This window comes from Gigantopelta aegis, chromosome 3 (genome assembly GCF_016097555.1).
Source record: "Gigantopelta aegis isolate Gae_Host chromosome 3, Gae_host_genome, whole genome shotgun sequence".
In the NCBI taxonomy this organism is placed as follows: Eukaryota; Metazoa; Mollusca; class Gastropoda; order Neomphalida; family Peltospiridae; genus Gigantopelta; species Gigantopelta aegis.
This window is the reverse complement of record NC_054701.1, coordinates 19,842,357-19,983,846: the sequence shown is the minus strand read 5'-3', so window position 1 is coordinate 19,983,846 and position 141,490 is coordinate 19,842,357. Positions and strand designations below refer to the sequence as shown.

The window sequence follows — 141,490 nt, the reverse complement described above, 5'->3', positions numbered from 1 at the left end:
TGACGTATTTAGTAAATTGGCCTTATTTAAGCATTTAGAACAGATCTGTTTCTTCCCGTATAACACACCATTCAAGGCCGTACCCTCGGGGGGGGGGGGGGGGGGGGGGCGGCAGGGGAATCTCACTTTTTTTTAACTCCAGAAAATATCATACACATCTCAGGGTTTAAATTGTATAGTGTTGCATTTGTTTATAAAAAGTAGTGTGCTCCCCCAGGGGATTTTGATCAGGATACGGCCCTACCATTCCAGCTTTGAAGTTGCAGAAGAATGGCATATGACAGAGAGAAGATTGAACACTAATCGTTCCCAAAGTTAATAATATACCTATGTCGAAGGATGTGGTAAGGCCGATCATGATCAGGCTTCCGCCTGAACAATATTGCACTTACTTTATTTCAATGTTGTTAATTCTGCTCGAAATATAATATTTCCAACACCCTAATCGAAACACAAATTTCTGCTTCAAGATGCTCCCCACCTGAATGCAGCAACAAACAATATGGATGGGATTAGTATCTCACCCTCATGCGTGGTGGAGTCACAATAGGCCTCACCAATAATGTTGGTCTTCCCGTGGACCTGTATAATAAATATTTGATGTCACCTCATCACACGAAGCACTCGGCTACTCCTACGAAGAAACATTAAGAACTCTTTTAAATGCGTCTCGGCACAATAGTTTTCAACTACAGCTATTTGCCGTCTATCATATGGTTATTTGAGCTTTTGGTCGAGAGGAAACCTGCTGCTGCCATATGGCTAGGCATTTTATATGAACATTCCCACAGAAAGCCTTTGGTGTACCAGTTATGGAAAATAAATAAATAAAAATAGAGGCCATCAAGGGTGATCCTACCTCGGGCAAACTCTGACATCGAGTTACACCCCGCCGTTCGCATCACAAGAAAACAGACTATGATGAAAATTGTATTCTAAATCTTAAACGTATTTCTCAGATTGCAAGCAACTAATCAACAGCTACAAGGTGTTAGAGAAGAAACCTGCTACTGCTGTGTAATTCTCTTATTCCAATAGCTAGCCCAAGAGGAATTATTAGCTTTTCAAGCTAAATATGTACTAAAGCCAAAACTTCAAATCATCATGTGGAGTTTATTCACATAAGTAAAACAAGACTTCACAGCACTGAGTACAGTTCTTACTTTATACACAGTATAGTATAGCATCGGTTTTATGCAGTTCTTACTTTATACACGGTATAGTATAGCATCGGTTTTATGCAGTTCTCACTGTATACACGGTATAGTATAGCATCGGTTTTATGCAGTTCTCATTTTATACACGGTATAGTATAGCATCGGTTTTATGCAGTTCTCACTGTATACACGGTATAGTATAGCATCGGTTTTATGCAGTTCTCACTGTATACACGGTATAGTATAGCATCGGTTTTATGCAGTTCTCACTGTATACACGGTATAGTATAGCATCGGTTTTATGCAGTTCTCATTTTATACACGGTATAGTATAGCATCAGTTTTATGCAGTTCTCACTGTATACACAGTATAGTATAGCATCAGTTTTATGCAGTTCTCACTGTATACACGGTATAGTATAGCATCAGTTTTATACAGTTCTCACTGTATACACAGTATAGTATAGCATCAGTTTTATACAGTTCTCACTTTATACACAGTATAGTATAGCATCAGTTTTATGCAGTGGCTACCACAATCAAGTGAATAAAAATCGAGTACAAAGTTAAAAAATATACATAAACATATAATTCAACAAACAGAGAATACTATTTGAGTGGCCGTTAAATACCATTTATATTACGAGTTGTTTCAAAAACGAATCGAACGAGCGAAAGCGAGTTGGATACATTTTAAACAACGAGTTGTAAGATAAATGGTATTTAACGGACACGAATATAGTGTTCTATATATTACATATCCTAAAAAAACAAAAAACAAAACACCAAAAGTTTTAAAATAAATTTAAACGCCTTTTCCAACTAAAACCTACATGTATTTACGAACCTAGCGCTTGTAGTCGATTTGTGTGTCACAGACAAGTCAATTTCAAGTTAACCTGTACGTCACAGAGTCGGACAAGTCAATTTCATGTTACTTTATACGTCACACGTGACAGAGTGATTGATTTCGAGCATGCGTTTTTTTTTTCTTCTTCATTAGATGGTATGGCATTGGCGACATCTGCATCACCTAGGAGCAGCCAGTCGTATGTCTCCAAATTGTTATCACACGTATATGTGTTATCAAAAAGAATGAATGATGTTCTGACCATTGCGTGTGTAAGAAATGTATACTGAAAGGCATAAATAACGCAATGGGTTTTTACTGAATAATCTCATAGAAACGTCAAATCATATATATTAAGCATGCGGACAAATGACATATTGGTAACAACTGCAAATGAAAAAGGATTTTGTTCAAATCAGGAAAAAATGGAATGAAATGAGTTTTCAGCAAAAGGGATGGTGCATATAAAAGATCCCTTGCTGCTAATCGAAGTGGCGACGGCGGGTTTCCTCTCTTTATGTGTGTGGTCTGCCTGTCTAGCCCTCTTGCCGTCAGAGTACACGGGCTAGCGTGTGAATGAATGAATGAATGAATGTATAAACGAATGTTTAACGACACCCCAGCACGAAAAATACATCTAATCGGCTATTGGGTGTCAAACTATGGTAAACAAACATAATGGCTAGCGTCACTGCGATATGTTCACAAGTGGACTTGAATACTTTAAAAATAGACAGGTAGCTTGTAATGTAGGACGTAACATTGTTGTAACGTAAAGAGCTGACTATTTCTGCGATAAGACACTACTGACCGAATTTACGAACCCCGTTTCTGTTAAACGCAGGTGTTTAATGATTGCAACTGTATGTAGTTACACGCGTGGTGTAAGGCATAAATTCGACTCAACATGTACATCTACCAACAGGCATATAGAATTGACTCTTCATAGAAAAGGCACCACACGTCCATAGTGCAATAAAACCACACGTTCTGCGTCCGTTTCGGACTACTATAGAAAGTATTTTTTATCGTAGAGACCCTCAGTAGTCTCCGGCAATGGCCCGATGGGGGATAACTATTGCTATTCGTCGTCACACGACATTGATAGCGATTTGAAATAGTGTTTAGTTCGCTAAAGTTTTGTTAACTGCATATTACAGATTCTGTATGATTTACAAACTGACTGAAATAGTTTTAACATGAACAGGTAGCTTGAAAGGTAGGACGTAGAGAGTTAATTGTACGTGCAAAAAGACACTACATGTACATCTAACAACCGGCATGTAGTTGACTCATCATATGAAAAGGCACCACACGTCCATAGTCCAATGAAAATTCACATTTGCGAAGATGAATAAACGATTGTTTGAAGATTCGAAGCACGCAGAGCTGTATGCCAAGTTTAGACCAACATATGGACAAGATGTGTATGAGAGAATTATCGACTTCTGTAAAGAAACCTCCGCGGAATTTAAACTAGCTGTAGATGTGGGATGTGGTCCGGGTCAAAGTTCAAAACCATTGACTGGCTATTTCGAGAGCGTTATTGGTACTGATATAAGTAAAAAGCAAATAGAAAACGCTGTTACGAATATCGCCAATCTACAGTTCCGGGTAGGATCAGCTGAGGATCTCGATTTCCTTGGAAACAACAGCACCGACTTGGTGACGGTAGCTCAGGCTATTCACTGGATTAACACGGACGCGTTTTACACAGAAGTGAGTCGAGTCTTAAAACCGGGAGGGTCACTGGTTGTTTACGGCTATGGTAACTGCACAGTGGACAATCAGCAAGCCCAGGACATCCAATCACAGGTAAGTATCTCAAACCATTCTATAGTTATTATGCTCCTAATGCATGTATAGGCCTACATATATAATAGTGGCAACATTTGTTTCACGTGGTATTTGGTCTATTATTATAATTTTCGATATAAAATTTGGTTATAAATTTCAGAGTGACATGCATTTTGGAACAGTTTAAATACATAGGCGTCAAAATGAGGAAGAGGTACTGCCCTTCCCCCCCCCCCCCCCCCCCCCACTCTGAAGCTAGAGGGGCCAGTATGCATTGAAAGTGATCTAAATATGGATGTGAATAAATATTTTGTTCTTGCTTACTCCAACAGTTCACACAAATGTAGGTAATTATTATTCTCCGTGTTATTGGAAACTTGTAGTGTGACCAGACTTGATTCTCGGAGTCCAAATCGACGCGAAGCACAGACTTTGTTGCTACTTTTATATCTTTATCGCTATTGGGAATTGTGGCGACCGACAGTGTACAGTCTGGCCCGAATCCAGCTAGTGCCATTGTGACTTATGGGGTATCCAGTTTTTCAGGGGGCATACTCAAGTTTTGCAGAGACACCCTGAAGGGCTTCTGACGTAATAGAACTACTGTGTTTCAGTTTTACAGGGACACTGAATGGTTACTGACGTAATACTCTAATACAGGTACTGTGTTTCAGTTTGACAGAATGGTTACTGATGTAATACTATAATACAGGTACTGTGTTTCAGTTTGACAGAATGGTTACTGATGTAATACTATAATACAGGTACTGTGTTTCAGTTTGACAGAATGGTTACTGATGTAATACTATAATACCAGTACTGTGTTTCAGTTTGACAGAATGGTTACTGATGTAATACTATAATACAGGTACTGTGTTTCAGGTTTACAGGGACACTGAATGGTTACTGACGTAATACTCTAATACAGGTACTGTGTTTCAGTATGGCAGAGACACTTTGAATGGTTACTGACATAATACAAGTATTGTTTCAGTTTTGAAGACACTCGGAAGAGCTACTGACGTAATATAAGTACTGTGTTTCAGTTTTGCAGACACTTTGAATTATTAATGACGTAATACAAGTACTGTTTCAGTTTTGCAGACACTCTGAAGGGCTACTGACATAATACCAGTACTGTGTTTCAGTTCGACAGAGACATTGAATGGTTACTGATGTAATGCTATAATACCAGTACTGTGTTTCAGTTCGACATAGACATTGAATGGTTACTGATGTAATGCTATAATACCAGTACTGTGTTTCAGTTCGACAGAGACACTGAATGGTTACTGATGTAATGCTATAATACCAGTACTGTGTTTCAGTTCGACAGAGACATTGAATGGTTACTGATGTAATGCTATAATACCAGTACTGTGTTTCAGTTCGACATAGACATTGAATGGTTACTGATGTAATGCTATAATACCAGTACTGTGTTTCAGTTTGTCATAGACATTGAATGGTTACTGATGTAATGCTATAATACCAGTACTGTGTTTCAGTTCGACATAGACATTGAATGGTTACTGATGTAATGCTATAATACCAGTACTGTGTTTCAGTTCGACATAGACATTGAATGGTTACTGATGTAATGCTATAATACCAGTACTGTGTTTCAGTTCGACATAGACATTGAATGGTTACTGATGTAATGCTATAATACCAGTACTGTGTTTCAGTTCGTCATAGACATTGAATGGTTACTGATGTAATGCTATAATACCAGTACTGTGTTTCAGTTCGACAGAGACACTGAATGGTTACTGATGTAATGCTATAATACCAGTACTGTGTTTCAGTTCGACAGAGACACTGAATGGTTACTGATGTAATGCTATAATACCAGTACTGTGTTTCAGTTTGTCATAGACATTGAATGGTTACTGATGTAATGCTATAATACTAGTACTGTGTTTCAGTTCGACAGAGACACTGAATGGTTACTGATGTAATGCTATAATACCAGTACTGTGTTTCAGTTCGACATAGACACTGAATGGTTACTGATGTAATGCTATAATACCAGTACTGTGTTTCAGTTTGACAGAGACATTGAATGGTTACTGATGTAATGCTATAATACCAGTACTGTGTTTCAGTTTGTCATAGACATTGAATGGTTACTGATGTAATGCTATAATACCAGTACTGTGTTTCAGTTCGACAGAGACACTGAATGGTTACTGATGTAATGCTATAATACCAGTACTGTGTTTCAGTTCGACAGAGACACTGAATGGTTACTGATGTAATGCTATAATACCAGTACTGTGTTTCAGTTTGATATAGACATTGAATGGTTACTGATGTAATGCTATAATACCAGTACTGTGTTTCAGTTCGACAGAGACACTGAATGGTTACTGATGTAATGCTATAATACCAGTACTGTGTTTCAGTTTGATATAGACATTGAATGGTTACTGATGTAATGCTATAATACCAGTACTGTGTTTCAGTTCGACAGAGACACTGAATGGTTACTGATGTAATGCTATAATACCAGTACTGTGTTTCAGTTCGACAGAGACATTGAATGGTTACCGATGTAATGCTATAATACCAGTACTGTGTTTCAGTCAATCTGATTAAAATAGGCTCCACTGGCCTATAACCAGTGGAAATTAAAGACCAGGTGGAGCTGATTTTAATCAGATTGGTGTTTCAGTTTGACAGGGACACTCTGAAGGACTACTGGGACGTAAATGCCGGACATGTCGACAATCACCTTGAGCAGTTCGTCTTACCATTTGCAGGATGGAGAAGGTAAAATGGGTACTGTGAGGTTCATGGCAAAGTGATATCTGACCTGCTTGTCTGATGCACTTCGCATGTATATATGTATATTATTTATTAAATAAACAAAAAATCTGAACCTCCAGCATAGTTCCCCAAATGATTAAATTAAAATTTGACTAAATCTATGCAAGTTTTAATTTGCCGAAATATTAAAATATGTTTAAAACATTCCTGGTGGTTAAAATCCTCATTAATTTTTTAACCATCTGAAATTTAATTTGTAACATTTTGGGCACTGACTTAATTTTGATTGATGCATAACATCTTTTCTAAGTATACAAGTACAATCGAACAGGACTTGATTTAACATTGTCATATGACTCATCTTACTGAGATGAACTTGTTTCGATTTCATTATAACGCAGGGACGACACTTTAAAGATAGTGAGACACTGGTCAGTAGACGAGTTTATCGGTTTCGTCTCTTCGTGGTCTGGATGGCAAGCCTACTTGAAGGTCCACCCTTCCTCCACACAGCTGGACGACATAAAGTCAAGGTAGGTTGTTTTAAAAAAAAAATTAATTTGGAAGGAAGGAAGGAAATGTTTTATTTAACGACACACTCAACATGTTTTATTTACAGTTATATGATATCAGGCATATGGTAAAGGTCCATACAGATATACGGAGAGGAAACCCGCTGTCGCCACTTCATGGGCTACTCTTTTCGATTAGCAGCAAGGGATCTTTTATACGCACCATCCCACAGTCAGGATAGTACATACCACAGCCTTTGTTACACCAGTTGTGGAGCACTGGCTGGAATGAGAAATAGCTCAATGGGGCCACCGATGGGGATCGATCCTAAACCGACCGCGTATCAGTCGAGCGCTTTACCACTGGGCTACATTCCGCCCCCGTTAATTTGGAGTCCCGTTTCACGAAAGCCATGTTGCTAGGCTCGATTGCAGCATCTTATGATCAGTGTTATATTATAATTTACAACCGTTTCACGAAAGCCATGTTGCTAGGCTCGATTGCAGCATCTTATGATCAGTGTTATATTATAATTTACAACCGTTTCACAAAGCAGTTGTGGGAAAATCGTAAGATCTACCATACAATTTAAGTTTTCAAATCAGAACTTCTCAAATATGTTCGTTGGTATCTTGAATCCATGCATTTTTAGTAACTTGGCAATTCCTGAGTAACAATAACTAAATACACTAACACACAAGTTATCTCCCATAATCTATTTGCATTAAAAGAGAACTGATCAGTTGGCATGCAACTGCATAGTTAAAATTCATTTTAAAACATTAACTTTTAAACCTATACCAAATCAAATAAAAAACATGGGGGGGGGGGGGGGGGATTAATGTAAAAAAAAAAAATCATAACAAATAGCCATCAAATTATATAGATTAAATCGCATTTGTAATACAAGGTAAAGAGGGTTGTTGGCAAGGGCGTAGGCTGAACGAACCCCCCCCCCCTCCGCTTTCAGAACTAAAACATACTGGTTTATACATATGGAAAACAAAATAGAAAAGGTCGAACCCGCCCCCCCCCCCAGGTCCAGCTCACGCTACGCCCCTGGTTGGTGTGATGAAACAGGAAAGTTTCAATTATAAATTCGTTAAACGGGTATTAGGAAATTAATTTAATGCATGGATATGTAAATTACTAGATATTATATTTATTATCTACATCGTCAACTTCAGTGGCATAAAAATCGTAGGTTCAGAGTTCACACGCCAGCACCGGTGTCACATAATTTGCACTCCCCTTGATTTGCACCCCTAGTCAAGACTATATGTAGAATAAGCACTCCCCAGTGCATATTATACATGTAATATGTACTCCCCTAGTCTATATTATATGTATAATATGCACTCCCTTTGAATAATATGCACTCCCTTTGAATAATATGCACTCCCCCAGTTGATATTACACGTAGATTATAATGTTTTAAGCATTCACATAATTGTATATTTTTTTAGCGCTTTTTTTATGTTTGTATGGTCAGTGCATTTTGTAAAAGTTGATATAAATATCAGTGGCGAATCTAGCTGGCTATGTGAATCAGGGGCGGATCCAAGGAGGCCAAAACATTCCTGGATCCCAGAATCTTTTCGCCCATCCCTTGCTTCCCTTACTTCCCATTAATATGACAGGAATTATGTGGAGATAGCATTGCAAAGCTCTACATTCATTATTAGATTTATATTCTATAGCACTAAATTAATTTAGTTTAAATTACTATAAATTATTATAATTGACAATACCCGTTCATTATTATATGTATAATCCACACTCCCCATTCAATATTATATGTATAATCCACACTCCCCATTCAATATTATATGTATAATCTACACTCCTCATTCATAATTATACGTATAATATATACATAATCTACTCTACGTTCAAACTTGATATGTAATAGTATATGGTAACAGCTACATGTAAAGTAAATCGTCAAGAAAGTCAGTATGTTGAGGCACTGGGGGGGGGGGGGGGGGGAGAGAGAGAGTCCGGAAAACAAATTTCCGTATCCCCCATGTTCAAGGACCATAATTCGGTCAAAATGTGTAAATCGTCATGAAAGTCAAACTTGATCTCTAATGATAAAATTATATACCAAATTTCAGCTCCATATGTCAATATGAAAAAACTTATCCACAAAACTTTATGTGGGACTGCGGACGGACAGACGGAAGAACAGAAATGAAACCTATAGATAGCCCTTCCGGTTGGACCGATAGCGGACTAATAATGAATGTGGATTGTATTCATTAAAGTATTCAAACATAGTAGTGGAGAGTTCACATTATAATGTACAATAATAGCTACTGGAGTGCAAATAATTCAAGGGGTGCGTATTATACGTATAATAATAACTGGGGCAGTGCAAATTATACGTATAATAATGACCGGGCAGTGCATATTCTTGGGGAGTGCAAATTAAATGCTACACTGGCTTCTTCGAGAGTGAGTTTTAGCAGCTCACTGTAGAGGAATAAGGGTCGTTTTCTATGTGTGTAGTTTTTGACATGGCGCAGTCGCGATTACGAAAAACTGCACCACTTTTACACTGCTACTCAGGTCTTTTTTAGGTACAATACACATGAATTATAATTCTAAAACTACACCGACCAAGCGTACACTCAAGCACATTTTCTAGTTTTTTTCAGTCTATTTTCTGGGAAAGCATGATTGACCCCCCCCCCCCCCCCCCCCCCCCCCACACACACACACACACAGTCCGCTATAAACTTCGCTCACCAGACTAGACCCAAACCCTGCATATGTGCCTGCCGATGTCTCTCTCGAACCATTCAGCCATGCACTGGACAAACATCCTAGATACTTGCAACTGAGATGTCTGCTTGTGCTTCATCCTTTAGTAAATAGAGATTCCAATGTCAATACTAACAATTCAGGCCCATGAGCAGAGTGGGGGGGGGGGTCCTGCTCCAGGCTGATTTTCTTTGTTAATGTATTTTACAGTCTAGACAACCTTGCACAGTTTTCTACACACACCAGCAATTGTACAGTCAGAGCTTATGATACTTGTCAGTGTTCGAGATTAACGGTATCCCGATATCCGGGGGATACCAGAATTTAATTTTGGATACCAGACTTCAAGAACCCAGTATCCCACCGGGATACCATATCATACTAAATTCTCAGGTGGGATACCAGATTTTGAAATGTTAGTATTCAACTGGGATACTGGCCAAAAATTTTAATCTCGAACACTGCTCGTATTTTGGCCTTCTCTACAAAGGAAAACAATATTTAATGACACAAAGGCATTTTCAAACCACCGCTTTTTGATCTCCAACATATTATTTCTACACTTTGTCAAGTTAAGAGATGACATCCACAGCCGCCATATAGGCTACTTCTATCAAATATCAATAAAGAATCTTTGTCGTGCATAAGACAAAAAAAACCCACCCAACCCACCCCCACCCCCACATAATTACATGGTCTTTGGGATACTAAAGTTCTAAAAAATGTGTATTCTGACATTGTATTTAAAAACTGTTAAAATCTGACTAAAATTCATTTAGAGCCTCCAGATAATTGCAGGTTGAAAGAAAGTTTATTTTGTTTAACAACACCACTAGAGCATTGCAGGTTGAGTGTGCTGTTGTTTTTATTTTGACAATATCAGCAAAAACAAATTTCAGTAAACTAATAATAATGCTGTTGTTTTTAATTTGTTTAGGTTCAAAGCTTTGTATGCTGATACCAAGATCTGTGTAGAGTGGCCAGTGTTCATGCTGATGGGACACAAACCTGTAGAAACATAATAAACATGAGCTGACATATCTAAATTGGTCTTATTTAAACATTTGGAACAGATCAGTTTCTCCCCGTATAACACACCATTCCAGTTTTGAAGTACGTTGCAGAAGAATGGAACAACTGAATAGATAGAATAGATGTTTAACGACAAAGCATGGAACAACAGAATAGATAGAATAGATGTTTAACGACAAAGAATGGAACATGACACAAAGAAAACTGACCTCCGATCTGTTGGACAATGGTTTAAAATGGCGGCCCAATTCAGAATGGATGAAAAGAATCAGCCAAAATCATACCATACGTTTTGGATGAAGAATATGGTACATTTTTAACACACGGCGGAAAACCTAGAAACAAACTGTTAAAAACCTAGGAAACTTTCATTCAGTACTACCAAGAAAAAACAAGGGATCGGTTATATGCACCCCAGCACATTTTTCAAATACAGCCATTTGCTATCTATCATATGGCTAGTTTCAACACTCGGTTCAGATGAAACCTGCTGCTGCCATATAAGCTACTCCTACTGTTACAGAAGGGTATTTTATAAAATTTTATTTATTTTATAAAATTTTATTTGTTTAACGACACCACTAGAGCACATTGATTTATTAATCATTGGACCGGCCTCGGTGGCGTCGTGGTTAGCCATCGGTCTACAGGCTGGTAGGTACTGGGTTCGGATCCCAGTCGAGGCATGGGGTTTTTAATCCAGGTACCGACTCCAAACCCTGAGCGAGTTCCCCGCAAGGCTCAATGGGTAGGTGTAAACCACTTGCACCGACCAGTGATCCATAACTGGTTCAACAAAGGCCATGGTTTGTGCTATCCTGCCTGTGGGAAGTGCAAATAAAAGATCCCTTGCTGCCTGTCATAAAAGAGTAGCCGATGACAGCAGGTTTCCTCTCAAAATCTGTGTGGTCCTTAACCATATGTCTGACGCCATATAACCGTAAATAAAATGTGTTGAGTGCGTCATTAAATAAAACATTCTTTCTATTAATCACAGGTGGTTGGATATCAAAAATGTCTTAGAGAGGAAACCCACATTTTTTTCATTAGTAGCAATGGATTTTTATATGTACCATTCCACAGGCAGGATAGCACATACCACAGCCTTTGATATACCAGTTGTGATGCACTGGCTAGTGTCAAATAGCCAAATGGGCCCACTGATGGGGATGATCCTAGACTGGCCACACATCAGGCGAGCACTTTCCCAACAGGCTATGTCCCACCCTTAGTATTTTATATTGACCTTCCCACAAACAGGACAGTACATACCATGACCTTTTATGTATCAGTCATGGGACACTGGATGGGACAAGACACACACACAATTACCCCTCCCCCAGTCCTGGGTGGTCCTAAAAAGTTTGTTTTGTTTAACGACACCACTAGAGCACACTGATTAATTAATTGGCCATCAAATATTTAGTAATTCTGGCACGTCGTTGTCATAGGAAATCTGCTAGTTTTCGAAATGCACTTTTCCACAGACAGCCTTTGACCAGTTGTAGTGCACTGGTTGGAATGAGAAAAACCTCAATCAGTTGAATGGATCCACCAAGGTGGTTCGAACCTGCGACACAAGCACCTCAATTGACTGAGCTAAATCCCACCCCTACCAGTTATATCCTGGCCTTCGCATCACAGGAAGACAAATTATGATCAAAATTGTAAAAGAGAACATGAAGGTTTAACGACACAGCAGCACGAGAAATACAATGGCTATTGGGTGTCAAACTAAGGTGATTGCAAAAATAGTCATTATCAACATCAATATTAACATTCTAAAGTTGAATTAAAACACAGTGTAAAGTACTGTGCAAAAATATAAATATTAAAAGTTGGAATAAAATTCAATATCTTAAATTTTATAACACAAGTTCAGGATGGAATCGAAATGATTCTATGATTGAAATTGTGTTCTAAATCTTAAAAGTATACTGGAGATTGCAGGTTACCAATTAACAGCTACAAGGTATTAGATATGGGTATTAGATATGGCTAATGTGGCACATAACTGACAAGGGTCTAGTTTTAGAGAAGAAACCTGCTACTGCTGTGTAATTATCTTATTCCAATAGTAGAGCTTTCCAAGTTAAAAATATAGAAAAGCCAATACTTTATCTTATTCTGTGTTTATTCACATAACAAGTAAAACAAGACTTCACAACACGAAGTACAGTTCATACCTTATGCACAGTATAGTATAACATTAGTTGTTTTATTCAGTAGTACTACAAAAACAAGTCAATAAAAACTGAGTAAAAAGTTAAAAATATATATAAACATACAATTTAATAAAAAGAAATAAAACCTGAGGAAAAAAAAGAAGAGATAATACATAACAATGTCAAAATCAAGACTAGCAGGACTAGCAATGTCGTTGGAAAATTAGGTGGAATACAATAATTATTATATAGGGCGAGATAAAATACATTTTAGTCCAGTATGAAGATTAATGAATTTGGGAAAACCTGAGATTAGATGGTGAGAGAGTATCAACTGAAAGAACAGTTCTCTTCATACATCTCGACAGCATGGAATATTCTCAGCCTGCTCAAACAATATAGAGCAAGTGACATAAACTATGAAAATGGAGATAGGTGTCCTAAGCACCCCATGTTTATAAAAAAAAGAAAATAGCCCATGAATTAGCCAAAATTATCAGTAAGCTTAAACACATGAATATGCAACTGCTGTTTTGAGATGTTGCCATTTTCCACTATTTTTTTATTTTTAAAGACCTCATGAGTCATTTAGTACTTTACAGTTATAAAATCAAGTCTGTGAAGTTTTAGATCAGCTTATTGGAATGTTTTTATACCACATCAAATCAAATGGAATGATACTGGCTGTATGAGGAAGATTAAAGTTCACTAAAACATCAAAACAGTTAAGTGTGTTTTGTTCAACGGCACCATTAGATCACACTTATCATTAAATCATTTCCTATTGGATGTCAAACATTTGACAATTCTGAGTCTTAGGGTAAACCCATTACATTTTCCATTAGCAGGAGGGATTTTTATGTGTGTACTCTCCCACAAACAGGACATCACATACCACAGCTTGTTATACCAGTTATGGGGCTGGTTAGGATAGAAAAAGCCCAATTAAATAATGGGTCCACAGGGAATTTGAACCATCTTGGGCAAGTGCTCTTCTTATTGAGCTCAAATTATCTAGTCAGCTAAGTTACAAGATTGTGTTTATAATAAATTAACTTCTAATGGTGTTTTTTTTATGTTCTTCTTCTTCTTGTTAAATAATCCTATTCTAGTCCAAGGTTCCCGAGGCCATATATGAACAAAAAACTTTTAAAAACCCCAAAACAACATGCAGCTATTTCAATTTAGAATTTTAATGAATAAACACAATCTGAAATAGGTTAAATCTTTTGAGTTTTTATTTAAAATTTGTTTGTGTTTTTTTAAAACTGCAGTTAGGAAACATGTGCATGTCCTGTACATTACGATTCACTAATACTGGACATTCAGTTAGTGATGGGTTTGTGGTTTTTTCATAATGTTATGAAATAGTTAGTCATTAAAAAGCTGTAAAGTATTTTGTTTTCACAGGCGACAGTAAACAAACTTTGTTCAGATAAATAACATAATATAATAATAATATATAACATAGTAATAATATAATGCAATATACTAACAAGTAATGATGTAATACATATAGTTAAATTTTTTGTATACAATTTCTCGTTAAATCAAAGAATACTGTTAATAAGAATAAATAAAACTAGAAAATATATTTTATATATTAAAATATAACCAACTAAAAACACATAGGAGACCATCAAATTGTAATAAATATAATATAAATAATTGCACATACCAGACAAAAATTAATAATGGTGAATAACAATTCTGCAAATTTTAAAGATGTACAAGTTAATGGTGGTTTGTATTGGAAACTGTAAACTGTACATGTTTATGATAATATATCTAGATGTATCTACATTGTGTTTTTCTGGTTAAATTTTTTTTTCAAAAGATGTGAATGGAAATATATACTTTTCCCATAGAAAATATTTGTCTAATTTTAGCAGAGAAAAAGTTTTAAAATGAAATACAGAAAAAGACATAAATATTGAAGATGTATGCACACAAAACTTTTGTGAGCAATCAAAATATATTATATTAAAAAATGAACACACAAAATATTGTATACCAATCGGTGGGAATTTTGGAATAGAAAGACCATATTATCAAGCAGTAAAGCATGACAATTTATAACAAATGTATGGTTGGTTGTAATATAATTAGATTTTCTTTGCTTATACAGTTATAGCAAACTGACTGGATGCATGGCTCTTGGTATTTGTGCATTCATAACTCAATGAACCAAACAAATTTAAGCCACAAAACCCCAGTACAAAAATACATTGACTATTGGGTGGAATCCGGAAGTTGTGTTGAATATTCTTCTAAATTTTAATTTTACATATATATATCAGGACCCGAAACGGCCTGTTGCCAGGTCGCCAAATGTGACCAAAGCCCTGTGTGGGCGACTTAAATATTAAAATATAATGGTGTCAGTCGCCCAAATAATATTATTTGGACGATCTTCTTTCTATAATATATGAGCTACTATTAATAATAGTATGACATGTATTTATTCCACATTAAAATTGTGCTCGTGGGTCCGGTCACAAAACTGAACAGATCGGCTTACCGTAATTTGCCAACATTTATTTATATTGTAAACACTGATGTTGTATAACAAATGCAGTCATTCGTATCCATTTCGAACATCTCGGCCGAATACATGATCAAATCCTAACATTCCCTAATGCCGTCTTATAGTTTTGTTACATGCTTTGTGGTGTTTCGATTTCTGTTTGGTTTTTGGTTTTTTAAATCCCATTTTAATTGGGTTTTTTAATTGGCCAGTTAATTTGGTGCCTATTGAATTGACTAATGAAATGAATTGTTACCATTTTCGGAGTAAAATCACGATCATGATGTCCTCTGCCGGGTGGAATTATTTTCTTAAACGCATAGCAAGAAGCAACGGAAAAAAACAAGCATGCCAAGGAATTTTAATTTGTTTTTCAGTTCTGTCTGGCGCAAATGAAGTTAGGTTCTATCCGGATAAGAAAAACCTTACCCGCACTTTGCTTCTATCTATTTCTTACAAATACTTCTATATTAAACAGTGAACACATGAACAACAGTTACACTTCGCTAACACGTGAATAACAATTATGTAGCTCAGTTGGTTTTTTGTATTATACGTGAGCTATTCCTGGGAGATGAGTCATGCCATGCAATTTTCCATTGATGATGTAAACAAAAAATTATTAAGTTGAGATATTAAGTAAAATATGTACAAGATAAGTAAATAATTTGCTCAAGCCAGTGTTTTCTTTTAATTTTTATTTCAATATCATGTATGTTGGTGTCTTTGCTATCTAGAAGCACATTTTATATGCTTACTTAAATATTTCGCTTAAAACCTGAAATATGAATATTTCATGTTTGGGCTACCTAAAGTAAGTTTGGGCCACTGAAAATGAAAGTTTAGTGGCCCAGATATTTGTTTTTGGGCCACCATATATTTTGGCGAGTTTCGAGCCCTGTATATACATTTAAGAATTGACCGCAATTATTTTTTGGTTCACGCAAGTATGAACCGAAGAAATGATATGCACACTGTACGACTCCATGAAACTCAGTTTTTAACAGAAAAGGCGAAAAAGAAGGCAAACCCGGCGTAAAGACTTTGTGCTCAAAACCAGCGGCTTGGATAATGAGCACATTCTAATTGAAACTGAAGATGATCATCCGTGTGCAGGTATGTTTGTTGAAGAATGGGGTACCGCCAAGTGCAGTCTGCTGAACCAGCTACTAACATCAAACATGCTCGACCGGGCAGAGCTCAAATACTACCTGGCATACACAACTAAAATATTTGAGTTTGCTGAAAAGTACGAATGGAGCAGTGTGCTGGACTTTGACTACAATTACAGAGAAATACAGGCCGAGCACCAATTTAAATGGGGGATATTTGCTCCACATATGGAAATCCAAATCTTAACACCCAAGAAATTCCCGTTTGTATTGCAAGCATCACCTGGAAACTGAAAAATGTGGAGAAGATTGTAAAATCTTCAAGGCCAAAAGGCAATTGTCCTTTTGGGGTCAAGTGTATCTATCGTCACCCACGCGGCAGGCCAGCAATGACACACCGCCACAGCAGGCAAAAAACTGGGAGTAACGGGTAAGCGCACGTCTGACCTAAACTTGGCAGCTTGGGAGAGCGAACTGCCTCGCGAATTCCATGATCGAGGTTTTATTGTGAATGTTATTCGTAAGGGATTTAATATTTTAAATTCCCAGGATGTCAAGGAAATACTTGAAGTCGATAATTATAAATCGGCAACCAGCAGTGAAATGCGCGTGCTTGTGGAAGCACAGTACAAAATTGTTAATGCGAAACCAAATATTGTTTCCGCCCTTGGCGAAACCTAAGAAATACTCTGAAAAAAATTGTATTATTCATGATGCCAGCCGCCCTCCTGGGAAAGCCTTGAATGACTTTGCATACAACTCTCCATTCAAGTACAAAACACTGCAAGATGCTGTCGATCTTATTACACCAGGGTGTTATATGGCATAGCTAGACCTGGCCAATGCTTACCGGTCAGTCAAAATACACCCATCTAACTATCGAGCAACGGGCTTAAATTGGTGTTTTTCCAGAGATACTCGCCATACGTATATGATAGACGAGATACTCGCCATACGTATATGATAGACGAGAGACTACCTTTCGGGGTGTCGAGTTCACCGGAAATATTCCATAGACTTACCCAATCAAACACTTTCTCGAGCACAGACTCGTTTCAAGCCAACGAGATTCAACTGTGTGTGTGTGTGTATATATATCTATATCTACATGTATATATATATATATATATATATATATATTTTAGCTCTTTACACTTGTTTTAACTTTTTAATTTTATATTAATGTTGATCCGATGATTCAGTCATATATTTAAAAAAATTTGACATTCAATAGTTGATATATGTTTTGAGCTGGGGTGTCATTAAACGCCGATTCATACATCCATTTAACAAACAGGTGCTAGATGTTGGTGAAACATTAAGGAATTAGAAAACGGTGCACTTATTTATTTAGCATAGGGATTAAATGTATGCTTATAAATGCAAAACATGCACTTATCATGTGATGTGTTTCAATTTGCAAGTCTGCAGCTGGTAAAGCTTGTGTTTTATTTTTTCTGAAATTTTAGTAGTGAACCAAATATATATAAATATATATATATGTATATTAAAACAAAATTAGAATTTAGTAGCAAAACAAATGTCATGATAAGAGCTCATAAAGCATTATAATGATAAACCATACTTAAGACACAAATACTCCAATTTAGACCAGAGAGAAGTAGACCTGTAAATTAAGTTTCGATTTGATATTAAAATACTGTCTAATCAGAACATTTAACATAAGTCCAGGCAATAACAAAATGCTAGCTTCTCACAATTTCCATGTCTGGGCATTTAAAGATACAATAAAGCATGGTACACCAGGGCCGTACCCTGACCAAAATCCATGGGGGGGCACTAAATTTTATAAATAATTTTTAACATACTATAAAGATTAAACATGTCTATGCTATTACTGGAGATATATATAAAAAAAAAAAAGGACAAGATTATCAGGGGGGGCAGCTGCCCCCCTGCCCCCCCGGAGGGTACGGCCCTGTACATTGGTAGTGAAATTAATAAAAGATATTGAAGTTCATAACATAATGTAAAATAAAACTGGAATGTAACACATTCTGATTGTTATACACAAATAATTTGGCAGTTAAGGTAAAGAAAATTAATGTGAGATTTTTTTAATTTTTAATGAAACATGATATAAACAAATTTCAATTTGAATGTCTAATAATACAAGCAACCCCCCCCCCCCCCCACCTTAAAAAAAAAAAAAAAACCCCAGAAAAAAACGACTTACAATTTTTTTTGGCAATAAAGCAAAATGTTTTTAGCAAAGGTTTAAGTAACTGCTAAAAAAATTATTAAATAAATATATTAAAGAGAAAAAGAGAAAAAAAAGAGAGAGAGCAAAATTTGTTGTTCCAAATAATAAAACATTTTAATGTTTCAAAGATAAACAATACTTGGGTGTTGATTTTGGCATTCACCAATTTAACGACTAAAACGGAACAATATTGAAAACAATAACGGTACTAAACGAGGATGAATACTTGCAACATATTGGACAACAGCACGAGTTACAAAATATGTACAGCAAGTTCTCCGCAATGCCATAGTTTGATATATCACATTCTTAAAAGTTCTCTTTTGTTGCACATCTTGCAGTAGTCACAGCCTCATGGCATTGTAAAATATATCCTCTATAAAAATCAACATTTACAATACATATATATGCAGTGAATCCGAGTTATCTATTTACATGTACAGGATATAATATGATCACAATTAATACGACCACAATTTACATTAAATTGTTATAGTGGACAAACTACTGCTTAAATATACACAATACTGTTTGGACTGATGACAATAATTTCATTTCATGTTTAACTTATTTGTGTGCTTAGATCCAGTTGTGGTTCAAGCATGCTGCCCTGGACTCACATCCAAGCCATCTAGACAATGGGTTATGGGTTAATGGTTAGTTGTTAGTGGTTAGTGAGAGAGAGGTATGTGTAGTGGCCTTACACCTATCCACTGAGCTGTTAATACTTGTTATGTGACTGCTATATTTATTTCTAAAAACCTACCACAAAATAAATTACTATGATTTCATTAAGAGACAGTGTTGTATGGTGGGTAACCTACTATAGGCAGTTGTATAGATTATGTAGTTTTATAAAAATACACAAGTTTATATCCAATGGCATAAGCTACTGTAAACTGGGAAAACACTGCGTGCATATTAATTTTGCTTCGTTCGCAGCTAACATCATCGCGAAATTTAAACGCACGCATTATTTTTTACAGATGCCAACAATCATTCGTGAAATTTAAAGTTGCGAACATGCTAAGGTGTGTATTCGTGAAAATAACATGTCGTAATATTAATCCGGTTTACATTATTTTGCAAAGATGTCAACCACCTAGCATTAGCCAAAAATGTTTGTTTTTTTATGTGTGATCTATAATACTAAGTGTTGCCTTATTTCTTTCTGTCTGTATTCTTTTGTTTAAATTCAATTTATAGATTTGGGGGGAAATATTTTGTTGGCTCATTCAATAGGTCAACAACCATGTAGAACCATGTAGCCATGCCTTTAAAACCAGGACTGAAAACATTTTTATTTTTTTACCAATTTGGTTACAACAAACACTGGCCTCAAAACAAACATCAGTTTAGTTCTGGGTTGGGTTTTTTTCAAAACTTAAAAATGTGTAACCAGATGTTTTAAAATATACAGACTAGATTAATAAATGCATTTCTGTCCAACACAGTATCCTTTTGGAATACCATACAAATTTCATAATTTGGTACATCACCATATTATAATAATGAGACATTTTCATATCAAACATAATATGTACAGAGATTACAGTATAAATTTCAACAAAGTAACATATTAAGTATTCATCACAATATGTTATACATTTAAATCACCATTTACAAATTATATTACATCTATTATTTACTTTTGCAAATACCGTAAATTCCTAATCAATGATTGGTTGTCAACAGGTCAGACTGTCAAATCTATTGCCGACTTTGCTCTGATAAAAAAAAAAAAAACCTTTGTTACACACAAACTGCTCTACAGTTAACCTTACACATGTGAAATATGTAACATGTTTTGACCAACTTCAAACTGAACAAGTTGAGATTACGGTATACTATTCATCCACTGCACTCAAACAAATGTGAGAATTTATTCACCAAACCATATATCCCACGTCATACAGTGATTGATGCATTCAACAACCATTTTAAATGAATGCTAATGTAGCTGTTCTGTTCCATTTCAAAACCATTACACACACACAAATTAATACAAATTAACTGGCAGTGATAACCAGACTAGATAAAACAAAAAACAAACAAAAAGTATCACCCTTGTGTTATGACGGCTCTCTTTAACACTTAAAATATGGCAATCCATTTAGTCAAGTTTCAACACAAACCTGCATCCATAACAATTTAACACACTGACTTTTGTTTTTTAATTAAGTGTGTGTGTGTGTGTGTGTGTGTCTCTCCCTCTCTCTCTCTCTCTCTCTCTCTCTCTCTCTCTCTCTCTCTCTCTCTCTCTCTCTCTCTCTCACACACACACACACATACACACAATGTATGCACATACACACAAATAAGAAATATTATCCAGATGCATCAAATTATCAACTGCAGATATTGCCATGTACAAATATTCTATCTGAGATTGCCCACTTTTAACAGCCAAATAATTTCAGGTTTCTGAAAATTGTAAGATCTAATTTTGTGTAACACATTTTTCATTCATGCATTTAATGTATTAGGACACCAGTTACATGATTACAGGAGTTATGCAAAAACAAACTGTGTTAGCTGAATTTGTTTTGCTTAACCCATAAGTAGTTTATGCAAATGTTCAATTCTCAGACACCTCCAGTTTTGATTTGCAAACAGTATATACCTCATCACAGAACTGGTCTTAAAAGGCCACACTTCAAATAATCAGTTAATGGTTCATAAAATGATCTGTGTCATTTAATCTCTTTACTTAAAAGGCCATCTCTTCACAATTTTCAAAATGGCTGCTTAATGCAGATTTGACTGCTTTATAATAATACCAATATATTTCACAACCTATAACATTTAGACACGTATTTGATTAGATTATTCATATATCAAAGATTTAATATTACATACACAATTTAACAATAAATTAATCGCCATATATACACACACAATGTTCACTCATTGTGAGATATTTCAAAAAGCACTGTGATCAAGCAAATAAAATATAAAATTAAGACAAATTTCCTTTCGTCAAACTTGTTACAATGTATATACAGTGGACTTTTCACAATTCCAATAAGTTCCACTCGCACAAGTATTTTTATATCATATTGAGCAACCATCCTGTGTGTACCTTCTGTTTAAGGAATTGATCAACCCTTTAAGCACGATCCCAAGTCAACAATTTACCCCTTAAGTCTTATTCACTTTTACTAGAAGTTTAATTATCAAACATAACCGACAACAATTCTCGACTATTTCAAAAACTGTAATGCCTAGTAAATGATATATTTGTGAGTGACAGTCCTCCTACAGACGAGGCACTAGATAGATTCATGGAATCATCCACTAGTTTGCCAAACGCCCATTCGACTCTGCAGTGTGCAGAGATATGGCCCTGATCATGTATTACGGTTTTCAAGTTAAATGGCTGCCTGAAACATAACAGAGTGGATTATATTAAGAAGCCAGATTATGACCCATGGTCACACTTTGATCATCCCTTAGTCAACCGCTTATCATAAGATATCACTTAATGTTAGAACACTGTTATAGTGTCTTGTTACAGAAATATATTTACAGGGAAACCTGTCTAAACTGGACCCTGAACAAACAGGAAACCTGTCAAAACCGACCAAGTTTCATGGTCCCGAATATTTAAAATTGTAAAACCCGCCCCTCTAAACAGTGGATCGTGTCTAAATGAGATGAATAATAGGTCCCTGGTGTGATCTGGTTTAGACAGGTTTTACTGGATACACATGCCCACAGATAGATTATTAAAATATCACTCGTCAAATAGCTCATTAACAATAGTTATGAAAGTGAGTCAAGATCACTGTGCTATATACATGTCACAAACATGGTCTCATTTCAACATAACATCTTGTTCATTATATACAAAAATACTTGATGTCTAGTACAAATTTATCACATAAAATGCTCCATGTATTTTCCAATTCTTATCTACGAAAGAAACTGCTATCACATTAGGCTAAAGGTGGTCTTCAAATGTTTAAATGTATCGCTGTGAAAATAGGGAAGGAAAGCAGGTGGGTGGGGTGGACCGAAGAACAAAGGGAAGAATATCACAATAAAAAAGTAATGTTTCATTATTACACTTTACAATACCAGTTTGATCTGATCCAGAATGTCCAAAAAAAAGTTCAAATGAATTTATAATGAAATTCACAAAATAAAGTGAGTAAAATGAACAAATTAACGCAATGCTAAACATGAACATGCAGGTATAAGAAAATCAGATTATACACATACAGGTATTTTCAATGACCAACGAAAACAGGCGTTAGAAATATTTTGTTACATGTAGTAGAAAGTTTGTTTTGTTTAACTACACCACTAAAGCACATTGATTTATTAATCATCGGCTATTGGATATCAAACATTTAGTAATTTTGACAGTCTTAGAAAGGAAACCCACTAAATTTTTCCATTCGCAGCAAGGGATCTTTTATATGCACCAGCCCACAGACAGGATAGCACATACCACGGCCTTTGATATACCAGTTGTGGTGCACTGGCTGGATATGTGCAGTAGATGCTGATCTGGGTATTGTACTTAGTTTCTGCACAAATTATAGAATTTAGTGTGTAAAAAGAGGACCAACGGTCATATACATTTTGTATATGCATGGAAACAGTGGATTGGAACCACAAAAATAAAGCTCTAGATAGGTCAAAATTTTAAGTAGGTAGCCTATGGTGCTATCAAATGCCCTATTGTAAGTCAGGAAAAGTGTTTGGAAATCTGATGTTTGGCACTAAGAATATTAACACATTAATTTAACATTTAATAACAAAAGACTTTTTGTGATATAAGTAGTAGCAGAAAAAAACACACGTCCAAAGCACATTATAACATCACAGTTTCAGCTAACTATGGGAACAGGTTTATTAATACTGACAAGTTTCTATGAAAAAGGTAGGGAAGAAAAACTAAAACCCAAACAAACAAAACCACCCATAGTATTCTAATGGTTTCTAAAGCTTTGAATAAAAACCAAAAACAAGATGAATCAGTTTAAGTAGGTTTAAGTAGCAGCCATGTGAGGTATCTATAGGTGGGCAGACACGTAAGAAATAGCTTAAACTGCAACACTTAGCTGCAGAAAATTTATTTCACCAGCAAAATTACACATTGGTTATTTCACACACTGTTTAAGCATATCCTACTTCATTTATAAAAAGGGACTGATAAACAAGTCCACACTTTGGGAAATTATGACCTAGTGCAAATCGGTGGATATAACAACTTGAATACCTGGATGCATGACATCTAAATATGAGGTGAGATGCATATGCTCGTTTCCAATTATGGAAATCATCTTTTTATATACATATATGCAACTCACATCATGTGCACAATGAACATATTGCTTTTAAAAGGAAATGAAAGGATTGTTTATTTAATGACACCATCACAATGTTTAATGAGTGGCTATTTAGTGTCAAGTATATAGTAACTTAATGCAACTTTGCGTAGAAAATGAGTAAAAAGGTAACTGGTTCCAAGAATCTTTTCCCCCTCCGAGTATTGCTTTTAAAATGAATACACTATTACACTTGATTCAATTGCACGGCTTCAGTTGGTATAGCAAGTTGGTCATTCTAAAATATATGCTCCAACTCGAATGTTATCGAAAGAAAAATATGTAATTTACGTAAGCCCGTATTTGTTGACATACATTACTGTTAAAAGAAGAAGTGAATTGTTTATAAGATTAAAATAATATATTATTCACTTTTTTAACAATTACTTTTGCTTCTTCTATTCATTTGCACTTGGTAGTGTATCTGTATGTATGACAATACACTAAATATATGCAACAAGTTATTTTGATCTTCCAGATACCTATACAACTTTTGACACATGCCTTCAGAAGCATCAAAGTATCATTATCATAACATTTATTTGTAATATATATATATATATATATATATATATGTGTGTGTGTGTTATATATATATATATATATATATATATACACACACACACACACACATATACATATCTACAGACATTTGTCACATATGTATTCATAATGTAATGAATGCAGACATAATTATTTACAGATTATAACGAAACATGCATCAACAATTTTAGTTTTTGTGTGAGATGTGTGCAGAATATTCAGTGTTAAAAGACTTCACTTGTTTTCAATCAGTGTCTGCAGTTTCAACACAAGGTCACGCGAGATCTTCAGAACTTGCTTTGCATTGTGTCTCTCAGCCATTTCTAAAATAATAATGAACAGAAATTGAAATATTGCCAATAAACAATTCAAGGGGTGTTGTCCGAATTAACTTCCTTTCTTCTTTTTTTTTAAAGATGGGACAGCCATGATCTCATTTTGTTTTCATTAATATACACCTGGTGAATATTTTATACGTGATTCCTCATCAAAATGCCTTCAGAAAATGTACGGCTTCATTTTAGATAACCAGGTGTACACATACAAACCTTCATTTTAAATTATCACTTTTAATATTTTATAATAGGCCTACAAAAATATTGTGTGCTTCTGAGACCTGACTCTACCCTAATGTTTTTCAATTGTTTTGTTGTTTATTTCATTTCTTTTAAAGTTTTTTTTTTTTTAAATTAACATGTAAATGAAGAGAATGCATACGTTTTATCTGGACCCACAGGCATTAATGTAATTATTGTATTTAAAAAAACCAAGAAGCCCCTCCCTCCCTACCTAATTTTTTTCAGAATGTTCGCAACTCACAATATTTTTTTTTAGATTTGTCAAAATTTAAAGCAAAGCCATTCATTTCAAACCACCAGGTAGAATAGTCTAGTAATACTTGCCATTGAAGAATTTGATAATGTCCGTGAAGTCCATGTTGTTGTCGAGGATGATATCTCGGTAGTACTCGACTAGAGCCAGCGCTATGAAGAGTACAAAGTGGGAGGAGCTGATGTACTTGGCCGCCCAGATTGTTTCCCACACGGAAAACACATCGTCATACACAAGCTCTGTAAACACAAACATATTTAAATGAACCAGATGGAAGTTTGTAATGAAAAACATATTTTAAATGAACTGTATGGTACCTTATGACAAAAATCTTTTTAATGAACCTGATGGTACTTGTATCTTATAATTACAAAAATATTTTAAATGAACCATACGGTAGCTTATGATAAAAATCTTTAAAAAAAAACTTAATGGAAGTTTATGACAAAAATATTTTAAATGAACCATGTGGTAGCTTGTAATAACAAAAATCTTTTAAACGAACCAGGTGGTAGCTGGCAACGACAAAAATATTTTAAATGAACCAGATGGTAGCTTGTAATGACAAAAATCTTTTAAATGAACCAGGTGGTAGCTTGTAATGACAAAAATCTTTTAAATGAACCAGGTGGTAGCTTGTAATGACAAAAATCTTTTAAATGAATCAGATGGTAGCTTGCAATGACAAAAATATTTTAAATGAACCAGGTGGTAGCTGATAATGACAAAAATCTTTTAAATGAACCAGGTGGTAGCTTGTAATGACAAAAATCTTTTAAATGAACTAGATGGTAGCGTGTAACGATAAAAATCTTTTAAATGAACCAGGTGGTAGCTTGTAATGACAAAAATCTTTTAAATGAACCAGATGGTAGCTTGTAATGACAAACATCTTTTAAATGAACTAGATGGTAGCTTGTAACGACACAAATATTTTAAATGAACCAGATGGTAGCTTGTAATGACAAAAATATTTTAAATGAACCAGATGGTAGCTTGTAATAACAAAAATATTTTAAATGAATCAGATGGTAGCTTGTAATGACCAAAATATTTTAAATGAACCAGATGGTAGCTTGTATCAAGGACAAAAAATATTTTACATGAAGCTTGTAAATTCTTTATTTTATGTAATACTTTTATTAGTAAACTAAATGTTTTAACAATCTGTGGTTTACTAATTTAAAGACCAAACATATTTTAATTAGTTATTCTCTTGCACTCTGTACAGCATTCAGTAATAAAAACACTCAATTAATACCTGAAGGGAGATTATTAATAACACAATACTAATATTATGCATAATGTACTGGTTGCTGTGGCAACACAAGTGATGGATGAACAAAATAAGTACACATAGTCTAAATACGAAACGTTTTGCATTCTTCCACCAAACATGTTATATAATACCTTTAGGCCACACATCACCATGTGTCGTGTCGTTACTTGCTGTAGCAGCTCAATATAATCCGCTTTAGGAAAAAGTTACTCGTAAAAAAACATACTAAAAATTCTGATATGCTTTTTGAAATCTTTCTTAGATGATTACACATAGGTTGACCTCTGTAGTATTTAAATAACCCATTAGTTTGAAGTAACTTGTTATATGTATTACTAACTGATAACAACTGTGCAAGTGGTATGGTGCCACTTGTATAACAGCAACACGAGGCAGTGGTCGGGCACAGGGGCCATTAACTGAAAACTTTCATGGCTGACCTGTGTTGATGTTTTACACGGTACTTGTCAGTTGAGAGCACTCCCTAAAATTAGTAGTTACATGACCCTCTCGACAGAAATTGTATTGAACTGCACTGAGTAATTAATGGTGGTGTGTAACCTTTACAAAATCAAATTATATAGTATAGCTTGTTTTACATAACATGTTTAACAAAAAGCCTCTTTTAAATGTATTAATAAATTGACAAAACCAGATGTTTTCAACATCTTTATTTTCTTTCTTCTTTTAAAGACTAAATAATCGATCTTGCCTCTTTTGAAGTCCAAAAGAAACCACCGGTAACAGAAGTAGAAATGGGTGTAGTCACCATGCTGATGCATGTGTTCAAATAACTCTGAATCTAGGATCTGAAATAAACAGAAACATTATATGCAAAGACAACTCTGAAAGTGGAACATGCAAGCTTAATGTAACTGTTAAATATTTGACAAGAGTTAAGTTTGTTTTGTGTAATGATACCATTAGAGCACATTAATACACTGGCTATTGGATGTTGAAAATTGTATCATTCTGACACAGTTGACAAAGGAAACCCACTACAGTTTTCCATCAGTAGCAAGGGTTCTTTTATATGCACTGTTCTACAGACAGAACAGCACATGTATTAAAAAACACACCCAAAAACCTCATTAACAGGAATGAAAAGGAAAGGAATATTTTTAATGACGCCTCAGAGCATTTTAAACTACCGGTATTTGATGTCTAACATACGGTTATAATATCACATTGGTACTCCTATTTTATAGGCATTTTTCAATAGACAGAATAGTACATACCCAGAGATTAAAGTGAGTTCCGAAAAAAACCCAATAATAAACCCACAAATTTTATCACTGGAGGTTGGGAACTGAACTTCACCATAGAGTTACGGTTGCACAATTTCCTAAAATGGCAGTCCCATTCCAAATGGAAGGAACTGGTACATACTCAGAGACTAAAGTGAGTTCCGAAAAAAAAACCCAATAATAAACCCGCAAATTTTAACACTGGAGGTTGGGAACTGAACTTCACCATAGAGTTACGGTTGCACAATTTCCTAAAATGGCAATCCCATTCCAAATGGAAGGAAATGATTAATTTAACAATTCAGAATGGATGCAAAGTATCAACTGAAATCATATTGTAAGTTTTGGACAGAGAAGAAAAAGTGTGGCCAAACAGCAGAAACCCAGAAACAATGTACAGATGATTAAAAAATCTGGAATTAGAGATAAATTTGGGAAAACTTTCATCTGTGCATACCACAGCCTTTGATCTTTTGATCTACCAGATATAGGGACATTGGCTGTGACAATAAAAAAAATCCTGCCTCCACAATGGAGGATCGACCCTATGACCCACTGTTCCAGGCAAGCACTCTACCATTGTGCTACATACCACCCACTGTCTTTCTTTTTTTAATGAAGAACAAAAACCAATGCATGACAGACAAAACCAATTAAAAAATCCATTATCTTTTTAAACATAAAGCTATGGAGAACAATGGCAGCTTTATTGAAAGATGAACAAATTGTCTGTATTGACTGAACCTGTATTAGAGATCTCATGTTGGCGAAGTGAGTGTCCATGGCACCGCCATGAGGGAAGTTAGATGACATCCTCTTCATCAACTCGCAGAAACAGCTGTATGTCAGTGCCTCTGTAAAACAAATACAAACAAGCATTTTGAGAGTACTGCTAAAGCAATAAATGTCCCCATAAAAGGCCCAATGAATTTTCGTATCTCCTAAGTGCAAGGGCCATAACTCTGTCAAAAATGGGTAAATTGCCATAAAAGTCAAACTTGATCTGTAACTGTACATGATAATTAAGGCTATCCACAAAATATCAGCTCAATATTTTGAGGCATTCTGGAACAAAAAGAAGTCTGGAAAACTACATGTGGGACAGATGGGGACTAAAACTACAAGAGTACTATACAAAACAGGAAAGTTTAATCTAAACCTAATAACTGCTCACATTAAATGACTGATGAGCTATTCTTGCTTGAAGAAAAAAACTAATTTCAAACACGAGACTAACTGCAATGCTTTTCATACAAAGAACTTAGCATATTAACCACCTAATCTATCAACTTACCATCGTCAAAAATAACAAGGAGTGGAGCCACTAAATCACACATCCCTTGGACATATCCCACATCAAGGTGCTGCCACACGTATCTGAAATGTATCATTTGAATAGCAAATGTAAAACATATTTATTAATCAACTAGCCATAATACATTGCAAACGGTCCGCGTCATACATGTCATAGGCGAGCCGTAACTGGTATTTGCCCATGGGCTCATACAAGATTTTACTTCTGGTATTGTTTTCTATTGAGTCATCTCAGAAAGACCCTCTCGCTTTGCTGTGAGTAATCCTCAAAACACTCAGTTTACTTGTTCTGAGATTCTTTTAATGATAAAAACTATTATTTTGGTTAATTTTCCTTGCAGTTGCACTATAAATTGACCCATTTTTAAAAAGTAAATCAACAAATTACTAGGTACCCGACATGACACTTTGAAAAGATTGACTTACGTGCACATAACATTGCGGAGTTTTTCCAGATTATCATGGCAGAAGTACCAGTAGTTTCGGTCACACCTCTGCACATCTTTGTCTATTCTGTGCCAGTTGAGAGCAACATCCTCAAGCAGTTCGTTCTGTGAACACAACATAAACAATAATACAGTAACACCTGTTCAAGTAGGTACCTGTCTTAATCACAAGGAAAGGCAGACAGTTTTAGCGACTCTTTGTTCCTTGGTGGGTAACAATTAGTTACCTTCCTATCACTGATTATAAAAAGAACCCTATTAGTTGCGTGATGGGTTATGGACAAAATGAGGTAGGGCATTGCTCTCTGGTAAAGCAATTGCATGATGTGCAATCGATCTAAGTCAATCCCCATTGGTGAGTTTATTTGGTTCTTTCTCATTCCTGCCAACTTGTATAACAAAGACCGTGATACGATCTTGTTCTTGGGATTGTGCATATAGAAGATCCCTTGCTGCTAATTGACAAGAGAAGCCCATGGCACTGTGGCAGCAGGTTTCCTCTCTCAATATCTATGGGGTCCTCAACCATATATCCGACACAATTTTAAAATATGTGGATTATGTTGTTAAAACATTTCTTGCTTCCTTCCATAATGCAAAATGTTAACTGTAATTATTTCTACAGTCTAGATGGTTCCAACTGATTGTAAAAGTTTGATGGAATTGAAATATAATGATTGACTGCTGATTCCAGCCACTTCCAGACCTCTCCATGACTGGCAAGCTGTTGCCAACACTCGCCTGGATATGGAACATGTTGTTTTCACATTCACCTTTCATTATTTTGCTTTAAATGGAATTTATTTCTCAGATTGGTGGAAATGCCCTACAAAGTTAAAGTTTCTCGCCTGGAAGTAATAGCATTCCAAATGGAGAGGCCACCATATCCAAATCATATACACAGGCATAAAATTATAAAGTTATTACGGCACTCTCTCATTGCTTTTTCGGCCATAGCCTTTATTGAATTTATAAGTTGTATTATTGAATGTAATGATTTTATCACTGAATTTATTATTTTTATACAGTGTTTTTTTATTGTTGAATAGTTAAAAGAGAGTGTAAAATTTTTTGGCGAAATGTGTTGTTTTCTTTTCTAAATACATACTGAATAGATCCCGCCATGGGAAGCAGGAGACGCTGGTGACACCAAGCTCTCTTTAGACGCTGACAAATGTCGACTGCCCTCTACAATACAAAACATTTACAAATCAACAAATGTCATGTTTGCTTTTGTTGTTTTTTTCTAAATAAACTAATATATATTTTTCACAATTAAAAATTACAGACATAATTATTCCAATGAAATTTATCCAATATGTTCAATATTATAAAATGCCTATGACATCTATTAAATTTCTCTGACCTACAGATTAAAATGAATTCTTCAGCAAAATAAAGAGTGCAGTTTGTATTAAAAAATGATAATTTAAGTAAAAGGTTTGGGTTTAATGAGGTAAGAAAGGAAGTGGACGGGTTGTATTGAAGACATGTGAATAAAAAGGTGAGAATATAGTGGAATGTTTAGGTTAATGAAGTCAGAAATGAGGAGGACAATATGATCGATGAGGCACAAAATTAAGTTAATGTTTGGGTTAAATAAGGAAGGAAATCAAACAGGAGGTTAGAGATAACATGATTTCAAAATAAGGCGAAATTTGCGGTTTAATATGGTAGAAAATTAAGTAAAAAATATATGTTGATGACGTGAGAAATGAAGTAAATGGTACTGGTCAGTGAAATGAGAAATGAAATAAAAGGTATAGGTTAATAAGGTGAGAAATGAAGTAAAAGACATGGGTCAATGAAGAAAAAGTTATAGGTCAATGAGGTGATAAATGAAGTGTATGGCATGGGTTAATGAGGTGAGAAATAAAGTAAAACGTATTGGTCAATGAAGTGAGAAATGAAGTAAAAGGTATTGGTCAATGAAGTGAAAAATGAAGTAAAAGGTATGGGTCAATGAGGTGAGAAATGATGTAAACGGTATTAGTCAAAGAAATGAGAAATGAAGTAAAAGGTATAGGTCAATGGAGTGAGCAATGAAGTGTAATGCATGGGTCAATGAGGTGAGAAATAAAGTAAAATGTATTGGTCAAATAAATGAAGTAAAGGTATATGTCAATGGGGTGAGAAATGAAGTAAACGGTATTGGTCAATGGAGTGAGAAATGAAGTAAACGGTATTGGTCAATGGAGTGAGAAATGAAGTAAACGGTATTGGTCAATGGAGTGAGAAATGAAGTAAACGGTATTGGTCAATGAAGTCACAAATGAAGTAAAAGGTATTGGTCAATGAGGTGAGAAATGAAGTAAAAGGTATGGGTCAATGAGGTGAGAAATGATGTAAAAGGTATGGGTCAATGAGGTGAGAAATAAAGTATGAAGTATGGTTCTATGAGACAAAAGTAAGCAAGAAGACATGATATTATCACAAGAAACAAAGCACTATGACTTCTTACTGTATGTACTAGCTACAGGTATATCTACTGACCTAAACATCTACACTAATACATTATTCATTTAAAGATAGTACACAGGTCTAATAGAAATGCTTTCCAACTCTACAAATTACTGACATTAGGCAATCCTTTAAAAAGGCTGGTTTGTTCTAACCCATTGTGGGTTAACTAGCTAACAAATAATGGGTATGAACAGGAATTCCTAGGCATCTGACTATTGAAAACTTGCATAAATAAATTCAGGTAACATATTTCCTTTTTGCAAAATCATTTAATGCATAAATTAAAAATAGTTTATGCAAAATTAGATTTGCATGAGCAATGCGCGAATGAAGCAATCATTATCGCAATTTTCGAAGACCTGAATTGAATATCTCGCCTACCATTAAAACAAATAAATAAAGAATAAAACAAAACAAATAAATAAAGTTTATAATTATATTTAAAATAATTAAATAATGAAAATAATGGCTTCATCATAGACAGATAAAAATAGGAGCAAAGACAGTTTTTAAATGTTAAAACAAACCATGTTTTTTTTAAAGGTTGGCCTTATGCTAACAAACTATGTATATATATTTAATTAGAGAAAAAATAAAATGTAAATCAAATTCTATTAAAAACTAGCAATGAAAAAAGATGAATGCTTTCATGCAGAAAAAGACCAAATGCAAAACAGATAAAAGTAAAAATAAGGACCCTAATTGGTTTTGTATAAATTACATAAAAGTCAAGTTTATCAAAACATGCAGTTAAATTTATTGAGATATTTCAACAAAAAGGCATTAGACGATTTAGAGAGCATTAAAACAAATAATGATAATAATTTTAGTTGTATTTGTATTTGGTAGTATTTCCAACATTTTATTTCTTCAGTTTGAGTCACTGCTTAAAAAACAACCAAAAACCCCCCCCTACCCCTACCCCCCCCCCCCAAATAAAATAAAATAATAATAATAAATGTACCATAATCACTTTACCCACTTTCATCACAATTTATGCCTAACATTTAGCTGTTTATATTTTGGAATGTTTGTATATTGTATTATTAAGTAACTTATTGTTTTATAGGTAATCATGATCTTATTTTTGGTAAATAAAACTGTGATTATTAATTGAAAATTTTATGGTATGAAAAATAGTATATGATGAAAGACAATTTAGATTTATACTAATTTTAAAATAACATTCAAACCATTCTGATGTAAGCAAATTTTCGTAATTATATTTTATTTTTTTATTGCCAAACGGAAATTTATCAGAATTATCCAAAACATACATCTCAAAGTTAATACATGTACATTTGTATATTAAAACAGTAGTTAATTTACACTGTATACATGTATAAAACAAATGTTTTCTGTAGACTAAAAGTACAGGTCAAGAAACAATATGCTTAAATAGCAAGTTGTATTTCTTATAAGTAACATAAAATTAACAACACATACATGTATAAAACCATGCAAACAATGATTTCAAAAAATAAATAAATACAATAAATAAATATAAATATAAATTGTTTCAAAATTAATTAAAACTGGTGCAGTAAAACAGTTAAAATGTCATACTTTTTGTAATATATAGTAAAGCATGCAGTATAAAACCAAATATTAGATGAAGCTAAATACTGCTATATTGGGATGCCAATCTACTGCATAAGGTCAGAATCATGCAAAATGACATGACGATGGCAGGATGAATGAGAGAAAGCATAAAGAAATGAGTAATTTCTGAATGAGAGAAAGCATAAAGAAATGAGTAATTTCTTAAAACATTCTGAAGGAAAGAAATAGAAAATATACCACTTGTCAAAGAGAGAAGTCTGTCCTCTTGAATAAGCACTAATTAACTTTCCTCATTTGACACAAAATGAAAACAGATTATTCAGTGTTTCTTAGAAAGTTAAATGTTAGAAAAACTCATTATCTAACCTCTTTCAAACATTCTCAGGCTACATTTGATTGTTGTTCCATATTTTTTTCAATTGAAGTATATAGCCTGTCTTTTTAGATACAACCAAGCAATTCTGTATGTGTAATTGGTAGCAACAAATAAGCAAAATAAACTGGTTTACAAGTTGTCTGCTATTTCTCCAATTGCAGGTTTGTACAACATTTGGAAAAGAAAATATTTTAAAGATGTTTTCTTTTTAAATAGGACCGAGGATGAGTGGAACTGGAAAAGTTAACATGAAGAATGTCATGTTTGAATGAGAATTCAAGATTATCAAATACATTAATCTATATGTACATATGATTACACTTCGGTGGCTTTTTAATAATTAAGTATATATTTAAATTTAGGATCATAATTCAGATTTTTACTTGTATTTAACTTGATCCGACATGTATGATTGAAAATTACAGTATGTGAGTAAGATTAAAAGCAACAATTCCCTTTCTGTAAATCATGAAATACAAGCATGACATATGACTGCACTGAGAGAGATTAGGGTGGCAGTGAGTATATACAAACTGGCCAATATTCTATACATGTACTTCATGAACATGGCTTACACGGTTGTTGCCACTCGGTTTACTTTGGTTGCTTCTCTCACTAACCAAACAAAAGAACTCAGTATACGACAACACTAGTGAGCACAAGCCATGTTTGGTCGGTTGGTATTACATTTTTTAACTCCTCTGGAGCTACATGTATGCAAAACTGATGTGAAAGCACATGCCACAATGCATGGAGTTGTGGGTGTTATCAGTATCAGTATGAACATTACACGTGGCGTAAAATTCATTATTTGCTTACCTTAATCGACAAACATATTATTCAGTGTAATATTGCAATTCGCTATGCAAGTTTCAGTTACATATATTTAAAACATTAAATGGTGGTTGGTAATTGATTTCCTATCGATTACAAATGTTGCTAATAACTTCTTTTAAAAAATACACTATAAATGATCTTCTTGAATTAGTTTCATGATTTACAGCAATAACGGTGGATGACAAAAGCTACATACAATAGAAAGAGAAGAGAAAAAGCTCATTCACAAACCAAGTGAGTCATGCTCAAACGCCGAAGTCATACCATCTTCCACGGTTAGAGCATCAGTCACGCGTGCTGCCACTGGCTCGTCTGTTCTACCCGACCCCACCCCGACATCCTCACTTCTTTCTGCCTCTTGAATCACGTTCCCTTCTTCCTCCACCACCGCACTATCGACAGACAGCTTTGTGACCACAATACATTCGTCAGCACTTCCCTCGGGATCTATTTTCAAATTGTCCATCATTTCACAATCTTCCAACGAGTCCAGTTTCGACCGGTCGGTCGACGATCCCCCTCGCGTGATGGAGTCGCCCAAACCGTCATCCGGACTGTCAGTTAACGAGCTGATTCGGCGGACGTGAACCGGAGTGTCGGTCTGCACGACCTGGTCCGATTTCTGCACGGTACCACCGAGGTCGCTAATACTAGACCGTTCAGCCGTTGGGGTGGTCATCGCCGTGGAACTCTCCTCGACCAATGTCTCGGGGTGTGAAAACTCCTCTGAGTCAAACGACTCAAAGACGTCATTGCTTAGATTCGAGTCCTTCCTCGCGAGAGGGATGTGCCCGTCCATGCTCTCCTTGGACAGCTTGGCTAGATTGGCGGCCATGATCTCCTTGTCCCGCTGTCGCACAATGGCCTCAACAGCCAGCCATTCGGACATGACTCTTTCGTATTCATCCTGAATGTGGGAGTCTCTTGTCTCTCGTTCTGCCTTCTCGCTGCCAAATTTGTAATGTCCCAGCAAATAGGGCCACACCTGTGGAAAGAAGTGTCATAGTATATCGTCAATACCATGAATTAACCTGCATTAAGTAATAAAGAGTACAGACCACAGTATCACCAAAAATGCAAAACACAAGTAGCTCAATCATTTTATTACAATTTATGCCAATGTTTATCTTTTTCCATTGTACTCTCAAAATAACCCCGACCTCTTTCATTAATATTTTTCTTTCTTTAAAACACATCAGCTGATCTTGTTTTTCACATTAATTCTACAACTTTAAAGTTATTTTAACCCATTAAACATTAATTCATGCCCTTCCCCGTCTCTTCAGCCCCTTGACAAACTCCCCCTTCCCCTCTCTCTGTCTCTGTTAATCTCTCCCATATTTATTTCCTCCTCTTTACTCACTGATTAAACACAGAATCTATTAATTAAACTGTTAGCAAGATAAATGTACTTAAGTCTTGACATTCTTCCCTTACCTCTTTCCTCAAGTCATGGCAAACACCACCATAGTATACAAGACGATAGACTTCACCAGAGTTGGTCACCTAAAAACAACACAAAATCAGTATTGAATTACCAAATACAAAATCTAATTAAGTGACTGTAATTTCATTGGCAGTTAGTGAGTGTAATGATGTTACTAACATATGACATCATTTTTATTAAATGACATAAAGTTATCCCCTGTTTTAACTTTTCCTATAGGGAGATTCATTCAGTTATGCCGGATGGAAGTGTCATATATATTTTTTTAATTTATACTGATGTTTTATAAATTTATAGACAGTTGAAGGGACAATATAATTTTTTTTAACAGCTATAGGACAAGACCTGAAGTTTCCATGCAGCCATTAAAAACATCTTCAGTCATGTAGGTATGGCTTAATGTTTAGGGTGGTGGGGGTGGTGGGTTGTCATTAAGATAAATGTATGAATGCAAAAAACATGTACCATACAACCAATCACTGCCATCGTGAAGAAATTAAAATAAAATTTTATTATAAGAGAGTAATGCCTGTTATATCAAATATTTTATGTGAATGAATATGCAAAATTGAGATTGATTGCCCACTTGACATCTGATGTGCATATACAAACTTGGTGACAACAGTTTTCAATTTTAACTTACATGCATTAAATTTGACTGGGAATATTAATTATGATTCTAAACGTACCACTCCATTGTTATTGAGTTCTTGCCAGAGTTCTTTAGTGAGCCCACCAATGGCGTCGTATGGGATATCTGAAGGTACTATTTTCCCATTCACTAATCCCGATAGGTGTGTGCGAACAGTCTTCAGGTGACGACAATGTGCAAGCCCTGAAATACGTATTGATAAACATTTACAACTTGAATAGAATGGAACATGTGTTTACAGTTAGGTCAGCATATTTTCAACTTAACTACATGGTTGTTTAACAAGCTATCTTGACACGTTCTGGACAATAAAAGTTACAGCTTATTATATTTAATAATGGCCGTAGATATTAGACACCTGAACACAAATAAGTGAAAGTAAGCCTGGCTTTAGACAACACAAGACACAGTCATAATAATAAATATTTTCCTGCACTTCGGTGTGTAAAAACAAACTGCATTAATGAAAAGATAAAGCAGTAATACTATATACTTACAACCATAAAATGCCCTGGATATGATCTGCTTCCTCATTGTATCACACAGCTGTTTAATATGAGCTCTAAAACCAAGAAGAAGAAACAGTTAATGATTGCAACAAAAAAAAAAGATACAATACAAAGTATAAAAAAACATGTGTATTTTGTACAGAAACAGCTCATGATAACCACAGATAGCGAGAACACGTAAGTTTATTAAAATTACTGACATGTTTGTTGGTGGCAGGCTTCCAACAATTGAAAATTAGTGTGACCCACTTATCGGTTATGCAGAAATAAATCCAAGTAAATCCATTTCCTTTTGCATAATATCCAAGTTAATATTGCACCAAATTTCGCGCGAATAAAAAATTGGTTATTAAGATTCGCACGAGCAATGAGTGAGCAAAACAATTATTCTGGCAATTTTTTTAGGCCTGGATTGCCCCCAGTAGATTAGTTTATTTCCTCCGGTCCAGCCTGTGCCACATCACTGATACATCAACGGCAATGTACTCTTTTGTGTATGGGAAAGGAACGACACACTCAACACATTTTATTTACGGTTATATGGCTTAAGACATATGGTTAAGGACCATACAGATATTGAGAGAGGAAACCCATTGTCGCCACTTCATGGGCTACTCTTTTTCGATTAGCAGCAAGGGATCTTTTATATGCACCATCCCACAGACAGAATAGTACATACCACGGCCTTTGTTACACCAGTTGTGGAGCACTGGCTTGAACAAGAAATAGCCCAAATGGCCCACCAATGGGAATCGATCCTAGACCGACTGTGCATCAAGTGAGGGCTGTACCACTGGGCTATGTCCTGCCTGTGTATGGGAAAGTTCATATAAAAGATCTCTTGCTGCTTTATTGATAGGAGTAACCCATGTTAACCAAATGTTTAAATAACCATGTCAGACACCAAATACATGCAGCCATAGTTTAAAATGTGCCGAGATGTCGCTACACAAATATTCTTTTCCTTTCATTTTAGTGACATGATGTTACAATATGGTCAGAAAGTGGTTAGTGAAATGTAACTCAGAAACTTAACTGTCACCTCACTATAGGCTGGATTAGGGCCTCCATGAGTCCTAACATATTGGACTCGAGTACTCGAGGGTCAAACTTGACCTGGACTCGAGTACCCGCCACTTACACTAGATGATGATGAGATTAAGGAGTAAAGTAAAATAGCATTATGGATCTTAATTCCAGCGCTGGATATGGATGCCAAATCATGCCACTGTATTGCATTTAGAAACCAGTTGATATATTCAGTATTGTGATGGCTGGATGGCCAGTTTAAAAAGAGAAACTAGTGCATGATTATATAAGCATTGTATAACCTATACCATTGATTATTTACAGCTGAAATTATTGTCCTACATTGTCCATTGTATTATAGTTGATCATATATTCCAATTTGTACGGGTACTCCAGTCCTATGAACAGACTTGCAAAACTCGACCCATGACCAAACACTCCTAGAGACCCTACACTAGAATATAAACTTCATATTTCTATATAGCATTAAACCTCATATCCGTACCAAAAAATAACAACATACAAATAAAACATTAAACACACAGCACAAGGGCTGTTCCAAAAAAGGATCACATGAATGGGATGGGATGTGAGAGAAGGAAGACAGGGGTGTAGGAGACAAGTATGGTATGCAATAACTATCTTGTAAGTCACTAAATAAAATTAAATAACTAATGTATTCAAATGAGATGCAATTATAAACTATGTTTTTTTTGTCTATATATAGAAGTTCAAGGGGCCATTGGCCTCCAGGATGAGTAAAGTTAGAGGTGATTTAGGAGCCATAGACGATATTAATTATGTTTTCTAGGAGCTTACTAAAACTGTGATCACCATTACTGACAGGGCAACAGATTATTTTAACTCCTGTCTAGGACTTACAGTTCATGAGAATAAATCTGAAAAGTTAACACTGAGTTAAACACAAAAGCTGACATGATGGTTGTCTTCATCTTAACTTTAATCTTCAAAGTGAGACATAAATTATCATATTCTTTTTCTTTTTTTTCTTTTTTTTAAATACTTTGGAGGTGCCATCCAAGCCACATGATCTTTTTTGGAACAGGCAGGGAGAATAAAATAAAAATAGTAGAATTAAAAGATAACACTTTATTTTCACACCAAACTGTGGAAAGGACAAACGAAAAACAATTTACAAAGTTGTTGTAGAAACAAAAAGGTAGAAACATGTTTACATGACACCCTTCCCGACATAAAACAGAATTTTTGGCAATAAAAAATATATAAATATTTAATTTTCATACCTAAAACATGCATGTATAGTATTAAAATTGCATTACTGAGCAAGTCAATATTGGCTAAAGCACACCTTATTTTAAAACATTTTTAATTACATTTTCTGAAGAAAAAAAAAAGTCCAAACATCACCGACAGAATAAAAAATATTCAGCTCTATTATATATTCAGATAAGACACATTTTGTTTTTGAGGTCATCACACATTTTTGTTTACAGAGTAAGAGAGAAAAATTACCTCAAAGGTTACGAAAACTTACAATTTCTCTTGTCAAAGTTTGAATACATGCACAAGTAACAGAGAAGGATCTGCCACCCACAGGTCGTGTCCATAGAGAGGTGTGTAAACCAAGTGTCCAGCAATGAACAACGACACATACAGGTACCTGTGGCTGGGCCCGCCCTGGACCATGGTCTGCGACAGACAGGTGTTGTTCTGGACTTCCTGCGACTTGGCGTACGACTGCATCGACGACTGGGTCAGCGGACTCGGTGGTAGCTGGCGCCGCACGGCCCATGGGGACTGATCCGTCGTCAGTTTCGCTTTCGGGTCCATCATTTCTGGAGCTGCAAGTGTGGTGCATGAATGACGAATGTTTAATGACACCCCAGCACAAAAATAAACATCGGTTGTTGGGTGTCAAACAAGGGTAAGTTACTTTAAAAGATTTTGTATTATCTAATATTTACAGAAAATATTTAGAAGAACAAACATTTTGAGAGTACTATTAAATTAAAATGAATATATTCCCTAGATCGGGCCCATCAAATGTTCATTCTCCAAAGTTCAAGGGCCATAATTTTGACAAAAATGGGTAAATCACCATGAAAGTCAAAACTGATCTGTAACTGTACATGATAAGGCTATACACAAAATTCCAGCCCAATACTCTGGAAAACTGTATGTGGGACAGACAGATGGACAGACAGACAGACAGACAGACATGAAATCTATAGTCCCTCCTCTCTGGTTGGACCAACAGGAGAATAATAAGATCCACTTGAGAACTTGAATGAAGAATACTTTTTTTAAACTTGGTTTACAGTTATTTAAAAATTGAATAAAGAGTAATGCTAGGTTGAAACTACCAACTGGCAGCAGAAAGTTGCCCAACTCGACAATTAGACTGTAATTTCCCCAACTCCCTACTTAGAAGGGTGTGCTCAGACTAACAACTGGCATTGAGTTGTAATGCACACTCAAACTAGCAAGAAATGTCGGGCTCCATTCATTTCTTTAATCGGATACGGCAGCCGTCGTAGAAGTCATAAGAGTGCTGTCACTAACAACTGGACATTCATAAAAGTCATGAGAGCAGAAATTTGGCCAACTTTCTGCTGGCAGTTGGTAGTCTGAACCTACCATTAGTCAAGACATTTTAAAACCTGGATGATGTGTAAGTCAAGACATTCTAAACCTAGAATAAATAATAAGTCAAGTAATTTTGGAACTTGGATAAAGAATAAAATGGGAGCGGTAGGGGGAAATCAAGAATCAACAGAATCTCGACTTACTAATAGAATTTGGTCTGAACGTTGAAATGATTCGAAATACGTAATCTGTCGCTTCCTCCTCATCGGCACTTGAACTGCTACTTCCCAGACTTCCCTCATTTGAGAGCTGACTTCCTTTTCGCTTCATTTTAGGAAAGACTTTGCCTGTTTTTGTCAAATACAACATGCAACATGTTTAATATAGATGTACTTTCAAATACGTTAATATAGTGGAGTAGTTGTAAAAGAGGACCATCTAAACTGGACAACATCCTCGTCTTTATAAAGGAAAGAGAAAAAAAAGGTAAATGTCTGTTTAATGACATCTCATCTCATGGATTAATCAGCAACTATAAGGCATCAAAACATATTATGGTAAAACATGGACAACAATTTGAAGAGAAGAATCACATTAATACCGCATGTGCTCTTCCCTAGAGCTGTAACTGTGAACAGACGTACTAACATTTGGGGCTTATAATAATGAAAGGTGATTTAGCTTTTGGCCATATATTACTAAATGTTTATAGTGTTAAAAAATAATACTGGAATAGAGATTTTTTTTTTAAATTTCAAGATTAGGTAGAAGTCGATTTGAAAGTTAAATTTTAAATATATGTACATAACATTGTACATTTGACAAAAAGTAACAATTTTTATAGTACTCAATTTCAAAAATAAATTTCTTAAAATAAAAATCCTGGCATTTAATTTTTTTTTTTTAAAGGAGGAAACAAAATCATGCAATATCTTAAAACATAGGTTGTCAATTGTTCTTGTTTTTCACGTATTAGTGTAAATACAATAATAACATTAATACCGTTCATACTAGTCATTTACAGACTAGTGCATATACATGTATTTCACCATTACAAAATCATCAGAAATATCAAACTTATACATACATATATAAGAAACATTGAAATAAACCCAACTCTTAACAAATTCATTGTGAATTATTAGTATATACATGACAGCATGCAATTAATTTAACTTCTGAAACAATTAATAAAGATAAAAAAATACACATTATTTTTTTCATTGTAGTAAGGCCAGTATTTTTTAATTTTTAGGTTTACGAGCAAGAACTTTTGTGCACAAAGGTAGGAGGAAGGAAAAAAAACCCCAAAAAAACCTGTTTGGGGTGTATCAGTAGGGGTGATTTTTTTTTTAATATGGCTACTTTAATAGATGTGGATTCTTTGTAACAAAATAAGATTGACAAGGCATCTCTGTGCGCAACCGTGCAGTGCATAAAAATCGGAGCAAAATAGCGAATCGGACCAAAAGAGAGCGACCGAAGACAAATTAACAATTTGTATCTACAACGGTATATTTATTGATGAAATAAGTGTTATTTCTCACTGTTACCTTACGAAATGCGCCACAATAGACTAGAATGGTAACTTTTTTTTTCTTTAGAGCTATTTGTGGAAGTTGGTGGCAAAAAAATAAAAAAAAGTATTTGAGCAAAATTTATGTCGGTGGGTTCGTAAACCGAATAATAAAAAAATACTGGCCTAAATATACTGGACAAAGTTATCGACCAATGCTAAACATCACTTCAACATTAATAAAAAATATTATGTTTGCATTGTAATGCTGCTGCCAAGCAACGAGTGTAATATTGAAACTGCTCTTGTCAGTTCTTGTTTTTACGAGTTATTGGCAATTAACCCAGCTGCCAGCACTAATTTATCCACCTGGTTTTGGTGACCAACTACTGTCAGACTTCGTTAAAACAACCACCTTTGTTCCATCTAATATGTCTGCCACTGTAACAATAGTGTGGGAAAATATGATATTTATATGCAACCGTTCTTTGTAAACCATGTGAGTAATAACTTGTAATATAAATACAAAATTACTGGATGCAAAATCGATTTGATTTACCATATTATAAATATTAGGACAAGAACTATATTGGTTATGTGGATATTTAAAGCCAGAAAATATTATTAGTATGTCATTTTAATTATTAAAAAAGGTCTATTAGCAAAATATATGTTATAATAGCCACAGAGTCAGGAAAGTATGTTTAACAGGAAGGGTTGTCTGTAATATTAGTTTCCACTGTATTCATAAAGTTCACTTTGTCCAGTATATTTGCAAAAACCAAGAGCTGCAATAGAGTACTGACCTTTCACCGATTATAAAAAAGGGGGTGAAAAAGTAATTTTATTTTAAAATGACTAAAATTGCTATACCCCACCCACACAAAAAAAAAAAAAAAAAAAAGAAAGAAAATAGATAAAAACAGAAACAGCAAGACATATTCTAAAGTACAATAACATAAACGTCTACTACAGACTATAACTAGACTAGTGAAAAGCTAAACACTTTTCGTGTTTCTACGCACTTAGATCAATTGAAGTTAGTATAAGCAAAAAAGCTAATGTGTTGTGTTAATTGCACTGCACATAAAATACTAGTAAGCTGACCATTTTTGAAATAGTAATTTGTGAAGTATAACAAAATATGTTTACATTAGTTACAAGTATTTTATAAAACAGTTATCATTACTAGAAGCTTGTGTCATGTCAAAGCTGTAATTAATTACTAATGCCAATACTCTTCATTATCGAACTACCTGTTCTTTAGTATAGCAACGTTTTTTAAATGATAAAATAAGATGATAATTATGAGCCATTTTTCAAATTTTAACTCACAAATTTCCATATTTGCATAACGGGAGATAACCAACTAACTGGAAACCTAATGTACTGTGCAACATCACATGCAATGTATTTACTCTGACATGAGTTATTTCCCTTAATATTGTTAATTACTACTCTGGCGATATATTTGTTAATTTACACAGTAAATATTTTCAATAACTTGATGTATTATTATCAAATTTTGCGCAACAAAACTGAAAAAATATATTCAAATATTTATTTCAGGAACTATAAACATTTTACACCATCTTTTTTTAAGGTTTATAAAATAGTTCATAACTCATGGATGGTTGAAAAAATAACATGGGATACACAAGATCTATCTATTGCATCTAGCCGCAACTTGCCAAGTGTGTAATACGACTGTTAGCAGACTGCCCGATGACTTGGATTAACTGTATTAACCGACGGCATGCAAGGCTGTTGTGGCGGAGACAAAATATCAACTAACCTGTCTTGCTGTCTCTGCCATAGGAACGCCTGCTCATATCAAAACTCGATGTTTGGTGAGTGACTGTGTTTAAACAAATTGCAATGTTATCATGCAACTTACAACTATACCAACAAACTAAAAGCAACATTATAAATAATAATTAAAAAAAGACAGAACATGAAAAATAATCTATTTTCAGATTTACTAGTAAGTATATGTACGGTCTGTTGTTTGATGTTTAATTTGGATACCTTGAAGAATTTTGAAGCTTGCACTAATGAGAAAATAAATGTTTTAATACCTAAAAATTTACAGAAAGAATTTGAATTTTTTTTTTTTTTTATAGTAGTTTGATATTTAAATGGTCATTAAAATTAAACTTTGTTCCAAATTTTTATAGCAATAATGACAAAATAAATATCATATATAATTGTAAGTTCACAAAATGAATTCGATGAAATCTGAAGACTACACAATGTATGTTCACATTAATAATCTGATTTAATTATATGTAATAAAGAACACTGAATACATTAATAGTATGTCTGCCTGTGTTAGAAATCTAAGTACATTCATTAAGAAAAATAAATGTAGATTGTGTATGCACAATATCTGATCTACAAATAAAAACTAAAAACAATGTCTCTTAGTTCAGAGGGTTGTGATAAAACTGACAATATAACCATATAGGTTTCTTATTCTGTGTAACACCAACAAGACTTTTCCTTAAATAGGATACATCCAGATGATGAAAAGACACTTAATAACCCTAAGAAAAAACTTGTCATATCTTGAAACAATAAGAAGAAAATATGGCAATAAAAATATGCAGTAAATTAAATGATAGCCTGAAAGGTTTTCACTGCAAAAACTTTTATTTGTTACAATAAATAAAAAAACTGTTATTGGTAAGAGTAAAAACTTCATTGTTTTCAAGTAGAATGTTTTTTTTGTTTTTTTTTACCAAACTACAAAAAATAAGGATTTCATTATAAAAGAATGAAAATCAAGAACATCAGGGCCCATACTTTTAAAACTTAGCGTCTGGTCTTTACCACAAACATAGTGGGCACGTTGAGGTCTGACATTAAGAGTTAAACTTAGAACCAAGTCCAGAGCCCATACTTTCAAAGCCATTTTACCGCTACAATATCATAAAACCATTGTAGGCTATTGCATTGGGTCATAGTCATGTCGGAGCCTACGATGGTTTTGCAATATTGTAATTGTTTTACAATATTGTAGTGCTTAGATAGGTTCGAAAGTCTGTAGCTAGATTCCCAATGTTTCTTTGTAAGCATGGAGCCCGATATATAGCACAATGAAAAGTCAGTGTTCGTTTCAGCCCTGGTTTAAAACTAGAAGCAGAGCCTAGATTATAATGAAACACAAACAATTAAAGCTGAAACTACATGACTGCAAAAGCAGTATTGTAAAACACACTGATCAATCAAACTTGGTCCTGAACTTTTAAAATAATAAGCTACGTCTACGTGTATCTGTGAAGAGGAGCAACAAAGTATTATTATTTTAGTCACTTTTCAAACTTTATTTGTTATAATCGTTGTCTTAGCATTAAATGACACCAAGTTAAAAATTTTAATATTTCATATTTGCAATAAATAAGGCAAAAAAACCTATTGATACTTGATTTTAAAAAGAAGAAGAAGACAATGTATTCCCCCCCCCCCCCCCCCGCCCCAAAAAACCTTAACCAGAGATAAAACAATCTGGAAAACCAGCAGTCTTAGGTAGATTTCATTTAGATTAATCAAATGGTCAAATACATATTAACCAGTGTTAATAAAACAAATGAACAGTTGACTTACTACTGAAACAACCCTCCTTGAAAGGCAGCAAAGTTAATATTCATTACAGAAAATTTAAACAAACCATTTACTGTTTGATCTGATTTGGTGAATAGTCATCCAAGACTTTCACCAGTGTTCGATGCAATATAACAGTGACCAGTGAAGAAGAGAAACGAGTGACTATAACAAATGACACTTGCCCATGTGATTACCTTTGCCGCGCTGCGCCCACAGTGGGGGGTCGAGCTGACCGCGGGGGTATAGACCGGTCTCCAGACAGGACAGGAACGCCAGTAGGTGACCTCCCTTTGGGAAGTGGATGGGAGGACGCTGGACGCCATCTTGACCAACGAGAACAATGGTGCCACCACAGTCAGCTGGAAGGAGAGAGGAATGGAATGTTTGTTAAAGTTTTGTTTTGTTTTGCTATTGGATGTTAAGCATTTGTGGGTGTTTTTTACTAGTAGTCTTAGCGGAAACCCGTAACATTTTTCCATTAGTAGCAATAGATATTTTATATGTACCATTTCACAGACAGGGTAGCATATATCACGGCCTTTGATATACCAGTTGAAGTACACTGGCTGAAATGAGAAATAGCCCACTGGACCCACCGAAGAGGATTGATCCCAGACCGACTGTGCATCAGGTGACTACTATACCACTGGGCTACTTCCCGCCCCCAGGAATGTTTGTTTAATGACACATACATCTCAGCACCCTGTTTAACCAATTTAGACACAGGCCTCATTTCTCGTCGGTGGATCAAATATAAGAGGCTTTGATCATGTCAGAAATGACTTCATGTGCAAATGGATTTAGTTCAAAGAGAATTTCAATTGAGATCTGTAATCGTTAACACGGAACACAAATTTCAGTTGATTCTCTCTCAACCCAAATTCGAACCATGAATTGTGGTTGAACTGTCAACAAAAAATCAGGCCTAGAGTAGTGCTACAGAAGAAAGCTGTGATCGTCACACAGACTAAAACAAAAATTCATCATTTGTTTTACTTTTTTTTCTTTTTTTTTTAAATTTCATTATTCCATGAAATGTCAAATTTATAACAATATCATATACCCACATGGCTAAATTTAATTAATAATGATTCTTCTAAAATCTATGCAGTGTTCAAGACTAGAAACACCAAGCATTTGAGTAGTGGTTTTAACTGGAAATAACAGTCAGAGCATCAATGGGAATTAACCTACTACATTACAAGTGATCATTCCACCAAGTTCCATCCTGCTCCCATATCATTTTAGTAGTAATTTAAAAGTAATGACTTCTCGCTCTTTTTTGTTTGTTTGTCAGCTACACGTTTAGCAGAAATATTCAGTTTAATTACTGTATTTTGGGTTCCTAGAAAGAGAAAGCCTACTTACGCTGCTGGTGACAGTGGATGTACACTATTTCATCAACACAGACTGTCATTGCAAACTCCCAGAACATACTGCAAATAAATAAGTACACACACAAATTATTAACTTAAAAATTACAAAAACAAATCATATGCATTTCCAGATTTTAATATACCAGCATTCTGTACCATTTGTGTGTCCAAGTCGTCACCCACCTATGTACAAACCGAGGCCAATGGGCACAGGTCTTGTAATTACTTAATTTAGTAGACATTTCTACGGCAACAAAGCATAACAGTAAACCCTTATTTCTCAGACAAATGATATAAAACATAATGCTACAGACATAATTGATAATAGAATTCACACACCAGAACCCATAAAGAAAGGAACAAAGGAAAGAAATGTTTGCTTAATTAAGGACACTTCAGTACATTTTTAATCATGGTTATTTGGTTATTTCATCTAACATTAACAAAGGCTAGATTACAGACAAACACTTACATTAACTTTATTACAGTATATAACATATTTTACCTTTCATCTAATATCCCATTGTTTGTCTTTAAGATGGACTACCATTAAAATTAATTATTCATATTTTAAGCCTATTTTTTATTTTATAATAAACACAAAATTAATAAATACAGAATTTAGACAGTTATATTAATATTTTATCTATTTATATTAGTCATCTATGTATCTTTGTTCGACACTCAATAGCCATTATAACCAATATATGTTTCATGCTGGTATGTTAATTAACTACTGAATATATGACTGTATATTTGTCCATCAAGAACAAAATGCCATGCACAAGTCAACCCCATGCTCTCTTTCACCAATCTCCATTATAATTGTTCAAGTTCATCTCCGTGTTATTTAAGAATTAAGTGCAATTATTTTTCTGTTCATGCAAGTATTTCATAAAACTGTACAACTGACACCTATTCATTAAGAGCCATATTTCTCTGTTTAATACCTACATTACTACAATGATGTACACATAGGTCTGCTGATAATGTATATAGCAGCCTACCATGTTGTTATCAGTACAGGTACGTAACAAAACCAGAAACAAAAATATATACATATAGAGGATATTTCATGTTTTTGTCAAATATGATTTATATCTCATCTCGTGAAGTTTGCAATCGTATCTCACGAGTCACACTTGCGTGAAAAAACATGAAATATTCTATTTATTATATAACTTTTGACAACTTACCTTTATTTTTAAAATACCAGAAGCAAAATAGTTCCAGCTTTCTTACACTGAACGTAATACTTTCTACAGTGACGATAACACATTTTAGAGTGAAATAGTTAAATTTTCACTCTAAAATGTGTTATTGTCACTGAGTGACTGATAACACTTTTATTTCACTGATATTTTAAGATATTTCACTAAATGTTATATAATAAAATTCAACTAGCTCTAAAGAAAGGTAATGATAGAATGTTTGTTTAATGACACCCCAGTACATGTTTTTGAGGCTGTGCAAGAAATAGAATACTACATTCCAGGGAACATTTTGTTTTCAAAATCTTGATTAGCGATATTTCTAGTTAGTTGAAAGTTTATTAGCAACCACTGTTTAATGCTTTAAAATTGTGTAGTGATCTCTGAAACCTGTGTAGCAAAATCGCGATGCAATACTGAACAAAATGCTCCTTGCATTTGTGTTTATTAGATACCATTTATCTTACAACTTGTTGTTTAATACATCTTGAAACAACTTGTTGTCAGATTAATGGCATCCAATGGCCACTCACGTAGTTACCAAGTAAGACTGATTCAATTTATTGCCCTGTCATCTCTAAAGTACCTAGTTTTTTTACTCTAAATAGACGATGTACTGTTTCCTTCTCTCTTTTTTTGTGTACTGGAGTATCACAGAACATTTATTCATTCAATAAGACAAAACAAAATGCTTAAGAACTTGCAATTAATAATAACTTTAATAAATTAATTACTATAAACAACATATATTATATAATCACACTGTTCTGATATTAATTTCAAGTCACTATATTTTACATCTCAAAATAAAACAATAACCACTTTTAAATATTTGTTAAAAAGCTAAAAAGCAAACAAAAAACCAGCAACCACCACCCCCTCCCCATGATTTTTTAAAATTGTAAATCTTAGGTTGAATACAACGGAACTTCTTTTTAATGATGGGAATAATACAATTAGACAATGCTCCGAGAAAATTAAGACACAATACCAGATTGTGACAGATTACATAATTCATGCATTCTCTAGCCATCTAAATTTAGCACGCAAACACATCCCTTCAACCTAAATCACAAGTGATGGTCTAATTCAAACACCCAGGCTTTCCACCAGGATTTTATATTTTGTATAATCTTCCGTCAATTTCTTTTTTTTTATGGTACAGAGTTCCATGATTCTGTCCTGTTACCTTCTTCAGAATCTTGCGACAAATAATTTCTACAGACATTGTATACACAATGATAAATGAATTACCACTGAACACTGCGTTTCACTGTTACATTTACACTCTTTGCAATGTATATAGGAATCTCTAAACTACTGTTTTCCTTTTTAAAATCAATTTTTATTCATTTTACCCTCTGGATAAAAAATGCTAAAACTGACAGGTAATTTTTTAGCATATTTTAGAAAATTTGTTTCTAATTTTCATTATTATTCATACTTACCTAGTACTAGCACAACAACCGTTACCTCCCACCCAACCGAGGGAGGTCTTTTTTGATTCAGTCATTCCGGACTTTGAATCGATAACGAGGATATACGGTCTACCCATGCGCGGGTGTAGGTTATACATCCGGCAAGGGGAGATAATTCTGCAGTGGAGGTTATAACTCAGGGTCGTATAGCATTGTTCTTGTGCTAGTACTAGGTAAGTATGAATAATAATGAAAATTAGAAACAAATTTTCTAATAGTCTTATTCAACTTACCGTACTAGCACAACAACAATGCTATAACAGACGTGATATAACACCGTTAAAGCACGAGAATTTAACATTAAAGGGAGGAGGTAAGAAAACAAGGAGGACTTACCCATTCAACCAGTAGTGTTCGTCTCAAGTAATGATACAGTGAAAAAGCAACCCACATCATACGAGGTATAAAATGTCAAAGTGACTTTTAAATTGAAGAACTACAACCCCAATTAAAAGTAAACCAAGTTAACAAGGTGAGGAAACCCGCACACCAAGTAATGGTAAAAGACACTTGACTGCCCCAGATAGTCAACCATCCACCCCCCACTCTCCAAACAGGAGGTGGAGAACTATCTCCCAGAAAGACTGCCGGTAGTGACCGGACGAAATAAGGGTCGCCCCTACTCGTGGCCCTGCGCACCGAAATGACTTGCTGCCCTGCAATGACTGATTGAATCCGCCGAGTTCCGTCCGGACCAACAGCCATATCACGGAAATAAAACCGGTCAAACGTGTGTCGACCTTTCCAAAACCCCGCACTCATGACCTTGAAAATGTCCAAAGAATCATGGAAATTAAGGGAAGCAGAAATCGCCCGAATCTCATGAGGTCAAACGGAGAAATTCTGCAGAACATGATCACCCGCCTTCTCATATGCCAGTTTGATGGTTGCAGCAATCCATCTCGACAAAGCACTCTTCGTAATGTCTCCTGGTTGGCGAGTGAAAGAGATAAAGAGTCTCTTCGTGTCTTGCCGGAGATTTCTAGTAAGCTCCAAATAGATTTTCAAAGCCCGCACCAGACAAAGAAGTCTATCAGAATTATCCGCAGAAAGCGTACGAGATAAACATTGAATGATGGCCAGAGGAAACTCTTCCCCTGGCACCTGGTTCTTAGCCACGAAAACAGGATCAGTACGTAACGCAACTGACCCGTCCGTATTGTAATCCACCAAATCATGCAAAAAAGCATGAATCTCACTAATACGACGGCAAGCCGCTAGCGAGACCAGAAACAAAGTTTCCCACGTCAAATGACGAAGACTGGCGAATTTCAAAGGCTCGTAGGGCTTGCCTTTGAGTGCATGAAGAACCAGAAAAACATTCCATTTAGGCAAAATGGAAGGCTTCTCAACCATGTTTTGCAACGACTTAAGCAAGTCATGCAACACGAGATTCGTTGAGAAATCTTGACGTCCACACTGCCTCAGAGTAGTGAAAATGGACGACCGGTGACTTCTCACTGTTTGAACCTTCAGCTGTCTTTCTTGGACAAGAGCCAGAAAGTACTCAGCTAAGTCATTAACAGTAGGTGACAAGGGATCCACGTCCCTCTCAGTCACCCAACGAACCCAAGCACGCCAGTGACACTGGTAGACCCTCTCCGAGAGCAACCCGTTTAGAAAAGCCTTGGTTTCGGAGGGATACCCCGAAAACCGCCATGCGTGAAGTCGGAAAACCTCCGGCTTCGGATGCCACTCTGTCCGACGCAGTCTCTGACTGAGCAGATCGGGTATTAACGGCAACCGCACCGACTCCAGCACTAAAAGTGACAGGAGCGGAGGAAACCAGGCTTGAGCTGCCCAACTCGGGGCTACGAGCGTGACACGACAAGGTTGCTGTCTGATCTTTGCCAGAACCTTGCCAAGCAGAACCGGAGGGGGAAAGGCGTAAAAATCCAGTCCCGTCCAGTCCATGCTCAACGCATCGTACTCCAGTGCCAGTGGGTCTGTTACCGGCGATACAAACACTGGCAACTGATTGTTCAGGCGAGTGGCAAACATATCGAGTTGAGGACTCCCCCACAACTGAAGAACTAGATAAGCCACCATCCGGTGCAACATCCACTCCGTCTGAACCGGGGAACGACGACTCAAAGCGTCCGCCAAGACGTTCACGGACGAAGGAATGTGTTTGGCCGATAACACCACTCCCCAATCGTCACACCATTCCAGAATCTTCAAAGCCGCAAGACTCAATGACAGGGATTTGGTGCCTCCCCACCGATTGAGGTACGCAACAACCGACGTGTTGTCCGACCTCAACAAAATTCAACGATGTCGAATAACAGTCTTGAAATGGAGACAAGCGCGACGCAATGCTTCCATCTCCAATGTGACGACTCCTCTCTGAAGGAGTCCACACCCCTGACAGATGTTGATCCAAAAGGTGTGCACCGAACCCCTCGAGGGAAGCATCGGTAAACAGGACCAACTCTGGAGAAAGTGGGTGTAAAGGAACGGCCTAGGACATACACTTGTCCACTAGACACTCTTGGATCGGAAGAATGAACCAAAGCCCCAAATCCCAGCTGAGACCATCCCACACCCGGGACAAATGCCACTGAAGCGGTCTCTTGAACTGTCTGAACCGCACATTCAGCGCCGCCAGCAATTCGAGATGGCCTATCAACACATGGAGCGTGCGTACCGACGCACTTTGCTCCACCAGAAGATGTTGCGCCAACGTCGTGAAATTGTGAAGTCGCGAATCCGTCGGAAGAACGGACGCCTCCACAAGGTTGAAAACCACCCCGAGATAAGTGAAAACCTACGTTGGCACTAATTCCGACTTGACCCAATTGGAAATAAACCCCAATCGGAGAATCATGTCGATCACGAACTCCACACCCACGAGACATGCCGTCTGTGACGCCGCCGGAATTAACCAATCGTCCAGGTAATTGTGCATCCGTATACCCAACAGATGTACACGCCCCACCACTGCCTTTACTACCCGAGTAAAGACGTGAGGGCTTGTGGCCAATCCGAACGGCAGAACTTGAAACTCGTAATCTCTGCCGTCGTAGAGGAACCGCAAGTACTTCCAAAAATCCTGATGGATTGGAACATGCATGGTTATTGATTTGAAAAAGAAGTTTAGATAACCTCTCCAAAGTCTCTAAATCCGTGAGTGGCACACTGACATTAGAAGATGGGTGGCAGTCTGCCTTCACCCTAGCGGAAACGACCGCTGGATGTGAAAGGAAGGAAGGTCCCAATGACTTATACGAAGACGTGGACAAAACCTTCGCCGCAGACAACAGTTTCCTGGTAGCTAACACTGCGGGAAACTCTTCCACCACCGCCCCCAAAATACGATCGCTACCCGCAATCAAAGCATCAATCTCCGCAAGAGATTCATGCGCCTCGTGCTCTAACGGCAAGCCGAAATCCTGCCGCAGAGCGTCCATCGCTAAAGGCTGGTTTCCAAACGAAACACCCTTGTAAGACTGAACAGCCTCCTCCGACGGAATTGCATCCGCACACACCAGTTGGACCTGTTCCCGTACAAAACCAAGAACCACCTGGTAATCATAATCGCCATCTGGCGTACCATCGGCCAAATTGGGAATCTCACCGAGCACCGAACCTGGTGCCGACCCTTCCCCCGAACGACACACTGATTCGGAGGGAACATCCTATTCTGAAGAAGAAATTTTTTCAAACGACGCACCATGCGCTGACCGTAACGGAAACGAAACTGCATGGGCAGGACAATGCAGACCGGCCGAATCTGCAAAGTGGTCCAACCCCGGTCTCGCTGGAAACCCCGGCGGTGGAGGGACTGGTGGAGGCAATTCCCCTAGCCAGGCCATGAAATTCTCAAAAAGAGAAACATAGTCCCTCCGAGTCCGCCCCTGAGGGCGACCCGAAACCATCGGACCCTGAACGAAAGGTTCCGCCCACGCAGTCAAGGGATAATGCCTGGAACCTCTACCCTGATCTGACAGGTTCGGATTGACCATCGGTGTAGACACAGGCACACCCAAGAAAGCTGCAGTTTCCCTGATCCCTGCCGAAGCAGACAACAGGACTGGTGGTGTCGGTTGAACCGGACCGTCAGGAAATTCATACACGTATGAATTCTGCGGCGAATTCTGAACCCAACGTACCACGTGTGGATTAGCCAACCCAGTTGACGTAGCCACGTGCGAACGATCTAAAAGTTGATGACGCTGTACAGGCGCCCCAACAACAGAAGGGACGCCCACTGGCATCGCACCCGAAACAATGCCACCCGGCTCCGTGACCGAGACAACTTTGTGAGACTTCGTGATTTCGCCAAGTGGCTCGATCACCGAAGCGGACTTCATCCTAGAGCCAATCGACCCCTCCACAGAAGGACCGATAACCCTGCCCCCATCAGCAAGATGGGAGTCGGAACTGAGAGACACAGTCGTTCCTGCCACGACTGCACTCACTCCGACTGACGCCCTCGTTACAACCGTAACAGGCACCGCCTCCACCGACGGAGGCAAAAGCAAATCCCCAGGTGGAACGGAACCCGACCTGGAAGAAACCTTCTCTGCTTCAGCCGTAGCAGGGATCAACAGCGCCCCCTCCGTGCCAAGCGGCGCTTCGGGTTTACTGGTATCACCATGAAGATGGCGAACAGACGAGGAGGCGCCCTTGCGCCTACCACTTGTCCGCGAGAACTTTGAACTGGACACCGACTTACCGACCGACGGCAAATCGGTATGGAGCACGACCCCGGAGGTTGCCACTGTGCTCCGCCCGTCCCGTTCATGTCTAATTATCCTCTTACGCTCGGCGTCTTTTGACAGCTTCTTAGCCTTCCCCCACGTGGAGGGGGACCAATTTACACAGATATGACACTGGCGTTCAAAACAACAAGAACAACATGCCCGACATAACAAATGCTGATCAAACTGGGGCAGTCGTTTAAGACAACCCCCCTCGGCACACACAACCAACCGGTTGGAACCTGAGGAAGCCGTGTCAGACATTAACCCCCTGTGTAAATCACCCAAAAGACCTCGTATGACAGAGTAAAACAAAATTACAAATTAATAAACAATTTAACAATTTAACAAAAAACGAGGATATACTGTCTACCCATGCGCAGGTGAAGGTTATACATCCGGCAAGGGGAGATAATTCTGCAGTAAAGGTTATAACTCAGGGTCGTATAGCATTGTTGTTGTGCTAGTACGGTAAGCTGAATAAGACTAAGATAAAATCCAAGCATATGAAACCAACATTCAGTCAGTCTTTCCTTAAATTTATGCATAGCTTGTTATTTTCTTGTCAAAGGTTGTTTACATGTGACCTACTTATAGTCCGTCCCACAGGTAACGCCTTTTTTCATGCTATGAAATTTACTACAAGTTATTTATTTCTGAGCCGAATGTTTTATAAATTGGACATACAAATAGTCTTTTTTTTGTTATTTTCCAAACACTTTTAGTTTTCTCTTTATGTCAAACAAAACTGAAATCATTTACACAAAACATTTTTCTAGGAAGATCCCTTAGATGGGACAGACTATAAAGTATTGAGCTGTCACAATTTCGGGTCTCAAGAATTTAAAAAACTCTCAACATTTTTGCAATTTAAAAAACCAAAAAAACCCATATAATCTAATTATATGGTGTCTTTGATGCATTGCGAAACTTTTTGAATGATATTGTTAATTATTATTTGTCAGTAAAGTAAAATGACAGGAATTAAATGTTTCGCCTACCATAAATGTATCTCATGTCATTGACAATTGCACCTATAGATGTCCATCTTAATGCATGTTTAAAAACAAGAATTTCACATTTGATTTACTGTGATGAACATCCATAGGTGCGACTATAAACCAAGTTTCATTGAGGTAGGAATTATAGTTTGCGAGAAATGGATATAAATGCAAAACTTTAATGGAAAAGTCAATGCCATTCCTATCACCACTGGCACCATCAGGAAAGTAGGACCTATATCTCACCTTTTTACTTCACAAATGCAAGACAAAAATTTTAAACAATACAATAAATTTAATTATAATACAATTTAAAATAAAAAATTCAATCAAAAAATATAATTCATTTTTTTTTTTTTATGCATGCATTGTGATGAACTATGACTTATAGTTTATTATAAATGGAGACAAACTCAAAATATAACATTAAAAATGAAACAGCTGTTTCTAAAAGTTCTTTTCACAAAGTATGCATTTCTTGGTAAGAGCAATACTAAAATCAATCACCTAGTTGGAAAATCTGTCATAAAGAATGCTTGCTATTAGGAATCGGAAATCCTGGTGGAAACACTGCCTCTTATTTCAACCTACTTGTAAATATGCTCAAAAAGGCAAAAGGAAAGATCTGGAGAGAAGCAAGCCAAAAGCCAGGGTTTAAAATAGCTACTTACAAAGTTTTACGTAATTTTCTTTTCAATACCTGCCCAATTAGCATCTCGTTATAAGCACACAGGTAACACCAAGAAAAGAATACAAAAAATAATAATAATGCTTCTACTAAATAAGTGAACAAAGCTAATTTGAAGTATAAATAATATAAATAACATAGTTACATAGAAAATTAATTACAAGCAAAAACTTTAATAATAAAACCAATTTGTTTTACACACACAGTAACAATGACAGAACATGATTAAATGGTGTTTGACATTCTCTAGCATATTTTTGACTTAAAAGTTAACTTTATATAATAAAGTCAAATTAAAATCAGACAAAAAAAAAGAAAAAAGTTTTGCTAAGTTGTAATCAAATATCATTTCAATAAAGGCTATTATATAAACATTGAAAATCCTGCATTAAAATAGCTTTTTGGGTTAAAACAAAACAACAAAAAAAAGACCACAAATTAACTCCCTTGAAATGTGAGGTAATTTGTGATTTTCCCCATCTGCAGTTGTGTAGTGTACGTACTGAAAACAATTTCTACAGAACTGAACACAAGTGCCACCCTCCATCCTTCTCAACACACTACTTGTCTCAGGGTTCAACAAATTCAACAGCCCTCTGTCCTCGGTCCCAGATAGTGATTTTTTGGTCTCAGCTAGTGGAAAAATTATCAACTGTATTACTATATAGTCGAGTAGGAAAATAGGGTTCCCAAGCACCTCCATGATATATTTTGCTAACTTACTTTTTTGTTATTCTCAGTGTCTAGTAAATGAATTTTGATTTTTCCCGCCAAAAGGACCCATGGGACAATATTTCCTGTTGGGAACATTAAAATTTGTTTGCTAGACACCCTGAGGATTACCAAAATGTAAGTTAGAAAAATATATTTTGGGGGTGCATGGGAACCCCATCTTCCTACTAAACTAATAATACATAGGGCACTAAGCAAAGCTTTTGTGATGACTAGTGACTTTCTCAATCATTTGTCAAACACTGCAGTTGTCTCACCATATCAGAAGTAAAATTAGACAGCAGTTAAAAAAAAGGGGGAAAAAGTAGCATCCAGCCAATCAATATTCCTTTAATCATCCACTGCAAAATGCTTTTCTTTATGAAGATACTTGAAATATGTAAAATAAGCTAAAACAAACTTCAGTTTGCGACTGAGATGTATGTTGTTTTGAGACTCACCTTCTGTCAGTTTCCTCGTCTGTGGCCTCGCAGCAGCCGTTCATCAGCTGGTTGGGCGTCCACATGATGATGAGGCCGTCAGGGCTCTCGTGTAGCGACAGGTAGCCAGCCAGTGGCTTCACATCCTCCTTCTGGACCTACAAATTTAGCAGAAAAAGAAAAAGAAAAAAAAAAAAAAAAAATTCAGTGACAAAGTAAATGTGTGAATGTACATTTCTGTTGCAGTTTTTTTCACCATTTTTCAATTTACCATGTAGCTATATGTATTAGTTCTGGACTCAGCAGTGCAGTGGTAACATTACCATGTTAAGACTGCTACTTAATGTATTAAATGTATATCACACTATTGGCTTCAACTTGGAAGTGTGTATTAATAGGTACAATTGGTAGGTGTAACCACAGACATGACCCGTGCTCTATAAACTTGAGTAAGACATCGAATTCTGTGATATATACTATCTTACATTCAGAGAAAGGCAAAGGGTTTATCTAGGATATTTTGCCTGGATCCCATGTCTGATGGCATTCATGGGAAAATTAGTACGAGCAAGCCATACATGAGATGTTTTCAAGCCACTGAATCATGTCGTACACCAAGTTGTTAAATTAATTTATTACAACAGACATCTGTTGGGAATGCTAAGTGACAAAATTGGAAATTGTGAATGCCATTTTCTTTTGGGAAGGGGGCCTTTGTTCAGACCCACAGAATGCCTGAATAAATCCCTGAAAGGATCCATTCCTGATAATTGAAGTTATCCTGCCTGTGATAAAATGCACAAAAAGATCCCTCGATAGTAATTGTTAAGTCTTGCCTACATGAATGCAGCAGGTTTCTTTTCTCACTAAAATACTACCATTCCAGCTGAGGTGCATCATCAATGGCTATAATCAAAATACTTAAAGCAGCATACAAAAAGCATAAAATCTATTTTAGCAGTTTTCAACACCCATGCTCAATTTGTTTGTGGCTAGACCTACACATCGTTGTGCTACTTGAACCTCAATGGCTCACATATTGCTGCACTTATTTTACATGCTACATATTTTACTAGCTGTATCTGCCGATAGTTTAACTTTAAGCAAGACTTAGCTACATTCAGTGCTAATCTGATTAAAATTAGCTCTACTGGTATATGCCAGTAGATCTAACAGCATTGCATGGACTCCCATGTCCATGTGACATTTCATCTATAAATAACAATTTAAATATCGACCAATTACAATTACCAACATTGAAAAAACAGAGGGAAAAGTGCAGTAATAAACTCTGAATTGTATACTGGTATAAACAGATTTTATGGCTATACCATTATGGGGTTTTTTTCGTCTTGAAACAAATTTTATATAAAATTTTATATTGAAATTAGTTTCCGGCATACTTCATAATTCACCCGAATCATTTCGTATACCCTCAGCATAATCCCGAATGTTTTCAAAAAAAAATTCAAATCACTGGCATGATTTTGCAAGTAAGGTTTTGATTGGTCAACTGGACATGAGCTCCAACTGGCTGCTGTTAGATCCACATGTAATAGTGGAGCTAATTTTAATTAGATTGATTCATTGCTAAATATTTTACTGTCTGGACTATATGGACATCTACTAATCACTAAAGAGGCTGAACCTATTGTAGTACTGAATATACAGTAATGCTATGTCTTGAAGCTTGACGTAACACTATATTAATATGCTACTGTCATGCTACACTGATGCTATATATTTTCCAAGCTTGACTTACATATACATGTACACACACTACATGTGCTACAAATGCTAAAATTATCTTATCTGCTGAAGCCATATATATTGTTTATGCTACTTGTACTAAATGCTACATTAGTGCTAATGTTGTAGTACCTGTTTAAGTGTTGTGTTGCTTAAACTACACTAATACTAAACATGTTTCTGTTTAAACCCCCATACGAAAATATATTACCATCGAAGCAAAACACTAAATATTAAATTGTTTAACTTACATAACTACACTTGTACTAAATGTCTTACTGTTTAAGCTACACTTGTACTAAATGTTTCACTGACTGTTTCAGCTACACTTGTACTAAATGTCATACTGTTTAAGCCACACTTGTACTAAATGTCATAATGTTTCAGCTACACTTGTACTAAATGTCATACTGTTTAAGCTACACTTGTACTAAATGTCACTGTCTCAGCTACACTTGTACTAAATGTTGTACTGTTTCAGCTACACTTGTACTAAATGTCATACTGTTTAAGCCACACTTGTACTAAATGTCATACTGTTTAAGCTACACTTGTACTAAATGTTGTACTGTTTCAGCTACACTTGTACTAAATGTCATACTGTTTAAGCCACACTTGTACTAAATGTCGTATTGTTTCAGCTACACTTGTACTAAATGTCGTACTGTTTAAGCTACACTTGTACTAAATGTTGTACTGTTTAAGCTACATTTGTACTAAATGTCTGACTGTTTAAGCTACACTTGTACTAAACGTTGTACTGTTTAAGCCACACTTATACTAAATGTTGTACTGTTTATGCCACTTGTACTAAATGTCGTACTGTTTCAGCTACTCTTGTTCTAAATGTTGTACTGTTTCAGCTACACTTGTACTAAATGTCATACTGTTTAAGCCACACTTGTACTAAATGTCGTACTGTTTAAGCTACACTTGTACTAAATATTATACTGTTTAAGCTACAATTGTACTAAATGTTTTACTGACTGTTTCAGCTACACTTGTACTAAATGTCATACTGTTTAAGCCACACTTGTACTAAATGTCGTATTGTTTCAGCTACACTTGTACTAAATGTCTTACTGTTTAAGCTACACTTGTACTAAATGTTTTACTGACTGTTTAAGCTACACTTGTACTAAATGTCGTACTGTTTAAGCTACACTTGTACTAAATGTTGTACTGTTTAAGCTACATTTGTACTAAATTACTGACTGTTTAAGCTACACTTGTACTAAACGTTGTACTGTTTAAGCCACACTTATACTAAATGTTGTACTGTTTATGCCACATTTGTACTAAATGTCATACTGTTTAAGCTATACTTGTACTAAATGTCTGACTGTTTAAGCTACACTTGTACTAAATGTTGTACTGTTTAAGCTACACTTGTATTAAATATCTTACTGACTGTTTGAGCTACATTTGTAATAAATGTCATACTGACTTAAGCTACATTTATACTAAATGTCATACGGACTATTTAAGTCACACTTGTACTGACTTACTGACCGTTTCAGTTACACTTGTACTAAATGTGTTACTGTTTCAGCTACACTTGTACTAAATGTCTGACTGTTTAACCTACACTTGTAGTAAATGTCTGTTTAAGCTACACTTGTACTAACTGACTTACAGACTGTTTCAGCTACATTTGTACTAAATGTCTGACTGTTTAAGCTACACTTGTACTGACTTACAGACTGTTTCAGCTACACTTGTACTAAATGTCTGACTGTTTAAGTTACACTTGTACTAAATGTCTGACTGTTTAAGCTACACTTGTACTAAATGTCTTACTGTTTCAGCTACACTTGTACTAAATGTCTTACTGTTTCAGCTACACTTGTACTAAATGTCTGACTGTTTAAGCTACACTTGTACTAAATGTCTTACTGTTTCAGCTACACTTGTACTAGCTGACTTACAGACTGTTTCAGCTACACTTGTACTAAATATCTGACTGTTTAAGCTACACTTGTACTAGCTGACTTACTGACTGTTTCAGCTACACTTGTACTCAATGTCTTACAGACTGTTTAAGCTACACTTATACTAAATGTCTGACTGTTTCAGCTACACTTGTACTAAATGTCTTACTGTTTAAGCTACACTTGTACTAAATTACTTATGTTTCAGCTACACTTGTACTAAATGTCTGACTGTTTCAGCTACACTTGTACTAAATGTCTGACTGTTTCAGCTACACTTGTACTAAATGTCTTACTGTTTAAGCTACACTTGTACTAAATGTCTGACAATTTAAGCTACACTTGTACTAAATGTCTGACTGTTTAAGCTACACTGACTACACATGCTAAAATGTCTTACTGGTTGAACCTGCACATTGTTCTTCCCATATAGCAGCGTTGTTTTCGAGTTCTGGTGCAGCGACTCGACATACTCCCTGGCCGACATGTGGAAATTTCCCTTCGGGCTGTCTTCACTGCTAGAACTCGATAAACCCTTTATCTACAATAATAGTTTCAATATATACTGATGGAAAGAAATAAAGGTTCACACAGATAGCAACAAGAAATAATGACTGCATCAAAAATCAATTCATATTGTCAGAAGTTGACTGGGAACATATAGGCAGCACAGTCAACACTACAGACATCCAATCCCACATTACAACTTGGTATGAAATACAGACATTACTACGCTAGTAGCGAATTAAATTTGGTCTATTTCTTTCCATCAGTATATATTAATCAGGTAAATTTCAAAATGTTTTCACTGTGAGTCATGTTAAAATATAGTAGTTTTTTTTAAAATGGATATACAGGTATCAATGAAGGGTCTTTACCAGACACAAATACCATTTTCTTTTAAGTACAGAGTAATAAATCTGTGAAAAATGTTTTTCATTAACAATAAAAAGTTGTTTCACTTGGTTTTTCAATGTGGTTTTTTTCATTATGATTTTTTTTTTTTAAATCTCCATCTCACTATAGACTTCAACCCTGGGTAACATTCCCCAAACAAAAATAATGCTGAGGGTTGTTTTGGACATAATTATGAAGTAACAAATTCTCAACTAGATGTCAAAATTCCAAACTTTACATTGTAACTTGGAAACAAAAGAAAAATACATCAAAATGTTATGTTTTTGCCTGTTGGAGCTGCTTAGCTGGGCAGTATTATAATTTTAGGATCGGTATCAGTATTTTAGCGGTGATTTACCTCGATGCCAATATTGAGTCGTATTTCGGTATATTCTGTTTTAAATGCATGCCAGCATTAAGGCTCACCCGCTAATTTCATATTTCAAGTTGTTTTACGGTCGATTTTGAGAAGGAACGATGTCCATCTGCTCTTCTTTTGCATTCGTCAGATATATTATTAGTGCTTTACTAAATGGCGGAAAATATTTTTCAATACCGAAATTTCTATAATTATAGATATATATTCTTGGTGCGGTAAATCAGTATTGGCATGATACTGATACCAAACAGTATATACGGTATAGTGCCTGCTCTAAAACCTGTACAAGTTAAGACTACATACATTTGTAGCCACTTGCAGTCCTGGTCGTTTTGGCGAGCCAGGGCTTGTGGAAAACGCCTGCTTGCCACTTGAATGTATTCGGTGTCTCTGGACAAGCTCGTCCGCCGGAGGGTCAGTCCAGAAGTGGTCCGAGGTTTTCATCTTTGTGTAGTCCAGGGCGCAGGGACCCACTAGAAGAGATACATAAATCATATTTACACATACTACTTAATGAATCAGAAAAGCCTATGATATATGATACGAAAATTTAGTCATCATTTTTGTACAAAATTAGTAATAGTTGTAATATTTCAAGTTAAAAAACATTTTTCTTCTCTTTTTTATTTAGATAACTTATTCAACAATTTTATTTTTTTTAGCAATTATTTTTGATAGACAAATTAAAACTGCAGAATTCTATATCTAACTTGTTTTGTTTAAGCAGAATAAAGAATGTTTCAGTTCAAATTTAAAGTCTCCATATGTTTATACATGTACAACCAGAATTTTGGATCTAGATAAATTTATTTATTTGCTTGCACAAATTATGGCTATATTCAAGCATTCATATTTATGCTGAAACAAAAGGACAGTGTAAAAAAGATGTCTAGTACTTCCAGACTACCCAATATAAGATTTCATTCCGCCAAGAGGTATTGCTTTCAGTAATTTCACAAAATGATGTTACATGTATGTGCAGGGTTTCTGCCAGAGGGTAAAATGTGTATGGTATCTTACCAAGCAATGATGCAAATATTGGACCATCTACTGGGTCTGCAATCAGTGCATCAGGTTCGTAATATTTGCTGGAAAACAATGGAAAAAAATCAACTACACACACAGACATACAATGTAGATTAATACTTTGGAAAAGTGATATATACTCTTCAAAAAAAAGTAGGGGAACTAATTACAATTGCTAAAATTGTAAGGTATATTAGCTGTGGGGAATGGTTATATGATAATAGTGAATTAATTGGGCAAACATTACAACCGGTAGTTCAGTATTACAGTAGGTTTTATGACCACCAAAGATCTTGAAATTTGAAAGTTGACGTTTTTTTATCAGTAAATCGCAAATTCAAACAATAAAAATGACTAAAAACAATAACAACTGTATGATCAACAGAATGAAAAAGATTGACAGAAATAATGTTCCACAGTGATTAATCGACCTTCCTGAAAATTGTCAAAATCGAGATTGACACCCCACGCAGGTGTACGGGGCAACTGTGTGATGCATGTGCAAACTATGGAATGTGTTTCGTAGTGTTGATAAACAGACCTGAACGTTCTTTACTAGGATGTCTGTGGCCAAAATTATAATTGTAATGATTGTGTATAATCACAGTTAAGTTTCATATTTTTATCAGCATTACAGAAAACATTGTGTTCAATATATCACATCACAATTCGTTACACAAGTTTCAGAGATCGGTACACAATTCTATAGCATTGCATGTAACTCCTGGTTGCTAATCAATTTTAAAAGATCCCTGCATTATACAAATGTACAATATATTGTCAGACTTTTATCAAATTTATTTGACATAATCTTGTAAACGTCCTACATTGTACTTGTATGACATATACTGACCTGTTATTCTGGACGAGGTAATCGAGAATTTTTGCCAGCTGTTTTTCAAAAATTGAAATTCGGATCCACCGATATCGTGGATTGTAGGATGAGACACTCTTCTTAGTCTGGTTCTTGTTGTTGTCTAGTGATTTCCTACAACAAAACAAAAACACATCAATATCAATACACTTCATTTCACTGATTATCTACAACAAAACAGAAAAACACCACAATGAATAAACATTATTTCTGTGTATCAAGAAATACACCCAACATGAATAGACATATCTGTGATTTCCTACACCAAAATACAGACCAACATCAACTGACAGGGATTGAATTAGATTATGGAAACTGCCGTCATGCCCTCAATGTTTGCCGTAAATTCACCCCCTCTTGCCATCAGTGTCCCTCAATAAATCAGATTGAAGTTGGTCTTGAATTGGAAAACTACCTTTATTTATGTTGTCCTAAAAAAAGTACTTGAATTCCGCCGTGTAAATAATAAAATACATCAAAAGTTATAGTTTCAATTGTGTAAATTTATGGTTTCAGAAATGCCGACATTTTACGAGTAATGTCAATGAAACAGATTATGAAAATTTAGAACATTCAGAAACTCTCGATGCGGGACCGAAATGTTCCGAATTAGGTGTGCGGGTCAAGTTACCACAGATAACTGCTAATGCTGCTCATGACAACGTACATGTACATGTGTTGTTTTATTTACAAAACCTAAACTGTAAGTGTTAACTTGCAGTTTGCAAATCACACCCTCTGGACAAAGCAGTTATCAATAAGTCCAGATGTGGCATATCTTCATAAGAAAGTGACATTAAGATCGGCAAAAAAAATATCAACACAATTGCAAAATCTTTGTTGAAGACGACTTTGTAAAAAACATATTGCTTATGATATCGTTCTTTGTACACGATCATACCGGCGGCACGTCGTGTATTATGGTAAATGTAAACTACGATGTAATATCCACAAATTTTATAAAACTTTCATTGGCTTATAATAAAAATAAAGCATTGCCAATTTTCATCTAAAAATTAACAAAATAGGGCTGAAAAGAAAGAAAACAAAAAACCAATGTGCAACTGTCTGATTTACTGTTTTATGAAATGATGTCATATTTCAAACTGCACAGTCTGAACTAGGCCTGGGGAAGCAACGTCATGTTATGACGTCATTCCCAAAATTACGTCATCACCTGTCACCCTTGTTATTACACGTGTGCATGGTATGATGATTATTAACTTGGTTATGTTGAACCATGTGGATAATAAAAAAACATCGTCCCCTCCAGATGGACCAGTAGGGGACTAATGACAGTAATGGGTGTATACTACCAAATCAAATCTCATAGACGACAATAGTAACATGTGGCTAAAACTCCTACTTGCAGCGTATCAATCAACATTTATATATAAACACCACATACATTGTGTATATATAAATGTTACCGCCCCTCACACTTTAAAGTGAATCAGAAAAAATTGGGCATGATCAAGCTGCTCATTTCAGAGATAACGGATAGCATCTATGACTACCCTAGTTCCGCACAAAATTTGAGTACTTTGTTTTTCAGGTACCACATACATGTTTCAAGCACAAGACTACTTGACACAGTGGTACTAGATGAAATAAAATTGCATACATTTTTTGCCCACATGAAACTATTTTTTTTTACAGCCAACACACATTTATCACCAATCACAGGACTTGTGGTATTAACTTCTCTATCAAAAGTTTGGTGCACCTCAAACTTCGACCCAGTCGGAAGTTATTTGGTTTAGTACTACCTATACATTAACATACATTTCTCAAAAGTGTTCAACTATGTGTTTATATGACAACCAGTATTTGGTGTATTCTGACATACCGGTAATACAAAATGCTCACTGAAGCTTGCCTGTAGCACTGCTAAATATAGACATCGCCAAATAACATCAAATGACAGTAATCAAATATTTTATACACATACATATACGGATATTTAATCCTTGTGTGTCAAGTCTGTGACCAAAATGAATAGAACTGAAATGTTAGGATTGTATTGTTTAAAACACAGTGTTGCATGACATGTTCCTAGAAGATTTAAAACATAATTTACACATAACAGAAAATGTATAGGGAACATACAAAATTAATGTCACTGTTATAATATGTAATTGAATTCAATCATTGTATAGTACATGTACAGATATGAATAATACCTAAGAAATACATTGATAGATTCATAAATCAATTTCACCTTGCCGTACCATGGACAGGTAATTACATTGTACATGCCAGTTAGACTGCAGTGTCTGCTAGTGTTAATTATCGTGTTAATTGAACTCTACAGCTGCTGTGTCCGAAACATGGCTGTCAGATTTTCAAGATGGCTGATACAAAAATTAAACATATTTTTTTATACTATTTGGCACTCAAATTACACACTTTTTAACATATATATGTGCAAATAATCAATTTTTTTTATATTTCAGGTAGCCATTTTAAAAAATGGCCACCAGATAACTGTCACTCAAATTACACAAAAAATCATATTTAAAAAAATCTATAGAATATTTTCACAAAATTACACAACAGTACACACTATGGATACTGTCATGAACTGGTTGTAGTACATGTATACAGGTACAATCAAAAATAAATGTATATGAAGGCAGAATGATAACAATTTATCTAGCAATCACTGTATATATTGGCAAGATATGATGACTAGATAAATCTCTATATTTTTGGTCACTGACAAATATAGGTCACATAGCCAGACTAGACTCGATTATTTCAAAGTAGATTTTCAATAAACACACTCTTTAAATCCTTTAAGTACAGTAAATACATATAACTTTTAGTTTTGGAACATGACAGAATGTAGCTAGTGTCTTACAAAAAATGACGTTATGATCTTGTATGACGTCATACGGCAAAGACCTTGCTAGGTTGATGCTACTTGATTTGCATACACAAAAATGGAATAAATAATGATTTTCCGACTCTTCCTGTAGGATTGCAGGATAAAAGAAATAACTGGTTACTGTCTTCAGATATCAGCTTTATTCTGTTAAGGTCGAATGGTGAATGCTGCTCGGCAAAGCCTCGCTACATTCGCCATTCTAACCTTCGCAGGATTTTACAACCAACTGCACCTACATGTATAGTCCATCCCATCCTCTTACAAATGTTGTTTTTTTGTAAATAATTTCAGTTTGATTTGACAGAACAAGAAAAGTAAAAGTGTTTTGAAAAAAACACAAAAAAAAAACCAACTTATTTTTGTGTGTAATTTAGAAAACAATTGACTTAAAAATAAATAACTTGTAGTAAATTCCATAATATGAAAGAAAGAAAAAAATGTTTTATTTAACGACGCACTCAACACATTATTTTACGGTTATATGGCGTCAGACATATGGTTAAGGACCACACAGATTTTGAGAGGAAACCCGCTGTCACCACTACATGGGCTACTCTTCCGATTAGCAGCAAGGGATCTTTTATTTGCGCTTCCCACAGGCAGGATAGCACAAACCATGGCCTTTGTTGAACCAGTTATGGATCACTGGTCGGTGCAAGTGGTTTACACCTACCCATTGAGCCTTGCGGAGCACTCACTCAGGGTTTGGAGTCAGTATCTGGATTAAAAATCCCATGCCTCGACTGGGATCCGAACCCAGTACCTACCAGCCTGTAGACCGATGTCCTACCACGACGCCACCGAGGCCGGTTCCATAATATGAAAAAAAGGTGTTCGCTGCGGGAATTAAGGACTACATATACATTTATACATAAAAAATGTATTGGGCTACAAGAATGGTACATCTCATCTTGGTTTCTTTCTTACTCCAATAATTAGCAAGAACTGCTGCATACATCCTGTTAATTCAAAGATCATTAACAGCTACACATAGACACAGCCGCAGGAGGCAAAACAGCACAGCCAATATGTGGCCTACATGTAAATATAACGCCAACAGGTCTCCAATATGAGAATAACTATTTACTGTCTTACAATATTGGTCTTATACAATGCAAAGATTACATGTAGAGTAGTGAATTTGTGCTATGGATGAAAATCATCTTTGTTAAGTAGTTCGAAAGGACGTAGAAACCGTGGTTCTTTCTACGTCCGGATATTGTTATATATACTATATATAACTGCAGGGATTTACCGGACGCACAAAACTTGCGTATAGGACGCACTAAAACTTAACTGGACCCGCAAAAATAGAGATACTGCATCCCGTGGGACGCATAAAATATCTGACATTTTCAGTAACCCTGTCCACTATCAAAGATCGATCATTCTGTGTAACACACTATTTCTTTTCTATTTCTGCGTATTCAAATGGGGATTCCCCATATCGAAAACAAAACGTTTTAATCTCTGGGAACACTGCGTCTTTATCCTTTGCTGCGCTTAATCGTGTAAAGTTGGTAATTTCCGGAAAGAGATCGCGGTTTTGCGATCATTCGGAACTTCTCGTCAACAGGCCGAACACAATCGGAAATTCCCGGGCGAATAAAACAAATTGGTTAAATGTTCTGATTTGCATTAACAAACAAGTAGCACGATTCATAAACAATGCATGGTATTGTGAGTGTCATTTAGCTTGCAGGAAATGGTTCAAATAATTATACAGATCAAAGTGAAATGTTGATTTTGAAAGAATAAACAATGAATACCGACAATGATTTCCCGAAAGGAAAAACAACAACACAGCTTGTTAAATTTACTTTAATGAAACATATACAGTATACACGTGATTTGTTGTCTGCAGCTCTCTGTCATTTGTGTGGTTTTGGGACCCTTTGTTTTCAGGTTGGGACCCCCAGAAAAGAAAGAGGTGAGTCCAAGGGACCCCCATTTCAGAAAAACAAGGTAAATCCCTGAACTGGTATTCAAAACTTGTGGCACCATGTTTCAACCATTTCTCAACAAAAATAGTCCAACAATTAAATGGACACACAAACCAAAAATGAATAATCTACGGTACTCACTAAATCCCAATTGAAGTACTCGCATCATTATTAACAAAATAAATCTTCCAACAACATAAAAAATGTGCCCGCCAATTTAAATTTGCTAAATAGAGGGAAGCAACTTGCCCTGTACATAAAGAAAAGTATTGACTTAATGTGTGCCCTGCACTACTTTTTGCAGTAGTGCTCCTTTTTTCTTTCTTATTTTTTCTTTTTTACAAGATATAAAATGAAAGGTAAATCTACACCACAAATCTCAAGAACAAAAAACATACAAACCAAAAAACAATCATGGCAATTTTCTGTACCTTAGATTGACAAAAAATGTATCATTTGTGCATCAAGTAATCTACAATTATCTTAATGTTTATAAGTTCTATGTATAATACAGTACTAGACAAAACTGAAACTTGTAATATGTGATACCACTATACTATTACAATAGATGTCTTCAATAAACAACATATACATACAAACTATTTACTGTCACAATGTTAATGTCCATAAAAACCTAGGATTTTTGTTTCAATGGGCACTAGCCATCTCTAATACAGAGACTGTCATGTCTGAATGAACTTCAAGGATCCATTAATAACAGTCAATCAATCAATTTATGAATAACGAAAGTCCACTAGAAACATGTCACAGAGCAGCTTTGGGATCATTATTACAAGTCTGTTATCTGGAACAATTATTACACAGCACATTGTACCTGTATTTGGAAACAACAAGTACAACCAATCACATCAGCTGATTAAAATGTTTGTTTTGTTCAACAACAACACTAGAACACATTGATTTATTAATCAACACCTACTGGCTGTCAAATACACATCTGCCATATATATACAAGTAGGCTTAAGAGGAAACCCTCTCACTTCTTCATTACCAGCAAGATATCTTTTATATATATGCATTTTTTTTCTAAAATTAGGACAGCACAAACCATGGCCTTTAATACACAAGTGATGGGGCACTGGATGAGACAGGGAAAACCCCAATCAGAGAATGGGTCCATTGAGGGTGTTCTATCTTATGACTAAAGCATCTCTGGTAGGCATGCACTCTGCTCACTGAGGGTGTTCAATCTTATGACTCAAGCATCTCTGGTAGGCATGCACTCTGCTCACTGAGGGTGTTCAATCTTATGACTCAAGCATCTCTGGTAGGCATGCACTCTGCTCACTGAGGGTGTTCAATCTTATGACTAAAGCATCTCTGGTAGGCATGCACTCTGCTCACTGAGGGTGTTCAATCTTATGACTCAAGCATTTCTGGCAGGCATGCACTCTGCTCACTGAGGGTGTTCAATCTTATGACTCAAGCATCTCTGGTAGGCATGCACTCTGCTCACTGAGGGTGTTCAATCTTATGACTCAAGCATTTCTGGCAGGCATGCACTCTGCTCACTGAGGGTGTTCAATCTTATGACTGAAGCATCTCTGGTAGGCATGCACTCTGCTCACTGAGGGTGTTCAATCTTATGACTCAAGCATTTCTGGCAGGCATGCACTCTGCTCACTGAGGGTGTTCAATCTTATGACTCAAGCATCTCTGGCAGGCATGCACTCTGCTCACACTGAGGGTGTTCAATCTTATGACTCAAGCATCTCTGGTAGGCATGCACTCTGCTCACTGAGGGTGTTCAATCTTATGACTCAAGCATCTCTGGCAGGCATGCACTCTGCTCACACTGAGGGTGTTCAATCTTATGACTCAAGCATCTCTGGCAGGCATGCACTCTGCTCACTGAGGGTGTTCAATCTTATGACTCAAGCATTTCTGGCAGGCATGCATGCACTCTGCTCACTGAGGGTGTTCAATCTTATGACTAAAGCATCTCTGGCAGGCATGCATTCTGCTCACTGAGGGTGTTCAATCTTATGACTAAAGCATCTCTGGCAGGCATGCACTCTGCTCACTGAGGGTGTTCAATCATATGACTGAAGCATCTCTGTGAGGCATGCACTATGCTCACTGAGGGTGTTCAATCTTATGACTCAAGCATCTCTGGTAGGCATGCACTCTGCTCACTGAGGGTGTTCAATCTTATGACTCAAGCATCTCTGGTAGGCATGCACTCTGCTCACTGAGGGTGTTCAATCTTATGACTCAAGCATTTCTGGCAGGCATGCATGCACTCTGCTCACTGAGGGTGTTCAATCTTATGACTAAAGCATCTCTGGCAGGCATGCACTCTGCTCACTGAGGGTGTTCAATCTTATGACTAAAGCATCTCTGGCAGGCATGCACTCTGCTCACTGAGGGTGTTCAATCTTATGACTAAAGCATCTCTGGCAGGCATGCACTCTGCTCACTGAGGGTGTTCAATCTTATGACTAAAGCATCTCTGGCAGGCATGCACTCTGCTCACTGAGGGTGTTCAATCATATGACTAAAGCATCTCTGGCAGGCATGCACTCTGCTCACTGAGAGTTCTAGATCCTGCCTAAAGCATCTCTGGTAGGCATGCACTCTGCTCACTGAGAGTTCTAGATCCTGCCTAAAGCCAGACCTGTCAACCCTCCCGGATTCCGCGGGAGTCTCCCGGTATTTGATCAAATCTCCTTTCACCTGTGCGGGAGACAGTTTCTCCTGTTAAATGACATTTTTGTAAGCATAAAAAAAAAATCGATCCTCTTGTCAAAATAACAGAAGGGAAGTAACTCTGCCTTTTTTTCTCATTCGGAAAATGTCGACTACTTTCGGTTTCCGAGAATGTAACAGGCCGAATTGTCCCGACTGTTTAACCTTTGCCGAAGTGAGAATTGTGGGATAGCCTATTTATATTGTTAAAAAAGCACATGGAGTTTATAAAATGATGTGTTATTATAATGTTTGTTGTCATCGTAATGGCTACGAAGCGTGTTGCCGCTAATTAAACAGGCTGTGTATTGACATTCAGTGTTGCCATATAAAACAAAAAAAACTATCCAATTTAGTTCCAATAGCCGATGATAAGATTACAAATCAATGTGCTCTAGTGGCGTCGTTAAATAAAACAAACTTTACTTTTAATAACACCTCTGAATTGTAAAATGTCTTCCCACTGGATTACATAATGCAACTATGACAAATCTGAGTTGACAGCGATACACACGATGCATGTTAAAATCACATGTCACAGCAAGACAACGAAAAGACCAATTAGCTGTATAAACATACTTGTGTCAGTTAATTTTGTATGTTTGTGCGGTAAAATGTTGGTTATAAGGGTACACTTCAAGAAATTATTTTTGTACAATTAAAAAATGTTGTTTGACATTGACATAAAGTTACTCACGGAAATGGGTATAATTCCGGTATATTTCACACGATGTCCGTAATGAGGTTTTACTTATGATTAATGAAAATACAATGTTTATTGCATCATTATAATGATTTTAAATCAGTACCACGCCACCGTTCCTCATTATAGTAAAAACTGAATATTAATTTATAAGATTTATATAAATTTGTCTGTGGTACTTAGGTACACTAACCACAAATGATAATGTAACGCAACCTGTAAGGCTGTAAGTGTAATACCGTAAATGTACTAATTAAATTTTTTATTTCTTGTTCATGTTCTTAACATTTTTGGATAAAATATTTTTTTTTTTTTAAATATGTATTAAATCATAATAATATTTAAACTTAAAAAAAAAAAATAATAATAATATTTTTTTTTTTTTTTTTTTAATGCCAAGATCTAAAGTTAAGAAGTATATATGACATTATAAAGTATTCATATAACTTATTGTAATAATGTTTTTTTTAAATCTTGCGATTTGGGGTTAAATTGTGTGAATTTAAAAAATCTCCTGCTTTTTGACCAAATCTCCTGCTTTTTCAACACACACCTCCTGCTTTCTCTTGACTAAAGGTTGACAGGTCTGTAAAGCATCTCTGGTAGGCATGCACTCTGCTCACTGAGAGTTCTAGATCCTGCCACAAACCCATTATCATTAACTTAACACAGTATGAAAATATTACCTACTTGTAGCTGTTTTAAAAAAGCAGGTTGTTTAATAATAGTGAAAATTCAACCCAAAAATACAATATTATATAATTTCATTGTTTTGGTGACCTAGTACCAGATGGCGCCTACTTCTATTTTTTTCATATAAATAATACGAAATGTTGTAGTTGCCATTTGGAAAAAAAAATGGTTACAACATTATAGAGGGCTGCTTGGTACTTTTATTTTCAAAGAAAACTTATAGATCTATCAAACAAAAGCCATGCTATTTGTTACACATACACCTAGCCTAGGTATATATATTAAGATTCCCTTTTCTATTTTAACTGGTCATACATAAGAATACATAATGCACATTTATCTGATCAGTGTGACGCATTATGGTTATATCCAATTACAATTCAAATGATTTAGCAATGTGGTAACCATGCAACCTCATTCAGGATTAACATTTGATATGTTATGAACAAACTTAATACAATATGTTCTTAGTGGTTAGATCCTAACAAGTCCCTTCATTTTGACACAATCTTCAGTCTCTGGGGTAATCCTATAATTGTTCTGGAGAATGGCTTGTTTGCCGAGGTGCCATGTCTCCTGTATAGATCAATAAATTATTATGAGCCCACTGGTCAATACCAGAGGCCGGAGAACTAGAACATTATCAAGTGTCGCTTTGCCACACACCACGGTCATTACAGAGGGCATATGGAACAGGCCATGACTCTGTGCATCAGTGGGTAAACATGGGGAAAAGACAGGGGTTGAGAAAGGTCATTTCTCTATGTGATACATCACCATCCACTGAGAAAGAGGGACAGGAATGTAAAGAATGTGTTTAATAACACCTTAGCACATTTAAAGCTATAGTTAAATGTAGTATTCCGTGCCCTATAATGAAACATATGGTTGTTTTGATGCTTAGTCTATTATAGAGAAAAAGTCCACCATATTGCAATCATATCACATGAATCATGCTAACTTCATGCTACAAGATATAAATTTTCTATTTATTATATAGCTTAATTTCATCATTTCACCTATAGTCTCAAGAGCATCACAAGTCCATTGAGCAATTACTGTAAGCAACATGACCAACCAATAACGCCATAGTATTTTCCCTAGCTTGTTTTAGCATGGTGCGGCACCATGCCTCAATAGTCTAGTGCCATCTTGTCTTAATCAGCACCATGCTGCCCTGATATTAAAGAAGCCTTTTTCAGTAATTAATTCTAAAACACCAAAAAGGTATTATTAATTAATGAAATATGCCTTTATATCTTTTGCCATTCATTTATTAAAGCAAACACATAAATTACATTAATGTTTATTTCAATTAATTTTTGTCTATTTTTAATGAAATATAAGTGCCCCAAAAATGGTGAAAATGCCTTAAAAGTGTTTGGTTTACCATGCCTTGCCAACTTTCTAGGGAAGTCACTACGCCACTTTTGTTAAGTGACATCATTAAAAAAAGAAGCTTGTTTTATTTAACACCACCACTAAAGCACATTGATTTATTAATCATTGGCTAGGCTATGAATGTCAACCATTTGGTAATTTTGACATACACATGTAGCATTAGAGAGCAAACCTGCTATATTTTTCTATTAGTAACAAGGAATCTTTTATATGCACCATTGCAGACAGGATAGCACATACCATGGCCTTTGATATACCAGTTGTGGTGCACTGGCTGGAATAACAAACAGCCCACCGATGGGGACTGATCCTAGACTGACCACTCGTTTGACCGACTGCACATCAAGCGAGTGATTTACAATGGGGCTAAATCTCATCCTGCTACATTACTACTACATATGCATATAAAAAAAAACTTTCTACTCTGGCTTATAAGCTGAATATTTATATACACGTTTTTTGTGTTACTTTCACTAGTGACTAAAAGTAGTGTTAAATATTTTCAGATATTTCACTGACCTTGGAGGTGGGGTGGGATGGGATGGGGTTTGAGAAATATTGCAATTTACTATGATTTAGTAACTAAACTTCACCAAAATATAATGACTTGATGAAGAATTAAAATTAAGACGTTTGCTGCTGGTGTGCCATCATAACTAACTAAACAAATGTTATTATTTTTATCAATGGGATCTGATTTGGTTGCATGCGATCCAAAGCAGTCTACTGCTCCCGATTGAAGCAGACTGGTTACAGTTCCACGTTATTGGATTTGTCTATACTTCATCTTTCAAATTGGAATTCTTTGGTGTCAAGCTTTCACCCACAATTGCTTTAAGTCCCAGCCATAAAATATCCATTAAGAGGTTTCCGTGGGCAATTGGTATCTAATGAATTATGCCACAATGCTTTTAGATGGACATTGCTCGAGTCAGGCTTACGTTTACTTGGTTTCCCTAGAGACTACCCACTCAGGCAATTTCATAGGTGGTGTAAATGGGCAAAATACCGATCTTCAGACCAAGCTAAAAAACATGACTGCATGTTTATTATATAATCCTATGGACTCATGAAGACTGCATAATGTCTACAACAGGATACTGTGTGGCACCACTGTTTTGGTTAATTGTACTCAATAAGTATAACATACCTTACATGAGGTCACTAAGGTGCAATATGGGTCACCATGGTGTATAATGGGTCACAGAGGTGCAATATGGGTCACAGAGGTGCAATATGGGTCACTGAGGTGCAATATGGGTCACTGAGGTGCTATATGTGAGTCATTGTATTAACCATGCCAGTGCTGACCCATCAAGCTTTTACCCTGCCCCAAACAGTGCTACACAAATGATATATCAAAGGCTATATTAATAAATAATTATCAGGGATTGAACTTAATGACAGCACCAACAGTAATTGCCATCGTTGAGATATAATTTACCATAGGTAGAGAGCATGACCGACAGCACTATTATGCACATTTGAAATATGTCTACATACAGCAAAATAACCTTTCCTTCATGTTTATTTGTGGCAAAAGTAACTTTAAGCACCATCGGTGAGCCGTTTCACCTATGGGAATTCTTTTTTTAAATTTCTGGGGGAGAGAAAATCTCAAGTTCGAGCCTTGAATTAGTATATCCTGTATTCTGTCTATGGAAAAATGCATATAAAATGGCCACCATCAGATTTTGCATGCATTATCTTTGTTTGCATTATATTTGAAGTTAAAACCCGTTTCTTCATTTATTTGAATGTCTTCTCTGTTTAAAATGGTTCTAACTGAACTAAGATGATAAAACCTGTATAATGCAGCTACCAAAGAAAGTCTCAATCAATCAACATATATGCTTACATCCAATTAATATTCAAACACTAAGGAAGTATCAAAAAGTGTTTTTTAAGGTGGTCTGTTTATGCAATATTAGATGATTTGGGAGAATAAAAATGTGGCCTCTTAAAACAGGTGGCTGCTAAGTACAGGTGGCTGCTATGGCAGGTTTGACTGTATATGTACATGTAATTTTCATGCTCAAAAACTCACTTGCTGTGTTCATTGGTGGTCTCTGCTTCAGATACCATCTTGACCACTGAAGCTGCTGGCTCAAAGCTTTTGGCTATCTTCTGTAGCAGTGCCATGGTGGTACTCAGTTTGAACAGACCCAGTGCTCTCTTCTTTAAGCCATGTAGCAAACAGGCCTCCACTGCTCCTGTGGACAAAAAATAAAAAACAACTTGTATGTACACAAATAGATAACACTGTCATCATGTCATGATGATTTCACCTGTGTACATTTAATCTTCTTCACTCCAATACTACTAGTCACAAATGACAAAGGACATACATGCTTAATAAGAATAATAAATGTTTGTACAAATCATAAAGTACATGCATATAAATTAGTGTTAATAAATATTATCAAAGGTGGTTATATAAAATACCGGTGAATGTAACTTCACTCGCTGAACTGTCCTCAACAGTGAAGTCATCATCACTTTTCATGTGTAAATGAGTTTTACATTTTGAACCGATCAATTACACTAATTAATTCCTTAAAACTATCAAATTTAATGTTAAAATATATACATACCAACATACAAGTAAATATTTTAAGGTCATTACTTTTATACAGTTACAAATAAATTATTCAGTGTTTCTGCCATAAAGAAATTTTTGGGTATGGCGCTATGGAATTAATACAACTATAGTCAACAAGGGGTATGAGGAGCCTCCCCAAGAAAGAAAATGGGTTAAATTAGAGTTACGGTTAAGAAAAATCATACATTAATGATAATTAATTTTCACAAAAAGTTAACTTAAAAAAACAAATCTGCAAAAACATTCGGGTATGGCACCATACCCGTTTTACCCTCTGGCAGAAACCCTGTTATAGCCTCTATTAGAAACATACTTATCTGCCCTTGTTTTACAGAGCGCTAAGCGGCCCCAATTAGCCACTAAATTATTTCCGGCGCATCTACGCTCCAGTCGCTTGCAACAAAGGCCCTTTGTTTGTACTGAAATGAGGAGTAGTTGTTGACTTGTTCTTTTATTCTTTGACGTTAATGAAGGTTTCTATTACTATTATTGTTTGTCAGATTGTGTGCAATCTGCTTCTTTTACAGAAAAGAAAATGTACAATATGTTTTGTGCTCAACAGAAATACTTACGAACACATCTTGGGGGGGGGGGGGGGGGGGGGTGACCAAGTAAAATGGCTCATTGATGATTGATTCGTTAAAACGGCACCTTAATAAAGTTTTGATATTTGCAAGTAATATGCATGTGTTTGTGTACGAATGGAAGTGTACATTAATTTGACTAAATAACTAGCTGCGATTTTCTGTACCGCTAGCTGCATTATTAACTATGACCTATGCAGTGTCATTGTCAGACGGACATAGTGTAACGGACACAATTTCACATGTAATTTAATAGTTAGATGAACTATCTACATGTACCTGCAACTATTAATATTATGTACAACCATTAAGTATTCCATAGTGTATATATATATATATATATATATATATATATATATATATATATATATATATACACACACACACACACACACATACATGTATATATATTCACCTTCCTGCACCACTAATATCTCTCTCTGTGTGTGTGTGCGCAACAAACAAACAAACATAATATAGCATGTGGGGAAGGAGACTGTTCTGATCGGAATATTACATATAGTCCATCCCATCCTCCTACAAAAATGTTTTGTTGTTTTTGTAAATAATTTAAGTTTGGTTTCATGTAAAAATAAAAAATAATTTTTTTTGGAAATAACAAAAATATACTATTTTTGTGTGTAATGAAGAAAACAAGTGGCTCAGAAATAAATAACTTGTAGTAAATTCCATAGTATGAAAAAATGTGTTCCCCGTGGGACGCACTATAAACATATGTTTCTATTATCTACATGTATATGTGTTACCGTCACACACACAATTCATTAAAACTGCAGGTGTTTAAATGAAATTATGATAATTAATGTGAGGTGACATTGCAGCTTTGAAACAAAAAATCTAAAATTTCCATGCAAGAAAACCCAAACAATTCATATTCTATATTTAACACATGATCAGTTATAACAAAATGCAATTTCATCAACTTAATTTTTTCCTGTATCATTCTTTATTTTTAAAGCATAGGTGGGGACATTTCGCAAATTTCTAATAGAGGCTATTGAATACAACTTTTTAAAACTAAGTATGGTTTGACGTGTATATACACACACAATGCACATATACTGAACAAAATAAGAAACTTCCGCTAACTTTGCTTGAACATAACTTGATGAAAACAAACCGGGGGAATAATATGCGTTTAAAGAGTGTTCCATGATGCATCGTTTGGTGCAAAACTCATGGCCATAGGTTAACAGAAACTGGGAGAAATTTTGACCAAGTGTGGTAGGGGTTAAAAAAAAAAACCACTTAATAACGGGTATGACCACCTCTTGAATTGACCACTGCAGTGCATCGCAGGTGCATAGAATTGACTAAAGTGTTGATTTCTGCCTGTGGAATATTGTTCCATTCCTGAATGAGCGCTTGACGAAGTTCGTTGATGTTAGCGGGAGGGATGTGACGCCTCAATCGTCTGTCCAGACTATCCCAGACATGCTCGATGGGGTTGAGATCAGGACTTTTAGCGGGCCAGTCATCAATGAAATCAATGTTATTTGTCCTAAGAAAATTTACAGTGTCTCTAGCTGCATGAGATGTGGCATTATCATGCTGAAAAATCGAGATGTTGGCGTTGTTATGGAACAGAGGAATGACGTGATGAGCGAGAATGTCATCGCGGTAACGTTGAGCATTTAAATTGCCATCAACGACGACTAGTGGTGAACCATAACCATGGGCAATGGCTGCCCAGACCATGACACAACCCCCACCCCTGAAACGATCGTGTACACGTGCCCAATTAAGACGATTTAGACGATGACGTTGCGTTAAAACGCATCCGACGTAAGGACGTTGTGCATGTAAACCGTTCTCCCGCAGACGATTACGAACAGTTTGCCCACTGATTCGGTTATTATGAAGCCCAGGTGTGTTAGCAGCAGTAGCAGTGGCAGTTTGGAATCGATCGCGCAAATGCGTGTTCATGATATAGCGGTCTTGACCACGTGTTGTAACACGCGGACGTCCACGACGTGGCAAGTCGTTGGTGCTTCCTGTCATTCGAAATCTTACGCGAAGATTTCGTATCGCTCGACTAGAACTCCCAACATGTCTTGAAACATCTTCTGTCGACATACCAGCATCAAGCATGCCAATCGCCCGTTCGCGTAAATTATTGGGTATTCTTGGCATACTAAAAATGCTACAATGTAAAAAACATAAATGTTTTTACAAATTTTGAAGCATTTTCGTTCACTTGACAACAATGTCAGTAAGACAAGTAAAGCAAATTGACCGAATACTACACGGGACATGTCGAACCATGCATGCACGTGCAAATTGAATTTCACGTTGTCGACGATTAACAGTACAAAAATAATTGATAAAATTCATGAATCTTGATAATACAGCTCAAGGCTAATACTACCTATATAATTTCCTTACACAATGAATTCTTTAACACAACAAATACTATATGTATAAATCGGAAGTTTCTTTTTTTGTTCAGTATATGTACAATATTATACAAAGCAGGCACTGAATTTGGGGATATTTATTTACATAGCTCTAAATTACATAACTTATTATCATGAACTACATGTATGATTCTGATGGGAAAAGGCTCCCACACCCCCAGAACACTCCACCCCATCCCATGTACATTAATCTGAACGCATAAACTAAATAAATATTATTTCTTTTTTCGTGTGGTTCAATATCCAATGCTCAGCTATAGTGCCTAGATATATCTTCTCTAAATATAAAGCTAATAAAGTGGAGTGTTGCCAGCTGGAAACCCTATGCATTTCAATGAAGAACTTGATATTTTTGAGGCTTTAACATGTCACTTCCAGCCCTGGCAATCCCATTTCCATCACAGCGGCTTCAACCTGTGTGAAATGAAGCTATGCATACCAAGTAAGACAGCTAAATCCTGTGGCAACTTCCACCAGGCTCTTCCAGCAGTCTCTGCAAGTGATTTGTATTTTAAGTGGTCTCTGGTCTCACCGACAGGTGGATGGTTAATTGTCAGATTGCATGGTACCAGCTGGTGAAATTCTTTTGACGATCTCGTTTTACGTGTAATAATATTAATAATGAGCCTGCTTTAGTTCAGAGATTAAATGGACATCAGACATTAAAACAAAATTCAGTAACATTTTGAGAGGTCTTGCGATTTAGAGGGTGGGAGTTTTTGGGGTTTTTTTTTTTTTAGTAAGCTTTTTCAATTTGTCGATCTTTTAAAAGGAATAATTTCAATTTGTCAGACAATTTTGGCAGTGGCAGTAGTCCTGTATGAAGATTCAGAAAGATATTTATGTTTATTACCCCAGCAGGAACTCATAAATGGAGAAATAAAAATCTATGCATTGGTGTAACATAGTATATTATTGGATGATTTGATTACTTACAAACCAATGACTTTGCTGGTACGAAATATGACATCATCAGGATTTGGCAAACCTTCACAATGACATAATTTAAAGCATTTGCATTTATGTCTCTTGACTTCTGTTAACATTGTAATACAATAAGTACTATTTTAATACAATTCAATACAGATTTAAAAAATAAATAGAACCGTGGTTTTAAAAATTATCTGTGATCGTGAATAAAATAAAAAGTCATAGCAATACTCAGATATTTCCTATATAAATGTAGTAGATGGTACTTAAGATACAGTAAAAAGAAACGGTAATAAAAAAAGAAACGGTAATAAATAGAATAATAAACTCCAGCTATTACAAAATGTTTGACCCTCTTTAAAAAAATTTCAGTTGAAACTGATTTCACTTGAGACAAATTGATAATAACTGGTAACTTGTTTATTATCCTCTACGTATCACATTTTAAACAGCAGTTCTCTTACTACAAACTTTCTAAACATTATGGAAATGTAGTCATTAATTTTAGCGTATTTTAAGGTATCAGGGTTCCAGCTGCCGTTCGCCAATTGGCGAATTATCACAAATTTGGCTATAATCTGGTCAATCAGGCGATATAAAATGGCGATTTATTTTTTTCAACCAATGTTTCCCGAAATTCGGATTATCTTATTTTCCTAATATATATATATATATTTAATGTCTCCGCCATTCCAAAGAAAATATACGTGCGAAACCCTTGCCCTTAATAAAATAAAATGTGGATGCAGTGAATCGTGAACCAATCAAATCGTTAACGATTCCTCACAAATAAAATCTACATACAGGGCTCTGTTCGATCGAGTACTTCATTCGTATGAATATATTTATTTCAGTTTGCGTAAGCTCGGTATAACCTATTAAAACGCCAGATATGCGGGTCCACAATTTTTTATTTAAGTTTCACACTGAATTATATTCTTATGTTTTATCTACCAAGATAATTTGCATTTCGTATCATTGTTTAGGTTTAATTTTAAAACATTGTTCTAGTAAATCAAACGCTCGTTCAAATATGATCTTTAATCACAGTTATCACGTGGTGACGCTAAGCATTGCGGGACCGCCAGTGATTACAACACAATGCCGCAACCAACCAAGTATAAACGGGATCGCGATTTGAAATCTCAGGTACAAATAACAGATATGTTTCTACCCGTTCGGGAAGTCCACATGGCTGACATCGACATCAACGAATCAACTGAAACTTGTGCCTCCATTACTGAGGATGAAACTAAAGATAATTATGACGGCATGTACCCGGTTGACATTTCGACCACCGATATAGCGATACTATCAGCGATAGGCTTGTTGATCGTACGAAGATATTAAAACATCCCGACCACAGACTTCCGACACAAATAAAATTTAAACATATACACTTTTACCTCGGGTTGTTTTTATTTCATAATTATAGTTTGTTAACAATCTGAATGGGCCATTTAAAAAGCAGTTCAAGAAAACCTGAAAAGAATCACAAATGTATTGCGCACTAGGACAAATACACCACATGAATTTGAGAATAAATTACACAAATATAAATATTAAAATTTTCAATCCGCTCTTTTGGCTATAAAATTTATATCGTGGCTATAAAAGTAAACATTTGGCTACAACTTTGGCTATTAATGAAAATTTTCCAGCTGGAAACCGTATGTAATTTTACCCTTCTGACAGAAAGCCTATTTTTGAAATCAGTATATCATTAGAAAACATCAATAACATCTTTAGAAAGAAAATCAAACAGCTAAATGGAGCCCACGAAGTCCTTTGAGGCCATGGTTAGAATAATAGATCTAAAATCAATGAGACCAACCCATGCAAATGGCCTGGAGAAAATAAGATTTAATCTTCTCAGTGGGTCAGTTTGTACTAGGGTAAAATAAATTACTTCAGTCTTGGCTTGGTGCTTATAAAACTGTTAAGGTCTTAGGTTCCCCTCAAATCTGGGGACTTTAACACAACGGCAAAATGCATGCAACAGCTCAGCCTTTACCAATGTCCAGCCTTTACCAATGTCCAGCCTTTAAAGAAAGGAAGAAAATTGTTTATTTAATGCCGCACTCAACACATTTTATTTACAGTTATATGGTGTTGGATATATGGTTAAGGACCACACAGATATTGAGAGAGGAAACCTGCTGTCACCACTTCATGGGCTACTCTTTTCGATTAGCAGCAAGGGATCTTTCATATACACCATCCCACAGACAGGGTAGTACATACCATAGCCTTTGATATGCCAGTCGTGGTGCACTGGCTGGAAAGCCTTTAAAGAGTCAGTCTTATAGAACTTTGCAAAATTTCTGTTTGTTAAATATTCCCCATCAAAGGTAAAGATTATACCTTGAATTACATACCCATTATAAAACTGTCCCCATCAAAGGTAAAGATTATACCTTGAATTACATACACATAATAAAACTGTGCAAACTGATTTTAACTGATGATCGATGATGAAATTCCAAACAATTCCCAACACCATGTAATTCGGGGTTGATAAATTATTCTGAAGTTTACTTACTAGCCCACAGGCAAGAGTGATTTGCATTGTTACTTGCAGTGTTGCACATAATATGTTTTCACTTTCCCCATCTAAAATATTTGCATATTTAAGTGAATATATGAATAATACTGATATAATATATCTATGAAAGGAACAGTATTTATTGCAAAACGAACTGTACAGCATCAAACCACTACTTATTTATTTAACAATTAGTTATTCAGGGCTCACAATTTAAAACCATCCCATTGGTCTAACCATAGCAACATGAGTTTGTTCATTTCTTGATGAATATGAAAATAATGTCATCAGGGAAAACATGGCAATTTTTGTATGCATGGCTTCGACAATTCAGTTTGTGAATGCATATACACATGTACATGTCTACCCAGATGAATCTAAAAGAAATAGTACACTATCCTTAAGTGTTGAAGAAGAAAAAGAAAAAAACATTAAAGAACCCAATTTAAACTGACTCATGTCACAATTATCTCATCTGTATGTATGTATATATGTATGTATGTATGTATGTATGTATGTATGTATGTATGTATGTATGTATGTATGTATGTATGTATATATATATATATATATATCATCCATTAAAGGCTTTTGTAGGAGATATCGCAGGCACTATAATTTGCGATATCTCCTCAGGTGATATTCTCCTAGGAGATATCGCTTATTTTTTGTTACGTCACTGTGTATGTTTCCATGCTAAACCTATCATTAGTGACGTCACACCACTGTCGGTCTGTTAACAAGTCTACCATTGCCGAAGGTAAAGACATTCAACCCATATATTATTGACATTGTTTACAATTGTCGCAAATGGAAAGAATGATAATGGATGATAAAAAGAATACCCCCCACCCCCTCGTGTCTTGTGATATCATAATTTACCAGCACTCATTGATAAAAGTATAAAAATTCCTCGGCAAGTCTCAAATTTCATACTTTATCAACTCGTGCTGATAAATTATGATATCACAAGACACTTGGTGAGTATATATAGATCTATATATCTATATATATACATTGCAAATTAGATGTAAATTAGTCGAGGTCTCGGCACTAGGTTTATTGACATTTAAGCAAACGTACTTGGGTGACACTCCATGATTGACGTATGCATTCATAGTCATCAAATAAAAACATTTCAATGGCAATTTGACACTGAAAGCTGTCCAGCATTCAGAAAACAAAAAATGTTAGGCATAACTTTATTTTGATGTAAGGACATCCAAAATGACATCATTCGAGTTTGACGTCATTTCCATTCAAAAATACACCGCGCCACATATTCTTACATCATTTGAATATCTAGTAATGGCGGACTGGAATTAAAGTTGCGTGTACAGTTTACAAAAACATGTTGTATTAAGCTTGAGCTTATATGATAAAGAGATTATTACCCTCGTGTATTTCGGTATCGTCAATATCTTATATTAGGAATAAAACTAATGTATTATGCTCGCCAGAGGCTCGCATAATACAATTTTTATTCCTAATATATATGATATTGACGATACCGAAAAACACTCTGGTAATATCCTCTCTCTCTCTATATATATATGCCTCCCCCTCCCCTCCCCCTCTCTCTGTGGTGTACTACATGTAGCACTGACAAATCATGTTAAACATTCAATCACATTTTTGAAAGATTACAGATTATTCAAAATGGTGACTATAACCACTATATTTTGGTCTGCTAATTCCAGTATTGGCCGAACTTTCTCAACTATTGCACTTCAATATACATGTTGGTTAATCATGATATATTGAGATGAATGACAGGCTCTGGTTAGCCAGTACAAGAATCTATAATGAGTCTGACAATAATGGATAATTCTCACTTTAGTTGGCACCTGATCGAGCAGTTATTGGTTTTATTAGAAAATTAATCACATAAATATTCCAACACAAAAGCAATCAGTAAATAGAAAATGTTTTTATTAATGAGAAAACATACTTAATTATGTACACCGACATCTATTCAGTCCCAACAAGGTCTTTGTATGACTGTAAAAGGGGTAACTGATGTTTTCACTTGAACTAGCTTTCCACTGTATGATTACATAAATATTAAAATGGCTTATTGATCGTTTGTATATGGAACACATGGTTCATTTAGGTTTTTTGAAAAACATCGATGTCACAAATTAGCATCCCCAAAATGTGTGCACATCCCTTAGTTTTTGGGAATTTAAAGAGTCCTTTTTGAAACAGATGTACAAAACAACTTTTCCCAGATACTACATGTTGGCATAGGGAAAATTAGTGTGTGTAAATCACATTTAGGATATTTTTTCAGGCCACTGAATGATGCAGTAGTAAACTACTGATAAAAGAACAAACATTTATAATTCAAATTATATTGGGAATTTTCAGCATAGAAATTGGGAATTTTCAGTACCACTTTCTTTTGGGAAGGGGTCAAATTCAAACCCCCATAATGCCTAGACAAATACCTGATATGATTGTATATATACATGTATGGATACCAGTAAGTGATCAGTCGCACTCCCCTCCACCCACCCACCCCCCCACCCCAGTAAAGTCTTACAGGAGCAGCAAATTGATCGCCTTGCTATAAAAAAATTTAATACATTTTGATTGAAAGTTCACATGAATGCTCGACTAGCACCATTTTCGGAGTGTGATCTACAGCATTCCTTGATTTTGCTCACGGTGAAAACCATATACTGCATATATGTACATGTACATGTACCATAAATCGGGGGGCATATTTGAAGTATATATACATAATTCAATTTCTTTTTACTGTACATGTAGGCTATTTGTAATTATTTAAATGAATATCTATTTTGCATTACAAAATGTTATTGGAGAGGAAGAGCATTTATCAAGTGTTATGTCTTGTGTGTGTGTGTGTGTGTGTGTGTGTGTGTGTGTGTGTGTGTATGTATATGTATGTAACAGGGCGGCTCATGTCCACATGAAGCATCCTCTTCAGGGTCTTAGAAGAGTTAAGGTCCAGTTAAAATCCAGATATAACAAAATACTAGATAACACTAGAAATTCAAATTAAAACAACACAGAAGTTGGAGAATAAACATTTATGTCACAAAACACAAATAAAGCAAATTGTTGACATTTAATTGATCGATCGCGTTATTTTCGCGACGCGTGTTATTGTCCAATTATTGTATCTGATAGTATACGCTGCTCATTTACAGTGTATTGGAACTGCACTGGCCATGTGCAAAACCACTCAGATTTCGTCTGGGGTGGGGCGTCGGTCTTGTACAATGGAAACGTTATCGAACCACAGGAGGTCCAAGGTCTAATATCCTAGTGAGAGAAGGCAACACCTTGTTGGTGCCTGTAGTCAAGCCATTGTCCCTGTGGGTCCACTCCGAGATATAAGAGGTCTTGAGTCTCTGGTGGGAATTGAACATCAACAGAAGTACCGGTCTGGGTCAAACATCCAACAACACAGTGGTGACGGTCTTCAACAACTGGAGTACATCAAAGTCACCGCTGAGGAGTGACAGCAATACTGCGAGTTCCCTGGATGCCTTATGGATGCGTCACCGCGCGTTACACCTGCATCTACCTCCAGTTCCTGTCCCACTCCTCCGTCACAGCTCACCACGAGCTGTAGTGAGAATTCAGGGAAACCTCAACCTGTAATCTCTCATCCAAAACACTAGAATACACTTAAGTTCACAATCCTAGAATGCACTAATTCCACAATTCTGGAATACACTAGCACGATTATAGAATACACTAAGTTCACAATCCTAGAATACCAATGGCGATGAGGTAGTCATTGCTGCTGATGACTGACACTAAGACATTACAAAGTACAAGAAAGTAAGGGGTTCCCAGATGCTAACATATTTCAAAACAATATCACATATACATGCTGAACATCTACTATGCTATGCATCTTAAGCTGCGTTATTCTGCGTCCCAAGCGTTAACAAAGCGTTCAATGCTGCGTCCCATGCTTTAACACTGCGTTGTTGCTGCATTCCTTGTGTTAACACTGCATTGTTGCTGCATCCCATGCACTAACAAAGCGTTCAATGCTGCATCCCATGCGTTAACACTGCATTGTTTCTGCGTCCCATGTGTTAATAAAGCGTTCAATGCTGCGTCCCATGGGTTAACACTGCGTTGTTGTTACGTTCCTTGCATTAATACTGAGTTGTTCTGTGTCCCTTGCGTTAGCACTGCGTTCCTTGCGTTACGCTGCATCCCTTGCGTTAACACTGCATTGTGCTGCGTTCCTTGCGTTAACATTGGGTTCTGTGCGTTGTGCTGCGTCCCTTGCGTTAACATTGGGTTCTGTGCGTTAACGCTGCATCCCTTGCATTAACACTGCATTGTGCTGCGTTCCTTGCGTTAACATTGGGTTCTGTGTGTTGTGCTGCGTCCCTTGCGTTAACATTGGGTTCTGTGTGTTGTGCTGCGTCCCTTGCGTTAACATTGGGTTCTGTGTGTTGTGCTGCGTCCCTTGCGTTAACATTGGGTTCTGTGCGTTAACGCTGCATCCCTTGCATTAACACTGCATTGTGCTGCGTTCCTTGCATTAACACTGCATTGTGCTGCATCCCTTGCATTAACACTGCATTGTGCTGCGTTCCTTGCGTTAACACTGCATTGTGCTGCGTTCCTTGCGTTAACACTGCATTGTGCTGCGTTCCTTGCATTAACACTGCATTGTGCTGCATCCCTTGCATTAACACTGCATTGTGCTGCGTTCCTTGCGTTAACACTGCATTGTGCTGCGTTCCTTGTGTTAACACTGCATTGTGCTGCATCCCTTGCATTAACACTGCATTGTGCTGTGTTCCTTGCATTAACACTGCATTGTGCTGCGTTCCTTGCGTTAACATTGGGTTATGTGTGTTGTGCTGCGTCCCTTGCGTTAACATTGGGTTCTGTGTGTTGTGCTGCGTCCCTTGCGTTAACATTGGGTTCTGTGCGTTAACACTGCATCCCTTGCATTAACACTGCATTGTGCTGCGTTCCTTGCGTTAACATTGGGTTCTGTGTGTTGTGCTGCGTCCCTTGCGTTAACATTGGGTTCTGTGTGTTGTGCTGCGTCCCTTGCGTTAACATTGGGTTCTGTGTGTTGTGCTGCGTCCCTTGCGTTAACATTGGGTTCTGTGTGTTGTGCTGCGTCCCTTGCGTTAACATTGGGTTCTGTGCGTTAACGCTGCATCCCTTGCATTAACACTGCATTGTGCTGCGTTCCTTGCGTTAACACTGCATTGTGCTGCATCCCTTGCATTAACACTGCATTGTGCTGCGTTCCTTACGTTAACACTGCATTGTGCTGCGTTCCTTGTGTTAACACTGCATTGTGCTGCATCCCTTGCATTAACACTGCATTGTGCTGTGTTCCTTGCATTAACACTGCATTGTGCTGCGTTCCTTGCGTTAACATTGGGTTATGTGTGTTGTGCTGCGTCCCTTGCGTTAACATTGGGTTCTGTGTGTTGTGCTGCGTCCCTTGCGTTAACATTGGGTTCTGTGCGTTAACACTGCATCCCTTGCATTAACACTGCATTGTGCTGCGTTCCTTGCGTTAACATTGGGTTCTGTGTGTTGTGCTGCATCCCTTGCGTTAACATTGGGTTCTGTGTGTTGTGCTGCGTCCCTTGCGTTAACATTGGGTTCTGTGTGTTGTGCTGCGTCCCTTGCGTTAACATTGGGTTCTGTGCGTTAACGCTGCATCCCTTGCATTAACACTGCATTGTGCTGCGTTCCTTGCGTTAACACTGCATTGTGCTGCATCCCTTGCATTAACACTGCATTGTGCTGCGTTCCTTGCGTTAACACTGCATTGTGCTGCATCCCTTGCATTAACACTGCATTGTGCTGCATCCCTTGCATTAACACTGCATTGTGCTGCATCCCTTGCATTAACACTGCATTGTGCTGCGTTCCTTGCGTTAACATTGGGTTCTGTGTGTTGTGCTGCGTTCCTTGCGTTAACATTGGGTTCTGTGTGTTGTGCTGCGTCCCTTGCGTTAACATTGGGTTCTGTGTGTTGTGCTGCGTTCCTTGCGTTAACATTGGGTTCTGTGTGTTGTGCCGCGTCCCTTGCGTTAACATTGGGTTCTGTGTGTTGTGCTGCGTCCCTTGCATTAACATTGGGTTCTGTGCGTTAACGCTGCATCCCTTGCGTTAACACTGCATCCCTTGCGTTAACACTACGTTGTTCTGCGTCCCTTGCATTCTGGTCTCCACTCTGCTGTTGTTGTTTCCAGTCTTCGAAGCTGGGTAAAAACCTCAACCCGGGTAAATGATGTCGGCTAACATTACGTCATTATTTTCCGAGTTCCCCCGATACACAATCAGCAGGCGACAAAATGCAAAACCCGGAAATAGTTAAAATTCACAATTAAAACCCATCTTTAATTTTAATTATAGAATTGTTTCATATTTCTTAATTTATAGTCTACAATTTAATGTGGAGATGCTGTTCTCTTTAAGTTGATAAAGACAAGAATAGTTTATTCTTTATATCGCTAATGTCAAATAACATATAAACAAAACCAAAAATGTATAGTTAACAACACTTTAATCGGCTTACATTTTACATGTCTTTACAAGTGTAAAGAACGCCAAAGATAATTTAGTAATAATAGTAAAAGATTCTGGGTAGATAAAGAAATAAGATATTTAAGTATAAATTGTTGTGAACACTATAACTTCTATTATTTTATTATATAGAGAATAGTACTCACGTTTTAATACTTTTATACGTTTCGTTGTTCCTTATATTCCAACGAAACATCTTTAATAGTTCATAATTAGAATAAAAGTGTTTAAATGTGATAAATCAACACGTTAAACTACATCGAATACACAGTAAGAGCTAAAGCTGGCCAGGGGCTGCTTCATATATATATATATATATATGAAAATTATTTATACTTGTATTTGGAAATATTACCTTACTTTTAAATTGGAAATAAAAAACAAAATAGCCTTTGAGGAATGGTGAGGAATGATGTCTAGAAATACAGATGCATAAAACCCTGCATTTATCAAAATTTTAAGCATTTAGAATATAAAATCATCTGTGATGACCCCAAAATGCAGATAGTCATTTAGACACCCAAATAAGATTCCTGCTGTTAAAATCTTGACTTACTTGTAAGCACAAACTTGTGTACTCACATGTCATGTACATTTACAGACCTGTATAGTTATATTAGAGGGGATGATATTCCATTTCAGATTTCGACAAATTCTGTTTCCCATCTCGACAAATTCTGTTTTTTGTCTTCTTTTTTTTACATTTACAGTTAATGTCAAGCACTAATTTCAGTTACTGCTACAAATAATATGTAACGGATATGACCAGAGTTTTATAAAAATAAATGGCATTGTTACTGTTAGATGATTGCATCAAGTGATTCAAATATGTTTACATATTTGACCCGAGTTAATCAAGAGTATAGTGTGTGTATATATATATATATATCTTATTTGAAGTCAAAATCAATTCACTGTAATGTTCGTAACTGGCATACATGTATGTTCATATATCAGTGTTCTAGCTAGCAATAAATAGAGGGGCGCTGTGCCCTGCCCCATTTTGTGCCACCCTGCCATGTTTGTTTCCGCACCGCCCCTGATTATCGCCGCCCTGCCCTAATTCATTGTCAAACAAAAATACAAAATCCTGCTTTCCTCTCAAATCGTGTATAGTGTTGTTACCGGTCTGAATTCCCAACTAAAAAACATTTGACAATACATTGTTTGGCCAGTTGTGAAAGCCGACAGCAGTAACGTGATATGTTTTTTTCTTTTCTATTGTTAGTCGATATGACCGCAGACGAGCGGACAGGCAGTCTTACAAAGCTTGAATGCGAAGTAATCCTCACACCGTCACGCATATAACCACACACCACCTAGCAAACACCTAGTTGAAAGTAGACCATTATGATAAACTTCAACAGAACGTCAAATGCGAAATTTTTGAAAGTAATTGTTACCTTTGCAAATACCCAGACCAAGATACATATAGTTTTAACTGATGTCAGTAGTCCTTATCAATGACACATTGACTGCATCTTTATAATATGGCACAGAGTAAACTAGCAACACTGGTTATTTGGTCTAAGAAGGCATAACTGTGTTTTGTTAAAAGCATGTCTACAAAAGCTATTTAATGAAATCTATGTAGACCGTGACATGCAATAATAGCCGTTTTTAAATGCAGTGAGCAACTTGTTACAAATATATCCTTATGTCAATTTTTTAATTTGTTTGTTCTTTTATTTCTTTATTTCTTTTTATTATTTCATTTATTTATTTTAAATTACATCTGGGCATGATATTAAATGGTAAAAAAATAATATGATTTTTTAGGTGATCCAACCTTTTGTAAAACATTTTAATAGTTAAAGTTTGATTTTATTTAAAGACACCACTAGAGCATATTGATTTATTAATAATCGGCTATTGGATGTCAAACATTTGCTAATTTTGAAATTTAGTCTTAGAGAAAAACCCACTACTTTTTTCCATTAGTTTCATCATTTATATACACCATCCCACAGACAGGATAGCACATACCACAGCACATTCCAGTTGTGGTGCACTGGCTGGAACAAGATTTTTTTAATAGTGTCTATATTTAGTACATTAGTACAATAATATTGCATACGGCGATGAATGTACGGTTTCATCAAACATCCAGATTTAAGAATAATAAATTTGGGTTTAGAAATTGATTGTCCCCCTCTCTCCAAAAACGTTTTGTAAATTAAAACCAGCATAGATATTCCTACATATATGATATTTATGAATGTAAAAAATTCGATCATATCCAGCACTTGCCTCAAAATTAAGATTTTCGCGTTAAAAATGCCCTACAATTAAATTAACGACACCACTAGAGCATATTGATTTATTAATAATCAGCTATTGGGTGTCAAACATTTGCTAATTTTGAAATTTAGTCTTTAGAGAAAAACCTGCTACTTTTTTCATTAGTTTCATTGTTTATATACACTATCCCACAGACAGGATAGCACATACCACGGCACATTCCAGTCGTGATGCACTGGCTGGAATGAGATTTTTTTTAATAGTGTCTATATTTAGTACATTAGTACAATAATATTGCATACGGCTATGAATGTACTGTTTCATCAAACATCCAAATTTAAGAATAATAAATTTGGGTTTAGAAATTGATTGTCCCCCTCCCTCCAAAAACATTTTGTAAATTAAAACCAGCATAGGTATTCCTACATATATATTTATGAATGTACAAAATTTGATCATATCCAGCACTAGCTTGCCTCAAAAATAAGATTTTCGCGTTAAAAATGCCATACACTTAAATTAGCGCCCTGCCCCATCAAAAGCCTAGCTAGAACACTGAATATTATTTTCCATATCTACAATAAAATCAAATGTTGTAGCTAGTCTATATCATGTGTTCCATATCTACATTAAAATCAAATATGTGTCGCTAGTCTATATCATGTGTTCCATATCTACACAGCGAACATTTTGTTTAGTATCGCGTCGCGAAACGCGGTGCAGTTTCCGGGTATCGCTACACAATATTAAAGGGACACATCCTAGTTACGGCTAGTTGTTAACCATTACGGCATTGTTTTTCGCTATTAAACCCATTTTTTCACAAATAAAATTGCACTTTACTTACCGTTTATTATTTAGAATATACATTTCCATTCACTTGAAGTGTTTTTTGGTAATCCTGGTAATCCTGGTGTTTGTAATATCACAAAATGGATTTTTCGTATTTCTGAAAAACTCACGCGCATCTGAGAAAAAACCGTTTAGCAGACAAGGTCTAATCTATTTTTAGAGGGGATATTTCCATTTCATTGTCACAGACGTTGGTATACCATGTGACCGTTATCATTTTGGTTCGGTTTGTTTTCTCGTGCACGGTTCGCGCAATCAACATCCAATTTGTTGTTGTTCATTTGTGAGATTTTTCTTCACAGTTCGTGAACATTTTCAGTAACAATAAAGTTCAGACAAGTAAGTATCTCAATACAAAACGTTACAAACCCTTAAAACCAATAATTTTGCTAAGTCCCACGATATCTGGAGAGGGGATACAACCAGGACAGAACAGTTGGAACATGTCCAGAAGAGGTGAAAAGAACGCACCCCAAGTCTGTGAAATTTGTCGTGACGTAGGCATTGTTGTGCTTCGAGCGACATCTACCTGTGACATCAGAATACAAACTTTCAAAATTATTTCAAGCAATTGGGACATGGGGATTCCCATGGTATTTATCGATATTTAAAACCTGCTTGTTACAGGTTTGTAGATTAACCAAATTATAATTTATTTTCGCTGGATGGAACTAGGGTGTGCGGCTTTAAAACGTATCGCTAAATGTCGCGATGCATATTTTTGACAGTATTAAATTTTGAAGATCGTCCTTAACCCCCAAATATTCCACTGATAACATGTTAAATCTATCACTGTAATGAACTATTTATCTAGGTGTAGATTTCCAAGTTTCATCAGATATTTTCTTTTTTGCAACCCTCCGATTAGGAGCACAGCTTTTATGTGGTAAAACGGCTGTTCAGATATCCACCCACCGATAGATACCATAACGTTTAGCTCTTAGGTTACGAAGGGGGCGTCTAAAGATTGGATTCGTGAAGTGTAATTACGATGTCTACTAGAATAGTTTATTAAAATTATACCTATCTTTCTTACAAATTAAATTTTTCAAAGTGAATAATCTTAAAAAAAATAAAAAAAATACTCTGTAAAAAAAGTTTTACATTATTGAATTTGACTGATAGAAAAAACACTTCGCGCTTCCACGACATAGGCCAAACGATAGGTAATGCGGTAGTGCTATTCCTGTGGCGAATATATTTTTCAACAATTTGCAAACAAAAAATAGTGTCATTTTTTAAAAATAATTACGTGAATCTTTGACAAGAATAATTTTTAAAACAAGGTGAAATTAGTTAGCACATCGTATAGCGCATATAGTTTTGAAATGACCCCTTAATCGACCGTCTATTCCCAATAATTTTGACGTCACGCAGCAAACGTAGTTCGAGCAAGGTTGTTTTAAAAAACAATGGTGACAAAAAAAGAGAACTGTGCAAGCTGTTACATTTTCTACAGCTGAAAAGTGGTTAAAGGAGCCTGATTTAAAACCTTGGCTTAAGTTAGAGTCAGACAATGACCTTTTATCAAAAATGTGGTGTACGGTGTGTACAACACATGAACAAAGAATTAGTGGGTGCCGAAACTTTAGTCGAGCATTTGTCGATGGGGTTACAGAGCCAGGTGCACTAAAGCGAGATCAGGTTATTAAACATATGAAGTCTGAGCAGCATAATAAAGCAATGCATATCAACATGGGCCCACTTTCTGCTACAGAACTCTATAAAGAAACAACAATAGGAAAGAGTATGGTAAATGCCGAAACGGAAGAGAGAGCACGTGTTAACAAACTGGTTGATATATGTTATATGATGGCAAAAGAAGAAATACCTTTCAGCAAGTTCCAGAGCCTTGCAAAGCTTGAAATTAGGCACAATGTACCTCTAGGGCAGACATACATCATTGAGTTAAAGTGCAAGGAGATTACTGACCTGATAGGAACAGTAATGGAAACTGAATTTCTGACTTTGCTGTGGAAAGCAAGATATACATTGTATATCAGTATTGTGCGATGGGTCAACAGACGTCTCTAATGTAGAAAAAGAGCTTATCTATGTCACATTTGTTGCCGATGGCACCACCACAACAAAATTACTCGCATTGCGTGATGTCAAGTATGCAGATGCTGTTGGCCGTTTTTAAGTGGGCTGAACTTGATGTGAAGAGAAAGCTTGTGGGATTCTGTTCTGATGGGGCCAGTGTCAATATGGGCAGGGCAGGTGGTGTGGCAGTTCGATTAGCAAGAGATATACCAGCACCGTGGTTAGTAGTCATCCACTGTGTCAGCCACAGGTTTGAGCTTGCTATAAAGGATGCCTTCAAGGGCACTTGAGCAGATGTTGTCCTTGAAATGCTCCTGGCCATCTATTTGCTCTATGAAAAAAGCAACAAACGTCTGTGGGAAATGAACATACTTGGCGAAATTATGCAGGAACAAGTCCATAAGCCATGTAAGGCAAATGGCACAAGGTGGATCCAACACAAAAGCAGAGCATGCACAGTCTTTCTGCAGAATTATGCTGTCATTGTGGCCCACCTAGAGGCCCAGACAGCTGATCAGTCCAATGTCCCTGCTGTTGACAAAGCATGTTTGAAGGGTCATCTCAAAACACTCAAGAGCCTGAAAGTTGTATTGTACCTTCTGTACATGAAGACACTGCTTGTACCACTGGCAACAATCTCCACTAATCTACAAAAATCCAGTATTGACTTGCTGTATGTATCTTCATGTTTGGAGCAACTGTACTCAACACTAGATGAACTCAGAAATGACGCAGCGATGCCAACAGCTGCTACACTGGGGCCGCTTGCTCAAGTCCTTGAACAGGCTGAGGAAAATCCCACAAACATAATTTTTAAGTGAGTTCACCTAAGCCAAGGTACAGTATCTGGAATTGTTGTGAATGCTTTCAAAGCTCAGATGCCTGTCATAGCAGACAAGATGAAGGACTGTCTGGTGCACCGATTTCATGACATGGAACATGACAAAAAAAGCGTATGCCTGAAGCTTCTTGATAAAACAATCTGGCCCAAACAGAAAGAAGATCTGGCTAAATTTGGGATTGATATCTTAAATACTTTTATTGAGGAGTTCCACCCACTACTTGATGCTAAAAACACGGAGTGGGCAAACTTCAAAACTTTCTGGCTTAGGAATCTTGTTCACATGTCAAAAGCCGATCTTTGGGAAACTACACCGACAATTATCCCAACTTGATCCATGTCATCAATGTGCTGATGGCCTATCCAGGTAAGATATTGGAGTACTTATGTCTATCAGGAAACATTTTCTGTTAAAGGGGCAGTCCTGACTTTTAAGCTGTATCAAGACTTCCATCAGTTCCCTCATCAAAATGAATACATTTCCTACTGGTTTTGCGACTTCTTACCGTAACATGTTTCAAATACAATGGGAAATACCAGTGAATACATTTGGAAGTTCCAATAACCCAGTAATTTCAAATTTCGTGTGTCGGTTGGAAGAAAAAAAAAAATTGATAAGTACGAAATTATTTTTGGCAAAAATCGACACTGAGCTCCTACAAAACATTATGATGACTAAAAATGTATTGGATATACATATGTTGATATTTTGAACAAGAAAATATAAGTAAATTGTAATTTTATTAATTATAACGGTTTATATTAACCAAAAACAAAGTCGGGACTGCCTCTTTAAATTAAATATAGACCTAGTTTGCTGTAATCTTAATATGTATGTATTTAATATAAAAGTTCAAATTAACCTAATTGTTACAATCAGTGACCAGACTAGAGCTAGAGCTGATTGCTTACACCCATATAGACAACAACACAATATTTATTTTAACAAGACAATTTGATGAGATTACAATGTTTACACTGACAACAAAAACCAGTGTCATATTTAAAATAAATCCGAGTTCTAAGATGGGATCATTTCTTTCAGTCTCTAATGCAGTTGTCGAAAGAGGCTTTTCTACAATGGGTCGAGTCAAGACAGATCACAGAAATCATCTACAAGAGAAAATGCTGGAGCGATTGATGCGGATATCGTTGGATTGGATAGCTTCAACCCAAAAGCGACGACAGATCTGTTCTTCTCTTCACGTCGCCATCCAAATGTCAAACCATATATGGGAAGCGTCCCCACTCTGTGGACACTGTTGCATCGAAGAGACCAAACATTGCTTGCGAGTCATCCTCCAACACTGAGTTTACTGAATGACTCTAAATTTAATTCTGTTCTTTGGGGTTCTGAACTAGAAATGTCACTAAAAGTTGATATAAAGGTTGCAAAAACTATTTTGTTCATATTTAATATACCATACTAATGTTACAGAAATCGCTAATCAAAATAAGTGATTGCTAATCAATTTTAAAATTGATTCGCGACAGTCGCTAATCAAAATTTTTAAAACAAAATGTTCCCTGCTACACTAAAATCAAATGTGTGTAGCTAATCTATATCATGTGTTCCATATCTACACTGAAATCAAATGTGTGTAGCTAATCTATATCATGTGTTCCATATCTACACTGAAATCAAATGTATGTAGCTAGTCTATATCATGTTCCATATCTACACTAAAATCAAATGTGTGTAGCTAGTCTATATCATGTGTTCCATATCTACACTGAAATCAAATATTTGTTGCTAGTCTATATCATGTGTAGCCTATATATATTTATTTGAAGTTAAAATCATTCCACTATTTGTAAATGGCACACGTTCTTACATTATTTTTTGCTGTCTATCTCAAATAAGCGTAACATGCAAGAACGGCCTCAGTTCTTTGCAGGTTTTAGTCTATGACACCAGTGTCGGCATATAAACATTGTGCAACTCTTTTGTTAAATAACAGTAAATAGATACCTAAATAAAATAAATGTTTATAAATATGGAACAAAACCTGTATGTTAAAAAATAATAATACATGTACATGTACAAACCCAAAAATCCATAAAAATCAGGAAATCTGTTTTACTTTTAGTTTCTGTTTCCATGATTCTGTCCGTTTTTCTGTAATCGTGGAAAATCTACCCCTCTATTTATATTTACAATTTATGGCACACCTTTTGACATTACAGTGCACTACAGAAGCAATTTTAGTTATTCTGGTTACAGCAAGACACTTTAGCTGGGTCGTTTTCACTAAATTTGCACTGTACCATCTTTTTTTTTTTTTTGATATGTTTAACGACACCACTAGAGCACATTGATTTATTAAACATTGGCTATTGGATGTCAAACATTTGTCTTAGAGAGGAAACCTGCTACATATTTCCATTAGTACCAAGGGATTTTTATATGCACCATTCCAGACAGGATAGCACATACTATGGCCTTTGATATACCAGTTGTACTGCACTAGCTGGAATGAGAAATAGTCCAATGGGCCCACCAACGGGGATTGATCCCAGACCCACAGCGCATCAAATGTTTTACCACTGGGCTTCGTTCTCTATCTAGAATCAGTTTTTGTATCAATGGTTCTAATTTTATCATGTGCAGCATTTACAACAAGTGCAGTGGTTGCTCTCCTTACTTACACCCATTGTGCCACGCAAATTGGACATTGTCAATAGTAAGGAAAATGCCATGGTGAACTATAAATGTACCTGGTTGGACACCATGCCTTTCCCAGGACTCACACTCGAAAGAAATGTGGGTTAGCCTGCTTTTACACATGTATGTACTAATATGTATGAATGTATGTAGAGTATTTACTAGAAAATTATTAAAAAGTGACCAATTTAAAGAAAATTTAGTAACCAAATACTAAATGTTGTCAGTGGCACAGTATGGGCGGGGCCACCATGGCATTTGCCATGGGCGCAAAATTCTGGACTAGTGGAAGGGACTCTAGGAGTGTTAAAGGACCACTAGTTAGGGGGTGCAAAACTTGCCTTGCCCTGGGCGCTGACAACCCACTAAATGTTGTAGCCACTTTGTATGAAAATAAGCAAATGGCTAATTTGGCAAAGGACATGGTGAGCCTATCATGTATGTATTGTTAAAAAAATTAATTGTTTTATGTAACAACACCATTAGAGCACATTGATTTTTTATCTTATCATCGGCTATTGGCATATTGTCATTCTGACTGGGTTTTTTTTTAGAGAAAACCGCTGTCGCCACATAGGCTACTCTTTTATGACAGGCAGCAAGGGATCTTTTATTTGCACTTCCCACAAGCAGGATAGCACAAACCATGGCCTTTGTTGAACCAGTTATGGATCAATGGTATCTGGATTAAAAATCCCATGCCTCGACTGGGATCCGAACCCAGTACCTACCAGCCTGTAGACCCATGGCCTAACAATGACGCCACCGAGGCCGGTGTATGTATTGTTAACTACGAAAAGCAATACAAATTTATTAACAAACTGATGATTTGGTAAAACAAGTCAGCAAATAAAATTTAATCTTGTAATAACCAAACATGCTTGCCACCAATTTTGCCTTGGTGCCCCCTCCAACTGACTTGAAGCCCTAGATTTTATTATTAAACAGAAGGCAACATTTGTAGTGCACCCAAAAAATTAAAATTTGACACAAGAATTTATAATTTTCATAATCATTAATGTAAATTTAATGTGCACAATAGTTAATGTTAAAGTTTGTTCTATTTAACGACATCACTAGAACACATTGATTTATTAATCACCGGCTGCTGGATGTCAAACATTTGGTAATTTTGACATACATACATGGGTGCATAATGGACTCATGACCTTATATTTTGAGAATCCATTAGGAATATAGGAGAGTCCACATTTGAAGATGAACTGATATATCCAATAAAATATCAAGTGAATTGTATAACTGACAACACAAAAACATTGACATTTAAATGGTTTTATGTCGTAATGAAAAGTACATGAACAAGAATAAAAAAATATTATTATTAAAATGTATGATAAAATATAAAACAAATACCAGGTAACTCATATATATTCAACTAATAATGACACAAAAGAACTCAAATACATATGTATTTATATTATATATAAAGAATTTTTGTTTTGGCGAAAAAATTTGCAACATTTTCCATTGCGCTTTTTAGAACCAAACATTTTCAACCAGTTTTGTTCAGTTGATCCACCTCACAGTGTGAATAAGCGCTGTTTGCATGTCCACGTGGCCAGTCTACTATTCAGTAGTGTACAACTTTGTCGTAAAGCTAGAAAACGCCATTAAATAAAATGAAATACTGTTTAAGACATGTTGCATTTTTTATATTAAATGTTTGATTACTAGCGACAACAAGTTTTACTTTTTACTAGTCATGTTTTGTCGTACCGGTTAATGTTGTAAATCTGGGTCACTTGGTTGAGTTCATTTCCACGAAGTGGGTGCATTGATGGGGAATACATATTCTTTCTCACTTATATACAATTATTATTAGTTGAAACTTTCTACGTTTACAGATTATATTTCAAACATATTAAATGGTGAAATTATCATTCATTTGTGCTACATCTACTAGCGCTGACATGGTACATCCCAATTGTTTTGTAGTTGAATTTACATGCATTAAGGCTTGGCCGCTAACAAATTTAATAATAATTTCCTTTTAAATCCTGAATGGATAATCGTTAATGAGAAATGCATCCAGAAAAAGCAATCAGAGTAGTTGTCACAACAGTAATTGGTCTAAGGGGCCTCAGTCATCCTGATCATTTCGCACCTTTAATAACACCAACAGAACAGATTCACAAAGCAGTCATCGACAGTCGGTGATCACGTCAATCAACTACAAGATGACTTCGTATTGGCTGCAGTAAAACAGTGATCTCCATTTGTCTCACATAATTAATGAGTAGCCCCACCTGTAAATTCAGCGACGTATGACTGGAGATATCATTTCAGAGCAGTTTTCTGGAGTGACCAACTGATTGTACCAATTAACACTACCAGGTAATTTCCAAGAATTTTTATGAATGTTGCCGATTTACTTTACAGTAAATTTAGATGATTAAAAAAAAAAAAAATTGTATTAAGTTAAATAAAAATAAACATATATTGCGTCCGCAGGTACAAATGTGTATGCAATATGGTGCGTCCCATCCTTGATCGCTGCGTCAGGAACACGGGACTCCGGGTCCGTAAGATCACTGACAGACAGAACAGCACATACCACAGCCTTTGATATACCAGTTGTGGTGCACTGGTTGGAACGAGAAATAGCCCAGTGGACTCATTACCGGCTTATCAGGTGATCGGTATACCACTCGAGTACGTCCCACCCCTAATGTGCATGAATGAAAATTTCAGAGGCCCCCTGGTGTGCTAAAATTATTTCGCCAAATTGTCTATTAAAATTGAAAAATTGCAGAAATCAACAGTTATTTTCTAAAAAATGTCAACATGAAATTGTTTCGCCAAATTAAAATAAAATTCGCCAACTGCTTTCAAAATTCGCAATTGACGAATCTGTCGAGTGCCAGAGCTAGCCCTGCATGGACAAGACAAACTAAAATTAATTTTCACCTACCACAAAGGGAGGTAATACTGCTGGATTCTTCATGGACAAACTTGCGGGTAACAGCTTCCTCCATAATTTGTTTTACCTAAAATGTAAACAAATATTCAGAACATTTACTCAAAGATGATAATCTTAAATTGTGCAGATTATACTTCAGTACATGTACATACAAATACTTGAAATAGTGGGTTTCTGATTATCATTCATAATTTTTTTTATTATTGATCTGTTAGGCTCAAGTGTTGTTATGATGAATTATGAACCACCTCACTCCCAGTATTTTCTTCTTTTTTTTATATCCCATTGCCCCCTTTCCTTTTTCTCCTTTGAATTCTATCTCATTTCTTCCCGATCTGGCAACTCATATCTTTCAACTTCTTTTGCTGTCCATCTCCACATGTCAGTCCTTGTCTCTCTAACCGTGACATGTGCTCATCTCTTGTGGCTATTTATGCTATTCACCTGTCATTTCCCCATCAGCTCAGTGGTTACTGCTGGCATTGTTAAGAGGCAGTCTTTGGTGCTGTGGGTCAGATTGGCTTTACTAGTGGCAGAGGACGAGGATACTAGGTGGATGCATTGAAATATACAGAGACTGCACCCCTGGAGGATGTTGAGACAGGTAGGTGATGGTGTGGACAGCTCAGACGACAAGAGTTTGAGGAAAGTGACAAAAAGGGTCAAAACAGATTGAAATCATAGGAGAAATTGAATATTTTTTATATTAAGATAATGAGAATGATAGGCAGAGGGTGATAGATGGGAAAGATGAATGAATGTGTGAGCCTATATTTTTTTGTTATTATGGCCAGGGGTCGAATTTTACGTTATTCCGCAAATAGTAAATTTCGAAACGAAATAGTAAAACAATTCTTCCAATATTCTGTCATGAAAGTGAAAATAAAGCATGGAATACCGAAAATCGCCTGCGACTATTCCGCTTAAGCTTTTTCGTTTGTAATTCCAGCTAGTATGCAATAATGTATAGACTAGTATATAAACAATTGTTCATTATGCAATGTTGTACAGGGCAACATAGCACAGTCAGGAAAACTAGTGGTACATTAATAATTGAAGGGATAGTATATTTTTAGATGGAATAGTGGTTTTTGAAATTCACAATTCCTTTGGGATGTATCATATCATCATCATATATGTGATCAGTTTCAACTGGTAAACCGCAACAGACCAGCTGTTATATATGCAATGTGTACTGGAGCAAACTTGTTTACTGAACTTTGTTTTTCAATTTTGCCAAAAACAACAGAATCAAACATCAAGATACAAACTTGTACATGTATGTACTAAACATGTGCACTGTACAATATATATCTTTCTTAGTATATTCCAGTGATTGATCAATATATAATAAATGAAAATTGACTGATCAATTATGAAATCTATAATAAATTGTTGTGGAAAATGCTAACTGTAATTATAAAATGTATATGCAATCTAATTAAAATTAGCTCCACTATTACATGTGGATCTAACAGCAGCCCGTTGGAGCTCATGTCCAGTTGACCTTTCATTCGACCAATCAAAACCTCACTTGCAAAATCATGCCAGCGATTTGAAAATAATTTGAAAACATTAGGGATTATGTCGAAGGTATACGAAATGAATCGGGTAAATTACGAAGTATGCCGAAAACTAATTTCAATATAAAATTTGTTTCAAGACGAAAAAAACCTGTGATGGTATATAGCCATAAAATCTGTTTTTAAATACTAGTATACATTTCAGTTTATTACTGCACTTTTCCTCCTGTTTTTTTAACGTTGAAATAGACCAACAAGTTCGCCTAGTGCATAAATAGTCTTGCCCGATATTTTTAGAATTTGTATGCTCCCAAATAACGCTATAAAAGGCAAAGTGTAATTGGTCGATATTTAAATTGTTATTTATAGATGAAATGTCACCTGGACATGGGGAGTCTACGCAATGCTGTTAGATCTACCGGTAGACCACTAGAACTAATTTTAATTAGATTGATGTATATGAAGACTGTTCTGAGTTGGGCTTTATATAGTTTGTTTAAATTATGCATAAATGCTTAAGTAAAAACCTGATACTGATTATTATTGATCCTATACCGGTACACAATTAATGTTGGGTACAAGGTACATGTACCTGGTACTCACAAAAACCATGTCTGGTTCTCTTTTAGAGCATTGAAGACCACCTCTCTCCTACATTATATATATGTATGAATGATGACAATGCACTTGGGATTTGTTTTTTTGACTAGCCATTCGGACGAGTCATGTCCGCACCTTGACTTGCCCATGGAATTTTTGCTTCTTTTTTTTTTTACGTGTACTTGGCATAGATCAGTTTCAATGGGCACACACAATTTGGTTTTAAAGTATATATCAATGTTCATAAAAAGGTAGTTGTTTTACTATTTCTACCGTTCAAATGAACACTAAAGTGGATGTAATGTAGCTATATTGTTACAATGCTTCGCCACATTAAAATAAAAACTGGTCTATTAAGCATGACCCCTGGCAAATTTCTATAACAAGCAGATAATGCTGTTTACAGGTTGGCTTCTTCTTCTTTTTTTTATAATTCTGGACAACATATTAATTTTAAGTTTTAAAAGATAAAAGAAATAAAAAGTTCTAAGTACCTTTTTGTCAAATATATCATATCAAAACATGACCACTGGATATATTTTATTTATTGTATACGAAGTAAAAAGAGGGTCCAAAAAGACTCTGCCGTCAACCTTCGTACATGTATGACGAAATGATGTATATGCTGGGTCATGTAAAACAGTACAGACAGAACTTGTAAAATTCACTTTTGTTTCAATGTTTTATCAAAGTTCAAACCCACATGGTCTGGAAGGCTGGGTTGGTGATGGGTGTATTACATATGTATGTACAGATGTACATAAATGTATGGATACAGAGAATACTACATTTATCTTTAGAGTTATTTTAAAACGTATCTAATCTATTTCTTACATATCCTGAAAAAAACAGTTTTAAAATAAATTTAAATGCCTTTTCCAACGAAAACCTATTTACGGCCCTTGTGCTTATAGTTAATTTGTGTGTGACAGACAAGTTAATTTCAGTTACCTTGTACGTCACAGAGTGATCGATTCAACCATTCTTTTTTTTCATTGGATGGTAAGACATTGGTGGCCTGATCACATATATATGTGTTATCAAAAATAACGAATGATGTTCTTACCAATGGGTGTGTAAGAAACAAGCATTATAGCCAGGATTTTATATTGGTAGTGGTGGCTGGGGAGGCACCCATACTGTTATATGTCTGAGCCATGCTATTGGGGTGACAGGTAAATATAAAAGGTAGTGGGGGGGGGGGGGGGGGAGATAAGTCTGTTGGGGGGAGGGGGGGGGTTATGCCAACTTGCATAATTAGGATATCTGCAGTATAGTGTGTCATGACAGTTTGTTTTTCACAACAGAATTGTGCAGTGTATATAAGTGAGGTATCTTGCAAACAGGTTCCAGCAGACATATAATCAAGGATATCCTGTCTCTGGGATGGTGCATATAAAAGATCCTTTGCTGTTAATCGAAGAGTAGCCCATGAAGTGGTGACAGCGGGTTTCTTCTCTCAATATCTGTGGTCCGTAACCATATAACCGTAAATAAAAAATGTGTCGAGTGCATCGTTAAATAAAACATTTCCTTCCTTTCTAATGTAACATGCTTGTGTATACAATTTTTTGTTTGACTGAGAATGTAAATAGGTCTAATCAATTGACACAATGACAGTTATCTGAATTTTTATATATACATATATATACAAAACATAATTTGAACATAAAAACTCACATTGTGTAATATTTATTGTTTTAAAAATGCACTGTGAACTCGCCACAGGCCTTACAGATGTTTTCAATCTGCTAAACAACTGAATAAATTACTGCCGATTTCTGTTTTCATTGATCCTGGTGAAACCCCCAACATATTTGAGCACAAAACACATCTAAATAGATAAATATCTGAGGAACATAAAAAATTAAACAAATACACTATTTGTTTTAGACTGACATGCTAGACAGAAGTCTGCAGCTAAAAAAATAACTTATTTAAAGAACACGAAAAAGAGCATAAATTATAATTATCATAATGATAATGTTTACATCTCATCAGAATATTATAATCAAATCCAGTTGGACATACTAACCTCTTTTTTCACAGCACGAAGCAACACTTGCCGCATTTCTGAATCTGAAGTAGACATTTTTAACATAAAAAGAGTTAATAACTGTAAAGCGTTACGCGTACATCACAAATTGTCTAATGTTTCTAGTTGTAACATCGTCTCTGATTCCAAGCTGGTTTGACATTTCCGCCTCCGCATGTTAGCCGAATAACACACTGTGCCGGTTTTACGCGTAATAAAGTTCGGAAGAAAATATATCTCAAATACGAGTATAGATCGAACTAGTCTCTTTAGAATCCAATATATGCTTACGCCGATACCTATTTTTTAAAAATAACTTTGAATCGTGTAAATATGCATTGGCGTAATTATTTAATGTATTAGTCCGCAGAACCAACGGTGTTCAATCAGAATGATCCTTCAGAATTTTCGTGCTTATACTCTCTCTATATAATATATAATAAAGAGATTGTCTCAAATTTGCATTATGACGAAAATATTTATTCTTTTTGGTTTAAAAAATATTTTATTACCGCCAAATTTGCGGTTTTGGGATGAGGCTATATTAAGCAAGGCCTCTCCCTAAATGTTTACAATTCAAAGATGACAATAATAATAATTTGATATTTACAAAGAGAAACAAATAGTGGGTGAGAGAGAGAGAGAGAGAGAGAGAGAGAGAGAGAGAGAGAGAGAGAGAGAGAGAGAGAGAGAGAGAGAGAGAGAGATGGCCAAAAATTGTCATAATATTAGGATAATCAGGTCATGTGACTGCAATATTTTTGTACGGGCCTGTATACCTTCATCCATTTTGATCCAGCCCCAGCTAGTGGGCAAAAGGAGCAAAGGTGTTGTGAGCAGTCTTTTCCTAGACATGGCCATCTCGGTATACTGCCCTCTTTACAGTTAACTAGATGCTCTTCTTTCCGCAGGTTTTCTTCTCACAAGCTGCTTCTTTCTGGCCTTATTCATATCAGTGCAAGACATTGTTCAGTTATAGAGCAATGTTATGCTCTCATTGGTGAGCCCACGACTAGCATATCAAAGGCCGTGGTATGTACTCTCCTGTCTGTGGGAGGGTGCATATAAAAGGCCCCTTGCTGCTAATCGAAAACAGTAGCCCATGAAGTGGCGACAGCGGGTTTCCTTTCTCAATATCTGTGTGGTCCTTAACCATATGTCTGGCGCCATATAACCGTAAATAAAATGTGTTGAGTGCATCAATGTACCAAAGGCAATCCAAATACTCACATTTTTTATTCAAGGTGATCAGATGATGGAAGCAGTCAATTAGGATGACAAGTATACGTATGTAAACAGCGCACACACGACTGTTGACAAAACCGTTCAGAATAGCATTCTGAGCATGGATTAAAAGCCTCGTGTCTGCTTCCTCGTGGTTACATTGTGGCACTGACCGCTCGGTTCCTTGAAGAATAACTATTACACCATGTGTAATGATTATTTCCTTGTCTTCAGGGCAATCTATAGTGACAATTTTGGTGGTGAGGAATGCAAAAGGTTTCTGCTTGATGGTTGGATAATGTAAAACGCTTGCCTACTTTCCGGGAATCTTGTTCCTATCAGCAACCTGATATTTGGTCAGCATGCCAACAGTATACTTGTTACATACACCACTACACAGTCAAAACATTATAAATAAGTTGATGTGGTATGGGACACATATATCACAAGCACCAACAAATAATTCAAGAGAAAAGCGAGGAAATGTGTTCGCGAAATCAGACACTATGATATATATGATGTCATGGATAAAGAGAACTCATTGGCCCTGCCTCTTTACCACAGTTTACCACAGGATAATACTTTTGCTTCCTTTGGAAATGTAAAACAAGTCAGGGATGGGATTAAGACCAGTAACCTGGCACATGTTGACAGAGCAAAGAAGGTGTAGTACTGCCTAAAGGGTAAGACAGTGGAAACCATTCTACCCACCCAGGATGCCATAATCATAATAATTTGCCTTTTAATCTGTAATCTATAATATAATATGAAAGGCCTTTTTAACAATTTCTAATCTTTCTTACCGCTTCTCCTCTTTCGATCTGCACTGCCAATCGTCTTCTTGGCACTTAGCAAGGATATTTCTGTGCTCAGGTTTAGTCGACTACCGTATGCACATCGTCAGATATTGATATTAATGATTTCACTCCAACTAAAATATTGCTCACCCGTATATCAGTTATATAAAGTTATTAAGAAATCCCTACACGGATGGGGAGGAGAGCATTTGTAGATCCTCCCTGACCAACATGGGGGCGCTGAATATCTGAATATGTTTGTAATGGGTCAAGGTATGTAATGTGTTAAGTTTCATGCTTTTAACCAAAAGTGCACACTTAACTGTTTTAGCCGCCCAACTAAAAGGGGGTGGGGGACATTTGTATCCTCCCTGGTCACAAGAGGGTGCTGCTGACTAGGGTCCATATCTGAAAATGCCTGTAATGGGTCAATGTATACATGTGCAAAGTTTCATGTTTTTAACTAAAAGTGCACAATTTTGTGTTATTTGCCCAACTATATGGAGATACAGTGTATACGAATACCGTATTAGTTATGTAGTTTTCAGGAACGTTGGAAGCAATTAAAAGTTGGTACGACCATGAAAATAATGTATATGATGAGATCTATACTAATTACTATGCGAGTGCCATACGAAGTGGTACCGGTGGTGCGAAATATGTCCGCCCCTCCCTAGAAAATCGCCGACAGGAAATAAAACCACCGGCCGGCGCATTTATGTCTCGCCCCCTCCAAATATATTGGGCCACTATATAATGTGTTATATATAGGACGATAATCTATTTCTACCATACGCATATATGCTGTCTTTAATAAAAAGTAAAAAAGTAAAGTTTGTTTTATTTAACGACGCCTCTAGAGCACATCGATTTTTATCTTATCGTCAGCTATTTACGGAGCCCGGAGTTGACAGACGTGAAAATATTTTTATTATCTTCTACCATTTCAATGTGTGAACGATTCTAGCCTTCGATGGTTTCAATATTATAGATTACTGCAAAACATATTGACTACTAATACTTTTCTATACAAGATTAACTACACTGATTCTGATATATGTAGCTTCTGTAATAATTTTCCTGGAACAATACAACATTTAATTTTCGATTGCGATAAGGTACACATTCTATGGGAAGCAGTAACAGATTGGATATTTACTCGAACAGGAACTGTAATTCATTTTAATAAAATTATTATAATGTTTGGTTTGGTAAAGAATAATAAAAGCGATTTTATAAACTGGTTAATAATTAATATAAAATATTATATCTACAGTATAAAAATGCAAAAGAAATGTTTAAGTATTAACGCTGTGCATGGCATACTGCAACAGAAATTTGAAATGGAAAGGTATATATATATTTTTTTTTTTTTTTAAACTTGTAAATACAATGTATTTAATAATGAATGGGCAACGTGGCAAACACTATTTTATTGAGACTTAAAGATAATATACACATGGAAACAGCTTGTTTGGAAACGAAATTCAGACTACATTTTAGAACAAATATAATACTTTAAAGGACTATTGTCACAGACCACTCATCTATTATATGGCCCAACAAAGTATTACCTGAGAACATATGTATTTGATTTGTCCCTAAATGCACATTATTCAACCATCTACGTAACCACCATACCCACCTATTAATGATATTTAGTAAAAATATTTAATTATGGCAATGGTCCATAATTCGAAAACTAAAATTGCCGAGACATGGATTTCTCTCCATCATGGTTCACTTAAGGTGATGCGATAGCCTGATTTGGTTTCCAAACATTGATGCAATTTTCATTTATTATAAATTTTTAGAGAAATAATATCATTAAATCCGTGACAGTATTTGTCACGGGGATCCTATAATACCCGTAACTGAATGAAACACGATTGTCCAAATATCTCTCCTAACTGTATATCTATTAGATCTCTCTGTAACAGGCAGTTATACCCGCTGGCTCGTCTAGGTATGATCAGAGATAAGATCTTATATAAAGTATATATTATTATAGCACGTTTAGTTCACTAGAAAACACAACAAAAACACAATATACTTTGGAATCTGTATTAACATACGCTGACAAATGTACTGCCGCAGTAGTTAATTAACAACAACAAATAATAACAACCCAGAACTGATCACTTAATTAGTTAATCTCTAGGTGTCTAGTTTACACAATATGCTAATCACTTCACCGTGACACAACACCCACACGTGTGATAATTGAGAAACGCTTCCAGGAGAACTTAATTAATAAAGGAATTACAACTCTATTCCTAACTGGTTAATTTTTAATTAACCCTTAACTACTCATTCAGTAACGTGTGATAATTGAGAAACGCTGCCAGGGGAACTTAATTAATAAAGGAGTTACAACTCTATTCCTAACTGGTTAATTTTTAATTAACCCTCACTACTCATTTAATAACTTTGTAATACAGACTTAATACTGGTACCTATCACAATAAAGACAATAACCTACAGTTTACCTAGGTCCTCTAGGATGACTGGATAAGCTTTATATATATATATATATATATATATATATATATATATATATATATATATATATATATATATATATATATATATATATATATCAGAACGGTGAGCCTACAGTATACTGCGTCAGATGACCGGCAGCACCGTCTAAATAATATTGGTATAATACAGTATTAAAATATTTAAAGTCACATCAATCACATCAAGGTTATACAACAGAGCAGAAATAATATATAATTACCAAGTCCAAACGGACTAACGTTCCCCCTGGATGCCTTCCAATATGTTTCTCCCCGATATCTCTAAAACCCTAGCTATTTATTATAAAAACCCAGACTGGTCCGGAGACAGGACGCGGAACCGAATCTTATGATGTGTATATTTCCACAGTAACTAAGCGGTATTTTTTTCTCAGATGGTCAAACTTAATGACGCCTAGTCGCCAAAATCACGGTTGTAAAAACCGCACTCGCGGAGGTATTACGTAACTACTGGCCACATGGCCTCCACATCTGGACTAAGTGCATATTGGGATGCACGGTCGCGCGAAGGTATTACGTAACACGGTTTCCATCTGGGCTAAATGCATATTGGAACTGCACACACACACACACACACACACACACACACACACATATATACACACACACACACACACACACACACACACACACACACATATATATATATATATATATATATATATATATATATATATATATATATATATATATATATATATATATATACGTATACGTACGTACATACGTACATACTTTTATGTAGTATCAGGCACGGCGGAGCAGGGGGTGGGGGCTAGGGGTATACTCAATCAATCCCCCCCCCCCCCCAATTTTACATTTGATATGCGGTGTACACTTGAGGTTGAAACCAGTACAGGGTAAAATATGTTTTCTTAAATTGACTGCGATTTTCAGCTAAAATGAAGGTTACTAACAAAAATACTCTTTAAATCATAAATGTCATGTGACATCTTATTTTCTTGCAGGTAGATTATGAGGTGACATACTTTTTATGTCGGTAGGCCCATTGAGTTATTTCTCTTTCACCATAAACCCCATATAACCACCATTAGAATGTGTTTCGTGCGTCGTTAAATAAATCAGTTCTTCTTTCCTTCAGTTAGGTCTCGTTTGGTTTCCTTTGGACAGTGGAGTCATCAAAAGTAGACGAACAAGATGTACTCCCAGCTATGATTTAAGTCAAAACCCGACATACATACAATAGAGATATTCAAAATATAAATATACATATATAGCCAGTGCCAGGTCTGTCCACAGCTGCATTAAGTCAAACGTTGTCAAGCCATGGGGCCTTAGAACCGCGTGGTTGTTGGACCGGTACGAATATGGTCGACTAACGATCGTTCTATTTTTGTGGAACGTAGTTGGTCTGATTGGTAGCGTTCCGGCCCAACAATTGCGGGCGATTGGGTGCCACAGGTTCGGGTCTCGGTAACGGCATGAGGAAATTTGTGAAGGCAATAAAAGATTTTAATATTCTCTGTGCCAGTGCGTCAGTGAATATATATATGTATGCTTAAGTCAAAACCCGACATACATACAATAGAGATATTCAAAATATAAAAATACATATATAACCAGTGCCAGGTCTGTCCACATCTGCATGTAAGTCAAACGTTGCCAAGCCATTGTTCCTTGAACCGCGTGGTTGCTGGACCGGTACGTATATGGTCGACTAACGATCGTTCTATTTTTGTGGAACGTAGTTGGTCTGATTGGTAGCGTTCCGGCCCAACAATTGCGGGCGATTGGGTGCCACAGGTTCGGGTCTCGGTAACGGCATGAGGAAATTTGTGAAGGCAATAAAGGATTTTAATATCCCCGTGCCAATGCGTCATTGAATATATTGTATGTTTAAGTCAAAACCCGGCATACATACAATAGAGATATTCAAAATATAAAAATACATACATACATACTTTTATGTAGTATCAGGCACGGCGGAGCAGTGGGTGGGGGTTAGGGTTATACTCAATCAATCAATTTTACATTTGATATGCGGTGTACACCAGTACAGGGTAAAATATGTTTTCTTAAATTGACCTCGATTTTCAGCTAAAATGAAGGTTACTAACAAAAATACTCTTTAAATCATAAATGTCATGTGACACCTTATTTTCTTGCAGGTAGACTATGAGGTGACATACTTTTTATGTCGGTGGGCCCATTGAGTTATTTCTATTTCACCATAAACCCCATATAACCACCATTAGAATGTGTTTCGTGCGTCGTTAAATAAATCAGTTCTTCTTTCCTTCAGTTAGGTCTCGCTTGGTTTCCTTTGAACAGTGAAGTCACCAAAAGTAGACCAACAAGATGTACTCCCAGTTATGATTTAAGTCAAAACCCGACATGCATACAATAGAGATATTCAAAATATATCGCTTGTCAATAGAAGGTGGGTCCATTAAGGCATGCTAGGTAGCAGGTATAGGAGTAGCAGTTCACACAACCATGAGCTATGAAATTATAAAGTGTGTATGAAATAGAACGTGTACGAAATGGGAGGATACCGCTACTATATATAGATAGGTAGGTAAGTAGGTTTACCGTGCTCATATACCACTGGAGTTTCGAACACGCCTATCCCGAGTCAGGTCTTCGATAAGAAAACAACTCTAGATGTTACATCCTGTTGGCTACGATTAAGTTTTTTTCCATAACGAATGTACTTTTAAACACGGATGTAAGGCTATCTCTTGGGAACTATTTTTTGTTTGTTCATGATCTTGAAAATTGATATTGTTTAAAGTACATACACTTAGAGGTTGTATTTAGTGATTAAACTAATAGCAATGGTAAGAATAGCGCCATGGAGGCACAGTGTTAAGAGAATATGCGCATCTGGATGTATTGCTGTTGTAATATATTTCCTATACATTTACGTTTACCGTGGATATTCAGCAACTACACATACAGATTTTGATTATGAACTGGAATCTCAGCGTTTGGGTGTTCATGTATCACCAGTGTCGTCTGATGGATGTGATTTTAGTTCAAAATGGAGAAGAAACCCGACAGTTGCTAATTTGAGTCTCACATCTCAAGTCTGGGTCCGATCTGACACGGCGGCGGACATTTTTGTTTATTCTGCGTATTACGACGTCGACGACGACAACGTGCCAGTCATCAGAGTGATCGGCATCGGGCCACGGACGGGAACACACCACGTGATATGTCTTGTACAGTGGTCTGCTGATTCCACGTGTTTGGAAGATCGACCCGCCACTGTAGAAATTATGCCAGAACACAACTCCAAAAGGTACGAGTGTTTCTGCATGTATTAAAGCTATAGAATTTGTGCGAGAAAGACCCACGTCTCTCTCTCTCGCTCTCGCTCTCGCTCTCGCTCTCTCTCTCTCACTCTCACTCTCACTCTCTCTCTCTCTCGCTCTCGCTCTCGCTCTCGCTCTCTCTCTCTCGCTCTCGCTCTCTCTCTCTCTCTCTCTCTCTCTCTCTCTCTCTCTCTCTCTCTCTCTCTCTCTCTCTCTCTCTCTCTCTCTCTCTCTCTCTCTCTCTCTCTCTCTCTCTCTCTCTCTCTCTCTCTCTCTCTCTCTCTCTCTCTCTCTCTCTCTCTCTCTCTCTCTCTCTCTCTCTCTGCTTTTTTTTTTACAATAAAGGAACCAATTCATGATTCAGTATGTTATGCTATCCTACAATGAAATACTGTGGCCCAACACATCACTAATTGGTCGTGTTGGTGCATATGGGTCACACGTAACTGTCTGGAATATTTCAGGTCTTTCCTTTTAATAAAAGTTGCACACTGAGTCAATTACTGGGTCAAATTAGGGTACTTTTTGTCGTTATAGATTTCCATTTTAATTTTCACTGAAACATGTTGTGACAGTGGTTTGCAGACAATTCTCTTTAAAATGTGAGTTATTTTATAAAAATTGGTCTTCGGGTTCAAAATTATTACAATGTATGTAAATATACCAGTTCGTTATGCTTTGTCTATACCTCATGCTATATGGACATTAAGTCTTTAAAACTGAAGTAAAATTAAATCATAATGCACTGAATTTTCTCATACATAATTAGTATTTATGATTTAGAAATAAAACGTAAAATATGTTCTAATGTTACACAAATTTAACCAAATTAAGGCAACTTATAGGTTTGTCATAAAAAAAATAATACGTAGTGTCCGTAACCATCTAATATTTTTTGACCTGATCAAAAGAATTCTACATCCAATTGATGTTTACAAGTCAGATGTATGGAGAAACTGCAAAGTGACAGAAATGTGAAGTAGCTGAAGGATTTGACAATAATATACACTGAATGTGGATCTGTAGTGCCTGTAACTGTAGTGTCGGTAACCTTTCAAAAAGCATCGTTAAAAAATACCAAAATATGTACTAAAATGTTCTTGTAGTTTATTTTGTAAGGCTACAACATGTTAAAATAAAAACAAACATAAATAATATAGCTGAATTGGTAACTGTTATTTCATCCAGCATTCACTCCTAAAAATAAAAAAATTATGACTAGCAAGACATTCCTCATGCTGAAAACATTTTTGAATTGTGTTGCGTGTTTAGCTAATTTTTAACTTGCATAACCAATTATGTTCATAATGAAACATAATATTGAAGATAGAATCCTACCATTAACATACTACTAGGGGTGCCTTACATTCAGTAAGGATTCTCTGTAGTGTCCGTAATCAAACATGTAATATACAAACTGTGGTAAAATGTAACTTGCCCACAACTAAATGATTAAATTTCAACAGCAATACCAGTAAGATATAGATTGCATATGAATATGATATATTTTTGCAAATTACCATTTTATTGCTTCTTTTTTTTTTTTAGAGTTTAAGGTGAAATTTAAGAGGACAAACCCCCCCCCCCCCCCCCCCCCCCCCCCCCCCCCCCCCCCCCCCCCCCCCCAAATATTACTGACTGTACTATTTCAGGTTCTTTGCCTGTCTAAGATGAGTGTAAATCAGTGTAATGTACCTTAAAATAACCCTATTACAAACAGTTGGAAATGGAACTATAATGTTTAGATATCTCAGCACAGCTGGGAGTTTTATTTTATCTCTTACATTCATATGTATCAGTCATGTGATGCATAAAAGCATACATGGTTCTTTAATAGCCATTTAAATCTTAGATAAAATAAATATTATGTTTACAATTGTTCATGAATTAGACATCAGACAGACAAATTGCTTATTTCGATGCCTGCAATGTAAATCAGTTAATGTTGTTGCGTGCGTAGTTAGTTTTTCTCGTTTTTTTCACCTGGGTTTTGTTGATCGATCATAATGTTATTTTGTTGTACCGGTACAAACTTAGTTTTAAGTAAGGTATTTTATCATTTACACCTCCTAATTAATAAAATAATAGATGTTGCTTAATATATTTTAAAGTTAGATTAATCGCCTACCAGATTTTCTTTCTATCATGGTCTTTGTTACACTAGTTGTGGAGCACTGGCTGGAACGAGAAATAACAAAACAATAAACGTTTTTCTTTTTAATTAAAAAAAAAGCATTAATAATAGTTTCGTTAAATATATCAGAGTTTTAAAGTATTACAGAGATCAACAGCTCAGTATTATGCTAGTTTAGACCCAAACTGAAACTGATAAAAAAAAAATTAATAATAAAAAAAAAAAAATCCCCTATAGAGGTCAAACAACATTTTGACACGGGCCGATTTTTGTGGGTTGGTCAGGTCAGGAGAAACACTTGATTTTTTAGTTTCGCCCTGTCTTTGTCTCTCTTTCTATCGGTCTGTCTCGGTCGGTTTGTATGTTGATCTATCCCCATCCCTTTTCCTGTATCTTTCTCTCTTCCTCTTCCTCTCTCTCTTCTTCTCTCCCTCTCTCTCTCTCTCTCTCTCCCCCCATCTCTCGGCAACCTGACCTACACAGACGACCCAAATAGGCGAAGTGCATTCCGCCTGCTCAACACGCTATGACCAGCTTTTTGGCAATGTCATCACTGACTGTAGAGTGTATGCCACTAGGGCTTCCACAAGTCCAAAATATTGGACGCGAGTACTCGAGGGTCAAACTCGACCCGGACCCGAGTACCAGACACCTACACTGGATTGATAATGAGACTAAGGAATAAAGTAAAATAGCATTATCTATCTTAATTCCAGTGCTGAACATGGTTGCCAAATCATGCCATTGTATTACATTCCACACATTAGACTTTTGTTTTCCCTCCATGTCTCATACACCTATTATGTAACCAGCGGCAAACATATGGCACAATGACGTTAAAAAGAATTAAATGAGAGTGCTCTTCCTTGCACGGGTACTCGAGTCCTGTGAACGGACTCGAGTCTTGCCAGACTCGGCTCGTGCTCGAGTACTCGTGGAGACACTATATACCACCAAATCAAATCACATAGACGACAATAGTAACATTTGTGGCTAAAACCTCTACATGCAGAGTATCAATCAACACATACACCACGGATATAAATACACTTTCCCGTGGAGGTTAAGCTGCTCATTTCAGAGATAACGCTATGTTTAGTAGGACCCTGCACATGTTTGAAGCACAACTGTAGTTGGTACATTGACACTAGTTTAAATTAAATTACAGGAATTTACTGGCCAAATAAAACAACATTTTTGTTATCACAACAAACACTCTCATATTTATCACCAATCGCAGGACGTGTGATATTAACTGATCTATCAAAAGTTAGGTGCACCTCCAACTTTGACCCAGCCGGATGTTATTTGGTTTAGTACTACCTGTAAGCAGAGAAATCTTTTCAGTTACTTTCACTGTAGAGCAATGTTTTTTATACTGGGACCTTAACACATGCTGTTATAATTTCAGATATTCTGCGTTATTTCTCATCTGCGATGTGAGTGTGCTAAGCGACAGAAAGCCGTACGCTGTCTCAATAACTAAAGAGAATAGTACCAGTCTGAAAAATAGACTTTTAGTGAAGTATCCTGAACCACTCCGCTTCAACATCACCGTTTGTTTTTCTTGCATTCATTCAAAATATAATGATGAAAGAGAAACTATTCAAACAATAGAAATGGACCAAATTTTAGGCGCTGAACATTTTGTTGCCTATGATTTTTCAATAGGAGGTAAAGTCGAAAACGTGTTCATGTACTATTCCAATCAAGGAATTGTGGATATAAACGTCTGGAACTTGCCACGGGTACAGATTCACTATTTTGGCCAGTTGGCAGCGATTAACGACTGTGTGTATTCGAACAGAGGAAGATCGAAGTATATAATTGTGAAGGATCTCGATGAAATTCTAGTTCCATACAAGGACAAAACTCTACCAACTCTCATCAACAGGATGATGACAGAGAATCCTGAGGTTGCTGCCATCTTATTTAAAAACTCATATTTCAATAAACGATGGCCGGATGACACGAAGGGATTCCAGGATGGTCGCAGGGCAAAGCGATTTGAGCTTTACATGTTGTTGAAGGTATGGCGAGAAAATTTCATATGGCCTAGAAACAGAATGAAATCTATAATCCTACCTAGCAGAATACACACTTGTGGAATTCACGCTCCTCAGAAGGTTCGAAACGGATTTAAGAGGATTAAAGTAAAACCTACAGAAGGTTTGCTTCAGCATTACAAAAAATTGCCGACAGAACAGACAAGAAAAGGTAGAATAAAAGAAGACTTTCTTAGATTATACAGTAAGCAACTTATATACAAATTTAAAAGAACTTTCAGCATTATACACAGCAATGATGTCGTATCGGACACGTAGAAGTAGCGTTACAAATACCTAGACATTTTTTGCTTGAAGTCGTTGTCATCATAAGGGGCGGGGCGTAGCCCAGTGGTAAAGTGCTCGCTTGATGCGTGGTCGATTTGGGATCTATTCCCGTCGGTGAGCCCATTGGGCTATTTCTTGTTCCAGCCAGTGCACCACGACTGGTATATCAAAGGTCGTAGTATGTACTATCCTGTCTATGGGATAATTAATAAATCAATGTGCTCTAGTGGTGTCGTTAACAAAACAAACTTTAACTCTTCTTTCTTTGTCATCATAAGAATATAATTTGTTCCATTTATTGGCGATTTGTATACTTTTGGACAGTTATATATTAGACAAAAGGCGTCATTTTGATTTTTGAAAATTTAAAAATTTAAAAAGGAAGTTTATATATTTATGGTGGATGTTTTTCAGTGGTTTCGTTTTTTAAATTATTATTATTCTTTTTTTTGTTTGCGGTTTTTTGTTGTTTGTTTGTTGTTTTCGTTTAGTTTGTTATTCATAGAACATAATATTTTCATCGTTTAGTGAACAGATAAACATTTTTCTTACACATGCGTTGGTACGAACATCAAACCAAATTTATTTATTTTATTTATTATTATTATTATTATTATTATTTATTTATTTATTTATTTATCTATCTATCTATTTTTGTGGGGGTTTTGTGCTGGGATTTTCTCCGTTAAGTTTGTTATTTATTTAACATATTTTCATGAAACCTAGTAGATACCCATCCTCTAAATAACACACAAATTCATCCATCCATCCATCCATCCATCCATCCATATATTCATTCATCCATCCATCCATATATTCATTCATCCATCCATCCATATATTCATTCATCCATCCATCTATATATTCATTCATTCATCCATCCATATATTCATTCATCCATCCATTTATTCATCCAATCTATCCATCGTTTAGTGAACAGAGATAAACAGTTTCCTTACACATCCGTTGGTAAACGATTTATTTATTTTATTTATATTTATTATTATTATTATTTTAAAATCTTTATTATCCCAGATCACTGGTAATGTCAAAGTTGGAGTGCTTTGTACCATCTTTTTACACTGTACAACAATGAAATTATAACATGATTGTGTGTACATATATAACTAATTATATGATAAAGGCATACGTACACACACACACACACACACACACACACACACACACACACACGCACGCAAATTTCACGTGTGTGTTTGTGTGTATGTGTGTATGTGTCTGTGTGTTTGTGTGTGTGTGTGTCTGTGTGTGTGTCTGTGTGTGTTTATCTCTCTGTGTGAGTGTGAGTGTGTGTGTCTGTGTGTGTGTGTGTGTGTGTCTGTGTGTGTGTGTGTGTGTGTCTGTGTGTGTGTGTGTGTCTCTCTCTCTCTCTCTCTCTCTCTCTCTCTGTGTGTGTGTGTATGTGTGTGTGTGTGTGTGTGTGTGTGTGTCTCTCTATGTGTATGTGTGTGTGTGTGTGTGTGTGTGTCTCTCTGTGTGTGTCTCTCTGTGTGTGTGTCTATGTGTGTGTGTGTGTGTGTGTGTGTGCCTGTGTGTGTGTGTGTGTGTGTAAAACAGATCATGGGATGTTATGAAACTAATTTATGAATTACCGTATGAATATACCTCTAAAAAGCGCCCGGGCGTTTATTCATTTCTAAATGGTCGCAGACCCGGCGCTTATTGGAAACCCGGCCTTTATTTTTTCAAACAGTATTTGCACCTTAAATTTCGTTTGATGTTCGTACCAATGGATGTGTAAGAAAAATGTTTATCTGTTATATTAATGTTGTTTGCATGTACCATGTGTTCATGTATTCTTGTCATATAATAATGGATGTGTACATAGTACCTAGGGTCAAAATGAAAAACAAAAATGAACCAGGCGTGCTGTATTTTGCATCGATTTATATCAATTCAAGGATGGCCAATTCAATAAAATAATTTTCAAAATCAAAGATGGCCGCCATTATGCTCAACATTCTGAATGGCCTCCAAAATGGTGACATTTTCTAATGGTTTCACCAAATCCATTTCAAATTTCGTTAATATCATTATCGTATATATTTATTGCCACAGTATTGTTGCAGTTAAATAAAAACACATAAAAATGGCTACAAATGGGTAGTTCAAAAATAAAATGACCACCTGTAGTTCTTCCCAACCTCCATGATTTTGTTTTTGTCAGTAATTTCAGTTTGATTTGGCGTAAGAAGAAAGTAAACGTTTTAAAAGCATTATAAGAATATGGATCATATATAGTAAAATGTTACCTAAATCTCAACGACAAAATTGATATCATGATTCAAAGATTATCTCAGTCGAAAGGGCATTTTGGCAGTTGTGAATCACTCTCAGATGGGTGATGTATACAGAGTACCTATAATAATGTGATAATATAGAACAGTGTTGTAAACATAAATGTCATCTGCTTTCATCACTGGACTGAGCATTGTCTTCCGATTTCGAGCTATCTTTATCTGTATCAAACTGGAATCATTATATTAGCTCATCTAGTATGTCATGTGTAGTAGGTCAATAGTGTTGGCCAACTTGGTATTCTAGGCAGGTGCTTCATAAATGTGAATTGCATCTTTCTTCCATTTGTCAGGGAATAGCATGATATACTGACTTTCCTCAGGTGTTTCGTTTTTCCCTTTTGGGCCAGTTGTCAGTAAGAATGTTGCGTCATGACATTTCTGCATCATGAACATCTGAAACGTGGAAAGCCCAAATAATGGATGTGTATAATCGCCCCCAGTTGCCACACAAAACGCTGGTAGGCATTCACAAGGTGTTCCGCCAATGCCTTGACATTGTGGTAGATTATCCCAGTTTTCAATGTTGATGGTCCTTGCATTTGATAGCAATACGAAGCATGGGTACCAGTATGTACACATCAGTGTAATCAGCTACGAGACATGTGCCTGCGTGCCTCGACGAAACATAGACAATATGCAGTGCAAGCCTTGGGTCTGCCTATGTGTGGAATTAATGGTAAGAGACGTCTGTATCTGGACTGATGTATTTGCAAATATATATCTATACTAGCATAGGCGTACGGACTCACATTTTTGTAGGGTTAGGCTGGGTTTTCCCCCGAATTAAACAAAAATGCACGAATTTGGATAACAACATTTATTCATATTAGTAATACTATCAAACAGATATATATATATATATATATATATATATATATATATATATATAGGATTGCAAACGAATCACTACACATTTTTATATGTATTACAACTAATTTTGAAGGTAGAATAATGGAAATACATGGTAAAATGGTATCAGGTTAGCACATTTTCCCGAGTATCTCCTGTCATTTTCCCCCGAAGTTGAGTCCCCCCCACCTCCCCCAGTGCCCCCGTCTCATACGCTTATATTTACTGGGTATCATTGTGATATAGATGTACTGTCGATATGTAAAAGACCAGACAACAAATAGTCATGAAGGAGTTCTGTCTTGTTTTCGGTTGTTTGTTAGTATCATTTGTAAAACAAAAGTAATCCCATTTCCACGGCAGGAGTAAGATTTGACAGAGATCAAAGATTCTCTGTTCTCTACTTTTGTCTGGTCATTCTTTGGACAAGTTCAACTGTACCCGTTCTGAGCAATAACCATCACAAACGAGACGAAGAGTAGTATTTGGCAGTAACTTAAGGTACTTCACAATCATGTGCACCTAGGATTTGTAAGTTGGAGGGCCAAGATCAGTGATGGGAATTATGCATACTAGTCGCATAGCATCTTCAATACTGTATTGTCTTTCCATGGATGGACCCGATGTTGGTAGTTGTGAGGAAAGAAGCTGGATATTGTTTAACAAAGACTGTGTTGATGTCCTGCTGACACCTCGCGTATTTGTGGCACCTGTTTCTGAAGTAGTTACAGATGGTTGTTAGGTCTCATGATCACTGTGTTTGTGGTTCTGATTCTGAAGTAGTTACAGATGGTTGTTAGGGTTCATGATCACTGTATGTGTGGCATCTGTTGCTCCAGCACTAGGGGAGTAGTATTTGTGGCATCTGATTCTGAAGTAGTTACAGATGGTTGTTAGGGCTCATGATCATTGTATTTGTGGCATCTGTTTCTGAAGTAGTTACAGATGGTTGTTAGGGCTCATGATCACTGTATTTGTGGCATCTGTTTCTGAAGTAGTTACAGATGGTTGTTAGGGCTCATGATCACTGTATTTGTGGCATCTGTTTCTGAAGTAGTTACAGATGGTTGTTAGGGCTCATGATCACTGTATTTGTGGCATCTGATTCTGAAGTAGTTACAGATGGTTGTTAGGGTTCATGATCACTGTATTTGTGGCATCTGTTTCTGAAGTAGTTACAGATGGTTGTTAGGGCTCATGATCACTGTATTTCTGGCATCTGTTTCTGAAGTAGTTACAGATGGTTGTTAGGGTTCATGATCACTGTGTTTCTGGCATCTGATTCTGAAGTAGTTACAGATGGTTGTTAGGGCTCATGATCACTGTATTTGTGGCATCTGTTTCTGAAGTAGTTACAGATAGTTGTTAGGGCTCAGAAATGATATTCTTCGTGATTCGCATTTTTCTGCATTCGCTTTACACCAAGTTCAGTAACCCGTTACCTTTGTGCCTTTCTCGAAAAACTGAGTGAAGCCAAAGAATACTTTATATACACCCATCGCTCAATAGCACCTGTCGTCTTGGAGAATCTGTTCATGGGTACTTCCATGATCTGATCCAGTGGTATTTCAGTGTGTTTTTCATCACGCAGGGATCCATTAAAACCTTTCGTTCAAGAGACGCTAATAAACAGCAGAGATTCTGAGATTTTTAATATTTCTCATCTCTTCGTAGATATAAAGCATGTTTTTGTCAACGCTTTGGCGATTAAATCCAAAACAGCATAATAGGAATTGAAAAACTGGTTTTTGTATGTTGGAAGTGGATAATATTTAGGAACTCCACATAGATCCATTTGGCCATTCCTCCAGGGTGAGGCGGTGTCAGTGTTAGTGCTTTATTGTAAAATCGGGTGCATTTTGTATGACAAAAGGACAACTCGGTGCAATCTAGGATTCTTTTATTGGATCCCCTAACCAACAGGATGTGAGGATCCTGGAGGTCATCACATCATCAACATCATCAAAAGGATTTCAAAACAAAGACCCGACTGTGGGTCAGGTCTTTAAGTAGATGCTGGTTGTGCTCTACATTACGGGATGATAACTTGGCTATGTGCTGTCAGTATTTGTGCTGAATGAAACTTGAAAACCTGGAGCTAAACCAAAAAACGTCTTTTCTGGTCTAAAACTGAATTGCCTCTGACCAGGTAAATTGAAAACCCCAGAAACAATGACACTGGGCTTGTCATTGAATTGGTTACCTGGCCAGGCCACAGAAAGTCAGTGAGTACTACCCAAGCTGACTCAGCCAAATACAGAGTGAAACAAAAGAATAGCCAACCAAGACAACTTAAACAGAAACATAATAAAGAATAAAATACATGAATAGTGTTTTAAAATAATGCACGTTTGTCATATAATGTCTGTTAAAACACCCTGTTACAATTGTTAACTAGTTTATTAAGTGTATCTGATGCCAGACTTGAAACGGCAATTTCTATAATAACATTTTACATCCCACATTGCTGAACTATCCTAGTCTGTTGACAAGGTGACAACAGGTTTGTATATTATCAGGATGAGGGTTTTCGCATATGGAGTCTATGCAATCTATCTAAAGTTGATTTTAGGAGTGCTTTGAACAACTGCGTATGGTAGCTTATACCCTGTTTTAGATTCCCCCCATTCAGTTCCCATATCAAATTTGCAAGAAAAAAGGTAAAAGTAACACAATTTTTTTTATATATATAATTTATTAATCGAATAGTCGATCAGTGCCCCCCCCCACCCCCCAAAAAAAACAAACAAAAAAAAAAAACATTCCACAAAAATAATTCGTTGTTACAATTTATAAAACAACAACTAGTTCGATAAATTTCCTCATACATTATGTTTATCATCAATTAGTTCCAATATAATTCTCAACATAAAGGCATAATTTTAATAACTTTTGTCTATGTATTGTGTTTCTTTGTGAACTTGTTTTACAAAGTCTGTATATTAGATGCCTTATCTGATAATATTTCTCTATTTGTGATGGCCATTTTTATTTGACTGTCAACGTGCTATAAAGATGTGGCAATAAATACTGTATACAAGAAAAACACTTTAAAGAATTTGAAATATATTTGGTGAACATTAGAACATTTCACCATTTTGGTGGTTATTTTGAATGTTTGAGCATAATGGCGGCCATCTTGGATTTAGAAAATTATTTTATTTAATTGGCCATCCTTGAATTGATATAAATCGATGCAAAAAGTATCCAAATCGACCAACATTTACATATATAAGTAAGTTTTGATGTTGACCCCCAACAAAATATTGTAATCACAAGTAATCACTTTTCAAAAAGAGACCAAATCAGAGACTACGTGAACTTCGCAGAATGGGCATCACATTTAACAGAGAATAACACATTTTCAGTAGCTTGTTGGTAAGGTTGTCCACCTAGGTTGTGATCCTAGATATATGTAAATATGATTTTAGGTGGCAAACCTTTTACAGCACGCCGGGTCCATTTAAAAAAAAAAAAAAAGGGTTTTGCCTCTTGGGTGTAGGCTGAAGTAAAACAAAAAATGTCACACACTTGTGTAATAAAAACGTTTTTTTTCTTCATGTTTATAGTTATTTCATCTATAGCAATATTTGTTACCAGTATTTATTGGCATTATTATTAGTCACCGGTTTAACCGGAGGGGGCTATAGGTGTCATCGCCGTCATTCTGCCTGCCTGTCTGTGTGTCTGTCACACTTATAATTTTCAGAATGTTTTTTTTTTTTTTTTTTTTTGCTTGTTTTTTTTTTTGCTTGTTTTTTTTTTTTTTTTTTTTTTTTTTTACAATGCCTTGATCTGGAATTTTGTGTATATCAATTTTCTCTAGTGATATCATTAAAGAAACATTCCTTTCTTTTATAATTGAAGTTAGCTGGCGTTATTGACTCTGACCCCCCCAAAGAATACCACCCGACAGTCTCCTAGTACGACGCTAAAATGAAAAGCCACAATACCCCCCAAACCCCACTTCGCCCCCCCCCCAAAAAAAGGGGGGGGGGGGATTTAAAATAAACTGTCACCCATATGTCACCAACGGCTGCAGCAAACGTTGCTGTTAAACAGTTTACTTGAACAGTGTCCTTTTTTTTTTGTACACACAAAGGGAGGTAACTTCCGACGTCTAGGTAACAGCAATATGAATTTTGGATTATTTCTCATACATATTATTGTTAAATAACGACGATTTTTGTGGAACACAACCGGTATCACGAAATGGAATCGTCCCCTCAAAATGTTCTCCCCCACCCGGCGAATCTATTTCGAAATAAACACCCCCCCCCCCCCCGTTGAAATAGAATCGCCCCGACCCACGAAATAAAACCTCCCCTAACCCCAACCCTAACCCCTCTCCGGGGACGATTTTATTTCGAAATAGAATCGCCGGTCGGTGATTTTCTAAGGGGCGGATATATTTCCTAACATCTGTCACCGGCGTAGCGTAATGCCAGCGTATTACGGCGGGCGACGGCATCAAAAGTATAAACCCAGTTTAACACATCGGTTGCGGTGATTTACTTCTGTGATTTATTTCGGAATTTTTAAAACTGAAATTACTTTTAATATTAAAGACTGGCTAATGGGTATGAAGTTCAAGAAATATGCTACACGAACATGCGTATTAGGATTTTTAATTATTGTTCTCGTCTATTTTCCCGATATAAAGATTACTTTATTTGAAAATGGTAGATGTTCGGTGATTATAGGTTCCATTAGACCAAATCAATTCCTAATGCCGATAATGTTAACGTTTACTAATAAAACTGATATAAGCAGCGTTTCAACACACCCAGGAAGTACAGCAATAGAAAGTGTGGCACCTCACATCTAATCTAGCTGCAAGAAAATGGGGGGTCACGTATCATTTAAGAGATTTAATTTATGTTTTTAATAGCAACCGTCATTTTTGCTGAAAATTGCAGTTCCATTTTTGGGGGTACCCCGCATTAGTTTCAACCTCTGGTATATACTGCATAACAACTGTATAACAAATAAAAGTGTATTTATTTATTGTCAATGGATAATAGTATTTGCACAAATAGTCAATGTCACATATTACTACCAATCACACCCACAGCTGCCTTTACTCCGTAAATATTTGATGGTGCACGTCGAACTTTGACACGGTACTCTCTTCTTTGGTACTATGCAACCTATACGCAAGTTCATGACAAATCCAAAACTCTGTACTTTGGAGTCTGGAAACGCGTCTCAGTATCCGAGCGCCAGCCCGTCACCGGTGTCTGTTGATGAATGCGCAAAATGGAGAAGAAACCCGACAGGTGCTAATTTGAGTCTCACATCTCAAGTCTGGGTCCGGTCTGACACGGCGGCGGACATTTTTATTTATTCTGCGTATTACGACGTCGACGACGACAACGTGCCAGTCATCAGAGTGATCGGCATCGGGCCACGGACGGAAAGAAGTGTTTTATTTAACGACGCACTCAACACATTTTATTTACGGTTATATGGCGTCAGACATATAGTTCAGGACCACACAAATTTTGAGAGGAAACCGCTGTCGCCACTACATGGGCTACTCTTCCGATTGGCAGCAAGGGATCTTTTATTTGCGCTTCCCACAGGCAGGATAGCACAAAGCCTTTGTTGAACCAGTTATGGATCACTGGTCGGTGCAAGTGGTTTACACCTACCCATTGAGCCTTGCGGAGCACTCACTCAGGGTATGGAGTCGGTATCTGGATTAAAAATCCCATGCCTCGACTGGGATCCGAACCCAGTACCTACCAGCCTGTAGACCGATGGCCTGCCACGACGCCACCGAGGCCGGTCTGGCCACGGACGGGAACACACCACGTGATATGTCTTGTACACTGGTCTGCTGATTCCACGTGTCTGGAAGATCGGCCCGCCACTGTAGAAATTATGCCAGAACACCACTGGAAAAGGTAACACAGTTTCTTTGATGTACATTTATATTAAAATCAGTTGGCCAGCATTACAATAGAAAGTAACTATGAACTAATTTACGTAAGCTTTCACATGTAATACGTCTGGATTATGAAATTAAACCATTTTTTATGTGCGAAATTAATGTAGACAAATGTCCATGATGAACTATTATTTAAGGCAGATACTCAATTCAATTCTGTATTGACCGTAAGCACAGCGGCTTATTGCTATAAGCAAACAATAGTAATAAACATACACTATCGCATGTACATACAATTAGAATAATAAATAGTATATATATGTTATAATAATATGATATATTACGATATGCATGTTCATCCATATCAAGGAAAATGTAAATTATAGTTATATAGGTAAGGTATTATAATTATACAAATTGATATTATATATCTTGATAATTACAGTATTTTTAAATTAAAGAAGTTCGAATTTTAAATGCTTTAAATAGATATTTTCCCAAGTTACACAACATATTTTTTTTACTGTTCAGCAACTATATAAATTTTAGCATAAATGGTCTATTCCAGTAGTATTTCTTTGTATAATTTTCTCTTAAATCTCTGTAGAATATACAGATTAAAACAAAATGATACTCATTTTCGACATCTCCGCTATTACAATTATCTTCTTATATCTACCAGTTTCCATTGTTAAAATATGTGAAGACATCCTCAATTTCGTAATACATGCTTTATAAATATCAGGTATAGATTTGACCACGTATTATTGAATATGTAAGTCTTCAACCAAGTATCTATACAATATGCAAGGTTTCACAGATGCATTTAGCTGATGGTAAAAATTCTGCAATGCTTGGTCAAATATCATTTGCTTAATTAGTGATAAATAATACATTGTACTTTCAACCAGATGGTCCTGATTGTCCCATATATAACCAAGCCCCAACTCTTGAAATGTTTTCTTAATGAAAAATACCCAATTATTTTTATAGATGCAGCTAGATTTCATCTCACTATACATTGTATTCAAAATACAATTATCTGTTTTGATAAGTTTGAACCAATATTTGATCATATGATAGGTACGTTCATGTATCAATGGATATCTACCTAATTCATAATAAATCATAATATTGGTTGTACATCCTTTAACGTTTAGAACATTTTAACAAAATTCAAGGTGAATTTTTAAAATTAAATTGCTATTTGAAAACCCCAAATTTCACAACCATAGAACTGTACGCTAGCGACATACGTATCAAATAACGCCAACAATGAACTTTGATTTAAAAACAAGAGCTTGGAACTTTTGTTCATTGTAAAACATGCTATTCTTCCCTGTTCAGATTACATTTTATTACATGTGGGAATTTGCAGGCAAAATATAGGACGATACCAAGATAGTTAAATGGTTAACTACTTCGACCGAGTCACCATCATAAGACCATTTTTCAGCATCTAGTAATTTACCACTTTTTCTGAAAATCATAATTTTAGTTTATGTTTTATTTACAGTTAAACCCCATTTGTTATTATAAAGGAACAATGTGTCAAGCATAAATTGTAATCCATCTATACATACTAGAAAAATAACCATATCATCTGCAAACAGCTGTAATCCATCTATACATACTAGAAAAATAAGCATATCATCTGCAAACAGCTGTAATCCATCTATACTTACTAGAAAAAATAACCATATCATCTGCAAACAGCTGTAATCCATCTATACGTACTAGAACAATAACCATATCATCTGCAAACAGCTGTAATCCATCTATACGTACTAGAAAAAATAACCATATCATCTGCAAACAGCTGTAATCCATCTATACATACTAGAACAATAACCATATCATCTGCAAACAGCTGTAATCCATCTATACATACTAGAACAATAACCATATCATCTGCAAACAGCTGTAATCCATCTATACATACTAGAACAATAACCATATCATCTGCAAACAGCTGTAATCCATCTATACATACTAGAACAATAACCATATCATCTGCAAACAGCTGTAATCCATCTATACATACTTGAACAATAACCATATCATCTGCAAACAGCTATAATCCATCTATACATACTAGAAAAAATAACCATATCATCTGCAAACAGCTGTAATCCATCTATACGTACTAGAACAATAACCATATCATCTGCAAACAGCTGTAATCCATCTATACGTACTAGAAAAAATAACCATATCATCTGCAAACAGCTGTAATCCATCTATACATACTAGAACAATAACCATATCATCTGCAAACAGCTGTAATCCATCTATACATACTAGAACAATAACCATATCATCTGCAAACAGCTGTAATCCATCTATACATACTAGAACAATAACCTATCATCTGCAAACAGCTGTAATCCATCTATACATACTAGAACAATAACCATATCATCTGCAAACAGCTGTAATCCATCTATACATACTTGAACAATAACCATATCATCTGCAAACAGCTGTAATCCATCTATACATACTTGAACAATAACCATATCATCTGCAAACAGCTGTAATCCATCTATACATACTAGAAAAAATAACCATATCATCTGCAAACAGCTGTAATCCATCTATACATACTTGAACAATAACCATATCATCTGCAAACAGCTGTAATCCATCTATACATACTAGAAAAAATAACCATATCATCTGCAAACAGCTGTAATCCATCTATACATACTTGAACAATAACCATATCATCTGCAAACAGCTGTAATCCATCTATACATACTAGAACAATAACCATATCATCTGCAAACAGCTGTAATCCATCTATACATACTAGAACAATAACCATATCATCTGCAAACAGCTGTAATCCATCTATACGTACTAGAACAATAACCATATCATCTGCAAACAGCTGTAATCCATCTATACATACTAGAACAATAACCATATCATCTGCAAACAGCTGTAGTCCATCTATACATACTAGAACAATAACCATATCATCTGCAAACAGCTGTAATCCATCTATACATACTAGAACAATAACCATATCATCTGCAAACAGCTGTAGTCCATCTATACTTACTAGAACAATAACCATATCATCTGCAAACAGCTGTAATCCATCTATACATACTAGAAAAAATAACCATATCATCTGCAAACAGCTGTAATCCATCTATACATACTAGAACAATAACCATATCATCTGCAAACAGCTGTAGTCCATCTATACATACTAGAACAATAACCATATCATCTGCAAACAGCTGTAGTCCATCTATACTTACTAGAACAATAACCATATCATCTGCAAACAGCTGTAATCCATCTATACATACTAGAAAAAATAACCATATCATCTGCAAACAGCTGTAATCCATCTATACATACTAGAACAATAACCATATCATCTGCAAACAGCTGTAATCCATCTATACATACTAGAACAATAACCATATCATCTGCAAACAGCTGTAATCCATCTATACATACTAGAACAAATAACCATATCATCTGCAAACAGCTGTAATCCATCTATACATACTAGAAAAAATAACCATATCATCTGCAAACAGCAACAAAAAACCCCACTGAGATCTCTAAACATAGTATCAGGGCAGCCCTTAACAATAAATTAATTTTCTAGGTAATTTAGAAAGAGAGAAAAAAGTATCAGTGATAAAACTTCACCTTGCATTAGGCCAATGTTACTTTTAAAGAAATCAGATTTAAAGCCATTTACATTTATGCAAAATCTAACACAGTTATACATAGATTGTAATACTTTTAACATTTTGTCATTAATTAAATACTTAAATAGTTTAGTCCACAGATTATATCGAGTCAAACGCTTTCTTGTAATCAACAAAACAGCAATACAATTTACCTTATGTTCCAGAGATTTCATTATTATAGAATATAGTGAAAATATAGCATCAACAGTGGTAACACCTTTTAGAAAATCAAATTGTGCATCTTTTATAATGTTGCATTCTTCTGACCACTGATATAACCACTTCTTTAGCACATCGGTAAAACGTATCAGGTTATCACATTTTGGCCGAAAATTTCTATTGTTTTTGCCCCAAAAACCAGGGTACTGTAGGTAGGAAGGGAAAACTTTATTTTTTAAATCCTTTTTTTTTTCTTCTCATTTTCGAGCTAATATTTGTTAAATAGTATTCCAGATTATTATTTTAAAAACTGTTTCTTTGTGTTCAATACACACTCTTAATCAGAATGATTAATAATTTTATAGACTTAAAAAAAAGTCCAAATCTCGTTCGACCACAATCTGTAATTTAAATACCACCGAAGAGTAATACTATTACTATACTATAATGTTATTAACTATGATGACATTAAAAGAACATTATAACTTGTTCATTAAAAAAAAAAAAAAAAAGGAAAAAAAGAGTTTAATATCAAATCTGACAAAGGCAGGGCTTGAAATAAGAAAGTAAAATATGACTTGTTATTATTTTTTTTAAAATAGCAAACTCAAACTCAAAGTTGCCCTTTCTATAATTTTTGAACCCCACCCTTTTAAAAATCCTGGATCCGCCCCTGATCCATGTACAAATGCGCAGTAATTACTGGCACTCTTCACCCCTATATAGCTGTTTGGCAGTAATGTTAATGCGAATCAATATTGTTATCCATATTCAGGCATTTTCGTTTAATTCGGGCAAAAATCAGCCTGCCCCCTTACAAAAATGGAAGCCCGTATGCCTATAAGAGCACCAAGACCTTGTTTTTTACTTTTTACTTTTTAAAACCTGTAGGCGTATCTTGCCTTTTTTCCTTTGGTAATAACGAAAGCATGTCATAAAACTGCAGTCTGTGATAGACGTTTATTGCTTTGAAACCGGTGGTAACCGATCAACTTCCAATACTTGTTTCCGTGCAGTTCACACATCATAAAGAAAATGCTTATTTGCTAAACCTCAATCCTCTAATAGTAATATTGAATTATTTAAAGTGGAATGCTAGAGGCCTGAGAACCGGAGACCATGGAAACGAGCTAACAATTGCCTTAAGCAATCCAAACTTAGTATAGACGTCGCCTGTCTTTAAGAAACCTGGCTTTCAAACATTAATTAAAACAAGATTTTTTTTTTTTAAGGAATATAATCTGCCTGGGTATTTTGGGTTCTTTGGTAATTGTACTTCCCGAGGAGGTATAGCTATCTACGTCACAAATGAACTTTCCTACTCCCTCATCTCTCTTGATGTTATTCATGTTAACATCGAGGCCATGGGGGTAACAATACACGACCGGGACGAATCAGTCAATATCTATAATTTTATATTAATTCAGGCAGAGTTAAATATAATATAACTTTAGATAATTATCTTTAAAATATTTCTAAATCCAATAACAATAAAATGATTATTGCTGACTATGTTAACTGTAAGAATGTAATTTGGGGATCCGACAGTAATTGCAAACAGGGTGCCATCATAGAGCAATGTATGGAGGAAAACAAGTTAATTTCTTTAAACGATGGCAGTCCTACGTTGTTGTCTGATTCATACCATGCCTGGTCTTGTATCGACATAACCATGGTCTGTGAAGAGATGACCCCTAAATGTGACTTCAATAGTGACCATCTCCCTATTTTAACTGTTATAATTTAGGTAATTCTTGGAGGGAACCTACTAAAACTAAAATGGATTTTTTAAAAGACAGATTGGCCAGACTTCTGCAGACGGTGACTGGAACTGAATTTGGAAAACATCCTTGTTAAAAATATTGACGTATTTAATAAAAAGACTTATTGACAATATTATTAATACAGCCAACACAACTATTCCTATATCCAATTGTAAGCCGAAAACCAATTTTGTTCCATGGTAGAATGAAGAGTTATCCAAATTAACTAAGCATCGTAATAAAATGAAAAACATATTTTGAAAAAAGATACAATTTAATAAATTTAAATAATTTTAAAGAAAGTAAATATAGGGTTACCCAAGTTGTTCTTAACGCCAAAAAAGAACTCTTGAACAGCCTTTTGTTCTTCTATTAATAAAAAGCATTCAAATAAATATGTTTGGTCAAAAATTAAGAGTCCAGGGAAAACCCACTCCTAAATCTACTCCATTGGCTCATAATAAAAGTTATATAACTAACCAACAAAAAGCTAACATTTTTGATAAAGTCGTCCAAAACTACTCTAGAACTAACAATTTTCCTTAAAATTATTATTATTTTTAAAAAATATAACCTAGAGTCCACTGCCAAAATTCCCTTGGACTCTAAATTCTCCACAGCTAGCTATAACCTCCCCTTCACTCTCCAGGAACATGCCAACCAACATCCTCAACCTTTTCTTTGAGCTCTATAATCTTATAAACCTTATATGGAAGCAGAGATACCTGTCCCTCGAATGGAGACATGCAGATGTGTTTAATCTCCCTAAGAGGGGCAAGGACCTTACTAATCCATCTAATTACAGACCCATTTTTTTAACTTCTAGTGTCTGTAAAACCAAGGAAACTATGGTTAACTCCAGGTTGGCTTACTATCTAGAAAGTAATACGCTAATCACCATATATCTGAGTGGTTTTAGAAAAAAACCCACTACACTACCAACCACATGATTAGATTACAGTCAGAAATTTCTTGTTTTAGTCAAAAGGCGGTCGGGCGTGTTTGTTGATCTGGAGAAGGCATATTGTATGGTTTGGAAACACGGCCTTCTTATTAAGGTTTACGACATGGGAATTAGGGGCTGCATATTCAACTTTATAGAACGTTTTATTAACAATAGAATCTTTACGGTAAAAAGAAAGAAAGAAAGAAATGTTTTATTTAACGACACACTCAACACATTTTATTTAGGGTTATATAGCGTCAGACATATGGTTAATGACTACACAGATATTAAGAGAGGAAACCTGCTGTCGCCACTTCATGGGCTACTCTTTTCGATTAGCATCAAGGGATCTTTTATATGCACTGTCCCACAGACAGGGAAGTACATACGGTATGTTGTATGATACCACGGCCTTTGATATACCAGTCGTGGTGCACTGGCTGGAACGAGAAATAGCCCAATGGGCCCACAATCCTTCTCGGATAAACTTGAACTGGAGAACGGAATCCAACAAGGATCAGTAATTGCCCCAACACTTTTCAGTATTTTCATTAATGATTTAGCTAAATCTTTCTTAAATAACTCATCACATGAAACTAAGCTAGGTCTAGGTTTACTTGCCGATTATACGACTGTTTGGCGAACTGGAAAGTATATCAAACAATGAAGAAACGATATTTGAAAAGATACAGATAATTTACAAAAGTGGGCCGAAACTTGGGTGTGGGGGTGGGGGAGGTAACCGTTTTCACGTCAAAAACAGTGGCTATGTTGGTCGTAACTAACGAAGCTAAATTAAAATTTATTTTTGACAATACCCCGAAACGTCAGGTTACCACAGTTACGTTCCTGGGGATGACTTTCTACCAAAGTCTAAAGTTCAATAAACCTATTACGGATGTCGTAAATACTTGCTGTCATTATTTAAATGTAACGAGAGTTCTGTCGGCAACATCGTGGGGCGCCGACAGACAATCTCTTCTTATGATTTTCGAGGCCCTGATCGTCTCCAGGCTTTAACACGGCGCTCAGGTCTTATGATTTTCGAGGCCCTGGTCGTCTCCAGGCTTTAACACGGCGCTCAGGTCTTATGATTTTCGAGGCCCTGATCGTCTCTAGGCTTTAACATGGCGCTCAGATCTTATGATTTTCGAAGTCCTGATCGTCTCCAGGCATTAACATGGCGCTCAGGTCTTTGGTTGCGCATCCGATACTCAGCTCAGGGGAGGGACGTAGCCCAATGATAAAGCGTTCGCTTGATGCGCGGTCGGTCTAGGATCGATCCCTGTCGATGGACCCATTGGGCTATTTATCCTTCCAGCCAGTGCTCTACAACTGGTGTAACAAAAGTCATGGTATGTGCTATCCTGTCTGTGGGATGGTGCATATAAAAGATCCCTTGCTGCTAATCGAAAAGAGTAGCCCATGAAGTGGCGACAGCGGGTTTCCTCACAATATGGTTCTTAACCATATATCTGACGCCATATAACCGTAAATAAAATGTGTTGAGTGTGTCGTTAAATAAAACATTTCCTTCCTTCCGATATTCAGCTCAGACGGTTGAAAGTAGTTTACAACAAGGCACTGCGAATCATAGCTAAGGCCTGCATGTGGAACTTAAGATCCTTGCCCACAATGTTAGGCGTACCAAACAATGTCTTAAACATTGGTTTAAGATGAAACGCATTGTGCCATCCAACCCAATCTGTTTAATGAAGCCATATAATCTCCCCTGCCAAAATCATTATATTAATAAAACTTCGATTAATTTTGTACACAGAATGGCTTCAAATTTAGAACTGCTGGATTAAACCACTAATACTAATCCAGTAATGTTGGAGCCATTCTGCATCATTAATAAACCTGATGTTTCATTGTTACTTAGACAAGAAACTCTTAAAACTGAGTTCTCACCCTTTAAAAATCTCATCTTTAGAACTGCCATTAATGACCTTTATAATAAACACATTCATATATACACGGACAACTGTAGCAGGTTTCCTCTCTAAGACTAAGACTAAGAAATGTTTAACGGGTGATTAATAAATCAATATGCTTTAGATTTGTCATTAAACAAAACAAACAATTTTTTTTAACTCTTTGTGTCTTTGATGTAATACTCGTTTATAATTATGGAATGTATGTCTCAATGTTTCAGTTTTACTGTTAAACATGTTCATAGTTTAAAATGTACGTCTCAATGTTTCAGTTTTACTGTTAAACATGTTCATAGTTTAAAATGTACGTCTCAATGTTTCAGTTTTAATGTTAAACATGTTCATAGTTTAAAATGTACGTCTCAATGTTTCAGTTTTAATGTTAAACATGTTCATAGTTTAAAATGTACGTCTCAATGTTTCAGTTTTACTGTTAAACATGTTCATAGTTTAAAATGTACGTCTCAATGTTTCAGTTTTAATGTGGCGCTTGTTTGTCATTTCAAATACTCTGCCATGTTTGTCATGTGCAAACTCAACGTCTCGAAGAGCAGAAAGCCCTTTGCCGTGTCCATAGCTCAAGCAAATACAACGCAGCTAAAACACAAATTGTTGGTGAAGTACCCTGAACCGTTTCGTTTCAATGTCACGGTGTTCTTTAGGTGCATGAAGTCAAAAATATTGTCGAAACTGAAACCATTCAGTCATAGGGACCAAACGTTCTGGGAACATTTTGTTGTCTATAATTATTCTATAGGTGATGAAGTAAAGAATGTTGTCAACTACTATTTCAGTCAAGGAATTCTGGAATTAAACGTCTGGAACCTACCAAAAGTAGAAGTTCATTATTTTGGCCAGTTGGCAGCAGTTAATGACTGTGTGTATTCAAACAGAGGGAAATCGAAGTATGTAATTGTGAAGGATCTCGACGAAGTTCTAGTTCCATACAAAGACAAAATTCTACCAACTCTCATCAACAGGATGATGGCAAAGGAACCTCTGGCCGGTGCCATCATGTTTCGATCCACATTTTTCCACAAAGAATGGTCGGATGACATGGAAGGATTCAAAGATGCCCAAAGAGCAAAGCAGTCCCAACTGTACGCGCTGCTCAAGACTTGGAGAGAAACAAAGATCTGGAATTCAAAGAGAAGATAAAAAATGATAAACCTGCCCAACAGGGTACACATACAAGGAATTCACTATGTTCTGAAGATGCGAAAAGGGTTTGTGGAGACTGAAGTTGACACTAAGGAAGGCTTGGTCCATCACTACAGAGAATGGTCGGCAACTACTGATAAAATGAAAGAAACTTTTCTGAGGGTATTTAGTGATTTACTCATAGACAAATGTAACAGAACGTTCCACTTCATTCATCGCAATAGTGTCATAAAGCATGGATAGAAACAGGAGTTTGGAGCAGCAAAGATAGACACCAGTTCTGTTACACGTTAAAGCGTCGGCTATTGAATATCAAACATTTGGTAATACCGACTCGTAGTCATCAGAGGAAACCAGCTACATTTTTCCATTAGTGGCAAGGGATCTTTTATATGCACTTTCTCACAGATAGGTGAGCACATACCACGGCCTTTGATTGACTGAGCTAAAGCCCGTATTCGTAAACGTACTCGAGTCATCATATAGTGACGTATGATTACGATGTGATATTCATGCCTATTACATCCAGTATTTGGGACATTTTGAAGCAGCTACATGTTAACAAAATGGACTGACTGCCCATTGTATTCTGGTTTCTTTTCATAAATAAAATTGTGGTATATTGGCACATTTCCACAATAGTTTCCGTATACTCTTTTCTTGCATGTCAATCTTATAGCCACTTAACGTGTATGTATTTTTATCCTGCAACCACTGTTTCTACTGGTCGATGGCGATGAGCGATTCAAGCAAATTATTACCCATATGGGCAGAGAGAAGTGGGGCAGAGAGAAGCGGGGAAAGAAAAATTATCTAATATATTAAAATAAAAATAGCTGTTGAGAAAAAAGTTTGTTTGTTTGTTTTATTTAACGACACCATTAGAGCACATTGGATTGTTAATCATCGGCTGTTGGATGTCAAACATTTGGTAATTTTCACATAGTCTTAGGAAACCCGCTACATTTTTTCATTAGTAGCAAGGGATCTTTTATATGCACAATCCCACAGACAGGATAGTAACCAGTGGAGCTAATTTTAATTAGATTGCACATTTAATATCCACATCTTAAAACTGTTCATAAGAAAATTAAAATGCCACCATTCATATTATGTTGAAGTTTCACATTTAATATTGACATCTTAAAACAGTTGTTCATAATAAAATTAAAATGCCACCATTCATATTATGTTGAAGTTGCACATTTAATATCGACATCTTAAAACAGTTGTTCATAATAAAATAAAAATGCCACCATTCATATTATGATCAAATTGCACATTTAATATCCACATCTTAAAACAGTTGTTCATAATAAAATTAAAATGTCACCATTCATATTATGTTGAAGTTTTACATTTAATATCCACATCTTAAAACAGTTGTTCATAATAAAATTAAAATGTCACCATTCACATTTGCGTTTATAGTCCCATCTGGAACTAGTAAACCTACCTGTTTTAGCTTGTGCTGAGCCACCTGCTGGTGTTCTTGAAGTTGGTATCATGTGGGGAACAATATACTGCATACAAGGAACTGGTGTGTTTTTGTCCACTGTGGTTTTCAGGATTGTTATTATTTCCTTGTTTTCCTCCATGTACAAGCAAGGTGTAGCGGGACATGAACATGTACCTGCAGTTAAGACAGGATCCATTTTGAGATGCTATGAAGTGCTGCTCTGGACTGTCGTATTTCGTGGCTGCACACAGCTACATGAAGGTTTTGGAGTGACTTGGGCGTTCTACATCCAGTGTGATGGGTGCAGTGTCTCAGCGGTGCACTGGTTGGAACGAGAGTGAATGGATCCTCCGAGGTGGTTTGATACATGTATATGCCCAAGCATATGTATTTCAAATTCACTGGGGTTAGCTTTTTTGTTTTGTTTTCAGAGTTTAGAAGTCGGCAGTGAATCGCACGCTTCTTACAATATGAAACGAAATCATCCAGCTGCAATGCAATGTAGATTATATATTATATATAAGAGAGAGAGAGAGAGAGAGAGAGAGAGAGAGAGAGAGAGAGAGAGAGAGAGAGAGAGAGAGAGAGAGAGACGCACAAACACACACACACACACACACACACACATATATATATATATATATATATATATATATATATACATATAGACACACACATACACACACACGGACATACACATACACACACACACACACACACACACACACACACTCATACACAGAGACTCTCTCTCTCTCTCTCTCTCTCTCTCTCTCTCTCTCTCTCTCTCTCTCTCTCTCTCTCTCTCTCTCTCTCCCTCATACACACACAAACACACACTTATTATCCTTCTCTGTTGCTCATTTTCCAAATAAGGCGTAAGGCGGGTCAGCAAACACAGCCTATGATGTATAATGATAAACCAAGACATGTTACATGTTTCCTTCTAAGTAGAGGAAACCACGATAGTTTGAAATGATATTAATTAAAAGTGCCGTCAATTTTAGTTTTCTGCAAATGACCAGGTGGGTCATTGGATATGTTTATTCTCTGTCAACACCGTAACGGGTAAAATTAAAATATTGATGTATTAAATGAATATGGTCCATTCAGAGATCATCATAAATGGATGCTACGAAGATAGCATGACAATTCAACACAGCTAATCAACAATAATGAGATGAAAATTTCTGTTTATGTTAAATTTTATCAACACTGTAACGGTCAACACCGTAACATTATGACGTTACGAGTTTGATCAAGTGTCTAAACAACCACATGTTCAACATGATATAGTTTTAAAATGTGCTGAGTTGTCGCTAAATAAATACTCCTTTGCACTCCTATTGTTTTGTCCACTTAACTGTGCGAACATGCCATAATTGTGATTTCAACGTTCTAATTTCGTGGAAGCTTTCTCAGTGTTCCTTGTTAAAAGAAATTAAGAGAGAGAGAAATATTTTTACATTTTTTATTTCAAACTGTTTACTTTCAATAATAAACTTCTGAGTATAACCATAACTTCATTCTCATGTGTTGGGTAATTTCGATTTCCAGAAAGAATAGCAGTGGAATCAAGATTTATATATTGAAACATGATCTTGTTCCGAAGTTCAGTGTATTGGGGGCAATACCGAATAAAATGGTGAGAATCTTCAATATAATGTCCTCAGCCACAGGTAGGTTCGTCTGATATAAAACGTGAAAACTTATGACCATTTAAATTACTAATACCAAGACGAAGTTGACAATATAATATTTGCTCTCTTCTAGTATCCAGGTAGAGATATTTGGGGACATGTTTATCCTCATTTTTTTTTTTTTTTTTTTTTTTAAATTGATAATGACTTGGCTTTTCTAGTACTGATGTCTACAGACTTCCATTTTATAATTCCAGAAGGAAAAATTAATCAGAGTATAATCTTGTACGGGAATTTTTTTTTTTGAATTTGTTCATTATGCTTCAAATTATAAGGAATTGTTTCAATCAATTGACGTGGCATTTGGAGGGACAAGTATCTGGGTGTTAAGTTGTTTATGATTTTATACATCACAATAAGTTTGTGACGTTTACGTTTCTCAAACAGTGGAATAAAGTCGGTTTCAAGATAAAGGTTTTGGTGGGAAGTGCCTTTCACTGCTCCACATGTAGTACGTAAAGCATCTAACTGAGCATTTTCAAGTTGTTGTGACAGCTCCAATGTACAGTTATCCCAAATAACATCTGCATAATCAAATACTGGTAATATAAATGATCTATATATTTTTTTCCAGGGCAGACCTTCACAGC

The 141,490-nt window shown here is 36.1% G+C and overlaps 4 protein-coding genes across 11 annotated transcripts; 3 read left to right on the top strand and 1 right to left on the bottom strand.

Annotated features, from left to right (window-relative positions):
* The first annotated feature begins 3,055 nt into the window (after positions 1–3,055).
* On the top strand, positions 3,056–10,895 carry LOC121369522 (putative methyltransferase DDB_G0268948). Its single transcript, XM_041494632.1, has 4 exons — positions 3,056–3,822; positions 6,482–6,579; positions 6,978–7,109; positions 10,793–10,895. The coding sequence occupies exons 1-4, from the start codon at positions 3,358–3,360 to the stop codon at positions 10,875–10,877; spliced, it is 780 nt and encodes a 259-aa protein (XP_041350566.1). The 5' UTR covers positions 3,056–3,357; the 3' UTR covers positions 10,878–10,895.
* Positions 10,896–25,014: 14,119 nt separating this feature from the next.
* On the bottom strand, positions 25,015–106,846 carry LOC121367658 (small G protein signaling modulator 1-like). 8 transcript variants are annotated; one of them, XM_041491956.1, is made up of 24 exons: positions 106,685–106,846; positions 102,518–102,593; positions 77,331–77,496; positions 64,924–65,058; positions 64,065–64,132; positions 63,348–63,517; positions 62,169–62,309; positions 58,110–58,246; positions 47,849–47,916; positions 46,675–46,839; positions 44,670–44,732; positions 41,562–41,705; positions 40,427–40,613; positions 37,750–37,814; positions 37,290–37,435; positions 36,591–36,659; positions 35,385–36,138; positions 31,023–31,102; positions 29,895–30,019; positions 29,449–29,531; positions 28,899–29,008; positions 27,620–27,716; positions 25,700–25,867; positions 25,015–25,120 (listed from the first exon to the last, which is right to left on the bottom strand). In XM_041491956.1, the coding sequence occupies exons 1-24, from the start codon at positions 106,748–106,750 to the stop codon at positions 25,032–25,034; spliced, it is 3,372 nt and encodes a 1,123-aa protein (XP_041347890.1). In that variant the 5' UTR covers positions 106,751–106,846; the 3' UTR covers positions 25,015–25,031. The 8 variants fall into 8 exon arrangements, with proteins under 8 accessions (XP_041347890.1, XP_041347893.1, XP_041347898.1 ...); XM_041491959.1 differs by having other exon boundaries at positions 35,418–36,138; XM_041491964.1 differs by having other exon boundaries at positions 35,499–36,138.
* Positions 106,847–113,769: 6,923 nt separating this feature from the next.
* LOC121369521 (glycosyltransferase family 92 protein F13G3.3-like) lies at positions 113,770–120,165 on the top strand. Its single transcript, XM_041494631.1, has 2 exons — positions 113,770–114,513; positions 118,072–120,165. The coding sequence occupies exons 1-2, from the start codon at positions 114,047–114,049 to the stop codon at positions 118,982–118,984; spliced, it is 1,380 nt and encodes a 459-aa protein (XP_041350565.1). The 5' UTR covers positions 113,770–114,046; the 3' UTR covers positions 118,985–120,165.
* Positions 120,166–137,096: 16,931 nt separating this feature from the next.
* Positions 137,097–138,591, top strand: LOC121368539. The gene has a single exon (XM_041493275.1). It carries the CDS (start codon positions 137,097–137,099, stop codon positions 137,736–137,738), a length of 642 nt encoding a protein of 213 aa, XP_041349209.1. The 3' UTR covers positions 137,739–138,591.
* Positions 138,592–141,490: the final 2,899 nt, after the last annotated feature.

What these genes read in the sequence shown, in the direction of transcription:
- LOC121367658 (XM_041491956.1), bottom strand. Translation starts at nt 106,750, where the DNA reads ATGTTAAAAATGTCTACTTCAGATTCAGAAATGCGGCAAGTGTTGCTT. An exon ending in GACGAGGAAACTGACAGAAG is followed by an intron (nt 47,917 to 58,109) that starts GTGAGTCTCAAA and finishes ATTTATTTGCAG; the next exon opens with TATGTTCTGGGAGTTTGCAA. An exon ending in CATCCACTGTCACCAGCAGC is followed by an intron (nt 46,840 to 47,848) that starts GTAAGTAGGCTT and finishes CTCTCCTTCCAG; the next exon opens with CTGACTGTGGTGGCACCATT.
- LOC121369521 (XM_041494631.1), top strand. Translation starts at nt 114,047, where the DNA reads ATGGTAAGAATAGCGCCATGGAGGCACAGTGTTAAGAGAATATGCGCA. An exon ending in CCAGAACACAACTCCAAAAG is followed by an intron (nt 114,514 to 118,071) that starts GTACGAGTGTTT and finishes TTATAATTTCAG; the next exon opens with ATATTCTGCGTTATTTCTCA.
- LOC121369522 (XM_041494632.1), top strand. Translation starts at nt 3,358, where the DNA reads ATGAATAAACGATTGTTTGAAGATTCGAAGCACGCAGAGCTGTATGCC. An exon ending in CCCAGGACATCCAATCACAG is followed by an intron (nt 3,823 to 6,481) that starts GTAAGTATCTCA and finishes TTGGTGTTTCAG; the next exon opens with TTTGACAGGGACACTCTGAA. An exon ending in CCATTTGCAGGATGGAGAAG is followed by an intron (nt 6,580 to 6,977) that starts GTAAAATGGGTA and finishes ATTATAACGCAG; the next exon opens with GGACGACACTTTAAAGATAG.
- LOC121368539 (XM_041493275.1), top strand. Translation starts at nt 137,097, where the DNA reads ATGTTTGTCATGTGCAAACTCAACGTCTCGAAGAGCAGAAAGCCCTTT.